A 144,179-nucleotide genomic window follows, 5' to 3' on the forward strand; every position below is an offset into this window, starting at 1 on the left:
TTGTCTGTTAACGAGAACCTAAAAAATGAACTGGATAAGCTGCAGGGTGCTCATATTAGGCTTGTTGAGGAGAATGTACAACTAAAGAATGAGAAAACTGGTCATGAAGTGGCATTTGCTTCTTGTCAGGCCGATTTCTACAAGTTTGAACTTTGTTGGCCTTCGAGCTAGTTTATCAATTTGCTAGAAATTTAATAAATAGCTTTCTTCGTTTTGCTTTATCCTTCTATTTAACAATGTCTTTTGCAAAACTTTACCGTATGACAAGTGGCAAGGTGAATTGCTTCAATGAAGCAGTCGATCCCACATTGTCATTTAGGTTTTAGTTTCAGGTTCGGGGCTTCAAGAGTCTTGCCTGCTTGAGGCAACTTGCAAAAATTTGTCGTATAACAGACGGTTGTGTTGGCTACTTCGATGAAGCAGTTGATCCCACGTCATCACTTTAGGTTTTAGTCTTGACTTTGATGCTTAAGGAGCTTTACCTGTAAGAGGAAAAAAGTGTAAGACTTCTAACTTAGAGAGCCAGCAACCAAACTCGTTGCCTCCGTAGGAAGCAGACGAGTTTGCGTAGCTACTATAATCGTGAATCTCAGCTTTAGTGGCTTCATGAGCTTCGGCCCTTCCGGGGCATGTTGCGAATTTTTTAACTTATAGAGTTAGTGGCCAGACACTTTCTTCTCGTAGAAAGCTGTAACATCCCACATCGACCAATGGAGAGGGGGTGATATGTCTTATATGTACATGTCCATCTCCATATAGCACGAGGCCTTTTGGGAACTCACTGGCTTCGAGTTCCATCAGAACTCTAAAGTTAAGGCAAGTTCGGGCGAAAGCAATCCCAGGATGGGTGACCTACTAGGAAGTTCTCGTGTGAGTTCCTCTTAAGGGTCCGACATCCTTGTCAACACACTCACACCACATGGCAGAGTAGCTCTGATACCATTCTGTCACATCTCAGTCTCAACCACGCCGTAACAAGATATTATTAGCTTTAAGCCCCAGCCACGCCCTCACGGTTTTGTTTCTAGGAACTTACACGAGAACTTCCCAGTGGGTCACTCATCCTGGGATTGTTCTCGCTAGAACTTGCCTTAACTTTGGAGTTTCGATGGAACCCGAAGTCAGTGAGTTCCTAAAAGGCCTCATGCGATGTGGAGGTGGGCAATGTACATATAAGGCATATCACGCCTTTTCCATTGGTCGATGTGGGATATATATACATGCCCACCTCCATATAGCACGAGGTTTTTTGGGAACTCACTAACTTTGAGTTCCATCGAAACTCCGAAGTTGAGCGAGTTCGGGTGAGAGCAATCCCAAGATGGGTGACCTACTGGGAAGTTCTCGTGTGAGTTCTTAAAAACAAAACTTTGAAGGCGTGGCCAGGGCCTAAAGCGGACAATATCGTGCTATAACGGAGTTGAGACTGAGATGTGACAAAATGGTATCAAAGCCAGTCTTCCGTGTGGTGCTAATGTGTCGATGAGGACGTCGGGCCCCTAAGGGGGGTGGATTGTAACATCCCATATAGACCAACGGAGAGGGGATGATGTGCCTTATATGTACATGCCCACCTTCATATAGCACGAGACATTTTGGGAACTCGCTGGCTTCGAATTCCATCGGAACTTTGAAGTTAAGCGAGTTTGGGCGAGAGCAATCCCAAGATGGGTGACCCATTGAGAAGTTCTCGTGTGATTTCCCATAAACAAAACCGTGAGGGCGTGGCTGGGGCACAAAGCGAACAATATTGTGTTACAGTGGAGTTGAGACTGGGATGTGACAAAAGCATAGGAAATATGCGTAGCTACTATAGTCGTACTTCAACTTTAGTGGCTTCTCGAGCTTTGTCCCTTCCGAGGCGTGTTACGAAGTTTTTAACTTATAGAGCCAATGGTTGGAAACATGCTATTCGTAGAAAGCAGAGGAAATCGACATAGTTGTTATAGTCGTACTTTAACTTTAGCTTCTACAAAACTTAAACCGTAAATCGTTGGCCAGAAACGCTACTTTTAAATAAGTAAACGGGTTCGCGTAGTCATACTAGGTGTAGGTCTCAGTTTATAGATTGCCTTAGGCTACCAGCGATTGGGTCGTCAGCCTAACATCTTACTTATAGAAATAAATAACCCTCATGACCACTTCAGACGTCATTCGTGGCTCTCGGAGGTGTTTTAGGCGTAAGATGTATGCAAAATTGTGCCTCAGAGGCCATATCCTTTCAAGATGTAACTTGATTCCGTAGGTCGCTTAACTAGTATTACAACACTTTAAAACCAAGCTACGTTCATGAAGACTTGCATGGCGAGGATGGACTATCTAGTCACGCGAACTCTTTCATAGGCAGGAATCCTGCACTTAGCGTCTCTTCTAGTTAGAAACCCGGAATCATGCGGAATTGAATCATTCAGTCAGCTAAGTCTATTGTAGGAGAATGACTATCTTGGCTAATTCTGGGAATTGTTCGGCTCAAGTAGTCACTGCATTCAGGGGAAATTGAGCAGTCGTACTACCCATCCACGTTTGAATATTCCAGATTAGTTTACCTTCTCCTAATTAGAGAGCACACACTATGTCTGTAAGGGTACGGACGTCTTCTACTTGTCACAAGGATGGTTAGTTTGTTTATGCATTCGACCCAAGCTTGTGAATAATTCCTTCAATCTTAATTGAAAATAGAGAATTTATTAAATTTGCTGGTAAGCAGTAATGGCATAACAACTGATATTCCTCGACATGTGAGGTCTTGTTTATCGAGCTACTTGAGTCTTCAAACTTTATTTGTCTTGAACGAGGTCCAAGGAATGGTGGGAAGTAACACGCAGTATTTTCTCATGTTGTAGGCATTCGACTACTTGTCAATTTCTTTGGAGCTCATAGTGGTGAGGGTGTAGCTGCTCTTTCTGCCTACTCGGCTGATTTTGTATGGACCTGCCCAGATGGGAGCCATCTTTTTTTACTTCCCGACGGGCGGTGATAAAGGCTTTTTTGAGGACTAAGTCTCCTGGCTGGAATTGCCGGATATTCACCCTATTGTTGTAGCTAGAGATGAGCTGCTGCTAGTAGGCCGCAATGCGGGTGATAACCTTCTCGCGCTTTTCCTCTGCCAGGTCTAAGTTTGTGGCTATCTCATTCTGCTCCAAATTCGGCAGTACAATGCTGATGCTTGACACCATGATGTTGGGAGGCATTATTACCTCAGAGCCATATGCTAGGGAGAAAAAAGTTTCGCTAGTTGCTCGTCTTTTGGTGGTCCGATACATCCACACAACACCAAGAAGCTTGTTTCGCCACTTGTCTTTCTTGTTTGAGAGGGACTTCTTGAGGCGGTAGGAGGATGGTCTTGTTAGAAACCTTGGCTTCCTCATTGCCCTGCGGATATCGGGGCATGGACATGTGCTGCTTGATGCCATATTTTTCGAAGAACTTCCCCAAATCCTTGCCGAAGAACTGCGAACCATTATCGGTGACGATGAGGTATAGGATGCCAAAGTGGTATATGATGTTCTTTCATATGAAGTGCTCTATGTCTGTTTGGGTAGTTGTAGTCATGGGTTTAGCTTCGACCCATTTTGTGAAGTAGTCGATCGTTACAATCATCATGCTTTCTACCCCTAGTGGTAAACGACATTGGTCATACCAGGTCCATTTCCCACGGCATGAATGGCCAAGGGTTCATTCGTGTGTGCAGTTCACTTGCAAGTAGGGCGAGCATGGGCTTGAAGCGCTGGCAGCTATTATACTTTTGTACATACTTCTTGGCATCTTGATGCATGGTTGGCCAGTAGTAGCCAGCGTTAATAGCTTTTCGTGCCAATGAGAGACCTCCAGAGTGGTTTCCACATACGCCTTCGTGGATTAAGCTAAGAGTCTTCAGGTCGTTGGGATGTGATAGGCAGCAGAGACGTGGTCCTGAGAAGGATCTGCGAACGAACATGTAGTTTTACATGTAGTAGCATACTGCCTTTATCTAGAGCTTCCTGGACTCTAGTTTATTTGCAGAGAGTGTTCCATTGACTAAGTAGTCGATTATGGGATTTTACTAATTCGGAATTATGTTGATCTGTGCCACATCGACTGCTGGTTCCTTATTTATGCTCAGCTTCTCCAAGCACTCGACTGGGATTGAGCGCTTGAGCTGATGGTCTAAGGCAGAGCCCAGGCCTGTAAGTGCATTTGCGTGGGCATTTTCTGCTCGTGGAACCTGAAGGAGTATGTACTCGTGGAATATGGCCAATTGTTTTCATACCTTCTTGAGGTATTGGGTTATTCTTGGATGCTTTGCTGTGTACTCCCCTAAGGTTTAGTTAGTGATCAGCTAGGAATCAGAATAAATCATGAGGTTCTTCACCGTTAGGTCTTTGTCCAATCAGAGACCTGTTAGTTGGGCTTCATACTCTGCTTTGTTGTTTGATGCCTTAAAGCTCAAAGTGATCATTTGTTTGAGCATTGAACCGTTTGGGGTAGTGAGAACTAGGCCTACCCCTGATTCTTGGAAGTTAGATGATACGTCAACGTGCAAGCATTGAAAATCTCTTGCAGGTGGGGCACATGCGGCTACGATATGCTCAACTACCTTTGGAGTGTTTCTGGGCTGAGTTACTGCACTCGTCGGAATATCCGTCAGTTTTCACACCTTTAATGTCGTGCATCTAGACTGTGTAGAATATAGCATCATGACAATGACTATGTACGTCTGAATATGGCTTAAGCTTTCGGGTTACAACAAATAGCGCCAAAATCAAAGTTTTGATTTTCAAGTATCTAGTTTTCGCATCGAGTAAAGTTTTTGAACTGTGGAATACAGGTGGTCGGGCCCTCAACTCTTCTCGTATGAGGGTAGAGCTCATTACTGCTTCAGATACCGTCATATAGATGCATAGATCATCTGTTGCTTCCAGCTTGGATTGCATCGGTCGGTAGGTCGTGAGAGGAATCGACTAAATGCAGCTGCTCGTCAGGTCAGACCTTTGATCTCATTCAGAGTAGTGGGGGACTTTATATCCAGGATCGCTTATATCTTCTTTGGATGTGCGCTTTGCATGGTCTGATGATAGGAGCATATTTAGGCGACTTACTTAGCTTGTTTTCGTGCATCTATGTTGTTAATTCATAGTTGTTTTAGTAGTTTAAGCCATTTTCGTGTGTTTTTAGGTTCATATGGCTAAGGAAGCAAAAAGATGCATTTTGGAGCATTTTGGAGCAAAATTGGGCTTGGAATGGATAGCATATTTTTGGAGCCAAAGTGTTGGACGAATTTGAAAGCCTTGTATGCACTTTGGACATAAAACAAAGGGCCTAGCCCAATCAAACAATCCTTTGAGCCATGCAAAACCTCTAGCCCAATCAACAAGCCTTAGCCACATGCATTCACATGCATCACAACCCCAAAACCATCAAGAAACACCCATTCACACACACATGCACTCACATGCATTCACATGCATTTCCACCTTCCTACTTCATCATTTCACCACATTCTCCCTCTTTAACTCACATGCACCCAAACAAAGCCAACCTAGCTAACCCTACATGCATTATTTATTCACTCTTCATCATTGCATTCATCACCAAAGAACTCCCCATCATTGCCATGCATTCCCCCTAATTCCATCCATCTTCCACACCTTTCCAACCTAGCCACATCCTTTAATCATCCCCCCTTTAAGTTATGATTTTATTTCCTAACCCTACATGCATTATTTATTAACTTTTCATCATGCATCCACATTCATTCCAACACAAAACACACACATGCACTTATTCTTTCATCATTGCACCACCAATTCACCCACATGCATTTCCAACCATTCACACCACTTTAATCATTCTCCTAGCTATCATTCACATGCTCTCCCATCCATTCTCTCCCTATATGTTCCCTCCACTACTCCTATAAATACCCTTGCATTCATTCATTCATTCATCATCTCATTTCATACACAACACACCACAAACACTTCCATCTTCTCCCTAGCCGTGAGTTTCTCTCCATTTCCCTTCCATTTCTCCTCCATTTCTTCCATTTCCATAATCCCCCAATCCATTCAACACACCAAAAACATCCCTTAGTCCTTGTGCCACAATAAAGAGGAAGATAAGAGGGCCTAAACGTTCATACAATTCACGTTTGAGTTGTTGGAATGTTTACGCGTTTCTTTGATTTCAATGTTTAAATTCAATTCTCTTGTTTTGTAATATGAGGAATGGAAGAGAAGAGTGCCTAAACGTTCATACAATTCACGTTTGAGTTGTTGGAATGTTTAGGTGTTTCTTTGATTTCAAAGTTATGAGGAACTAAACCCTTTTTAGCTAGGGGTGATTTCAATACCATGATTATTTATGTAATATGAATTGATGAATTCCGGTTATGAACTCTTGATTCGTGAAAGCAATTGGCTTAACTATTTGATGATTAACTTATTTGTGTTTGTTGATTGAGGGTCGACACTTAATTAGCATGCATGAATATGTGGCTAAAGTTTAAGAAGGTTTCACATAATCATTACTAACTTATACTTGAAAGTAGTGAAGGTCGCTTGTCACGATCGCGTTAAGTTTAATTCTTAGCATGAGTAACATGATGTCATAGTTGCAAGTGCTTTGTCAATGCTTATGGTTTTCATTATTCTTAATGATCTTCGATTGTATCTCTATTATGATGACATGTAGGGAACTTTTGAGAATGTTTTGGGTTGTCGAATGATGCCATCCAATCCAATAATATAAGGAAAATCTGAGGGTTAACTAGTGATGTCACGGTTAATTTGGGGCATTGTCGTTCATAATTCAATGAAGGAATAACTGGAAATTGATTCATATGCATAAATATCATGTGTGGAGAAAGAACCTCTAGCTAATTCACCAACCATCTTATTTCATCAATTACATTCTGTCTAGTTATTAACTTGTTTCGTTATTTCAATTTTCATCAAACCTCAATCCCCCTTTTGCTTTAATGTTCAATATAGTTAGAAATCAATTTAGTTTGTGTTTTTAAAGCATTTTGATTCTTTTGGTTTGTTTTAGTGTTTTAACGTTTAGTTTCACATTCTTTGAGTCTAGTTTAACGTTTTATATTGTTTTTACGTTTTAGTTTAAATTCGTCCAAATCCAATCCCCCCCTATTTCGTTGAAGTCTAGTCTTAATCTTTCTTTTTTTAGTTTTGCTTTCGTCGAGCATTAAATAGTGTTTTATATTGTGTTTTTTGTTTTAAGTCAATTTAGAAGGTTTTTAGCAAGCCCTCCTAATCCCCGGTCTAGAACGATCCCTCACTTATCCATTCTACTACAATTGTCAAACGAGGGTTTAATTTGAGTGTCAAGTAATTTTCGCATCATCTGACTGCTTAGGGTCAAGGGATATGTGTTCGGCGGTTTTTTTTTAGTTTGCATCCTAATTTTTGATGCCATATTCTTAACCTATTTGCCATATTCTTGACCTGTTTGCTGTGATTGTTATTTAGTGGAGGTAGAATCGTCTTTCTGCACTTCAGCTGCTACTGTTGGGGCGAAAGATTTCTTTTTCGACTTCTTGAGAACTTGTACAGTGCATCGTCGAGACATGGCCTAGTCGCCTTTAATCTCTTCAACTGCTCCTCCCAGGATACGAAATCAGATCTTCTAATACTCGATCGAGGTCACAGCTTCAATCTTCACTAGCCAAGGTCGGCCCAATATCTCGTTATAGGGAGATGGGTTGCCGACGATCATGAAGATCTGCGATGAGGCTATTAGATGGTTGGTTACGTCGAGCATGATTGTGCCAATGACAGTTGAGGTAAGTCCGTTGAATCTGGTCAAGACCTCTGCTTTGTGTCTGATCGTGCTTTCCAGGCTCATCTTCTGGATGATTGATAGTTGTAGGATGTTGACTGAGCTATTGTTGTCCATCATAATTCTGTTAACGATGGCGTGGGCCAGTAGAACAGAAATCACCAAGGCGTCATCGTGGGGAAAATCTATTCCCTTAGCGGACTGGTGAAGCCGACAATTGGTCCAAGTACAACACCTACACCTTGAACCTAAAAGACCGATCTCGCCTGTTAGATCTTCCTCTTCTTGGAACTCTAATGCTCGAATTCGGCAAAGATTCCATTGATTCGGTGCCAAATAGAATTTTACGACTTAATTTTCATGTATTCCATAATTCTCAATATAATTACATACAATCCTTGTTACATAAGGTAAAGAAGAAAGGACATAAATATAACCTTCCTAAAACATAACTCTAATAATTACACAATATTTACATTCCCTTTCTACATAATAACTCACGCAATAAAAACTACACAATCGACACAACCAAAAGCTTTTCTTAGAGAGAGAATCAAGGGTCACGCACACATCCACGCCCTGACCAAGATGGTCCTGCTAAATGTGAAACCATTTAGCAATCATAGCATTTGGTAATGTGAAAACATTTGCTGACCAAGAAACTTGGTACGTTGTACGAGTTCATTTGTAGTCAACTTTGGTAACTTTGAACCCTTGTTTCTCTCTAAATTTCATGGAAAGAATCAACTCGAGCAAAAGTCACAGCTAAGTATCAAACTTATCACAAATATGTACCGTCCTCGTATCTAGGTACCACAACTAAATATCAAACTTATCACAAATATATATGATCCTCGCACTTGTGGATGTTAAACACACTACTATATAAGATACTAACATTTCATAATCAAAACAATAATATATCCCGCACACTATGTGTGTGTGAATAAAATAAATAAATAAAACAAAAAAGGATTTAGGAGATGGAAGGAAGTTATGTTTGATGACATGTAAGTGAAGAACATACTTGTTGGATTTGGAATATTAGATGAGAAATAATGTACGTTAAACGGTGAAATATTCAATGAATGTAGTGGTAGATACTAAGATGTGACAAATTGACAATATTGTTTCATGCAACTAGACATGACAAAGCCATGCAAATGTTGTGCATAAACTAATTCTCCCCCTTTTTATTTTTGTTCCAATATGTCACCATCACTAGACCTGGCATTTTCAACCCAACCCGTTAAAATTAGTTTTCAAGTGGGTGATAAATGGGTCGGGTGGTTAACATGTCAACCCGTTAATCACCCATTAAATAACGGGTCATTTTGGATGAACCTGCGAAACCCGATAATCACCTGTTTATTGAGGATTTTTGTGTAATTTCAATAGTCTTAATAGAAAACCCTCAGACCTCAGTCCATCTCCACTCTCGCCACACAAATAAAAAAACAAACAGCTAAAAGCCATAAACGGGTCTCGCGAACGCCGTGCTCCTTCCCTTCTAGCTTCGGACCTCCGATTATCTCCCTCGTCATCTTCTTGCAACTTCTCTTTTGTCCCTCCTCAAGATTGCTCCTGGTAATCCTCTATCTCTCTCTCTCTTTTTCTAAAATATGGGTTTTTTGTTGTTTTGGATCCGATTTCTTATGTTTTTTTTTTCTGGGTTCTTCTGAAAGTGTAGATCTAGTTTTGTTTCATGCTGCTTTCGTTGTCTCTTTTTTTGTGGGTGTTCAAAATTAAAATTGCTTCATGGGTTTGATGCTTGGAATGAATTTAGGGTTGGAATTGTTTGCAAAATTGTGGGTTTTCGATTGTTTTCTGAAATGGGGTTGTGTGAAATTGGACTAATGGGATTTGGTAGATGGTTACAATGTAGTTTAGAAAGATTAGTTCTTTTCATCAATGTCAAAAGGCCTATTAGTAGCAGCAAGTACCAATACACGTTCTTTATCCTTTGTACGCAGACCATCCCAGTTAATTATGAACTCATTTTTCATTTTACGCATAGCCTCATGTTCCCTAGGATTTTCACGTCTGCCTAACATGTTGTCAACCTTATCAACAAAAACAACACTAGGGGCAATTTTACTAGCCAAGGAGAACACCACTTTAATGTACTTTTCTCCTTCCCTAAACCACTTTGAAGTAATACTTGACATTGATATGTTAATAAAGTTTGCACCAGCTTCAGTTGCAACAACCTTTGCAAGCATAGTCTTTCCAGTACCCGGAGGACCAAATAACAAGATTCCTTTACAAGGCTTTGCCAACTGTCCCTTGCTAAATAATTTAGGCCTCCGAAAAGGAAGCATCACCAACTCCTTTAGGGTGTCCTTCACATTTTCCAAGGCCACGATGTCATCAAAAGTAACCCCAGTATCGCTCAATGGAATAACATCAGCAAGAAGGTTTTTCTCAAATTCATTTCCAATTACCACATCCTTAAGTGATTTCTTTATGCTCTTGTTTTCGTTTTGAATGCCTTGTAGAATGTTTAGTCCATCCCTAAGACTTTCAGTAGAAATAAAAAGTTTGTCATCTTTAACTAAAGCGTTTGAACAATGCATAAGATGGTGACTAACAGCCCAGCCTACTACTTTGTCAACATTTTTAGTTGTAAGTGCTAGATCTTTAATGCAGAGACTTTCAAGGTCAGGGCAATCCACAAAAACTCTGTTAAGAACTGAGCGAATGGTAACAATATTAGACTGCGATTTCAAAGTTTCAACATCACGTTCCAACTGCTACTTCCAATCCGAAAGTAAAGCCTCATCCAAGAGATTCATCCTGTTTTTCGAGCCTACCCCGTTTTTCACCAGGCTTACTAGGTTTACAGACAACTCGGCCTTGTAGGAATCAGAATTTAGGATTTTCCTGTTGACATTGTTGTAAATCTCCCAAATAACTATCTCAAAAGCGAATTTATTTCATGCTACTTTCGTTATCTCTTTTTTGTGGGCGTTCAAAATTAAAATTGCTTGATGGATTTCTAATTTGAATTGCATTAAGTCATAGTAGTCATTGCTTTTGGTTTCTTTTAACTAGATGAGTTCTCAGGGTTTTTTTTTTTTTTTTTATCTTTTCTCACAGTAGATGGTACTTTAGCAAGTTTAATCTGGGAACTAAGTACAGAATTTGTCCTTGCGGTTTGTTTGAGATACTTGAAATTGTTTTAGAAATCTGCTTTTTATTAAGTTAACTGTTAACTAACATGCTGCTCTGCATTTTCGTTGTCTCAACTTCCTTGGCATCTGATGCATCTTATGTTTATGGTTAGTGCAAATGGATATTGATGAAGAGAACACTGAGGCTATGGAAATGTCTAATCTAAGTAATGCGCAAGGTACAACAAGTGCACCAAGTCCTTCAAAGAGAAAGGCTAAAGGTATACGAGTAGGTAAGATATGTCAAAAGATATCCTGAGTTTAGACTTTGTTTGAAGAATTACTTGTTGATCCTAATAATAAACAACATGCGAAGTGTAAAAACTGTGGGATAGTTTACGTATGTGACAGTAATTGTGGGACGAAAAACCTATTAAATCATATGGATTCGTGTAGTAAAAAACATCTCATTGATATGAAGAAATCTCAAGTTGGACCGCGTTCTCCTCAGTTTAACCATATTAGTTTTTGTGAGCTATTGATTGAGGCTATAGTTAAGCTTGATTTTCCTTTTAGGTTTGTTGAATATGAGGGCATTAGAACTTTGTTTAAATACATATCTTCTGATATCAAACTGTCATGTAGAAATACCGTTAAGAAACATGTGTTGAGGATGTTTGAAGAAGAAAAATAAAACTTCGAGATTGGTTAAATACAGTTGAGGGAAGAATTTGTTTGACATCGGATCTATGGTCTTATGCTGCAACTGATGGATATGTCACACTCACAACTCACTTTGTTGACAAAGAATGGAAAATACACAAAAGAATTTTAAATTTTTGTCATATGCCTCCTCCACATATCGAGGTTGCTTTGTCTGAAAAAATTAACGGCTTATTAGTTGAGTGGGGGATTGAAACGAAACAGTTTTCCATTACTTTGGATAATGCCTTTGCAAATGATTGTTTTGTTAAGCTATTGAAGAAACAATTAAATTTTAGAGGTTTGCTATTAATGGATGGAAAGTTCTTCCATGTTCGTTGTTGTGCTCAGATCCTAAACTTAATAGTCCAAGATGGACTAAAGGAAATTGATGGATCATCAACGAAAGTTCATGAGTGCATCAAATATATAAAGTGTTCAGAAGCGAGAAAAAATAAGTTTTTTGCTTGCGTTGCATAAGTAGGATTGGCAGGTAGTAAAAAAGGGTTGAGACAAGATGTGCCTACTAGATGGAATTCAACATATACAATGTTGGATAGTGCTATTTTCTATCGTCGTGCTTTTCTCAATTTGGCACTTGTTGATTCTAATTTTAGTTCATGTCCTTCATTGGAAAAGTGGGATAAAATAGAGAAGATTTCCAATTTGTTGGGGTATTTTTATGAAGTTACTTGCTTATTTTCCGGAACAAATTACCCTACATCAAACTTGTTTTTCCCAAAAGTGTTCAAAGTCCATTATTGTATTCAAGATGCTATGGAAGATTGTGATGATTTTATGAGACGGATGGGGAGTTATATGAATTTGAAGTTTGAAAAATATTGGTCAGAGTATAGTTTGATTCTTGCCGTTGCAGTGATTCTCGATCCTCGCTATAAATTGGAATTTGTAGAGTGGGGTTATGACAAGCTTTATGGTAAGGATTCTAGAGAGTTGAAGGATGAGAGGCACATTGTTTGCACTCTTTGGTTGTTACATGGACAAGTTCTCTCATCTTCTTGTATCTAACCCAGTCAATCAAACTCCCACTCAAACAAAAGTTGGAGACAAACTTTTTGAGGTAGTATTCATATTTGTTATTCCTATTTTTATATTTTCAATATGCATTTTTATATTGTTCGTTGACGTCATTGTTTCTATTTTGTTATTATATGTAGGAATTTGGTAATATTTACCAAGATGGGTCAACTTCAAATGAAAAAACTGAATTACATTTATATCTTGAAGAAAAAAGACTTGATAGAAAACAAGAGTTGGATATTCTTTCATTGTGGAAACTGGAGCAATTTCGTTATCCTGTACTTTCTCGTATGGCTTCTGATGTGTTAACAATTCCCATCTCAACTGTTCCCTCGGAATCAGCATTTAGTAGTATTGGTAGGGTGCTTGATCAATATCGAAGTTCTTTGTAGCCAGAAACCGTTCAAGCCTTGCTATGTACTAGAGACTAGCTTTTTGGCAAAGGAGGTAAATTTTATATTACTTTGTATTTTTTTTTGCTTACATAATAGATTATAATTGTTTTCCTTTTTTTCCTTTTATGTTTAGCTTTAGAGAAAGAGGGTGCGGACTTGGAAGAACTCACTGAAGAAATTTTTGACATGAGCCTTAACGAAAACTCGGGACAATGCTCCAATAGTTTTAGTCTTGATTAAGCATGGTATGTATTTTCCACAATAAAGTGAAAACCTGTTTTGTTTGCCTATGAATTCACTACTTCCAACATCCTTGTTTATTTGAATTTGCTGTACTGGGTTAAGTTTAATTGTGTTTTGTGGGTGTGTTGCAGATTTTTGGGTGTTCAATATGCAAATTCTTCCTTGAAGTAGCGATGTAATTGGGCGGTACATCTTGATGATGTTGAATACGACATAAGATGTTAGACTGTTAGTTAATTAGTTGATTTGGAAAACCCTTATAGAGTTTTATTAATTAGTTGATGTGGAAGATTTTTGGGTGTTTGATTGCCCCATGGCGTATAGCTATGCTTCACATTTTGTAAAACCCTTGTGGAGTTTTATTAATTAGTTGATTTGGAAGATTGTAGTCTGATACATACATACATACATATACATACATACATACATACATACATACATATATATATATATATATATATTGTTTGACTGTTAGTTAATGTTTGTAATTTTGGGTAAAAGATGTGTAAATTGTATTGGAATGCAAAATGTAAAAAAAAAAAAAAAAAAAAAAAAAAAATTGTTAACGGGTGTTAATGGGTGACTTATTAGGCTTAACGGGTTAGGTTCGGGTGACCCGTTAAATTAATGGGTCGGGTTGAATCCGACCCAAACCTAATAAACCCGACCCGTTTACAAGTCTAACCATCACCATGGGTATTGCACATACAATTTAACTTCTTTTTTTCTTTTTTCTTTTTTTTTTTGGTGTTGAGTACGATGCTTTATTAAAAATCAAAAGAGAATACACAAGATAACACAAGACTATTATTCTAAAAATCGGCCTAGGTGGGATAAGCAACCGCCTAGGTGGGTTAAGTGGTTGGTAGGCGGGTTAGGCGGTTGCTAGGCAATGGCTAGGAGGTTCCATTGTTTTTAATTTTTTTTAGTTAAGTTATGTTACATAGTTTTCTGGGTACTCTACTAAAAAAGAACTCATAGTTTTCTGGGTACTCTACTAAAAAAGAACTCATATTACGAACTAGTGAATTCTCGAATTTTGTTTGGTTTTGGTTTTTTCTTATTATTGTTGCATTAATTTGTGATGATGACAATACCATGATAGCTTAAGTTTTAAGTTTTAACTTTCTCAAATTCTCAATAAAGTATATTTTTTATTTTTTAAAGTGTAAGTAGGCACTTATTTATATAGAATATTTCAAAATATGAGAAGACAATATGCTAAGCATAGTACACAAATGATGTGGGTCCCGGTAAAAAACCTTCCCAAAGAACTTATTATTCTAGAGAGTGATTTTTATATACCATTTTTTTTTTTACACTTTTTGCACTCTTTTTTAATTCTAATCATTGGTTCTTTGATTTGTTTGATCTAATAGGTAGAAAAAACCTAGAGTCATTGTGGAGAGCAATTATAGCAAGATGATATATAAATGCATGTATGCTACATAATAAAATTGTATACATAGATCCTAAATAAATGCCTACATGAACTAGGAGAGCCATCAATGCACAAGTATTTTTTTTTTTCCTTTTTTTTTTCTCAAAAAAGGGACAAACGGTTGGCTTCACTAGGTCAATCTATCTTTCTGGGGTCCAGAAAAATACAAAGGCATTTCAACTTCCCCTTGAGTACTATCATGTGATTCGTCAGCGCTAAGAATTGAACTAAGATGTGACATGTGAAATACAAGCCTAAAATTTGTCTCCAACCGCTAAATCATCCCGTAGTGGTTAATGAGCACGTTCTTCAGTCAGACCCTTTCTTTAACTCTTCTAAATCTTCTTCAGAAGAATTTACATCTTTTTTGTCCTACATCATTCTCCAACTTAATGAATCGAATCCCACTATTCATAAGTTCACCAAACACAAACCAAAGCACTTGCTCTTTGTAATTGGATCTATTTTATGGATCGTGTCGTGGCTCATCCACTAAACAAGAGGTGTTCACTTAAAAATAAAAAAAAAACACGGCCTAAAGGGTTGCAAATAGACCGAATTAAAAAATAAAGTCATTTTCAATAACAAAATCGTTAGTCAAATTTGTTTATGAAATGATGTGCAATTAAGTTGAAAGCAAAACTACAAATACGAAGTTTTGTAGTTAAAAAAAAAAATTAATCCTCTTCAAACACAAAACATATCCAAACTTCGTTTTAACTATGAAATCCTAGAGTTTTATAAAAATTAGAAATATCCCGACCATTAGTAATTAATGATTAGCGAGTTGCTTAGATTAACATCCAATGTAATTTGTGTCACATTTTGTTATATATAGACACTTCTCAAGTTAGTTAAAAAAGGAGTTGAACTATATCCCCTTCAAATTTCCTTTTCTTCAGTCCTCTCCCTTTTCGCTTTGTTCTTTTTCTTTCTCTCCCTATAAAAAAAATTAGCACAAAATATTAATATAATTTAATCGTGACTATTCAAATATGAAAATACTGAAAAAAAGAAGATAGGAAGGGAAGAGAACTTACTCTGTTAAAAAATTCCACATTAATATGGTAGGGTTGTTGAGGCTGCTATTTGACTGTTGCATGGTTGGTGAGGCTGCTATTTGACTGTTGGATTGTTGTTGAGGACACATAACTAGAGTTGACAGAAGCACATATTCATACTGACATTTTTCCGCCTTCTATGTTTTGTTGTGCCCTTTTCACACTTTCTCTAGGGCTTTAATCATGCATGGTCAAAACTTCAATTTTATGGTGTTGCCCACAACTCAATATGTTCTTTGAAAATATTATGTTGTGTTTGATAATCATTTTCGTTTTTAATTTTTAATTTTGTGTTAGAGATAAAATAGCAATATGGAAAAAATCAGGGATATTAAGGAATGGACGAAGAAGGGTGTAAGACAGGTAGATAAATATATAATAAAGAAAGATACACAAAATGCAAACTAAAAATTAAGTATGAAAGACTATTAAGTTGTTTTAACAAGAGATTTAAGATGCAATGCTAACTCAAAACAGAAAATAAATCAACCTTAAATTCATGAGAACAAAACAAATATACATGATACACTAAATCATGAGTTTTTTGATATACAAGTTTTTGTCACTTAATATGGTTGAGTATTCCTCTTGACTTATAACTTTGTAAGTGAGGGTCTTAGATTTGATTCTCGTCAAAGCCGAATTCAAACCAATTAGTATGACTAACCCATTGTGAAGTTTAAACCACTCTCCACCCCTTAATGTAGATAATATCAAATGTATTAAAAAAAAATTCACCGAGTTTACTGAGAAAACAAAAAAGCTAAATTTTAAATAATTTTTAACATAAACTTAGTCTCAAATTGTTTTTTATTTGTTTTTTTCCTTTTAAAAAGAGAACAGTTAGTGGCTTTGCCATGACACTCCACCATTTCGGGGTCCAAGAAGATTCACAGAGATATTTCAACCTATCCCTAAAGATCATCATGCAATTCATCATCATTAGGAATCGAATTCCGAACGTGACATGTGAAATACAGGCTTGAAATTCATCTTCAACCACTGGGTCATCCCGTTGTGGTTACTTAGTCTCAAATTGTTAAAACGAACAATTTTTTGTTTCTTGTGACAAGTAATACTTCCCTCTTAGTCTTGACAAATTCCTTAAAACTCAAATGGTTGTTAATTAGATGACTTCCGTTAACTCTTGTTTTTCCTTAACAATATAGGGAGGGAATTTGACCTCTAGCCATCTGACTCATCATTCACAAAGGACGTTGTGGAGGACTGCCTTGCCAATTAAAATTATAATATGAATCTTAGGCATTATTATTTTAAGAATCTATCTGAATGTATCATAATTTATTTGTTTAATAATATAATTGGAGTCTCTAGGACTCTAACTAGTTTTAATAATTTTTTTTTTTTTTTTTTTTTAACTCAAGATAGAAATATTATAGACGAATAGAGAGATTCACATCGTGCGCGAAAATGTTAAACAGGAAGTTAGGCCCAATACAATCCCAAACAAAACCCTGGCCCTCATTAAACACATACTTAGCCACCGAGTGAGCCGCACGGTTACTTCCTCTATAAACAAATTCGAAAGTCACCAACTCCAAGCCACGCTCTAGAGTCTTTGATGTCACCAAGTATACATTCCAAGCTAAACTTGTGGGTAAGCTCCTTCCTGATCATTTGGATGAGAACCTTGGCATCAGATTCAACAATCACAGTGTCGAAACCTTGCTTAATACAGAATTCCAAAGCATCACGAATTGAAGTGGCCACAGCCGCTGCTGCACTATGATTATCATTGTATTGATGTATTATTTTGGAGTTAGTTTTGAGGTGTTCTACCCCTTAGACCAACTTCAATGGTAGGCTAAAAGCCAAATTACCCTCCAAAATTTTCTCTCAAACTCACTCCAACCCAAGAGGAAAATTTGAGCTAAATGCTAAATGCTAAATGCTAAACCAAGATCAAATTCCCCACAAAATTGAGCCCAGAAATCGGAGTGGACTTCACCCAATATTTATCGGAATTTAAATTTTTTTAGATTAAAATGTTCATAAAATTAATTTACAATAGTCTACATATTTATTTAAAAAAATTAATTTAACAAAAAAAATAGTCTAAGTTCATTCTTTAATAATCCCGGCTAAAATTTTAAGCTAGAATGGTTGGAGTAGAAAAATTATTTCTGGGCTAAAAGCTAAATTTTTCGAACTAAAATATTTGATTTTTAGCCTATGTATTAGAGAGGGTCTTATGTGACCAAAATGAATAAAGTTATCATTGTATTGATATATTATTTTAGCTGCAATAATAGCATCTTTCAAAAGGTGGCAGGTTCTCACTGTTCCTGTCCACCCTTAGGAGTTAGGATGGTCATAGTTTAATTGTCTCAACATGTTGCACGTACTGAGGCAGAAAGGACTACATTTATCTGCATTATTGCTACTGAATAGGGCGTACCTAGGGCACAGTACAAAGCTATAAATATTGGTTTGTGGATCTGGTTCTTCATATATTTTAACGGATATGAATCCGAATCTAAATTGCGGATATCTTATAATTCTTATATTCTAATCGTTTATCGTACATTATATCGTCAAAAATTATTTTGAATATTTTATTTAAAATTAAACATAAATAGTATTCAATGAAAATTGACAACATAATATATGATGAACGGTTAGGATGTGAGGATTACTAGAATTCTCATAAAATGAATCCGAATAGGATCCTCTTCCTATTATGACACACATTTTATTGTATATGTGTGACGATTCGGGGACACATTTTGACAACTTTCTAAGGACAACTTTGTAATATATTTCAACGATAAATAATTTATTTTTCAGGTTTTCCTTCAAATATTATCTCTACAAAAAATTACTCAAATACAAAATCATATGACTGGATTAAATAGTAGTCATTTTTGTGTTTCTTTATAGAATCATTTTCTTAAATACAAATGAATGCCTAGTTTTCTGTTTTGTTCACCTTTTGCGAGAATGATAAAAAAATGATAAAGTAAAATATAAAAAGTTCGGATCCTTTAAAAGGATTATAGAATGAGAACCCCCACAAGAATGTATATCCACAAATATGTTTCTCAACTATATATTTAGGATTTGGATCCGGGACATACATTTCTTACACATTTTGTATGGCCCATTTCGTATTGTATTTCAACGATCTTAGCCATATATTTTGGTACATCATTCATATATGGATCATCTTTGCAAGAATTTAGACAAATTTAAAACCATTAAAACATTTATTTATATTAAAAAAATAAACGAATATTGTAATCAGGAAGAAAATGGATGGATATTGTTCTACGAAAGCTCCACAAAGAAACATTTCCTTGGATGCTATTCTACACAATTTGGTCTAACTGGTAAGGATGACGAAAATGTGAATTTGGGAAAACTTTGGGCTGGTTTTTTAATTTGCACATTCACAAATTAATTGCGCTTTGACGGTGATAAATCATAAAAAGAGAACGTTTCTAGTGTTCTTTCCATAAATAAATATTTTTGGGCAATATGGACCCAAAACTTTTTGTTGAACTTATGGACCTAATCAAACCTAAGTTGGGCCTACCCTACGCAGATGTTATAAAGTCAAATTAAGCCTAATTAGGGTCTGTGTTAAAATAAAATGTTGAATCATCCGACGACCAGAGGAGCTTCTATGTCAGATTATCTGCCTGTGGGTGGGCCCCACCGGTTAGATCTCTTGCCATTCATATCGGAAAGAGATCCTTTTTTAATCTCTTCCACCAAGATCACCGGATCAAATAATTCAGATTTTTCAAATTTCATCTAACAACCCATCTATTTTAATCCATTAAAAGCTATGATAATTTTGGACTGTTGAATGAAATTTGAAAGATCCAAATCACTTGAGCCGATGGCCTTGATAGATCTATGTCAGATTATTTGTATGTGGATGGGCCCCACCGTTTAGATCTCTTTCCATTCATATTATCCATTGATATGATCATCACCACTACTCATCCAGAGTTTTCACACAAGAATTAAATGTTTTTTTTTTTTTTTTTTTTTTGAAAAAAAAAGATGTTAGTTTCCAATGCGACAAGGTAATATTACGATTTGAACTAAGTCAATCAACCTACTCTGATACAATGTTAAAATTTTTAAGAGACGAACTATTGGACAATAGCTTAATACTAACCATACTAATTTATTGCTCCACTACTAAGTATAAGACATATTTAGTTTGATTAGTTTCTCAATAAACGATTCTCATATTTTCAACACCTTACATGTCTAAGTTTACCTACCTTATTAATCATGCCTTACTACGTTTATTTGTCTTACACATGCATTATCGAGTGAATAAACAATTTCAAAAATTTCATTTAAAAATTCAAATTTTGAGGCACACCAACATTAATTCAATTGACAGTCAACGAAATCAGCCTCCAAATTATATCGATATTTTCATAAATTGAACTATAAATATTGCCTTAAACAACAATACTTTCATCACACGCAATAATACTTGACTCGAGCAGTAAAACACAAGTCCAAATGTTGACCACGACCGAGGAAACTAGACTTAGACTAATAAGTGTAATTACTCAGAATTTCTGTGTATACACAAATGCGGTAAAAGTAATTAATGAAGTATTACTACTGACCTAATTATCAATGCAGGAAAAAGACGGGTCGTGTTCTACTTACCGTGTTGGGCTTTTGATTCGTGGACGGTCCCCACCCTATGAGACCCGGCATACGTCTACGGCCCAATGGCCTACTGTCCGACTCCTACCACTGCACCGCACTGTACCGTACGCCTTCCCATTTGGAATAAAACTATAGCTCTTTTTTTATGGTTTTGTACAAATAATATTTAAATTAAATATTAATAAAATATTTATTGTCAATAAAAAAAAAAAATTCATAAAATTATCATTATAATCGTCTAATCAGAACTAAACATAAATACAAAAAAAATGGGATGTAATGTATGTGCCCCCAAAATTTTACGTTTTTTTAAAGCCTTACTTACATGTGATTCTAATATATCTATAAATAAAAAATAAAAATTTAACCACTATCCCACAATTGCGTTCTTTCTCACTCTATTCCTCTCATCTTTTCCACGGTCCACACTAACCACCTACAACCCCAATATGTGGGAATTTTTGTTTTTATTGTGAAATTGTATTTCCTTTTAAAATTCTAATTGAAGAAGGACAACTTTAGGATTATGAAAGTTTCACTCTTTTTGCATTTTCAATTTATATATACTGGTCTTTTACCACACATGTCATAATTGCCTCTTTTTTATTTTTATTTATTTATTCTAAAAAAGTTGAATTAATTACATTTGTTTAAAAGATTAAATAAAATAGATATGTAAGTAACTCGTCCTCATATACGTGAGGTAGTTTTGATTTTAATTTTTATAGTTTTCTCCCTTATAAATTAAATTGCGTTATTTAAAAAATTAAATAAGGGAGCAGCATTTTTTGGTATTACTTTTTAACATATTCTCACTTTGTGTATACGTATAAATTTATTTATTTATTATTTTACCAAAACAAAATTATTGATTATTTATATTATAAATAGGTCCGTAAATTTTTTGGATGACTTGTTACTTGACACCAAATGTCACGAAAATAACAAATTTTAGGTCAACCTATTAACAAATCAGATCGTTATCTATAATAGATAATGTCATATTTTTGTGTTCCGAAATTGTAACTTGCAAGTGAATGAAAGTTGAACTTTGTAAGGAACATGAGATCTAAGTTGGGAATTTTCTATAGCCAATCCCATAATTTTTGCTCACCATCTGACTGTGATGGTCACCCTCGTATATATCATTATGGAATGAGTTTAAATTTCAAAGTCTGTGTAATTTTTTACACACTTTTTTTAGCCATTTACACAATTTCGTTTAATTATAACCGTTAATTTATGTTTGATTTATTTAACTCAATGAATATAATTAACAAGAAATATGCGAGAATCTAAAAATAATGTGAAAATCACTTAAAAAGAACTTGAAAGTTGAAAGGGAAAAAACAGGGAAAATGGAGGCAGCGTTAGGCAAATAATGGTGGTCCCCCTCCATTTCATCATGTCATCCTCCTCCCTCCGTTTAACCCTCTCTCTCTCTCCTCACTTTCTCTCTCCTAACTCAGCTTCAGCTCTCACGAACTGTACAAATCAAATGAGGTAAGAAAATCCGTATAATTTTAAAACAGGACACCCAAAACAAGCAACGGTGCTTTCGTAATACTTCCAATGCCCCAGAACCAGAACTACTAATATCTCTCTCTCTCTCTCTCTCTCTGTCGTAATACTTCCAATGCCCCAGAACCAGAACTACTAATCTCTCTCTCTCTCTCTCTCTCTCTCTCTCTCTATATATATATATATACCCACTTGCCCAATTTGCCCACATTTGCTAGCTTTACCCATTTCTCTCTCACACCCAATTTCAGTCACAGAGACCACTGTTCTTCCCGAGACCTTAATCAAATTACCGGGCTTTTGCTTAATTGATACCTACACTTTGTCCGAGTTGAGAACTGAGCAATTTGTCACGGAACTGAGCTCTGTTTCAGTTCAATTTGCCGCCTAATTCAATGGACCCAACCGGAGCAACCGTACCTGGATCCACTTTACCGGGACCCGAGCTCGAGTCCCTCCAATTCCGGGAAGAAATTCACCAACTCATGACCGTGCCGCCCGAGAACGCCAGCTCCTTCACCGCGCTTCTAGAACTTCCGCCGACCGACGCCATGGAGCTCCTCCACCTCTCGCCGGAATCCAACTCTGCTCCGCTGCTGGCCGGCGTCTCTGCCGACCCCCAACACGCGCCCTACGTCCAGCAGCCCCCTTTCAATTCCAGCCTAACTTTCCCTACCAATTCCGCTCTAACCGAACGCACCGCCAAGTTCTCGATCTTCGCCGGCGATGGCTCGCCGGACATTAGCTCCGTGCCGTCGTACTCCGGCGCCGAATTGGAGAAGGTGAAGACCGAGCCGGCCGAGATCGATTCGAACCCTAACTCGTCGCAGCTGACGCTCGACGAGACCAAGAACAACCCGAGGAACTCGGCGAAGAGAAAGGAGCGAGAGAAGAAGGTAATTCCCCGTCCAATTAGGGTTTCTAGGTTCCCCTTTTTCGGAATTTTGCTGAAATTTCAAAGTGAGCAATAACAAATTCGAATTGAACCCCCTTCACTTTGTGAAATTCAGATTAAAGCCCCGACGAAGAAGTGCAAGACCGAAATCAAAGAGGACGCCGAGAAGATGCCGTACGTTCATGTCCGAGCTCGTCGCGGTCAAGCCACAGACAGCCATAGCTTAGCTGAGCGAGTAATCCTTTGATTAATTAAACCCACAATTAATTTTCACTAATCAAATATTTTGTGCTAATTAATTAAATATTCTGGGATTTTACAGGCGAGGAGAGAGAAGATTAATGCGAGGATGAAGCTGCTGCAGGAGCTGGTCCCAGGATGCAATAAGGTTCGATTAACTTTTAGGATCTTAATCTTTTGATTAATTGGTTGATTGGGGATTTTAAGTATGCTTGTTCATTGGAAAAGTGCAAATTGTGCTTTTTAAGATATTATGTGCTTTTTTAAACAACGGTTTTGTCATTGTCACCTTTTCACAAAAGTGCCTTGCTTTTCTACCAAGAAAAGTGCTCTCGGGGAGATAAATTTTTCATTGTGACGGGAACACGGATAGTACATCACGTGTTTTTATAGAAGTTGTAAGAAATTTTATTTTTTTAAGTTATTAACTTTTTAACACACATATCCCACCATTTGTATAGTGACACGTAGTGTACCATTCTGTACCGGACATATTGAAAAATCTCTTTATTCATGTTCCAATGGCATTTCCGTAATTACAATGCAGTTTCATTTTTTATTTTTATAATTTGGAGGAGAATTGAGAAAATGGAAAGTTGTAGTGGTGGGGTGAGGGTGGGTGTGTGTACTGGGTATGGTAAGGAGTCATTTTTAAGGTTAATTCTGTCATATGAAATTTCACTTAGTTTTGTCATGTTAGGAATTTGTACTCTTTTTCTTTGTCTAAATGACTCGTGATTCCAAATTAGTCTGAAATAAAGATATTTGAACTCGGGTGTAAGGCGGCGAACATATTGCCATGTTTGACCGCGGAAACAATCTTATGCTCTTGGTATATACCCTTTTCTTCCTTCCTCTCTCCTCATGTGATAAGAGGTACGAAGAAAGAATATACCAAAGTGTGTAAGTTGTAGACGTCTAACTGACCTAACTCAAATCTGTCATGACCCACTACTACTAATTCACTTAGAACATAGCTGAATTTTGTTTTAAATGACGGATACGCCCTTACTGACTAGGACATTGTCATGGGGTAATGCTAGCTGGACTGAGTTGTGGTGCTTTGGGGGAGAGACCCCACAATTAGCTGGCATGTTGAATTCGTAGATTTAGATATTTGTGGGTCCCACAAGTTAAAGGGAGGGTTCCCTCTACTACCATTTGTAACAAGTTTGGTATCCATCCCTCGTTGGATGACGGAAAAAGGAAGACAAAAGAAAGCCTCCTCTAACAAACTGCCCTTCACCACCTAACTGCGTGGGACATCATGATGTGAGTGCGTGAGAGTCCAATTTGCATTTCACTTGATTGAGCTGAACCAAAGATCTAGCATGCCTAAGATTCCTATCTGCTGATGGCAAGTTTTTGGGATTTTCTGGTATAATTTGTGTGAAATTACCTCAAATTGGATAGGACAAAATTTCGAATAAAATTTAGCAAATTACCTTCTCTTCGGTGTAGGTTTGATAATAGAAAACAAATGTGATTGATTTCTATCTGCTCTCATTCACATTGGAGTTGATCCATTGAGCTGTACACTGCTGGACGCTGACGGATTGCAATAAAATTTTACTCCACGTGATTCACCTTGCGGAAAGTGCCTAATGAGGACATTTTCTTAAATGAGTTGTTTATTTTAGTGTATATTTGATTCATTGCATCTGCATCTTGCCGTCAAAATATTCAAGTTTCAAATGTGCTTCCGTGTGGAATTGCACATTTTAGAAGTCATTCTGTTATTCTCCAGTGAAGTTGGCTATTGTATTTCAGTCTGTTCTTCATGCCAACTCTTGTTGTTCAAATAGACACGATGACAATGTTTTTGAAAATGGGAAATGTGGATCCATGGTGATCAGTTTGAGATTCTTATTGGGAATACCTTGAATTTCTGTAAAAAATTGTTCTACTCAGATATGATCTTAGTTTGGCTTGATCTGTAATTGGTCTCTTTACAATGACAAGAAAAATATATGATAAAGAAAATTATCTACCCAACTTAGGGCTCGTTTGGAAGTGCTTTTAAAATGACTGAAAGCGCTTTTGATGAGAGTGCTTTTGGAACCAATCCTTAGTAGAAATGCAAGTGCTTTGGGAACCCAAAAACATTTTCACCAAAAGCGCTTTCAGCCATTCTAAAATCACTTCCAAACGAGCCCTTATTTTTGCTGGTCAAATTTTATATGAGGAGCCAAAACATTTTGATCAATAGAGGGATACTCCAGTTACGGGTTCCATCTCGTTGAGTAGAATGTGTTAAATCAAACTTTTTTCTGTTAAAGGATCTTACGAATACCTTGAATCATTTGAATGTTTGTATGCATTTTTGAGAAATATTTTATGTTTCCAATTTATATAGTCACTGACTAAAAGAATTTTACTTTGCAGATTTCAGGAAAAGCATTGGTTCTAGACGAAATCATCAATCATGTGCAGTCCCTACAACATCAAGTTGAGGTCAGACCTGCTGCACATTTCGTACATCTCAAGTAATAGTTTTGACACTGAAATGAAAAGGCTTGTACTCGAAAAAATTGGTTAAAGAATCCTTTATTCCTTTGTTCTTCTGAATAAAACTTGAATGAACTGACGGATTCTTCTTAATCTTATGTGGGCTATTGGAAGCATAACCAGGGATTGGATATGTCGTCTTAAATCCTTGCATAAAACTCATTCAGTCTACCATTTCCATTTCCATAAGGTCTTAGAAAGTTTGGTTCCCGGAAAATCTGCAATTAATCATATTTAACTTGCCCAGAAGTTGTGCATAATTACGGATCTAGGCTCTGCTACCTGTCCTTGTATATACCACCATTTTGGTTTTAACCACTTATGCTTTAGTTATAGTACTGGTAATTTTGAACCATGTTTTAGTGCTATGTTCTGATTCTGGTTAAATTTTACTTTTTGTTTCAGTTCTTATCAATGAGACTTGCAGCAGTCAACCCAGGAATTGATTTCAACCTTAATAGTATATTGGCCGCTGAAGTAAGTATCATGTAGCTCCTTTAATTACTGTTGCATTGTAAAATTGGGAAACTATTAAGCTTGCCCTTGTGTTTTATGATTTTATCAGTTGTTCAGTACTCTTTTCGGGGGTGTGTTTATGCATGCATTCTTAGGTGTCTGTTTCCAGTTTCCATCATATGCAGTTATGCAAAATTATTATACACGTCAAATTGCTCGTGAAATTGCACCCCTGGAACCTGTAATCGTAATATCATATACTTAATAATAATAGCAGTGTAGATTACCAAACACTTTCATGGTATGTCAAGTTGAAGATTTTAGATTTGTGATTTATAACATGACAGACTGCAAGCAAAACATTGACACTATTTTCAGTAATTAATGTCAGGCCAGTGGATGGGTTTTGGACTTGGAGTCCTGTTCTGTCTGCTACCTGGCTAAGTTTTATATATCGACTGTTCTTTAAATTACGCTGATAGCATAAAAATCAGGCGATCTAAAGGTTTATTATGATTGTTGGTTTTAGAGGTACTACTGAAATTGGGGGTCCATGAAAAAGTAACTCTCTTTCGTAATAAATAGAATCATTGTAATTGATGGGCTACAATACATCACAGAGCAAGTTATATCTTTGAGTTAGCTTCAAAAAGTTGATACTGTATGTTTCTGTTACTGATATACTTTTCCCATCCTCCCCAATTTTCAGAGTGGACCTCTGATGGAAAGCAACTTCGCCGGTATGGTTACACCTCTGATGTGGCCGGAAGTCTCAATCAACGCTCACAGACAACCGTTTCAACAGCAATGGCACTTTGACACGCTTCAGCAGCCAGGTTGGGGGCGGGAAGAAGAAAATCATACTTTTATTACCCCAGAACCCCCCCTCATCAGTTGCGACTCTTCAGCAAACTCAGGTAGACCTTAGACTGATATTAAGGTTATTGGCAAAGTTCTTTTGCGTATCTCATTTTCGGGCTGAATTATCAATGAAATATATAGATGAGTTGCAATTTGTTTCATTTGCGACTCAAAAAGCAAAATGAAACAACGATGTTAACTTGATTTCGGTATTTCTTACAGAAAATCTGCAGACAAGTCACTTGAAGAAGGAGATGTGAAGACGTAATTGAGTTGTACTAGTAGAAATGTATATAGAAAGTATAGTATTAGCAGTTAGCAGGAAGTGGAGGAAATTCCTCAGTATTCATGGAGAGTTTCGTTGTTCTCCGAGTTAAGAATATCCCGATTTCCCTCGCCTCGAGAGGAAATAGATTTGGTATGTTTATCCTTATTAAGTATAACTATATATATAGATATACACTAACTATGAGGGTCATTGAATCTAATACCTATTTTTTGAACTGTTTGATTTGATTCCGATTGTAAAATCATTGAAGGAACCCTTGCTTTACACTACTGTTATTACAAGACTTCTTTGTTCATTGTGCACCATGAATTTTTCTGCACTTTAGCAATTACACGGCTAAGCTGCTGATGTATCTTGTCGAGGATTTGTACTCGTTTGATGTCGAAAACTTGTTCTTCGTAGTTAACGCAACTTAACTACATCCTCATCTGTCACAGTACGTCGTTTTGAGTTGACATCTCATAAATGATAGTCTTTACTAAAGCTTACTGATACACTTCTCTATGTTTTTTTAGCAAAATCATGTTACAGAAAGGAAGCAGGCCGTTTTGCTAGTTATTCGATTGGGCTTGATTTTCTTATGTGAAACAAAAGTGGCTTGTATTTTCAATTTTCAATTGGAGCTCTTTAGTTTGCTGCCTAGGGTGAATGGTTTGTAAGGAAAACCAATATCTGGATTTGCTTTGTATGTTACCGTCTAAAATTTAACCAACTCCATATACTCTATAAATTCCGTTCACTCATAATTTATGAGGTGTGGGAAACATGTTAGGATTAGTTGCACACGCAGGTACAAATCAATCATCACTATTCATGTTTTCAGGACACACAAAGCAGGGAGGGATGACCATGTTCATCATATTCTGTGTGCGAGTGCAACTAAACACTTCTTGTTGTGAGAAAATTGAACTTTTTTTTTTCCAGAGTAAATATAAAAATAGACCTAAGGGTTGTTGGTCTAGCAATCAGGTCATTAGTTTGCTCCCAAGTGGTCTGGAGTTCGACTCTCTCCCACAATACCCACCTAGCAAATGCTAGAGTTCCTCGCTCCCAAAAAATGTAGAGTCCGCTGGAGGGCCTAGTGATTAGTCGGGTCAAAGAGTTAGACTAGTTTATATATATTAAATATAACGTGTAACAAACGGGGACATAGCTTCTTGGACTTGAACCCTGGAATCTCCTTAAGCAGTCTAAACAATTTAGAAGGGTACCTTTTGGAAATGGTCAATCAATTTGCCCGCCAACTCTCCCTTTCGTCCTTCCCTCCAAAACCACAGAATTTAAAATCTCTATGCTCCAACGGTCAACTGAGAGAAGCTCTGTTGGAAATGGCCGCTATAGGCCTTGAGATGAAGTTCGACGGCTACTATACGCTCCTAAACGAGTGCATAAACCGAAGGGCTTTCAGAGAAGGGCAAAGTGTCCATGCCCACATGATCAAAACCTGTTATCTACCGCCTATGCACCTCGGAACTCGGTTGATTGTCTTCTACAACAACTGTGATCGTTTGGGTGATGCACGCCGTGTGCTCGACGAAATGCCTGAAAGAAACGTTGTGTCTTGGACGGCCATGGTTTCGGCTTATTCTAAGAGGGGGTATGCCTCCGAAGCCTTGAATCTTTTTCTGCAGATGTTTAGATCAGGTATATTATTGTTTTTATTCGAGTTATGTAAGTGCATCATTCAGACATTGCTCATGCTGCGAGTAAAGATCATCAGATTTTCTTGCTTAATTAAATGATCTTTTGATTAGTTCGAGATTATTGTTTATGTTTTTAATCTCGCTGTGGAACAAGGGCTTCTTGTATTGACAATATCGGCAAACTTTGCAGGTACGGAGCCTAATGAGTTCACATTTGCGACACTACTTACTTCATGTACTGGCGCTTCGGGATTGGACTTAGGAAGGCAAATTCACTCTCTGATAATAAGAAGAAATTTTGAGTCACACATATTTGTCGGGAGCTCACTTCTTGACATGTATGCCAAAGCTGGTAGAATCTATGAAGCAAGAGGAGTTTTCGACTGCTTGCCAGAAAGGGATGTTGTTTCTTGCACTGCCATAATCTCTGGCTATGCCCAGCTGGGTCTTGATGAGGAGGCTTTGGAGCTATTCCGCCAGTTGCAGAGAGAAGGAATGATTTCAAACTACGTCACTTATGCGAGTGTGTTAACCGCATTATCAGGGCTTGCTGCATTGGACCTTGGCAGGCAAGTTCACAACCACGTCCTTCGTCGGGAACTGCCCTCATATGTGGTTCTTCTGAACTCGTTGATTGATATGTACTCTAAATGTGGAAACCTGAGTTACTCAAGAAGGATCTTTGATAGTATGCCAGAGAGAACCGTCATCTCATGGAATGCTATGCTTGTAGGGTATGGTAAACACGGAATGGGAAAAGAGGTCGTTAAGCTTTTCAAATTAATGAAAGAAGAAAGTAAAGTCAGACCAGACAGTGTCACCTTTTTGGCGGTTTTATCTGGTTGCAGCCACGGAGGAATGGAGGATAGAGGGTTGGAATATTTTTATGAGATGGAAAAAGGTGAAAATGGAATTGAGCCAGAGCTTGAACACTATGGGTGTGTTGTTGATCTTCTTGGGCGTGCTGGTCGAGTTGAAGAAGCATTTGAGTTTATAAAAAAGATGCATTTTGAACCAACTGCTGCTATATGGGGTTCGCTTTTAGGTGCCTGTAGGGTTCACTCAAATATCGACATTGGTGAATTTGTGGGTTTCCGGCTTTTACAAATTGAGCCTGAAAATGCTGGTAACTATGTCATTCTTTCTAATTTATATGCTTCTGCAGGGAGATGGGAAGATGTAAGAACCGTAAGGGAATTGATGTTAGAGAAGGCTGTGATAAAGGAGCCGGGAAGAAGTTGGATTGAGCTTGACCAAATCCTTCATACATTTCATGCAAGCGATCGCTCCCATCCAAGAAGAGAAGAGGTGTCTGCAAAGGTGAAAGAATTGTCAATTAAGTTAAAGGAAGCTGGTTATGTTCCTGATTTGGGTTGCGTTTTATATGACGTGGATGAGGAGCAGAAGGAGAAGATACTACTAGGCCATAGCGAAAAACTAGCTTTGGCTTTCGGGCTGATTGCTACTGCTGAAGGAGTGCCAGTGCGTGTCATAAAAAACCTTCGGATTTGCGTTGATTGCCATAACTTTGCGAAACTTGTCTCGGAGATATATCGAAGAGAAGTGTCGTTGAGAGATAAAAACCGGTTTCATCACATTGTTGGAGGAATCTGTTCTTGCGGAGATTACTGGTGAGTTGTGAAGATCCTCCTTAAAAGCTACAAATGTCTGACTTAAGAGCGGAACATATACAAAATAGTTACGCTGTAACCGTGACACGAAAGGGAATAGTGAAACGTAGAATATTGAGAAATTATACGTGATTATTGATGTAGAGAAGTATAACGGCAGTCTCTGTGGACACTCCTGTAATTGAGAAAACCTTTCAATCTTTTTTTGAACAAAGGATATTACGTACACTAAGAGCAATTTTAGTGTGTAAGGGCTCCCCATAGCAATAGGCAATTGAATCCTCTTCACTGAATAGTAACTACCTTTAATGAACAGTAATTGTTTTTTCCATCTTCACCCTTAACCTGAATAATCATGGCAATAAACAATAAAATATTAGTATTTTTATTTTATAAAATAATAAAAAATAATTTTGTTTGTAATTTTGAATAGGATTTTTAACCGATCTCGTCATGTCACGTGTCATTATCCAAAAGTACAATTTTGGTGATAAATTTCGGGAAGGGATCCTAATCCACCAAATCAAGGAATCCGTGCCATTGAAAATCGATCCAACAACTGAAGTTATTATAACTTTTAAAGTGGGCTCCTGTTTGTAGTCGTTAGATTAAATTTCAATGACACGAATTTCTTGATTTGGTGGATTAGGAGGAAGGGATCTGTTCGATACAATTTTTTGTGATAGATTTCGATAAGATTTTATCCAATTCCGTCACAACACGTGTCATTATCTTTTTAGAATCATTGAGGATAAATTTCTAATAAGATTTTTAATCAATCTCGTCTTGCCACATGTTCACATTTCTCGCAACGGCATCTCATTACTCGTAATCGGATAATTAGTAACTTCAACCTCGCTAGAACACAATGCAACATCTTCAATAAGCGTCCAATTCGTACATGCATCATTAGCCATTTTCCTTTTTTTGGAAACAAAAGTATATAGAAACTTTGAGAGAAATATTCGAATGTGGTTGAAAGTATTTGAGAAAATATGGAAGTGTGGTTTAAGGTGGAAGATAATGATAAGGTATTTTTTTAAAAAAATTTAAATTTTTTTATTAACTTAATTAATTTGTACCGTTGGATTACACAAAATTTGAAATTCAACTCTCCAGATTGTGACATAAGGCATAACGGTAACATATCAAATTTTTATTTTATTTTTTTTAACTTTTAAAGTTGAAAAACTTGGACCGTTGATCTTGATTCGAGCGACTTAGAATGTGCCACGTCATCTAGCCGTTGGGGGAGTTTTGAAATTTTTTTCACTGTTGGAAATCGAACAGTCCAGAAAAAAGAGTCTTTGAAATCCAACGGGCGAGAGGGTGCCACGTTGCACCCAGCAACAACTACAAATAGCTTGTTTAGGTTGAGCCCCATTGCTTGCAAATCTTGTCGGTCACGCGCTCTCACGCATGCTTGTGTTGCACGCACCAGACACAAAATTTTTAATAGAGTGGCTGACGTCATCCCCCTCAAGGGCTCGAGCCTTGGATTTACGCCTGAGCTCTCTATCAGGCTCCCCCTTAGCCCAATAGCCTGAATGGGCTGGAGCTGCTTAGGCTGGCGATTTGGGTTGCTGGAGCAGCCAGTCCCCTTGGTGTTTAACCACGCTGGACTTGCTCTAAGAAGAGAGGAGTGGGTTTAGTCTCACAATGGGCTAGCAATAATGTGGTTCAAATTCGTCTTTCAATTTTAAAATCAAAACTCTCACTTTGTTTGGTTTCCAAACAATTCCATATAAACATATAACCAAACCAACACCAATTCACTACACATCTTTATGCAAAAAAAAAAAAAAAAAAAAAAAGAAGAAATAATTAAATTAAACTAAAAGTAATATACGTTAGGCTTAAAATATGGGTTTTGCACTTGTTACATCATCATTTAATGCCCAATTTAACGAATTGACTAAGAATCGTATGACATTGGGTTGAAATAATAAGTAAATGTATGAGATTGAAATGTTGTCTGAGGTTTTAATTGAATAGAAACATGAGCAGGGTAAACTATAATTTACCCTTTATAATTTGTTACGCATCTAATGAAAGTGCATAGAGGTAAACAGAGAGTGTCAAAATTGCAACCATATAAAATATATGGTGGTGCTATCCACATTATCTTTTTTACTTTTCATATATTCCTCTCAATTTCTGGTTGTCAAATCAAAAGTAGAAAGAGCTCACTCCTGAGTCCTGACCCATGATATAAATAAATAAAAGGAACTTTAACGAAAAGCTCCCGGTACTGTTCACTTTAACGAAAAACCACATTTTTATACTAAAAAGTCAATCATGGTACTATTCAATTTACCTTTTATTTTGTCCTTGTCGTTAAAACTCCAAGTTTTCAAGTCATTTTTATTAATTTTCTTATAAATAAAACCTAGGGTAAATAGCATTACCCAAAATATAAATAAATAAAACCCAAGGAGATAAATCTGAGTGGAGTTGGGCTTGTCCACCTGAGTCCTGACCCATAGAATTATATAGCAAAGGCCCATCAGATAAGCAAGCACCACAGAAAATCAAAAGTTCACTCTCCACAAAGCTGCTCTCTCTCTTCCTCTCTCCCTCTCTCTCTCCCTTACGAGCTGGTAATAAAACCCTTGTTCTAACCTTGCACCTGTATGCTAGTATTTCTCTTGTATTACTTCAACAACATCTTTTACAAATCATACCCTGCATTTGCACAAGTGTTCAGTATTTATACCAAACTGCAAGCTAAGGCAGTTACAAGATATTTCCCAAATCTTATCTCTAACCACCTAATTATTATTAGCACTAACAATCAACAATTACTAACAGATGCACTAATATCCAACAATACTAACTGCATAACAGCATCCTATCATTACCCCACCCTAAAAAATGAACCTTGTCCTCAAGGTTGGAATGCAGGAAACCTGTTTACAAATGCTGCATAGTTTTCCCATGTCGCCTCCTCCTTAGGACGATGCTTCCAGTGCACCAAAACCTCTGTCGTGGATGAACTACCCTGACCTGTTAACCGCCTCCGTAAGATTGCCAATGGATAATCCTCCAAGAGTCTGTCCTCTGTAGCTACAGGTAATGGGATTGCAGGAATGAGAGCAGAACCCAATTGTTTCTTCAAGCAAGAAACATGGAAAACTGGGTGAAGTTTTGATGTGGCAGGTAAGTCGATTTTATAAGCCACTGAACCAATCTTCTGCAGCACCTTAAAGGGACCATAAAACCGTGGCTGAAGCTTATGAAAGGGATGTTTAGCGAGAGATTGGTGTTGATAGGGTACCAAACGTAGAAAAACCATATCGCCAACCTCGAAAGATCGTTCACTGCGATGTTTATCAGCATGCTGTTTCATCCGTACCTGAGCCGAGACAAGATTAGTCTTGAGCTGAGACAAAATTCGTGCCCGTTCTTGCAAGCTTCTGTCAACCAAATCAACTTTAGTTGTTCCCGATTCGTAAGTAGGCACAGCAGGAGGTGGTTGACCATATACAACCTCATAAGGTGTCAGCTTTGATGAAGTATGAAAAGTAGTATTGTAGTGCCATTCTGCCCAAGGAAGCCACTGAAGCCACTTTTTGGGTTGATGACTGCAAAAACATCTCAAGTATGTTTCCAAACCCCGATTGGTAACCTCTGTTTGACCGTCGGTTTGGGGATGGTAACCAGAACTGAGACACAATTTGGAACCTTGCAGGGCAAAAAATTCCTTCCAAAAAGAACTCAAGAAAACAGGGTCTCGATCACTTACTATTGTGGACGGCATACCATGAAGTTTGAAGATATTATCAACAAACAGCTGGGCAACTGAATGTGCAGTATAGGGATGAGACAACGGCAGGAAATGAGCATATTTCGAAAGGCGATCGACGACCACAAAGATAATGGTTTTTCCCTTGCAAGGGGGAAGACCCACGATGAAGTCCATTGCTATATCCGTCCACACAGTAGAGGGAATGGGAAGTGGATTAAGTAAACCCGGGGAAGCAAGAGTCTCAGTCTTGTTTTGCTGACAGACCTGACAAGCTGCCACCCACTGCATCACATCCGATTTCATACCTTGCCAATAGAAAGACCTGGAGATCCGCTTATAAGTCTTAAGGAAACCAGAATGTCCAGCCATGGGAGTGCAATGATGCTCATAGAAAATCTTCGCTCGCCAAGAACTCGATGGACTCAAGACAACCCTGCCGTTATACTTCAGAAATCCATTATCAAAATGGTATTTAGTTGCAGAAGTGGAAGCACCATCAGAAGATAAGGATAAGGCTTTAATCTTGGCAAGAATCCAAGGGTCTTGTTCTCCATGCCGCCTTATATCATCCAACCAACCCATGTACGGATACGAAATGGCAGACAACTCAACATAAGAAGTTATTCGAGAAAGGGCATCAGCAGCAATATTATCACATCCTCGTTTGTATTGTATCTCGTAATCAAACCCAAGAAGTTTAGAAATCCACTTTTGTTGAAAAGGGGTGTGAGCTCGATTTTGCAAAAAGAACTTCAAACTGTGATGATCAGTTTTAATAATAAAGTGTCTGCCTTGAATGTATAACTGCCACTTCTTGATTGCATGCACAATTGCCAACATTTCTCGTTCATAAGTGGACATTGCTTGAGCTCTGGGACCTAATGCTTTGCTTGTAAAAGCAATTGGTTTACCACCCTGATGCAAAACAGCCCCGATTCCAGTATTGGAAGCATCAGTTTCTATTGTAAATTCTTTGGAGAAATCTGGTAAAGCAAGAACTTGGGGAGACACCATAATATCCTTGAGAGCGTTGAAAGCCATAGTAGCCTCATCAGTCCATTGGAAGGCATCCTTTTTTGTAAGAACTGTCAGGGGTCCACAAATCTGCCCATAGTTCGGAATAAACTTGCGATAATATCCCGTAAGGCCAAGAAATCCCCGTAAAGCTTTAACAGATTGAGGAAGAGGCCAATCCTGAATAGATTTCAGTTTAGAGGGGTCTGCAGCCACCCCTTGCCTGGACACCACATGGCCTAAGTATTCAATTTGGGACTTACCAAAATCACACTTGGTTTTCTTGACAAATAACTGATGGTCTTGGAGGACATTGAAGACCAGAGACAAATGGTGAAGATGGGATTCCCAAAAGGCACTGTACACTAAAATATCGTCGAAGAAAACCAAAACAAACTTCCTCAAATAGGGTCTGAAAATCTCATTCATCAAACTTTGGAAAGTAGCTGGGGCATTTGTAAGCCCAAATGGCATTACTAAAAATTCATAATGACCATCATGGGTGCGAAATGCTGTCTTCTCAATGTCACTAGGATGTACTCTGATCTGATGATAACCAGCTCGCAAATCCAACTTCGAAAAATATTGAGCACCAAATAGCTCATCCAACAATTCATCAATTAATGGTATTGGATACTTGTCCTTGATTGTTAACAAATTAAGAGCTCTATAATCCATGCACATCCTCCAGCTATTATCTTTCTTTCGAACTAGCAAAACAGGTGAAGAAAATGGGCTGTTGCTAGCTCGAATAAAACCCGAGTCTAATAATTCCTGGACACACTTCTCAATCTCAGATTTTTGTAAAGGACCATACCTATAAGGCCTTGCACTTGGAGGCTTGCTGCCCTCCAAAAGAGGGATTCGATGGTCATGAGAACGGGAAGGAGGCAGTGTGGTTGGTGCTTGGAATACAGAAGCAAACTGAGATAATAAACTATCCAACTCGGTGGTTTGAAGAACAGTGAGATCCCCAACAATAGCAATCTGAGTCTCGGGCTCAATGAAGAAAAGAACCACACCAAAAGGACCTTGAGACAGCAACTTCTCCACTTGACAGGTTGAAACGGGCAGTGGTGAAGGGGGAGGAGAACTACAAAGACAATAGTGCTTCTTACCCAATGTAAATTCCATTTTTAGCTTGTCAAAATCCCAAAGAATAGGACCCAAAGTTCTCAACCATTGAGCTCCTAAAACCACATCACAACCACCCAATTGTAGGACATAGAAATCAGAAATATACTCATATTGTTGAATCTGCAACTTAATCTGAGAACAACAACCCTTACTGGAAATGGTTCCCCCATTTGCAATCATTACCTCAAAAGAACTATTAGAGTCAACCTTCCAACCCAATTGTTTGGCAGTAGACAAGCTAATGAAGTTATGTGAGCTACCCGAATCCAACAACACAACAACTGGACAATTTTTTATGAAACCAGAAACCTTCATAGTCTGAATATGTTGAGGAGCTGATGAACCAAAAACTGCACAAGCTGTAATTTCAATTTGTTGATTATCTTGACCCTCTCCACCTATATCCTCAATCCTATCCGCAGAAAGATCTAATAGTAGTAATTGCTGAGTAGCACAAACATGACCCCGAACCCATTTCTCTGGACAAGAGTAACACAACCCCTTTTTCCTACGATCTTGAAGTTCTTCAAAGGACAGTTTCCTCACATTACTAGCCCGAGATGTACTAGAAGCAGAATTATTACCAGAGAACAGAGGCACAGATTTGGAGGTGGGAACATTACTGAAAGAAGACGCAGAATTTCTGGAGAAATTCCGAACCTTGGTATCTGAGAGTTTGATGTTCAATTGGAAAGCCAGAGCAATTGCTTCATGTACATCAGATGGGCGAAGCAATTTGACATCGTGCCGCAACTCCGGTATCAGCCCTCCAATGAAACAACTGCGTAGCATTACTGGACCAATCTCCGTAGTCCGATTTGCTAACCGACGAAACTCAGAGACGTACTCCTTAAGAGAACCCAACTGCTTCAATTGAACTAGGGCTTCGGTAAAGTCCTCGAATTCAGAGGGCCCAAATTCTTTACAGAAGACATGAATGAAATCTTGCCAATTTGGATAATTCTTGATGCAATTCCGCCATTGAAACCATTGTAAAGCTTCGTTGTCCATATGGAAGGAAGCCATTCGCACCTTTTGTTTATCGTCGACAGTGAAGTAATCGAAATAGTGCTCTGCCCGATAAACCCATGCCAAGGGATCATCGCCGTCCGAGAAGCGAGGAAACTCAAGCTTGATCAATGGCGGCCGTGGTTGAAAAGACGAATCTTGACGGGGAAAACGCTGACCCATATGATCAATTGGATCTGATAGGGTTTCTTCAGAACTACCCATGGGATTTGAGGAATTTCCATGGTCCACAGGGCCACGAGGAGGACGATCAGTACCCGCCAAATGAAATTCCAAGGCTGCAAATCTCGACTCCATGGATGCGATTACAGTGGACAAGTTCTGCATTGTCGACCCGATCGTCGCGACGGAAGACTGGATTTCCTGAACCGAACCTTCAAGAGCTGCTACTCGTGTATCCATGGTTTTGGCACGCGTCGTTGCTCGCGTCATACAAGAAGGGAAACGTGGAGGATTGTTACTGGCTGATACCAATAATAAAACCCTTGTTCTAACCTTGCACCTGTATGCTAGTATTTCTCTTGTATTACTTCAACAACATCTTTTACAAATCATACCCTGCATTTGCACAAGTGTTCAGTATTTATACCAAACTGCAAGCTAAGGCAGTTACAAGATATTTCCCAAATCTTATTTCTAACCACCCAATTATTATTAGCACTAACAATCAACAATTACTAACAGATGCACTAATATCCAACAATACTAACTGCATAACAGCATCCTATCAGCTGGGAGCAAAAGTCTTCACCATACCCGCCTCCACAATGCTCCGCCATCGCCTCGTCCAGGCGCTCCGAACCCGCGGCGGCTCTGCCACCGGTCCTAGCCGGTGGACCAGCCCGGGCCACGAGGAACAACCCAAAGGCTACCTCTTCAATCGGACCCCACCTCCCCCAGGCCAGTCTCGGAAATGGGAGGATTGGGAGCTCCCGTGCTACGTCACCAGCTTCCTCACCATCGTCATCCTCGGCGTCGGCCTCAACGCCAAGCCTGATCTCACCATCGAGACTTGGGCTCACCAGAAAGCCCTCGAACGGCTCGAGATCGAGCAGGCCGGCCTCTCTGTCGCCGCGTCGGGCGAATCTGACTGAAATGCGATCTGGATATGCCGGTTTGTTCTGAGATCGATCCCTTTTTTTTGGTTGAGTTGAAATGGGTTTTCGGTTGTTGATATGATATGTAGTTGAAATAAGGGTTTGGGGATGTTTACTTCATAATTTAGTTGTTTTTCAATTATTTGTATGTTTTTACTCTTCGATGTTATCGAATAGTTCATCAATTTCTTGCCTCTAATTACAGTTTTTTATGCTTATAATTTGAATTATGCAGTGGTATCAGTAGCTAAATTTATAGAATTAGGATGCATTCGTGAAAATTTCTAGGACTAGGATGCCATCTATGTGCCTTAAGGGCTTACACTGTTGATAGTTAGTCCGAAGAGCATAAGTAGGATATATTTGTACTGGGTTTTGCTTCGAATGATGATAGATGTGTAACGAAGGTTAACAAAATGATAATGATGCTAGATGTGTAACGAAGGTTAACAAAATGATGCGACAACTTACATGGTATGTAAGCGCTTGCATCAGTTTATAAATTAGACATTGTAGAACTTTGGGAACAGTTAGCGGGCTTCTTTTTCTTGTAATTGTTCATTCGGAGATATAAGTTTTAGAGGCATGGAGAGAATCAAAGTGCTGAATTGATACATAGGAGCCAGGATTGTAATCTATGTGCATAAAACATATCTGGATACTTAGCACTTACACAGTAACACTAGTAATGAGAATGCCATCCCACTTTATAGGTCTACAAGTTATATTTCGAAAATCGAACTATACATCTCATAGGTCATCCCTTAAAGATCATCTCAGCATAAAATAAAAAGAATACGAAATTATATGATCTTTGAATCGAAAGAAGTGTGCCCAAAATACTGATGTTCGAATCAATTTTTAAGCTATGTTGAAGTTTGAGGAACCTAAATAGGATAAATTTTGTAGGGATTTTGCTTAAAATGATGCTAGATGTATAGAAAAAAGGTTTACTAAATCATGTGAAAATTACATGGCATGTAAGCTCTTGCATCGGGTTATAAACTTAAACACCATAGAACTTTGATACCATTTAGCATTTTTCTTTTTCTTATAATTGTTTCCTGGAAACATAAATTTTGTATGTGTGGAAATAATCAAAGTGCTGAATCGTGATATAGGAGCCAGGAGTTGTGGTTTCCATGAGTTTTACAAATCACATTTAGAATATAAATGCAGATCAATGAAATTTTTCTCTGAAACTTTGGAAGTATTTGGGTTGGTAAATAACGCACTCAAAGGTTTTGATTAGCCAGTATCATGAACACTGTCTCTATTCCATATTTCATCATTGAGGTTGTCGGCTAACTCTTGAAAGAAGATTCATTCTCTTTAGTGGGATGGAGTATGTTGTGGTCTCACATTATAAAACTTGGTTGATGCTTGGGTGATTTCTTGGTTTGATCATAGAGGTCTTTTGTGCTGTTAGGAAAATCATAAACATAGTTTAGGTGTCGTTAGCTAAAACTAGAGCACTGTGGTAATCACCTATATCTATAACTGAACTGGCTGGTACCCTTTTCAGCGGGTTTAATTATGTTTCAAGTTGATTACCATTGAGAGATGCAAACGGGTGAATTGTTCTAGTTTTATATAATCAAGGAATTGTTTCTGGTACTTATCAGTGAGGTATTTTTCATTTGACATGTGATGGATTTTCATGGTATAGTTCATTTGTATCAAGAAGCTGGAGCTCTTGTTGCATTGTCACTCCATACCGTTTCCCAATCTTAGCGACTTGTTTTTGGTATAAAAAATGAAGGGTTGGGACCTTGGCGTTGATGAAATTTAGATTCAGTTATCTCTGTCCTTTTATTTTTAAGTTTTTCAGACATAGGCAACAGGGTAGCCCTGAAAAGTCCCAGGTTGTGATGAATTGGTACAATGGGTACATAAAAGGATCAGCAGCTAGTCTTTGTTCCAGGTTGATTTTCTTGTTAGATTTAGTTGAATCGAAGCTATCATCTTTGAGGGATTTTGAGTTGTTCTGTATGGTTCAAATATATGCCATGAACCTTGAATGTTGCAAAACCATGAGTTTGTAGTTAATTGGTGCTCCATGTAATGGGACATAGGTTCGTGTGTGGTACAGATGTTCTCATGTGTATTTTTCTCATGTTTTATGGAGAAACTTCTCTTCTTTCGAACGAATTTAAGTTCGAATTTATAGGTTTAGTCTGTTTGAAAAAAATCTCGAAAACTTAGAGGTGGAAAAATAAGCATTCTAGAGCAAAACCCTCTTGTAACACTAATGATAGAAATACTCCAGTTTAGGGTAATTCATACTGACTGTCCCAGAACCAGGAAAAGTTGGTTTCAAACTTTCAACTTTTACCTCAATGCTCTTGCTCAGAGAAGCAGATACACGATTCCCTCCTCTCCGTCCCGTGCCGCTGGCCCATTGGCCACCAGCGGCGTCTGACCACAGTTTCCGGCAATACACTCCCCAACCTTCTCTCATTGCCTCTTATCGTTGCCATGTTCACCAATCAAGAGTACGAGAGGATGTTTTGCTTTAAGCCTGTCATACTTTCTTCCCCTTCGTTCCACACTCTTCAACGGACTTGTAACAATTAGCTCCCGTTTAACAGCAGTTATAGTCAAGTAATCGAGAAGTTGGAAATTATCAGTGACCCTCAAACCCTCTAATTTCGACTTCTCGGAGGTGATCATGGGAGCATTTGGGGGGAGTATCTTTCTTTTCGTTTCTTCTGCCCAGACTTCTTGAATAGAAACTCAAGTGCACCTGAATCGAGAACAAACCAGAGCAATTCCATCAAGTCTTACACCCCTAATTCGTATTTTAGTTCGTTTGCAAAGAGCTTAATTATAGCCGAGCTGGTTAAGAGTATTTACTCTCGAAACCTAAAGTTTTGATTAGTTACTGCTTGTATATATATAAAAAATTGAAAAGGCGTAGACTTACATTCAACCCAAGTTTAAGCAAGCAAGGGGACGCCGTAACGAAGGAATTTAACTGAAGAAGATTGCAATGATCATCTAAACCAAATGTTAATTCCAAATGCTTGAAATTTTCAAGCATAGGAAAACACAATTCTCCATGTTCATTTGAAAACCAAACAATAAGGCACTAATTAAATATAATCCCACTAAAACCAAGGAGAAGCAAACATATAAAGTTAAACCACCACAAATGTACTAACCAGTATTCCATCCAGTTTGAGAGTCTCCAGCTGAGAAAACCAATATGGAAGTTGATTCAAGGCAGCCTCTATGAATCCATCATTGTCAGCACAGATGGATACATCTACAAGTTGCGGTACGTTCCTAAGAAGGTTTATCCGACCTCCGATACAAAACGATACAAGATTTGCGCCACAAATATCAATGCTCTCGATCTTGCAACATTGTCGTATCTCTATGTACTTCAGTGCGCTCGACAGATTGACTACTCTTAAATTAACCAAATCATTGGAGTAGTACTGATAATCGTTCGAGAACTGGACAATTAGACATGATGTAGTTGAGAGCTTTTTCAGCCCCACCAACACTTTTGAAACAATGAACTTTGAGGGATTTGAACCCAATGGATGCAGAAGGGTGTGGACTTGGAACAGCAGGAGACAAATTGAAACCTTTCATCAATGGAACATGAAATCTTTACCATCACAGAGACAAAAACGCAACCTGCACTGCTCAATTACTGGGCTTTTATGTTGTTGTAGCACACTATTCACCCAATCAATGTACGTGTTACGCAGTTTTTCGAAGCGCACGCTGCATGATGTTTTTTGGGGATCAAAGTTGAGAGTCGTAGTGGACGTTCACATGTACCTCTATAGCTAAGAAAGGATACTAGCTTATGCGGCTTTCTTGAGCGGCAAGAAAGGCAATATACTGACAAGAACTTCGTCTGGCAACTCGCTGATTCGGTCTACCGAGTTGTACTCATGCTTACCTTTCTTTCTTTTTCCGTTTCCGTCCCCCATGGTGATCAAACCTATGAATTGGACATCCGAGGGCCACCCAATGGTCTAGACATGTGGTGGAAGAGAGAAGATCACCATAACTCTGATCTTGGACCTTGGTTACAATGTAGAAGAAAAACTTTTCTCTCCATTTTTCACGGGGCCAACTCTCATCTTTTTTTTTCGATTGATGTCTAATCAGGTGGTACTATCCTAGCATAAGGGATGATGTATTACTTAACCAATATTTTTAAAACCATATGTTTGACACCATATTTTTGAAAAAAAAAATCCCTATAAATTCATACGATTCCTAAAAATTACTTCATAAAGTATTATGAACTCATAGTTGCTTGCACTTGCATCTCATACCATCCAATTCACTAAAATACTAAAGTAAAAATTATGATATTTTTGTATGTTGTATGTTCAATAATAAACCTCAAATTCTCAATACAAGTAAAGTTTTTTTTTTTGTAAGTGTAAATAGACGCTTACTTGTATGATATATAGTAAGTTTACTTAAATATGTCTAGCTCATCTAGGCCTTTGCCTAGACCACATCTAGGCGCACATAGACGTCCAAGTCCATTGCAGGACTAGTGCTTAATGTCCCTTGATTAGGACCATCTGAAGTTAGAATTCTGAATCCACTACTGAGTGTAAGTGATGCATGAGATAAGTCTCTTTTTGACATTTTATTCAATGATATGCCCTCGTAGTTTACTCAAAACTGTCATTGTTTTAAAAAATAATTTTGGTACCTTTTTACTTTTATTATTGATTTTAGGTAAAGGATAACTTACATCCCCCAATAAATTTTATGAGAATGAACATAGCTCACCTATTGCACCATATAAATTTTATGATTGACTCTTTAATATCTTAATCTTCATTTGAAAATCGTATTTATAAAAAATTATTCTAATCGGAGATCGTCTATATATCTAAATTCGAATGTATGCAACAAATCGATGGTGTGAGTACCAAGTAAAGTTTTCATGATGAACCAACCATTTATTTAATACATTTAGAAGACAACTATCTTTGATTCAAATGATTTTTTTTTATGATCATTTCTAAGACTTGAACTTGCATTCTTGCAACTTATTAAGTCAGGTGATACATGAAAAGATTATATATAGTTAGTGTAACACCTTTCACATCTGTTAATTTTTGTGAAAAACACTCAGAGTCAAACTATCGGAAAAGCATGATTACCTGAACTTTCATAAATAAAAGAAATTTTAAACAAGAAGTTGGTCGGATCCCTATGATCATCTCCAAAGAAAATGTTATGACATGGCTGACGTGGCAATCTGAAGTCTTATGTCAAATTTTGTACTTCTCTAATTGAATTGTCAAATATTATTTTATTATTTAAATGGAGCTTTAAATGATTGTAATTATTAAAAAAATATTGAAACAAAATTTTTATTGGTTGAAATGTTAGTGGAATAAGGGATCCACTATTAAAATGAATTAAAAATAAATTTGACATTGATGTCAAATTTGACATCAAATCACTACCTTCAAATTTAGTCAACAAATAACATTTCGGTTGGAAAGACTTTTGATGTCAAATATGTGTAGTGACATTCCACCTAGGATTTTGATATCTCCTTTAGAGATGCTCTAAACAGTCTGTCTGTCAAAGATTCAAAATATAGATAGACAGTGTGCAAATCCAAGAAATTTTTATTTTAAATTAGAGTATTTTGTTTACTTATTAAGTTAACTAGCATATGGGCACACACAAAGTGTGTGATAATTTTTTTTATTTTTGTTTTTGAAATAGAAGGAGAGAGGAAGAGAGTGATAGAGAATGTGGGAGTGGGAAGTTTTGTTTTGTTTTTTTATTTTTATTTTTTTATTCTTATTATATATATATATATATATATAAATTAGAGATATATTATGATTGCATGTATGTGAGGTTTTGAAAAAAAAAAAAACAAAATTTAGTTATGTGAAATTATATTTTTGCCCTATATTTCTTATTCATATTCTGTTTTAATTAAAAGGTTAAATTGATAATTTTATAGAATTTTAATTGACAATAAATATTTTTTTAATTAGTAGACATTATCAACTAAATTTTGCCCTTTATGCTCCATTCTTTCCAGCATGCAAAGACATGTTTTTAACTTTTTACGCATAAAAATTGTTCAGCAAGAGATCCATCGGGAATGATGAATGCGTGTTTCTTGATTTTGACTAGTTAATAATTTAGTTCTGGTATATATTTAAGAAAATTGTTATTAATATTTTAAAATTTTAAGAATGCACTCTCATTTTTTTTTATTTAATTAAAAAAAAAAACCTCTTATCAAAGAATGCATAATTCGATTTTTAAAGTGTTAATAGTAAGTTTAAAAAAATATTTATTCCATTTCCAATTGTAACACTTAATCTCCAAGCATGTGGGATGAAATCAGACATACGCATGTGTTGTCTGGTTGCTTCTTCTTTTTGTGATTCTGAAAAGACATAAGCATGTGCATATTGATCATGTCAAAGTAATGCCAGGAGAGAAGATCACGTTGCACCGATGCAATTGTTTTGTTTACGAGCGTAGTTACAAAGTATATATATATATATATATGATGTAGTTAGCGTCATATTAAGTTACTAACTATTTACATTCAACACTTACACACACATACACATAAGTTAACAGAATTTTAACAAGAGGGATTCTTATTTTTCAAAAAAAATAGGGACACCCTCTTGACCGTTAGATTTGGCTTTAATGAAATACTGTGGTTGAGATTGTGTGACATGTGATTTAATCTCAACTATCCTCATTTCATTAAAGCCAATCCAACAGTCACGATGATGTTCTCATTTTTTTTTTTGAAAAATAGGGATCCTTCTTGTTAAAGGATTCCTATAAGTTAAATAGTTATATATGGTCTTAAACCACTCTTCTAGTATTGATGAGTGACTTAAATCAGACTCATAGGAACATAGCGTTGTATAGATTGACATATATTGCACCTCACATGTGTAGTGTTACATACCAAATTTTAATGGAACGATACTCATCACTCAACATGTCACGTTGATAATGAGTTCAGTAACTAATTATATATAGATATAAATATAAGGATAAGGTTATCATTATAATTTATTGATAGATTAAGTCGAAACTAATGAATATCATTTTTTGGAATGCAAAACCTTTCATATCCATTGTTGGGTACAAAAAGTGCGAAACAAACACTATTTTGAACATTGTTTTGATTTGTAAGAGGCTTCTAGCTAAGTGGTTAAGATCATTTATTTATGCATCAAAAAACTCATGTTTGATTTCTTTTCCCATCACTTGTAGAAATAAGTGGAAGGTTAAGTCTATCTTGGATTCTTTCTTAAGTTAGGAATTGAAATTCTCTGTTTGAGTGCGAAGAAGATGGCCTTGATCATGGGACCATTTTCTCCATAGCCATATGGCAAATGAATGTGTCTTTCACAAAAAGTATAATCTCCCCCCTGAAAATACTCCTACCAACACACATGGTTCTGAGGTTGAGGAGCTGCATGCAGCATGCATGTGCACAAAGTGCAGTGATATCCTTATTATATTAGGTCGATCGGTGAATACTAAGCTTCCATTAATCACCTTTTCAGCAAGTGCTCTTTTTAATATGTTGTTTGGAATTGTGCGATCGAGTGGTATGTCGAGATTTCTTGGGGGGTGACTTACCTTATCATCTCATTCGAATAACTATTATTTTCCCTGAAATTGAATATGCTTTTGGATAATATACTATTTCTTCTTAGTTTTCTGGAAAATTTGCAAGCTAGAAAATAACCTAGTTTTCTATTCTAACAAGCGACTGTGTCTGTGTATCGACATCCCTTAAATAAGTTTATTTATTAAAGATCTCTTGTAGGGTCTAATTTCTAAATTTATTACAATTATTCAATTGTCTATCTTTAAAGTCTTACATCAAACATCATATCTATAAAAAATTACTCAAATTCAAACGATATGACCGTTGAATTAAATGGTAACCATTTTAATGTTTGTGTTAGAATAGATATCCTTAATTCTGGAATCTTGTCCACAATTGTCGTTTTTTGTATAACAAGTATTTACCAATTGTAATTAATATGGGAATCTTTTCACGACAGGGATTGTCATAGCCGTATATATTGTTACATTTTGTTTTTAAGGTAATAAGTTTTTCATTAATCAAATAAGATGAAGAACATCATCCACCAAGAATGCAATTCCATCATTACAAATGCAATAGAAAGACAATACAAAACCTACCCCACATAACCACATCTAACCAAACAAAAATGCTCATGAGGACAAAACTTTACATCCTTTCTGATGAACTTGCAAAAGACGACGTTTTTTTGGCAAAGAAGCCCTGCTATGAGGTATCATGAAGATGCCTTCATAGTTCTTTGCCAGGAGAACTAACAAATCACAACCAAAATAAAACAAAAAATGACATAACACAAAATAAGCTCTTTAGAGGTACGATTCTTCAAATGAGAGACCCACACCTAACCAACAAGAGAGATAAGCTCACAAGGCTTAAGCCCTATGAGCTGGACCTAACACCATGAAGACACACAAGGTAAACATCGTACCATCACTTGAAGACTTTACAACAACAAGAAAACATGATTGTGAATCCCTCGAACCCTTGCAACTACCATGAAGGAAAGACTGCTACAAGTCACCTCCAACAATAGCGAGCTTCCTTCGCATGATCCTTGTCAAGTGCGCAAACCACAAAATCGCCACCTCATATTTGAACAACAATTGTCGCTTTAAGATCCAGAGTTGAGCAGTAAGTCATAATAGCTACAAAAGCTCACCTCGTCATAAAAAGAGAGTGACCACAACCACAAATGCTCTCATTGATAAAGTGAGAGAGCAATCACTACCAAAAATATGAAAAGAAACATGGAAGAGATCAAGAAGGATTGTCACCACCTCAATGCCAAAGCTTGAGACCGGTAGCGGGATGTTTTTTTTTTTTTTTTTTTTTTTTTGGTCAAAGGAGAGATTTTAATACAACCAAACACATAGATACACAAACTTACAAACAGACAAAGACCCAACAACACCTATAAACAACCAAAAAGGGCCTAAACTAAAAGGAAAAAAAAAAAAAAAAAACAGAAAATGAGCCCAAAAGCCCAAAAATGAAATAACATCCGAGAAGCATCCACTACTTTCTCCACCGTCGATTCGAGGAGCTTTCAGCCAGCTAATTCTCTGACCACCTGCCGATCATCTCCTTCTTTGACGCCTCTTGCACACAGCTATAAGTAAGAAGTAATCGGCATCCAAGCAAAAGAGGCCAATCACCATGTTTGAAACTCAGAAAAATTTCCGAGCAACACTACCGAAAATGGCAGACACCAAAGAGAATGTGGTGATGTTGGAATTTGTCAAACCGTTCATATATTGTAACCAAATTTCATTATAAATGCTAGTCATAGTTTGGTATCGGGCAAAATTCAGTCCTAGGTTTACAACTTTTTTTCTGATCCTCTACTCTCTTACCTGCTGTTCACCCCCTTCGGTTCTAGGATTTTATAGTTGTTCTCTACTCAGTTTCCCATGGCTTCCTCTTCCGTCTGCAGCTCCATCACCGCTCACTCTGTCAAACTAACCGAGACGAAGTATTTCTCATGGCTTCGCCAAATCAAAACTTTTGTTATTGATCATGATTTATGCAATTTTTTTTTTATGCCTCCTACCCCCTCCCCTCTCCCACCATTGATGATCCCAGTCACAAAGCCAAGGAAAACGAACCCATTCCCCAAATTCCCAACCTTAACTCTGGAATCGTCTCCGTAATTACCGTTTCTTGTAAATTCCTACAATTTCTTTGAATACGTCTATTTTTTTTACTACATGTAGAGGTCTTAATGATTTTGAATTTGTCTAAATTTTTGCAAAGATAATTTATAAGTGATGAATTAATATAAATGGTTCTAATTATTGAAAAAAAAAAATAAGAAATAGATACCACGAGGTGTTCCTCAAATTAGCTTATTTGAATAATCCATCAACTGAAGGAGATTGTATAAGCTTCTTATGGATCACTCTTGGGTAAATACTCTATTTCCTGGAAGATTAATTCATATATCTACTGTTCGTATTTGTCAGCTAGCTGCACTTCTTGTAATTTTTTGATCAAGTTATTTGTGAAGCTAAATTGTAGCTACTGCTAGATATGACCGATCTGGGTTATTCCTGGTTCAAACCTGAACTGGAATCATTTATTTTTATTCACTCTACATTGAGTTACAGCTCTTTGAGCATGCACTTCCTATAGAATTATTAAAGAGACGGCTCAAGTGATGACTTTCAACAATATCGATACTGTCCTCAATAGACGGGCCAAGGGACCTTCTTTCAACAAGATCGATATTGTCCTCAACTAAGTAATTACCACCTACACAATCCGTCAGGTTTAAAATTTTATCACAAAAAATCTCGATATTAGTTGGAATGCGATTAGGGCATTTAAACTATTATTTCTCCTTCTGTATAGGCATAACCGATGTGCGACTCAACACTTCAACTCAGTAAAGAAATAAACTGATGGAGAATAGCATTTCACATCAAAGAAATGACAAAATATTACAGTTTACATATGAGAAGTTCATTTTGATATGACTGAAAGGTTTTTTTTTGTTTTTTTGGGGAGAACATATGACTGAAAGGTTTATGATAAATAAATGCCGTATTGTAGGACCTTAAAATGCACCTAAATTGGACTGGACCCCGACTCAACCACTACTCCATAACGTGACAATATATTTTTCACTGAAACGCTACTTTTGCCCTATTATTTTTATTAAATTCTTTTATTTTGTATGCATGTGGTCCGTGGATGCAGAGCAATCCTACCATTCCAATTTGTTTATGCTTAAAAAAATAAGCTGGGAAAGGAACGGTCCTCTAATTTGTGCAGAATTAACGTCAGAAGGTGACAAGAAAAGGTGGATTTACGTCGGTGCAGGAGGGAAGAGGGGGACATGACAAATTAAGGTGAGGATATCACTCAGTGTGCCGATAGTGTCACTGTCGGTGGGAGTGGTCCATAGAGATGACCAAATGGACCAAACTTGTGACGGTGGAACTCCCTTTAGACGTTCTGGTTGCAATTTGATGGAATACAATTATTTTCGAATAATGCAGGTGTTCTTTTTATAGGAAACTTACTTGCTTTTTACGTATAGTTAACGTATCTTTACCGTATAAACATAATTAAAATTATTAATTATCTTGATTTTGATAGTCTTGATCGTTTGATCATAATCTTTAGATGATGATTAAGAGAACAAACAATTTCGATTATAATGTTCGTACGATGAAGATGCATTGATCATAGTAAAAGATAAGTAGGTTCTCCTTAAAAGGAAACACAAACAATATCCATTATTTTATCGTCAAACCAATAATATAAGGTAATAAATAAGAGACTATATTATTTTGTGTCAATGACTCCAATGACCCAAAATATCTCAATAGCAATGAACTTATTCTATGAAAAACTCTATTGTCAACTTAGAACTTCTTCGAGTTCGCATCGTCTCATCAGGTTTATTTTATAATTTAATACTATTGTTTATATTTTAGTGTAATTTTACTTGTTTAAATTTTTCTTGAGGGTTGCCACGTATAATGTTATTCCTCTTCACTTGTAAGTGAGAAGTCTTAGGTTTGATTCTCGTCAATGACGAATTTGAACCATATTATTGCAAGCTCATTGTAAGGTTTAGCCTATTCCCTTTATCTCTAAGAGGGATAGAGGTTGTTTTTTATTTTTATTTATTTTTTAAATTAGAGATGATAAACTTATATGTAGATGAGGTTTAAGGAAAAACAACAAAATTTTCATTTGTAAAATTACGTTACTGTCTTTAATTTTTTTTATTGTGATAAAAGACAAAGATGTCTTTTTATCGTATTTTAATTGATAAAAAGAGTTTTATTAATGTAGTTTTGGATAATGATTTGCAATGTTGGAGCCAGTGAGTGTGATGGGTAAAGCCCATCCTATCTTATTTTGTTAACCCATTAATTAATTACCTACTTGATTGGGAATAGTTAATACTATCATCACCAACTTGAGAAGCAATGCTGTCAACGTCCCATTGGATTAAACTTTCGAGGTTTTAATTAATTTATAGAACTTTGAGATTACAAAAATAAACCACGTACATGGATGAAATTACTTATTATATTTAAAATCACATGGTCACGCAGAAGACCTAACCTAGGAAAGAAACTCTAACAAGAAAATAATTTAAATGTTTTAAACTGTTACTAACTACCTTACCCTTTTTGTTTTGGTCGAGCTAACTACCTTCCCTTATAGCCAAAATAAAATGACATTATTGTGGACACGGAGAGAATCAGGAAGGAAAACGTTGATTGAACTCACAAGTCTTAAAAGCATATCACATTCAATAAGATCCATTCACGGTCAGTCCAAACGAGAGATTTTTCGGGATGCTCAGAATGCAGGACATACGAACACAAGTGGAGGGATACTTCAAAAATAAACTTCCATCCACTCATTTAATATATATGGCATAACGCATCGTGTTCTTAATATATTGTAAAAGGTGAATTTTCAATTTAGTTCATAAATTATCAACTTGAGTGAAAATTAGGTTTCTAATTTTTTTTTTCCAGGAAAATCAGTCATTGCAATATAAAAAACTACCAATTATATCCTTATTAAATTTGAAGCTACTATATTCAATTTTCTGTCACTTTAATTCACGTTACTTATATGTGATACACATCAATGAGTAGATTGGTATTTTTTTCATAGAAAAATAGTGTATGAAATTAATTTTGGAGGGTAAATTAGACGTAACGTTCACATCGTATACGAAATGTTAAGGGTTTATCAGTGAGACAATGATGATATTATATTCTAAAGTGTGTGAAGTAACTCAAATTGACGAAAAATTGGATAAAATAACTTTGAATATAATAGGGATGAAATTAACAATTTTTAATGAATTTAGGGACTTCTTTTACCGAAATAATAATTTAGTGATCTAATTTTCACTGAGGTGATAATTCAAAAACTAAATCGAATAAAATCTCTTTTCACCCCACCTCGCTGTCCCATCCACCCGGTGATTAACTAGACTTTTTCATTCCAAATCCACTACCACTTCACAATCTGGTAAGTGTAATGAACTAAGATTCTCTCCTCTCCTCTTTCCATCATTTTTTCTCACATTCTCTATTTTGTCTTTCTCTTTCTATAAAAAATTAGTATTAAGTGTTGACGTATCTTAACCGTGATCTTTCAAATAGAAAGAGAGGGAATGAGAAGAAAAAGAAAAGAGAGAAGATAATTTTATTCCAAATGTAATTCACCAAAACAATGATGGCAGTTTAGGCATACCATACCATACTTACACTCCACGACGCGTAACGGCGTAACGCAACCCCTTAACCGGTACTACCCGGTCACCCAACGCCCACCGACAACTTATCTCCCGGTCACCCCACTACCCCATGTCCGTGCCCCTCACACTGTCACCCCCACTCCTTTTAAATAGCACCTTCCCTCCCCCGAAAATTCCTCACAAAATTTAACACCCCATTAACTGAAAAGCTCTTAATCGGCGTGAAATTATTGATAATCCCGGAGCGCCCACAGCAAAAATCCCCCTTCGGTAAGTACAACTTTTTACTGTCAGTTACTTTTTTGACTGGTCGGTGCTGCCTTTTTCCGGCGGATAGAGACGGCACGCACCCCAAAGCGGGTCCTTTACAGTGTTCTGAGTCGTCTGATCTGGATTCTGAAGCTTTTTCCAAGATCTTGTTGTCGTTTTCTTCTGAGCTTATCGCTTCCGGCGTCATTTGGTTTTGGAATTCGAGTTCTTCAATTGTGGCATTTCCTCACTCTTTCGTGTCGTTTTTCTTTTGTGTTTGGTGCAGTCGCGCGGCTAACGGAGAGACTGCGGCTGGTGTTTGTGTGGTTCAGTTCGGCGTCGTTTTGAGCTCGGATTGCGACATTGCGTTGGATCTTCTCCGGTCACGTTTCTGGTACGTGGTTGCCGTTTCTTTCTTCACTTCAGAAACTTCACGTTATTTTACATTATACGGTCAGGATCTTGCCACGTCGTCAGCTTAACATATGTAGGAAATGATTGTGATTAAATTCAAAAGGGAAATTTACCATTTTTGTTAGTTTGTGATGATTAATTCAGCCAACTTTTTCACTTTTTTTACTTTTTTTTTGTTGATGTTTCTATAATTTCATCGATTTGACTTGATTCTATTGGCTGGTCAAGCTAAAAATTAAAATTTTAAAAAATTGAGTATCTTTTGTTGGTTTAGCTGTTGCCAGTTGCTAGATCGGGATATATTCATTTTATTCCACATTTGATGTGGACATAAAATATAATAGATTTGTGTCATGTTTTGATTATTTATTTGATTCCGATTCCCAAAATTGACAATATATTTTTCAAAAATCGATATTTTAAACTATTCTAATCTACGTTAAGAGAAGTTTAAGCTCGAACTCGGGTGAAGGCGGGCACATTATCTTAATTAATTGGCATAACAATAGACGAGTTTGAGATGTATCAGTCACTGTTTCGGAATGTGGCCCTCCCGTGCTGTATACGATTCCGACCCTTCTGGTTGAAATTACTGGGATACCCGTGTCTTATATGTAAAAAAAAAAAAAAAAGGGGACAAATGAGCCTTCTTGAAGTGAATGAATAGATATACTTTTTTCTTTTTGTGAGTAAACAAAATATGATTTTGATTTGAGCGATATTGGGGGAGGGGGATCCGAATCTAGTACAGAGGAATCATTTGCTGTGCGATTCTTATTTACTTGAGCTACAAGTCCCTTACAATGAGTAAACAAACTTTGTTTGGTCCTTGTGATTGATTTTTGGGGCTTTTAGATCTAGGTCCAAAACATAGATAGTTTTTTAGAGTGAGTCCAATTATCTAATTACATGTTTTTATTTCTTTTATACTTATTTTATATTTTTTAAAAATTAAAAATATTAAAAATCAATTAAAATCTTCTAATGTTATGCATTTTCAACTCCAAAAAATCTAATTAATATCTTACAATAAAAAAAAAACTAATATACTAACATAAATTATCTACAAAACATTGTACCTTAACTCAAGTAACAAATATATGAATATATATTATACATGTAAACGAGATATGAAACCTAACTAAAAGTTAGGAAAAAACATAATATACCTACAAGCAAGACACATGAATTTGTGACACGTTGATTATAAAAAAGAATATGTCATATAGATACATAAAAATAATTAACCTGTGATATAGGTTGATTATAAAAATTAAAAATAAAATCTGTAAATAGGGTTTAAAGCAGGAGGAAGAACAAGAAATTAAAAAAAAAAAATAATAATCAAAGAGATAATTAGGAAGAAATTTGATTTTTATAATAAATCTTATCATTGGATAGATAATTATTGATAATAAAATAATTAAATTTAAGGAATTGGATGTATTTTAATAAATTGGACTATTCCTACTATTGGCTAAAAAAATTGGACTTAAATCAAGTTTTCCCTTGATTTTTTTTGTCTATCCTTTTGTCTATCCTTTTGGAGTTGAGAAATGAACGTAAGGCTCTGTGATTGAGACGACCTTTAAATAGAGTAGTCATAAGCTTGCTCTTCATTGCATTTTTTGTGATGCACTCAACGCGCTCAGTGTAGCGCCGTTTTGATTTTGTTGCATGGAAAACGTCGCATAAAAGTCTCCGGTTGATGACCCATAACAATGTCCAATTTGCAGGCTGACCGAAATAATTTTAAAGTTGAAGGAAGTTGCTGCATAAGAGGTAATTTTAATCCCTTTGCTTTATGTTTCTATTGCTGGTTTTGGCTCCGTTTCTTTGCTTTGTTTTTTTGGTTTTCAAGTCGTCACTTAGGAAGTAATAAGGAGAAGAGCTTTGCTTGGTTGTTGATTGTTTTGTTTTCTTCCATGTCACAGTCTTTCGTTTGATTGTTGTAGCTGGAGGAACTAAACCTTGTTAAGCATGAAGGAGGTTGACAAAAGGAAAACCCCAAATACTAAAAACACCAAGCGGACTGGAAGAAGTGAAAGGAGAGACAATAAACCGAATCAAGGGAACAACGGCAAGACATTGAATGGAAAAGAAACTGAATCCAAAGACTCTTATGCTAAAACAGACCCCAGTACGTTAGTAAGTGATTCAAACACGGGCCCAGAGCTCTCTGAAGTTAATGAAAACTTGGTTATACATTATGTAGATGATGTCAACAGGTTTGAGGAGGTGCCTCAAGATCTGAAAGCTACTCCAATGACTTCCAAAGAGAACATTGATGACGAGGTGTCAGATTGCGAGACAATAAAGGACTCCGTATCATCTCAAGGGGATTCACCCACCCTTGAGGATGAGAAAGTTGAAAGAGCTTCAAGGGTACCCAAAACCATTGCAAAGAAGAATTCCTCAAAAAGCTCTCATGGATCCAGGGAGAGATCTGGTAGTGAATCTACTAAGTCAAAATCCAAGGGGTTGCATGACACTGCCAAAAAAGTCACTAATTCAAACAACGGGCCTTTGGGAGTTAAAACCAGAACTTCTTCTGATAGTGAAGTTCCTGTTGAACCTTCCTCAGAATCATTTGAGGAGGTTGATGATGAGCCTATTAAAGAGGTAAGAGTAAGTGATATCCTTGATGGGGCCTCAAATGGTGCTCAGACTGTAGAAAGTGACCATGAAATAGTAAATGCGGAAGAAAATGGTGAACAAGAGGTTGAAATAGCTTTGGAACGAAAGATTGAAGAAATGGAAATGCGAATTGAGAAACTTGAAGAAGAGCTGCGAGAAGTTGCTGCTCTTGAAATTTCCCTCTACTCTGTAGTACCAGAGCATGGGAGCTCTGCGCATAAAGTTCACACACCAGCTCGGCGGATTTCTAGACTTTATATCCATGCTTGCAAGCATTGGACTCGGGACAAGCGAGCGACAATTGCTAAGAATACTGTATCAGGACTTATATTGATAGCTAAGTCCTGTGGCAATGATGTCCCCAGGTAAAATTATCATGTTATAGTTCATAGTGTTACAACTGTTCTCTGATTTCTGGAAAATGATTTATTTTTTCCTTTTGTATGTTAAGGTTGACCTTCTGGTTGTCAAACATTGTCGTGCTAAGGGAGATCATATCACAAGCATTTGGCATTTCATGCCAGTCAAGTCCTTCAGTAAAGTTTGCGGAGTCAAATGGGACTAGCAAGAGAAATGAAGTGAAGTCTGCCTCACTGAAATGGAGGGGTAGTTCCGGTAGCAAACAAATGAACAGTTTAATGCAATTCGATGATGACTGGCAAGAGACAGGAACCTTCACAGCTGCATTAGAAAAAGTTGAATCCTGGATTTTCTCTCGGATTGTTGAGTCAGTATGGTGGCAGGTACGCCTACACAAACAAAGAACCTCTCATTCTTGCTTTTAACAGTTAAAGGTGGCTGGGTTCTGTACATCACGACAATCATATTGTTTGATGGATAAGTTGCATGTTCAAGGTCATTTTTTTCCTTGAAGTGTATACATGAATTTATATAGACTGACGATAATTTTTAATTTTGATTGAAAACTTAATTGTCACTTAACCTGTGATTTTTGTAGTAGCCTTGATTTGCTTTTATGTTTTGCTGACCAGAGTCTTATCTATTTAGGCTTTGACTCCAAATATGCAATCTCCTGCTGAGAGTTCAGCTACAAATAAGACGACTGTAAGGTTGTCAGGACCTGCACTGGGTGATCAGAAGCAAGGTAGCTTTTCTGTCAACCTATGGAAAAATGCTTTCCAGGATGCTTCTCAGCGACTCTGTCCTGTTCGAGCAGGGGGCATAAGTGTGGCTGCTTGCCTGTTTTGGCAAGAATGGTATGAAATCATTGAATATCTATTTAAGAACCCTCTGTGGTTAAATTTTTTTCCGTCAGACATTGGAATTTAATTTCAATCACCAAAGTTTCTCATCTTCATCATTTATTCTTCACTAGAACATTTGTATGAGCTTTCCTTTTGCAATGGCACCTTTTAGGTAATGGAACATTGTGTTGCAAGGCTAGATGTGGCAATGTTCAATGCTATTCTGCGTGAATCTGCCCATGAAATCCCTACTGATCCAGTGTCAGATCCCATTCTTGATTCCAGGGTTCTACCTATTCCTGCTGGCGACTTGAGTTTTGGGTCTGGTGCTCAACTTAAGAATTCTGTAAGTATCATGCTCATTTTCACTTAATTATTTTTCTTCTTTTTAAAACAGAAATAAATATCCACTTTTGAATGGTTCACATCATTTATAAATGCATTTTCTTAAGGATTCCCAAGGAAAATTGGTAGTTTGTTGCTTAGAAGGCCTCAATATTGCTATTTCTGTGGTCCTTACCTGGAGATTCTTAGTGCCGGCAACGACTAGTTGGGGTTTAGATTGCTCACTAGTTACTCATAAAACCGTATATATGAATGTCCTCTTCACCATTTGCTTGAATCCATGACAGGGGCATGACCTGTGCCTCCTTCCTCATAATACTTTTAAGTCCTTGGGTCTTATTTTAAAAAAATGTGATTGCTAGATTTAAATAATGAGGAGGCTTCATGTCATGCAGGTTGGAAATTGGTCTAGATGGCTAAGTGATACGTTTGACATGGATGCTGATGATTCCCTGCAAGAAGATCACCCTGGCAGTGAGGATGATGACGGGCAGAGTGGGGATGGTGATAAATCCTTTCTTCTTCTGAATGCCTTGAGTGATCTTTTGATGCTTCCCAAAGACATGCTTATTGATAGGAGAATCAGAAAGGAGGTTAGTTTTTATAATCTCATTGCCTTCTTATTGAAAGGAAATGGCTGTGGTTTTAGTTTGACTGCCTCAACTTATCTGAATTTTCTGGCGTCGTGTTCACTTCTCCTTTTGGGCTGATTCAAATTTGTTTCCTTTCATGTTTACTAGGTCTGCCCATCAATTAGTCTTCCATTAGTTAAGCGGATACTTTGTAACTTCACACCAGACGAGTTCTGTCCAGATGCTGTCCCAGGAGCTGTATTGGAGGCACTGAATGCCGAGGTATACTTTTGCTTTTATTCAGTTTTTGTGTTCTGTGGCCTGATGTGTTTTTGCAATTATAACTGTGTAGGTTTGAAAAATTTGACAACGTTTTTTCTTGAACTTTTTTTAAGGATCTTTTGTTTAATGTTAAAATGTGAAACCAAATGGACCATATTCTGTAGTTTCTAATGAAGAAATGCGCTTTTGCTATGGCAAAAACAAAATTAACAACGCTGAAGGTTTGACGTACGCTTTCATCATTTCTTCAGAGCATTATGGAGCGCAGATTGTCAGGAGAACTGGTGAGGAGCTTCCCTTACACAGCGGCACCAGTTGTGTACACCCCACCTTCCTCAGCTGATGTGGCAGAAAAAGTTTCAGAAGCAGGAGGAAGTTCGCAACTGGAAAGGAATGTCTCAGTTGTACAACGAAAGGGATATACAAGTGATGAGGAGCTGGAGGAGTTGGATTCACCGCTTTCATCCATCGTTGACAAATTACCATCAACTCCAACTATCGTAGCAAATGGAATGGAAACGGAAAGCATGAGCATAAAGGTCATGCCTGCACGAATGCGAGGTATGAACTCCTTCGTGAGGTGTGGTCTGCGTAATTTTCAAAGAGCGGACTCGACATGTGTATATCCGTTGGTTTTCTGGATCATGAAAGTATGGAGAAAACTTAAACAGAGCTGTGAATAATGAAATGGAAATATCAAGAGGATTTAGGCAAAAATGTGGCCTGAGCCATTAGCGTTTACGTATGTTGTATTAAGCTGCCATCTGATTTAAATTACTCATACGCAATAAACTCGATCTGGAAGAATCTATATTCCAAATGCATCAGAGAGGCTTGAGACTTGAAAAGAGAAAACTAGAAATTGTAAACGAAATAGTTATCAAACCGGACCTTCATTTCTTCCTTCAATATTTGATATAGATATAGTGAATTATCTATTCCGATCCCAACGAATGCTATCAAAGATGACTCGCCGTAAATTATGATGGCTGGCCAGTGTGTGGCCCAAATCCCCAACCGGTGGTACTTGGTTAACAAATACTATTAAGGTTCGTTCATTGTCGCCTCGTTTGGTTGGTCGGAATGTAAGAATTCATTTCCTTGTCTATTACATAATGAATTGAGATGCAGTTAACAAGTATAACTTGGTTTTTTCAGTTTCGGTCGTATTTGTCATCAAACGACGCACAGCTTTCATTACGCAATTTCGATCTCTAATTCGACCACTACTACATCAGTTGTGTATCTAAATAGCTGGCTGAATATCATGGATTGCTTCACCATGGGGATTCAATTCACCATGCGGGGTAGGCACTTGCTGCTTTCGGTGTCGTTTGACTGGCACCGACGCCCAACGAAATGTTACTCATGGCGTCTAGTGAGGATTCAACTGGACTTATAATGTGAAGGTAACTATCTTGCATAGTTTGTGCCAGAGTGAAGCATTCGGATCAGGGAGTATCAGCAGGTGCCTATTCTGGTAGAAGAACATAGCTGCATGTACGAGAAGAGCAAATGCTGAAGAAACCCCAACAAGCAAGAATAATCCCCACAAACTATTGAAGCTAATGGAAGTGGTGGCAGGGTCCCTCTTACAACCTGCATCTTTCTTGAACCATTTGTCCTTGATGCTCTCTATTTTACCTTGCTCTTGCAGATTAGTGATCACCCTTGAAACATCAAGAGTTAGAGGTGAACCTCTTGGGAAGGCCTGCACCCCACCAAATCAAAGAAGGATTATAATCCCACATGCATGAGAAAACATGCATTTAAATAACAACAAGAATAATAATAATCAGAGGACTTGTTTTTGTGTGAGTGTCTTGGAGCTTGGTTCAAATTCAATTTGAAAATTATAGGAAATTAAGTTAAGGTAAATAAATAATTTCATATTTGATGAGCATCTCACAAAGTATGTTAAAATACGTGTAGATTCAATCAAAATCCTCATGAATTCTATACAAGTCAAGTAAACTCCCTCAAAAATCCATGTATTCATAATTCTACACAAGTGAACTCCCTCAAACTCCATGTACAATACATCCCCAAAACTAAAATCTTTTGAAAAATATCTCTTCATCATTTATCTCTTCTTTAAAGCACAAAATTTTGATTGCCCAAATCCTGAAAATATTTTGACCTCAAACAAATTATCACTTTGAATTAATATATTACTGCAAATGTCATTTGATGAATGAATTTGTAAAGAGCAGTTTGATACCATTTCCTTTTTCAGTTTTCAGTTTTTTTTTTTTTTTCTGAAAATTTGTTTTTGTTTTTTATTTTCAGTTTTCATCCTAAAAACTAAAAGCTACTATTTTGAGTTTCCAAAATTTGTATCGGTTTTTTTTTTTTTTTTTTTTTTAAAATTTTTTTTATTTTAAAAAAAAAAAAGGCTTTTTAGCCAAAAATATCCTTGAGATTTACATAACACATCACTTTGGTTCTTGAAATTTGGAATCAATAGAAGTGGGCCCGAAGATTGTCCATTATCAATCATTTTGGTCATTCCATGCAAATTTATGTTAATTAAGGATCAAAATGACAAATATACCCTCAATTTAATAAACAATGTGCCAAAATGATTTGACAAAAATTAAGGGTATTTTGGTTAATTATTATATTCTTATTTAATGGAGATTTTTCAAAGAATGATCAAAATGATTGATGGTGGACACATTCAGGGACAAATTCTATTAATTTCAAATCTCAGGGACCAAATTGAGGAGTTATGCCATTTTAACTAAAAAGCCTAAAAAAGATGAAAAATGAATTGCTTATCAAACGGACCTAAGAGACTCAATGTTTCATGGTAATGCTAGGGAGAATGCATATCAAAAGAGAAAAAGCAATTAGTAGATTAACTTACGAAGGCAAAACCACTGTCAGCATTGAATAACGTTGCTTCAATCATGGTATATTCTGAGCAATAAGTTGAAAGAAAAAGGTTCATGAATGGGGTTTCATCGAAGGCAGCAGAAACACCGCCCTTTTCAAAAAGTTGAGCCAACTCTTGTGTCGATCTGTAGGCCCTAAGCTTTTCCACATGAAACCCTAGTTCATGTGTCAGTAACTCCTGGACAAATGAACCTTCTTGGAAGCCAACAAAGTCTCCATTCTTGAGGAGCTGGCCTACGTCAGTAACGGTTGGTTGGAGCTTTTCGACGGTTAACAACGATGTTAAACTTGCTGTGTAGGTTTGAGTTAATATGAGGACTACAAAACACCATACTACCACTACAAACCTAGACAAGTTGCTCACTAGTCGCTCCCCTGTGACAAAAAAAAAGTATAAATAAGGTTAAAAGAAAGCAAATGGACAATTAATGATGACTAAATAATCTATGGATCCATATGAACAAAACACGTACTCTGTGCAAAAACCATGGTTGAGAAGGAGAACCAAAAGCTTACGGCAGGCCCGCCAGGCCCGTGAAAATCCTCGTTTATCCGGTGTTCAAGAACCCAGATAACGAATCCAATGAGGATGAAACAACAACAGGTTATTACCCAAAGGTCCCAAGTAAAAGGCTTCAAGAACACCAATGCACCTTGCCTACTTTTGCTATGTTTGATAGGTACCACCATTGATACCCCAGATTCTGTATAAGGCAATGTAAAGTCAACATACAGCGACCTATTTGCTCTATTCGTTATATCTCCCACTCCAGCATCATAGTTCTGCCAAGTAATACATGACATTAGATTTTATGAAGAAATTGGACAGTTTCTGTGGTCTCATCTCTTTTAGCAGAATATAGCACCTAATGTACCACTATTGATTTTCATGTCTCTATCGTCAAGGGACCAATTAATCATGTAAAGAGAGAGAGAGAAATGCAGAGTACTGGTGATATAGGCCTAGTGTATGTAAGTTTCTCTCTACTATAGATGCGGTTAGAGAAACACAAATATATGTAGTTTACCTAGCTTTTACTATGATGTAACCAAAATAGTAGCAAAGGATAAGCAGTTTACCCCAAGAAACAGTTGAAAGATCAAATCATTGTAGCTGCCAGCTGCCTCACCATTAGGCTTCACGAAAGGGTAAAATTCATAGGAAACAGCATATGGTAATTGTTCGATTGTGGCTTTAAAGACATCAATACAGAATCCAGTGATCATGGTTGTGTTAGTGCTAGGATCAAGTGTCACGTTTACAAGTTCTTTAAACCCACGCTTCACTGGAACTAGAATTTTCAATGTATTCCCATGGTTAGGATTCTGCCAACCTTTTGGAATGGTGGTTGTGTCACCAGGCCATATAATAGGTCCAAGACTACTGGCATTGGAAGTGGTAGAATATGTGTTTATGCTTGTGTTTGAGTTTGTGTTTGCAGACTTCATGTTTCTCACAAGTCCATCTTTGGGTGTCCAATATCCAAGTCCTCTTTCCCCATTACCAATCACATTAACCACCTGAAAATCTGATGACTGAAGTTGTCCATTAACAAGAGTAAAATTACCTGAGAGGCCTCTGAATATTGTACTCGATAGTGCTTGGACAAGTTGAGGACCACTTAGAGAGAACCCTAGGGTTTCTAGATCATTGGCTCTGTCAGAAGTGTTTGTCTTTTGGAAGCTGAAGTTTTTAGAACTCCCAACCTTCTCCACTGCCATGGCCAGTGCCCCAGCAGTATCGTAAGCCCACAGTCCAAAAACATCCAACTTAACATTTAGAATAGTTGGATTGTCGTTTTGGAATTTTTGCTGCCATCTGACTCTGAAATGTTCAAGCTCCTGTGTATTTGGGATGTAAGTTTTCAAACCCAACACCCCTTGCATGTTATCTACGGCAGAAGAATTTATGGAACCAAAAAAGTTTGTCATCCCATCTGTCATTATCCAAGCATAACCTTCACTCATCATGCCTATCTCTTTTGCCTTGGCAAAAACCCTAGAACCAACAGAAGGCAACATGTGTACTATGAATACCCTTGTTTTCATAGTCATCAAGTGTTGAAGCTTTGAAACAATATGGTCATCAGTGGCCACTGGAGGGATGACACTCCAGTAGGAGATACGAGCACCAACTTCTTGCAAAGCATTACCCAGGTAAGGTATTACTCCCTCTCCAAACTCGTTGTCAACATAGATGAGAACAGCTTCACTCCATCCAAAGGCTTGGAAGATGGAACTTATGGCTTTCACTTGAGATGAGTCATCCTGTGCAATTCGGAAAAAATATGATGTCTGAGAAGTAGCTGGGAAAGGACTCGTTGTCGAAAATGAGATTACGGGCACCTGAGCTTTGTCTCCAAGCTCAATAACGAAGTTGGCCTCTTTTGATGACTCCGGTCCTATGATAATAGCTTGCACTTCAACGTCCCTTATCAATTCTAAAGCTGTTTAAGGGGTGGAAAAGCAGAAATTAAAGTAAATTCTGATGCAGTTCTAAATTGGTACAAAAAAAGTCGAATTTATTTCACCCATACCTAACGGGGAATAGTCAGTTGGGCTTATGTGGCTCGATATAACTTATAAGCCAAGAGTGTGGACGAACATAATCCACCTCAGAAAAGTATCACAATGACCCACAAGTAAAGAGTTGACAATTCATTAATTACTTTCAGCATTAAGATCTTTTAAGATAAACACTACACCTGATCAATAAGTCCATTGCGCATGATCACCCAAGGTATTGGATTTATGCATTTAATTTGGGAACCATATCGGTGCTGCAGTGTATCGCAGACTTATTAGTAATGGATCCATACTGGTCGAAATTGGTATCCGAACTTTGTTTCTAACTAGGTAGAGCAGGCTAAAGGAAATTCCAGTAAGGGTTGGTTTGGTATTGTTGTGTTTTAAAACAAAACTGCTTCTGCTGCGCTATGAGAATAAACTCATTTTTACTGCTTTAAGTTTTCATTTTATTTTTTTTCACCCAAAACTGTGAAAATAAGTTGTTTTTAAATGTTTGCCAAACACCTTTTTAAACTAAGCTTTTTTTTTTATAGCCATTTTTTATAAAAGCAATTCAATACCAAACCAGTACCAAGAGGTGTAAGGAACTATATCACTCTTGAGAGACTAAATCTAAAGTTCAATTTGACGGTTCATTTCTAGTAACACCAAGACCTGTTAAGATAAAAACTCACTTTAGATGAGTCCATTGAACCTGAACTCACCTTTATTATCATAGGTTAATCTTGGTCAATCTATATAACACGTGACACATTCTAAGAAAGGATAGTAAATGATGAACATGTGGTGAACAAAAACTGAACCCAAAAGTACAATTCCTAGGAAGCAATCGGTTATGCTTCGAAACTATGCATGTAACATCAAAATAATAAAAAAGGTAAAGATAAAAGAAATGGAAAAAATTAAAAGTAGAGAGAGAACCTGCAGCAGCTTCAGCAACAACATCTCTCATGGAGTCCCTGGTGTGAAGGACCAGCCTAGTCTTGTAGTAAGCATGAGAAGCGTAGAAGTTAGAGAGGGCCATGTTAACGCAGCTCAAACCCACCTTTCCGAACAAGGAATCAAAGTGAAGGATCACCCCCACATTTACTGGTATCGTTGTGTTTTGTGCCATGCCGGCCATGGCCAATAAAGTCTTAAACAGTAACAACCAGAAGACAAGACAAGAAACATGGCTCATAGGATTCTTGATCATCTTTTAATCTCTGGAAAGGTTTGCAATTCATTGGCACCGACTAAGAAGATATTTATATAGTTATGGAATCATTAATTAATTATGGATGAGGAAGTTTCAAGGAAAACTCGTTCGAATTTCTTTGAAGTTTCAATGTAGGTGGATTACATCTCAGTATTAGTAAAATGAAAGGAAACTGCAATCCGTTGTCCTGACCACAATAATAAATATACAATATACAAGTCAATGAAAATTTGTTTGGCTTTGTTGTTTCATAACATGTGGATGGAGCTTGGACTTTCTACGAATTAATTGTTTCCCTAAACTACAGATGAACAATTAATTGTTTACTTTGATATGTGAATGGAGCTTGTACTTTCTACGAATTAATTGCTTATATATTTTATAGATTTCAGCAAATAGAAACAATAGATTTTCTATCAAAAGTAAACAAAGACCTTGCAGTTCATGGGAATCTGTTGAGATTTGTAAGATATAGCTGTGTTAGGCAACCGGAGTTGTAAACTTGGAAATGTAAATGGACCTTTTACAACCTCGGTGACATATTTATTGTAATATTTTTCTTTTGCACATTGACTTTCTTTACCTTTTTAGGTTTTGTTTGAGAGTTAAGCTTTGTGTCACAATTTTTTCCTTGTATGCATCTTTCCTCGTTTTTTCTATGAGGGTATGGTTCATTCCTCCCACTTATTTGTATGTGCATATTTTTCTATGTCCAAAGTGTGTCGACCATTCACCTTTGGACTGGAGAATGACCCCTTGTGTGTCCTACATCGTTCTACTCCAAAAGGCTAAAATTGCATAAGCACTTGAGTTCAAACTATCCTTTCAAAAGTTTAAATTTCTTTGATGTATTGAGAAAGCAGAAAAATCAAGAATCAAAGAAGAAAGGAAAGCTAAGAATGGAGAGAAAAGAGTCTTTGTATTTCTGTGTTAATGATTCACAATACATTCTTACAAGGATATCTCAGCTTATAGAGCTCAACTTTACTAACTCTAACAACAACCTAAGAACCTATCATTTAGTTACAACAATACTAACCGATCAAATGCCAAGTCATCAATCCTCAACTGCAAGTCTACCATGTCATTAGTCAGCTGCTAAATCATTAGTATGGTTAATATTCCCCCTCAATCTCAACTAGGATTTCCTAGTAGCAGATTGTAACAATGCTTGATAGAGGATGGACCATGTAAACCCTTAGTCAAAATATCCGCAGCTTGATCATTTGCTGGAACATAAACCACTTCCAAATCACCTTGTGGTACCCTTTCTCACAAAAGTGATAATCTGTATCCAAATGTTTTATTCCAGAATGGAACACATGATTGGCACTGAGTGAAATTGTTGAATGTTATCATAGTGTATCACAGAAGGGTTAGGCAAGAACACATTCAAATATTTTAAAATATATCTCACCTAAGTAATATCTATAGCTGTATGAGCTAAAGCTTTATATTCTACTTCAGTTGTACTTTTTGAAACAAAATTTTGTTTCTTAGACTACCAAGGGATAGGATTGCTTCAAAGAAATACTACATACCATGTTACTAATCTTCTGGTATTGAGGTCTGCAGCCCAATCTACATCTAAAAATGCATTTAAACTCATTTCTGTAGTTGCTGAGTAACAAATTCCAACCTAAATTGTTCCTTGAAGGTATCTTAGTATTCTTTATTGCTCTAGATGCAGATCAGTTGGTGTAGTCATGAATTGACATATTGAGTTTACTGCAAAAGCAATATCTGGCCTTGTGAAGGTCAAATACTGCAGTGAACCAACTATACTTCTATATGTACTAGGATCTTGTAATGGGGTGCCTTCTGTCACAAGCATTGAGTTGTGGGGCTTGCAAGGAGTATTTGTAGGTTTACAAGACTTCAAACCTGCCTTATGAATGAGATCCTTAATATATTTTGTCTGATTCACAAATATATCTCCATTATCTCTATAATGATCCTGCAGTTCCAGAAAAAATGTATACAATATATAAGGAAATCTCGTTCGAATTTCTTTGAAGCTTCAATGTAGGTAGATTACATCTCAGTATTAGTAAAATGAAAGCAATGTCCCAACCACGATAATGTATATACAATATATAAGTCAATGAAAATTTGTTTGACTTTGTTTGTGAATGGAGCTTGGACTTTCTATGAATTAATTGTCTATCTTATCCATAAACTAAACAAAAACTAATATTGTACATAATCACACACTACAGATGATTCGTTAATTTCTATTTTATAGGTTTCAACAAATAGAAACAAAAGATTTTCAGGAAAGGTGTCCAACAAAACAAAGGCCTGAAGGTAGCAAAATACAAGCACGGCCCAAACAGAAGGCGGACAAAGCACAGAGAAAGTCCAACAAGGCTAAACCAGTAAGACCCGAAAAATGAGCGTCCGAGCTGAGTCGCATCAGTTGAGTTTTGAGAGATTGAGAGAGATGAAGACGACACAGTACCGGATGAACTAAACCCAGAAAATCCCACTTCCCAAAATCTCAACCTCCATATTAAGATTTGTAAGATGGAAGGGCCACCGTCGGATTTAGTGAAGAAAAGGTTGCAGCGTCGACCACCTTCTCAATTTTCACAAGACCAGGTAAAATTGCTATAAATTTTGCATCTTTCTTCTTCCCATGTATCCAACTAGTATAAAAAAACAGCATTTTTAATGTTAAAATTCTTTCCCATATATCGTCAGTTCGTCTGATTCGTTTGGTTCTGTTTTTCTGATTGGTTCCTCGTACTTTGTCTATGTTTTGTGCAAAATTGATTTAGTTATTTAAGGAAATCATGAAAGAGAGGAGATTACCTGGTAAAACTTAGTCTTAACATTTGTTTCTGTTTTTTGGGGTTCAATTCATAGGGTGGTGGTTACAATTTGAGAAGTAGGAAGAAAAATAAGCATGAAGACAACAACTTGTTGGATTTGGACCGAATTAGTACGTTGCCGAATGAAGTTCTTGTTAGTATACTGTCTCTCTTGCCACTAAAGGAAGCACAAGCTACTAGCGTACTTTCTAGGCGATGGCAGCATGTGTGGCGGCATGTGCTAGCATCTACTAGTACTCTCGACTTTGATGCTGAGAAAACTTTATGCAGTTTGGCTGATCTCAGAGAAGGAGCAAGAGAGTTGGAAATCCGTAAGTACGTCGATTGGGTGAACAGTGTGATGGAACAGCATCAAGGTCCAACCATTGAGCAATTCAGGGTTTGTTTCGATCTAGATCCTAGGTTTTCAAGTTCCATTGATAAATGGATTCAGTTTGCTATGAAAAAGGGAGTTCAAATGCTTGAGTTGGACTTGTTATCGTATGGTGTTTTTCCTCGGAAGTTTTTTCCGTGCTATACATTTCCGCACGAGCTTTTGGGTATCCAAAAAGATTCCACCTTGAAGCACTTGTGTTCTGATATTCCAAGCCCCAATCCTTGTGCGTGCATTGGCTTTAAGTCCCTCACAGTTCTTAATTTCAAAAGTGTTGATGTGGATGGAGACGTTCTTGAGTACTTCTTGTCAAGCTGTCCTGTTCTTGAACGGTTATTGGTGGATGATTCACCAAATTTGCGTAATCTAAGTGTTGTTGGTCCATCGATTTCATTGAAGTACCTAGTGATACAACAATGCTCAAGCTTCAAAAGCATAGAGATATGTGACGCAAACCTTGTTTCGTTTACTCATGTTGGATGTGAAATAAACATGCTTCTTAGGAATGTACCACTTCTTGTTGAGGTATGTGATTATTCATATAAGAGCATACAAGACGCCTTCACCCAACTTTCATGCTGTATTTCTAAGCTAGAGATTCTCAAGCTGAACGGACTTCTGGTTAGTACATCTAATTTGTATGTGATAGTTCTCTTTTCTTTTGTTCGATTTTGTTAAGTGCCTTAATCCTGGTTTGGTTTTCAGTTCCAGGAAAGGAATCGTGTATTCCCTATACTAGCAAACCTCAAGCATTTGGAACTAAAATTTCAAGCAAATGATGCTTTCATCCTTCTACAGTTAGCTTCTTTCATTAAGGCATCTCCTTACTTGCACAAACTTGTGTTGGAGGTATGTATTTTTATTTGGTAGATCACCCATTAAAACTTTGTGTACTTTGGTGATTTTGTGTATGAGGTTTTAGTCAAGGGAGCAGGGATGTGGTGTATTGTCCGGGGTTTAATCGTAAAGATATTCAACAACCTATTTGGTAGCAATTTTGCTTCCCAATGAAGATTTTAGGATAGTTGTTTGGGGGTGGGGGAGGGGAGTTAGGGATCCGAATCCAGAAAGCGGGTCGTGGTGCATCTCTTAAATGTCTTTTACTTAATGTGTCCTGTTATTCAATTCCTTTTAATTGTAAAATTAAGTTTACCACCGTAATGCATGTGAGATAGAAGAAATGAAACTCTATATCGAACAAAGGTGTCCTGCATATATTTTGAAGTCAAGAATGTACGGATTTGCTAGATTGTCTTAATGGTAATTCTACTGGGTAATCCTATTTGGTAGCTTCCCAAGTTCAACTTTATTGTTCCAAAGACTTGCAGACTAAATGATAGTTCTATTTTGTGCCTATAAACTTCCTGCAACTTTTTGTTCTTGTGCTATTTACACTAATTAAGTTGTTTCCTTACCGCAGTTGTACCCATTATGCGAGAGAAGAGAAATGAGATTTAAGAAACCATCGAAATGCTCCCATCGCTATCTCAAGGTAGTGGAAATTGTAGGGTATGATGGTCGCGCAAGTGATCTTGAAATTGTCAAATTCTTGATACAGAATGCCGTTGAACTGGAGAAAATTGTTATTGATCCCACCGATCCTATCGAACCACATTATTGTTTTCCCATGCACAGAATAAAGAAGACTGTTGAAGAAGTGGTGAGGGAAGAGAAGGCAAGAAATCTTGCAAGGCAGCAGCTTATAGAAGAAGTTCCTTCAACCATAGAATTTGTATGCTTATAAAAAGAGCATTTGCTCAGATTTTCGATAGATTGTATTGGTGATTAACTAAGTAGATAGTGTTTGTAATAAACAAAAATGGCATAGTTTATGAGCATAAATTTTACTGTTGTGCATGTTACTGGTGAGTTAGTATATTTAGCTAATCACAAGATTAATAGTGACACACCCCGACCTTGATATCTTGGTAGCCGAAATCATGGCATGCTAGCCCATGCTGGATTGTGACGAAGTCATTTTACGCATGTTGACATAACGACTTACATTATAAAGAAAGTCTACCAAAAATTTGACAAAACCTCGCTTATTTATAAAGTAAATACTCGTCTATTTACTTGTGAGAAACTGATAGGATACTAAGATGGGTTATCCAAATTAAGAGATAGGTGTATGTTTGGTTAGATCATGGAACCCTTATTAGATGATTGACACTTGTCATGAGATTGGATGATTAGTTAGTTAGGTGGTTATTGTGTAGAAACTTACCTTGCAAGTCTGAGATAGATATATATATATATATATATATATATAGCAGACTAATTGTGCAAAGGAGGTTATGTGTTGAGCAATAATACAAACAGAGTTTATGTGCCATGCGTTGAAGGTTAGAACAAGGTTCTTATTAAAAACATACAATCTTGTTCCACAATCCTCAAAAGGCCAAACCTATTGGGTCTCTGATCCTCTATTACATGCATGTAGTTCATGTTCAGAGCATAAGTTAAACTAATACAACAAAAGTTTAAGATGTACATTAACAATCCAGTTATCCTATCCTCTAAAGGATGGATACTCGTACAAAATGGAAATACAATTCTTCTCCCTACACTTCGGGAGGTTTTTCAGAGCTGCCAATGGTCCTAGATATTGAACGGATCTCTGCAACTAAATCTTGAAGGAGGTGCAAAACAGAAAAGCGCAAGTGGACAAAAAGAAAATTTTCTAAGAACCTTTTTTCCTTTTTAACGTAACAACGCCCTGTTTGAAAACCTTATATATATATAATCCATACTACATATATAGTCATCATGTAAAATCCAATGGGCAAAATCACAAGTCCAGAATATCTCATTGTAAAACCATAAATCCAAAGTAATCACAAATCCAGAATATCACAAGATAAATCTTATTTCCAGATATCTCAAAACATGTAATAAGATCAACATGGCATATAAGCAATCACCCAGGTGGACCCTGAGGGACCCTCTCGAAACCTGATTCCGACTTGTTATGTTACTTCTTGTGGTCCCATCGTGGTGTAACCAAAGTTCCATAACAAGTAACATAACAGATAAATTGAAAGGACAAACAGACCACTTGGCTTTTGCAAGCAGCCTTTTCATAATTTACAATCTGGATCGTTTAAGCTCATCAACAACAAGTCCTTCCAACTAGAAGTGTCCAATACATGACCTGATTTGGACACCCCTGAGACTTCGACAACACTTCCATTTTCTCTATCTCCTGGTAGTACTGAGTTTCTCTCTATAGGGTTTACATGCACTTCAAGGTCAGCAACAGGAACCACTTCACTGACTATGTCACTACCAAGACTCTCGTGAGTCTCCCCCAATTTTGTGTCCAAGCTCACCTCAGGTTGACTACTGGAACATTCCCCAATATAGCTAGAGCATGTATGAAGGTTATTCAGCCCCGGAAGAAAAGTTGAATTAATTGTTTTAGGATAAGCCGAAACATGGGAGTTTTGAAGAAGATACGAGGAGTTAGGGTTTTGACTGAGCTTCTGGCCGTAGGCTTCATTGTTACAATACTGAAACTGATTTAATTCATGGTTCTGTGAGGGTATGACAGGTCCAATATTGATTGCACTCCCCACCGAATTATCACCTCCGCCATCAGTATTACCGTCCCAATGGCTAAAAATACGGTTTGTCTCAAAATTAGCGTTCTGATAGCCTGCACTTTTATTTTCTCTATCTTCTGGTGGTACTGAGATTGAGTTTCTCTCTATAGGATTTACATGTACTTCAAGGTCAGCAACAGGAACCACTTCATTGACTATGTCACTACCAAGACTCTTGTCAGTCTCCCCCAATATCGTGCCCAAGCTCACCTCAGCTTGACTACTGGAACATTCCCCAATATAGCTAGAGCACGTATGAAGGTTATTCAGCCCACGAAGAAAAGTAGGGTTAATTGTTTGAGGATAAGCCGAAACATGGGAGTTAAGACACGAGGAGTTAGGGTTTTGACTGAGCTTCTGGCCGTAGGCATTATTGTTATAATACTGAAACTGGTTTAACTCATGGTTCTGTGAGGGTATGGCAGGTCCAATATTGATTGCACTCCCCACAGAATTATCGCCTCCGCCATAAGTATTACCGTCCCAATGACTAAAAATACGGGTTGTCTCAAAATTAGCGTTCTGATAGCCTGCAGGAACACCTTGAACTTGAGAACGAGGGTTAACACTATAGTACTGAAGGAGTTGGTTATTTTGGATATTATCAGTATTTTGGAAGTCTTGGAGGAAGGGGTCTACATACTGACTACGGTTTGAATTATTGGGGTATATTGGTAGGGTTTGAAGAGTTGTTTGCTGAAATGACGAGGACGGTTGGGTTGAAATACGGTTAAGGATGCCTAATCTATGATCTTCACTAGGGTTGCAAAAAGGGAGTTTTTTTGTTAGTCTTTCTTCTGCTTTGTATGAAATCATCACCTGATGAAGCAAACTTTAAAGACTTTGAAGCACCCTCTCCAATTGGAAGCTTTTCGCTCTGTAAAATGCTGTTGACATCATTTTCACTTACATCAAAGTTCGTGGCTGCATCTGTGCCCTTCGTCCTTATAGCGCCAATATCATAAGCTCTGGCTGCCTGCTCTTCAGTTTCTGATTATGTGATTGTAGAGCAGGAAAATATTAGACAAATGAATAAAATAAGTTAACTAAATGTTGATCAAGCCATTAATGGATAAAATAAGGCATAAGGGTCATATGACTTACCAAATGTACCCAGATAAAGGCCATTGTGCCGTTTACCTCTCCCTAGTCTAGCTTGCCATTTCTTTTTGCCTGAGATTCTGTTTCATGGCATGACTGTGAGAGAGAGAGAGAGAGAGAGAGAGAGAGAGAGAGAGAGTTATAATACCTTGAAACTCCACGATAATTAGATAAACCATTGGCAAAGCTAGGGACTTGCTCTGAAATTCAACAAGTTTAACATACATCAATAAATAGAGATGGCAAGAAAGTTACCCAAAAAGAAAGATGCCAAGAAGAACAATAAACCAGGTAACTAGCGAAAGTTGAATGTTGAGAAAGCAAACAATTTGTACCAATGACAAGTTGATCATCAGCACATTTTGCACTAATGAGAATGTTGCGTAACAATAACAGCATAAAGCCATAAATTATTTGTATTTTAGAACATCATATCTCCAACTTTGTTAAATCAACGCTGTTACCTTCTTATGTGGAGGAAATAGTCTTGTTTGGTCATAGTTTGCATCTCCTCCAAATCTTTCTTGTATTGTTCAGTCTACAAAAATACGTAGATATGCAGGATGAGTCATATACCAAAATACAGGAATAAGCACTCAAATACATCGTTGTTGATCTAATAACATACAGGAAAATTTAATTTAGCAGACTCGCCCCATAATTTTAGAGCAGCTAGATCATGAGCTCTAGCGGCATCCTCTTCTTTATCAAATCCAGCCTGCCAAATTTGAAGGAAAATTAAGAAGTAATCAACTATTTAAATTTGAGAATCTCGCAACTTAACTTCTTTGACTTGAGGTTTCTAGTTTATGATTAGACATTGATAAGTTCGTAATGTCTAATCATAATTATGAAGCAAATAAACTATGTTACAAAAGTAAATCATAATGTCCTTATGGTCCTTTATTAGCTAGGTAAAGGCTAGAGCACAACAAATGCGGCTAACCACTCCATATATGTACCATTATGATTTAATTAACTTTTTTCCTTTTTGTGGTGAATGTCTAAGGATTTAGATTGTAATTTTAATTAACGAGTTATCCAAGAAATTCACTCACCAACATAAACTGCTTCCGTGCATCATTCATGAAGGAAACAACGATACAATTAAAAAAAAAAAAAAAACGAGAGTTAATTATTGGATAATTTTAGATGTTGCATGATTAGTAAACAAAAATCGGAGACGGATAATCAAATAACTTCAGTACCTGTCTTGCCTTTCTTTTCTGGTTCTGTGCCATCCCATATAAATGCTTGAAAGCGTCCTTCCGTGTGCCTATATATTCATTGTTAACTACATACTAGATTAAGCTATGTATGCGAGAACGAAAGTACAGCAGGAGAATGAGAAAATCGAGTGAGGAAAGAAATGTAGAGAGAGCTTTTTATTTTTTATATTTCGAACTATTGTTATTTTCTACGAAACCAGTAACTAATTAATTGGAAGGGGCTTTTATGTCTCCCGGTAGCTAGGAAGAAAATTAACTATCAACACTTTCACTTGGGAGAAAAGTAACTTATGAAAATTGCTTATAACAATTCGAAACAAGTATAAGTTGACATACCTTGAAACTCCCCGAAAAACAGATTTTTTGTTGCAAATTGTGTGTTTTGAGTTTTGACGCGGATGTCTACGTTGCCTATTCATCGGACTTGTACATCCCTTGTTATCTTCATCGATGCTGATCATTGTGGAACATAACATAATTAAATTTTCAAATATAGTATTACAAATTAAAAAATAACTTAAGTTTTGATTACCTCATCAAGGGTTCTCCAAAAATGTTCACAGCATTATTTTTTCCGTAGTTTTCACCAATCAAACCCGTATCACATTCCAGAGGCAGTGATGATGAAAATGGATTGGTTAAAAAAGAAAAGCTATTGTAGTTAGGCGTTTCAAACAAGGCACTTTCAAGCATGGATGGACTTTGGGGCTGCATCGTAGCATTATCCTGCATTGCTTCTGAAGTATTGTTGGGAAAATTAGTAAAACCCTCATTCTGCACATTAACATAAAAATGTGATTGCTTTTGCACAGGAGGTGATAGACCATATCTTTGGCTTCCGTGAATGTCGAAATCATTCACGAAGCCTAGATAAGAAGAGTTCTTAGGCACAGTGCTAGTCGAACATCTCGAATGAGGAGAAGAATAACAGAAGCTGTCACTTGAGTTCATAGTCTTGACTTGAAGAGCGCTAAGAGTAACTGCTGTACAACAAATCAATAACACTTTTTAGCCTATCCAAAAAATAATAAGTGAATAGCTAATAATGAACAATGCATTTAACTAATGAGTTCATTATTGTCTCACATTGAACTAATGTTAACCAGATACCAAAGAGTGATGATTACAAATTTCTGCTTATGATGTTGCACTGATAATTATGGACAAAAGGTGAAAAAGCGATTACAAATTTTGATCGAAATCAATATGATGAGGACAGCATTCCTGCAAGGCCAGTGATTCCAATTCGTAAAGTGCTTCAAATTAAGATGTTAATGTGGTGTTCAGCTGATGGTGTCCTGGAAAGCTTTGGCAAAATGCTTCACATCAAACTTTGTAACCGCTTTTTAGTGCAACAAGCTTTGGCTGCTTCCTTATATGATTATCACTAGTTCAATGTGAGACAATTATAATGGTGACGTTCTTCGGCAAGCTTTTGTCCAATGACTATACTTGAAGATAGTGAATGTCCACCGTTCTGACCAAACTTATAGTAGCGACATCACGGTTTGGACTATGATAAAATTCATGTGAAGCACACCAGAAGTTATATTCTTCCTTATAATCCATCATAATACATAAACATAATGAATAACCAACGACTAACAGTGTAAAAATGTAATACATGAATGTACATGAACATTAATTAACTTAAGAAACCAATTAATTACTACAAAAAATCTAAGCAATCACGTACGACAGACTATCATTAACTTCAAGGAAAAGATCATTGCCAAATGAACTAATTAATATTTTGCTAGACTAGAAGACTAGTAGAAAAAACCATTTGCGCGACATAACTTTATGCAACAAAGGAGTAGGGGGCTTTGTGCAACGATTTTAAGCCTCCGTCGCGCAAGTTAGTTGCACATTTATTAGCATTTTTTAGAAGGTTTTCGAATCGGACCTAGCTAGTTGATTACATTTGTTCACATTTCTATAAAAATGTGTGTTAAAGCTTCATATATAAGTAGTAGTTAAGTGAAATAATTAAGCACCCACACGAAATTGGTAGGACTGTATACAGAAACAAAATTGGCTCCCCTTGAAGATTATGGCTCGACATGATGTGTCGAACCAAAATTGGTAGAATATGTACAAGTTAAGAAAAATATCCAAAAGAATACAACAAATTAGGGAAGAAATTGAATGACAAGAATAAGAAAGAGGATGATAAGTATATATAAACAATATATATATACACACACGCACTTTTATTTCAATCAAAAGGCATTGCTATTTAGAAAAAACAAAACAAAATAACAAAATTTGTGTTGGTCCTAATCTAACAACATGATCTGACTGTATTTTCATGTGGAAGTATGTTAATCTCCATATAACATCTTATCGTTAACTTCAAACGATAAGATGGTAGTAAAATGAAGAACCTCTCGATAAATAATCTCATTTTATATCATTTTTGTTGTAAATTGTATTATTAATTAGCAATGTGATTATGTAAATTTAAAGTAGAATATAAAAGGATTTGGAGATCAAATTCTCTAGGCTTCGTATTACTTATAAGGGAAGAAGCTCATCATGAATAGTAAAAATAAAGGTATGAGGCTAGGAGTGAACATACAATTCTCATACATCTGAATCATTCTCTCTCTCTCTCTCTCTCTCTCTCTCTTGTCACCCACTTTTATAATTTAGTTTACAACAATTTTTAAATTATAAGGCCGGGGTTGAGTCACTTTTAATTTTTTTACATTTATAACTATAGATTAGTAAGTGGAAAAATTAAAACCTATTGCGTGCCAAAACTCTATGGTTACGTAGATGAGGGACTAGAATTCTCTCCCTTCTTCTTTCTATCCCATTCCATCCCCTCCTCTCACACTTTCTATTTTGTCTTTCTCTTTCTATAAAAAATTAAAATAAGATGTTGATGTGGTTTAACCGTGACCGTTCAAATAGGAGAGGAGGGAAGGGGAGGGAAGGGGAGGGAAAAAAAGAAAAGAGAGAATCCTTCTCTGTATATAAGATGGCTTAACAAATTTGAACCTGATTGGCGCGAAGTACCGTTAAATTATTAGAAACTTCATCCCATTCTCAATTGGTAATTTCATTTCTTTTTCTTTCACTCCCTACATCTTAGTAGCGGTAGTATATACAAAAAGGCCAAAATGGCTTATTATAAATGAACATTGAAATCTCTAAGGTTGCTTCAAAGAGATGTCGATAATTAAGGTGAAATAAGCACCATGACCTGTTCAGAATACAATAATCTATCACCTTGGTTCTTAGAAAAAAAGGGTGACTAGCTTGTAGGTGATTTTGATTTGGTTATACGGCGATCTGTTGAATCATTTGATTCAATTTGCTATTTCCTAGCAGAACAATATCACTGAGCAAAAAGAAACCAATGCTGATAAATTTCTTTGTCCACCGAAAAACTAACTCAGAAGCCTTTTCCTATACATGTGTGTGTATGTATCAAATAGATAATTGATCATCTAAAGGCAAACAAACGAAAAATAATCATAATCTTTTAACTATTTGTACCTGCCTTCGTCTTTGGTGAAGTGGTCTCCTTAAATCAAATTAAACCTCCACAATCCTGAAGAGAATTGAGAAATGAGAGGACAAAGACAGCAGATATGTAAACCGAACATAAAAAATTTACAGGGTAAAGATGGTGCAGGTAGCACTGGAATAAGAAGTGAAAGGGAAAGGGAAGCAAGAAAATACAGAAAAGAGGAAAGCAAAGTTGAAGGCGTTACCAACCGGTGTGCAAGTGTAAGCGTTTTAGACCCAAATGTTTTTGCATGCTCAACTGGTTTTATTCATATGTGTAAGGATGAGCTACATCTGGTTGTCTCTAAATTCCATTCCACAATTAATAGGAGGTCATATTTTTTGCCATCTTTAGGCCTCAGAATTTAATTCTATAATTATCTCGCTTTGGCAATATTTAACAGTAGAAATCTATATGTATTCATGCTTGTCAACTGCCTTATCAAGTTTAATTATTTTGGTAAGTAGTTAATAAGGTGCATAATCTTAAAATTAATTTAAGAGAAAATGCCTCTTATATTTGTAACAAATGTTTGCAAATTATTAGTGGCTTTAGAATGGACCATGACACTTACTTTATTTTAGGAAAGATAATGTTGTCACATAACATGCAAGAAATCTAACTGTTGAATTTGAAATTTGGAGTTTACCTATGGGCCCAGGGCCCTCCAAAATTTGTATTGTTCCTTCCTCTGAAGTGCTCTAGACATAAATTCCAAGAAATACATTGAAATTTTTAAGATGAATCGATATATTTTATACATTATGTAAGCAATTGGAGTAGTAAATGCAAAGCTTCATGCCCCAATAACTTTATCTATGGCTAATTTGTGGCCCATCAACTTGATAACAATGTTAGTATATGAGTATGAACATAACATTGGATCTGGTTATAGTGTGAGAATTAGATATAGAAAAGTCTTGTTAATAAGCTTTAGTAATCCTAATCCTTATGGGATTGATAGTACTGATATAGTATTTCGAGTTTTGTGGACTTGAGATAGTACTGGGATTGTGTTTAATCACATGTTTTAATGTGGATTGGATAGTTGATTCCTATACTGATTCTAATAGGAGATCAGTACGGATTGTCTCGGTACATAAACACTAGCCATTGCTCTTGCAATGTACTGCTCGATTTGATTCAAAGCCCTATTCTATGAGAACACTTGTGAATTGCTAAAGAGGAGAAGGTTAACTATTACAAAAAGCTTTCATGGCTTCGTCATCTTCATTTGGTGTCGTAGGTATGTATTTTACTTCATTTTTATGGTTACAAAATTGTTCTTGACTTTGGTGGTTCAATGGCATCTCTATGATCTGTAACATGATATGTGAATATACATCTTACATGTGGTATCAGAGCCACGGATGATTATTGTTGTTGAATTCAAAAATCTTGTTCAAGAACCTCAACTAGATTGTATTTGGGTGTTCATAAAAGAACTATCGAAACCTAGAAATAAATAAAACTTGTGTTTTATTAAGTTTTGAAATAAACGATGTCATTTAGACTATATAGCCGTTAACTCACCTTTTAACTAAAAATATGACCATTAAAAGAATCTCGGTTCTCTCTCTTCTTTCATTCTCTCTCGCTCCTTCTTCACTAATTTTCTCTGGAGATTACACGATTGTGCATCACAACTTACATCGATTCCCAGGAAATCTCTAAGAACTAATCTTAATCTTTAGAGGTATGTACATCGATTTGAAATATTGTTGCAGTCTATATAATATGTTTTCTTTATTTGAGAAAGATTGCAAGATCAAGGTAATATGAATTTTGAAAATTTTAATCATGCCTGAGTGATATTGAATCTCACTTAATATCTTTCAAACTAATCAAATGTTTCCGCTGCCAATTAACGGCTGCATTAATAGAATCTATGTAATTGAAGAGATTGAATATGCAGATGCGTGTGATGTAAATTTTGGACATCTTTTGAACATGAATCTGTGTATTATGTTCATGGTGAATTGTTTATTCTGTATATGTTTTCTTTTCTGTGATTGCAAGGCTATATATATGATTAAATTCATTGTGTATGATTTGAGTGAAGTAGGATAGAAATCAGGAATCTTATAAAGATTCAAAGTGCTGATTTCATTATTGTATTTTGCAGTTTCACTTAAATCAATCAATTTGGCATCTGTGCCAATACTCACTGATGGAAGCTACTATCAGAAATGGAGGAGAGAGATAGAATTGTTATTGATACTAAATGAGTATGATATTACACTTGATACACCATAACCAGCGCCTCTTACAGACAAAAGTACCAAGGCTGAGAAGGCTAATTTTGAGAGGTGGACAAGGGCAAATAAGGTAGCACATCAATATTGGAAAATGGAATGGCTGACACTGTGCGTGGGGGCATTAAGAAGTGTGATTTTGCATCTGATTATATCAAGGCTATTGAAGACAAATTCAAGGTGTCACAAAAGGCTAAGATTGATGAGCACATGACTTTACTCAATAGTTACAAGTTCGAAGGAGGAATTTCTATCAGAGATCATATTATGAAACTAACTGATGCAGCTAAGAAACTCAATTCTATGGATGTCAAAATTTGTGAAAAACAATTGGTGTTCATAATCTTGCAAGCTTTGCCTCAGAAACTTAGTCCACTGAAGATCTCATACAACACTAAGGATAAATCTTAGACTGTGGATGAGCTTATAGCCCGATGTCTACAAGAAGAAAATCATCAAAAGTAGGAAAGAAGCAAAAAAGTTGAATCTGTCAACTATGTGCAAACTGCTAAGGCAAAGAACTCTAATTCTAGTAAATTCTCAAAAACTAAGACTGATGATAAAACTATTGTGCTTGCTAAAAGTTCCAATTCCTCTAAATTTAACAATCTTAAAGTAAAGACTAAGAACATAGAAAAGGTTAGATGTCATCATTGTAAAACTAAGGATCACTATAGAAAATATTGTGAAAATTTTAAGGACTGGTTAAGGGCTAAAGGAAAGGTTGATGTTTATGTCTGTGAGGAATAAAATCTCATTGAAATCCCTCCCAATTCATGGTGGTTTGATACTGGATCATCAGTTCACATAACAAACTCATTGCATGGTTTTATAAAACAAAAGGAAACTAGTTACTTTAATGTTTTTGTTGGAGAAGGAACAAAAGTTAATATAGAAGTTGTTAGGGTGGTTAGACTTAATTTAGTCCCTGGATTTATAATGCAATTAGATGATGTTTTGTATGTTCCTACAATGAGAAGAAACTTAATATCAACATCAAAATTGGTTAAACAAAAATATGTTTTCATTGGTGATGATACATGTGTTAAGTTTTTTAGTAAATGTTCATTAATTGGAAAGACATTTATGCATGATAATTTGTGGAGATTACAATGTATAATAGAGGAAAATTGAATGCATGTTTTGAATACCACAACTAAAAGAAAGCATGAGTCTAATCACACCTTTATGCTTTGACATAAAAGATTGGGACATATTTCAAAATATAGGATACCTCAGTTGTCTAAATCGAATTTGATTCCTTCCATTGATTTTAAAAATGCATCCGAATGTGTGGATTGTTTATAAGGAAATATGGTCAATGTAAGGAAATTGGATGCTAAAAGAAGTCATAGCTTACTTGAATTATTCATACTGATATATGTGGTCCTTTACATGCTAAAACCATATGTGGGAATTATATTTTGTGAGCTTTATTGATGATTTCCCCAGACATTGTCATTTTTTCCTAATTAGTGAAAAGTCCTAAGCCCTTAATTGTTTCAAAATCTTTAAGTGTGAAGATGAAAAACAGTTAAATACAGTGATTAAGATTGTTAGATCAAATAAAAGAGGGGAATACTTTGGCACGTACATAGAAGCAGGTTAATAGAAATGTCATTTTACTTGTTTTTTTTTTAACAAGGGATTGTGGCACAGTACACCACCCCTGGAACACCTCATCAGAATGGGGGTGGCAGAGAGAAGAAATAAAACATTGATAGGGATGATAAGGAGCATGATCACCAGATCCAAATTGCTCGGATTTCTCTGGGAAGAATCTCTGAAGACTGCAAACTACATATTAAACAGGGTTCATTCGAAAACAGTACCAAAAACACCATTTGAAATGTGGATAGGCAGAGGACCTAGTTTTGATTACTTTCATGTTTGGGGTTGCAAGGCTGAAGCCAAGTTTTATAATCCTAATGAGAAAAAGCTTGATTCTAGGACTACTTCATGTTTTTTCATTGGCTATTCTGAGAAGTCAAAAGGTTTCAAGTTTTACTGTCTTGAAGCACATACTAGAGTACAAGAAACTCATAATGCAATGTTTCTTGAAGATGAGGATGTTTCTGAATTGGTACAAGACATATTTGTTTTTGAAGAAATTAAACAGTCAATTGAAAGTGCATCTCAGATGGATTATAAATATGTACCTATATTGACAAGGTTGCCTGCATCCAACCTTGATTCAGATCAAGAGATGGATGACACTATGGTTGCACAAGAAACTCAAGAAATGGAAGAACAATCAAACACTGAAGGCATTCAAATTCAAGACCAACATGCTCAAGTAACGGATCAGTTATTTGTTTAACATTCACTAAGAAAATATAGAAGAATTCGAATACCTTCCATTTCACAAGATTATGTGTATTTGCAAGAAGTTGAGTTTGATTTAGGAGACTTTGATGATCCTATAACTTATAATCAAGCAATGCAAAGTGCTCAAGCAGTTCTATAGCAGAAAGCAATGGAGGAGGAATTGGATTCAATGTCCAAGAATACTGTTTGGACCCTAGTGAATAAAACATCACAAATTAAGCCTATAGGATAATGGGTTTATAAAACTAAGAGAGATGCTGCTAAAAGAATTAAGAGGTATAAGGCTAGATTAGTTTCAAAGGGCTTCACTCAAAGAGAAGGAATAAACTACAATGATACTTTCTCACCTGTTTCTTCCAAGGATTGCATGTGGGTCTTTATGGCTTTAACAGCTCATCTTGATTTGGAATTATGTCAAATGGATGTAAAAATAGCCTTTGTGAATGGAGATCTATTGGAAGATCTACATGGTTTAACCTACTGGATTTGTTGAAAAGGGAAAGGAAAATATGGTCTATAAGCTTAATAAGTCAATCTATGGACTTAAGCAAGCTTCAAGACAATAGTTCCTCAAATTTGACCAAGTGATTACTGCACATGGTTTTACAGAAAATAAATTGGATGATTGCATTTATCTTAAGTTCATGGGCTCAAAGTTCATTTTCTTAATTCTGTATGTTGATGATATTCTCCTTGCTAGTTTAGACAAGCATTTGCTATAGGAACCAAGGCTGTTCTCAGTACTAATTTTAACATGAAGGACCAAAGTGAGGCCCATTATGTTCTGGGAATCGAAATTATGAGAGATAGAAACAGAAGGTTACTTGGTTTGCCTCAAAAAGGGTATATTGAAAGGGTGCTAAACAGGTTCAACATGGAGAATTGTAACAAATTAGATGTTCCAGTTTCAACATGGAGAATTGTAACAAATCAGATGTTCCAGTAAATAAGGGAGATAAGTTTTGCAAAGATCAGTGTCCTAAAAGTGAAAATAAGGTTAAATTGATGAAGATGAAGCCATATGCTTCATTAGTTGGTAGCCTTATGTATGCCAACATATGCACAAGACCAGACTTATCATTCATTATTGGTTTGCTAGGAAGATTTCAATCAAATCCAAGAGAGGCTCATTGGGTTGCTGCAAAGAAAGTTTTAAGATATTTGCAGAAAACAAAAGGGTACATGTTGGTGTATGACCGAGAAAATTCATTGGAACTGATTGGTTTCATAGATTCAGATCTTGCAGGTGATAGGAATAAAAGAAAATCTACCAGTGGTTATGTTTTCATGATGAGTGGAGCTGCTATTTCGTGGAAAAGTGCAAAGCAAACAATCATGTCAACTTCTACAATGGAAGTTGAGTTTGTAGCATGCTTTGAATGTATGAAACAGGGAGTTTGGCTCAAGAATTTTATAACTGAGATTAAGATAGTTGAATCTATAAAAGGTTCTGTAAAAATGTTTGTGAAAACAGTACAATTGTATTCTTCTCAAAGAACAATAAGAAGACTTCAGCCTCGAGATTAATGGTTGTTAAATTTCTTAAAGTAAGGGAAGTGGCCAAGAAAGAAGAAATTGAGAAAATATATCTGTCAATAAATTTAATGGTTGCGAATCCACTTACAAAAGTACTGCCAAATAATGTGTTTAAGGGACATGTTATGAAGATAGGAGTTGTGGAGTCTTTTGACAAGTGGGAGTGAGCGAGAAATCAAATTCTTGAGGACTACATTCTTTGATTATTCTTGGTTGTTAAAGTTGCATGCCTTGGACTGTAAGTTATTTTGTTAGTTTGATGTGTAGGTATAATTAATTTAGGTAGTATTCCAGCTTAATCTTTTCTTATTCATTTGGTTTTCAATAAGGGATTCAATTTTTCCTTATGGAATTGATTGTACCAGAAGACAATTTTATAAATGATGATTTGATTTGCTAGATAAACTATTTGTGATTTTACTGAGGCATCTGTGAGTTATTGTTTTGTTGTGATTAGTTAACTTTTATGGTTGATAATCAGATTCTTAACTTTAGGGTGTTGAGATCAATTTGACAAGTGGGAGTAATGTAATATGACATTACTATATTTATAAGTATACATGTTTACGAAATGCAGATTAGAGTACCTTGTGATTCTTGAAATAAAATTTGTAAGCGTGCAGATGGAGTACTAGAGTTCAGTGCTTTGAAATGTATAGGTGAATTTGAATGTAGTGACAAGCTTTTGGTTAATTCAGACTTGGTGATCACTTCCATAAATTCGATATATTGGATGTTATGTTTCATACTCAAGTGGGAGAATGTTAGTATATCAATATGAACATAGCATTGGATCTGGTTATAGTGTGAGAATTAGATATGGAAAAGTCTTGTTAATAAGCTTTAGTAATCCTAATCCTGATGGGATTGATAGTACTGATACAGTATTTTGAGTTTTGTGGACTTGAGATGGTACTAGGATTGTGTTTAATCATATGTTTTAATGTGGATTGGATAGTTGAATCCTATACTGATTCTAATAGGAGATCAGTAAGGATTATCTTAGTATATAAACGCTAGCCACTGCTCTTGCAAGGTACTGTTCGATTTGATTCAAAGCCCTATTCTTTGAGAGCACTTCTAAATTGCTAAAGAGGAGAAGGTTAACTATTACAAAGAGCTTTCATGGCTTCATCATCTTCATCTGGTGATGTAGGTATGTATTTTACTTCATCTTTAGAGTTACAAAATTATTCTTGACTTTTGTAGTTCAATGGCATCTCTATGATCTATAACATGATATGTGAATATACATCATACAAACAAATCCCCCCATCAACTTGATAACAAATCGACTATAATTGAAAAAAAAAAAAAAGGCATATAGCTCGAATGCTTGTGAGTAAAAGCGGAACCAATCATTTAGTGGCAAAGTTGGCCTACCTTTTATGAAGAGGCAATATCATTATTTGTATACAAATTCCAATGTAATTAAGTAGTATAATTTCATAAATAAAAACTTGAATCAATTCCAAGGATCCACATAGGTGGAGTATGGAACTGAGTTCCACTGATAAACAATGCAAACCCTATCTTTTTCTTCGCAATCACAAGTTAAATATCAAAAATTGAGTTGTATTGACATACAATGGAAACTAAAATGTAGTTTGTAATCCAATGTTAAGACTGAAACTAAAGTTTCCGCAAAAGCAACAGAGAGTGATTTCTAAGTTGCTTTTGTTTATGCACCTAATTTTGTGCATTACATTTAGAACCTTCAAAGTTCATCAAGAACATCTCCAGTGTAGAAGAAAAGCTACTGTATGATCCACCTGACACGTCTTCCATTCCAAAGTCTTCAAAAACATTTCCATTTGTTGCATTTCCTGGTATAATGGTTGAGTTTTCATTTCCTACATTACCAGTTACTGGAATCATTTCATTGATGATGTCATTGCCAAGACTCTCGTCCAAACTCACCTCAAGAACCTGACTACCCAGGCTCTCGTTGGCCTCCGCCAATATTGCTTCCAGGTCCCAAGAAACCACCTGACTACCATGGTTCTCGCTAATCTCTACCAGCATCGTGTCCAAGCTCACCTCGGGAACTTGACTGGCCGAGGATTCTCCAATAGAGCAAGGGCCTGGATCAATGTTAGTCAATCCTGGAAGGAAAGTGGGGTTAATTGTTTGAGGATAAATAGGAAATTGGGTGTTTTGAAGACTATAGGAAGAGCTAAAGTTTGGGAAATTATCAGTATTCTCGAAGGCATGGAGGAATGGGTCTACATATTGATTGGCATTCGAATTATTAGCGAAGGGTGGTATAGTATGATAACTTCGTGGTTCGAATGATGGTGATGGTTGTACCATGGGAGTTTTCTGTTCAATATTGTTTCTTCTGCTTTCCAGGACATCATCAGCTGAAGACCACCTTAACATCTTTGAAGCACCCTTTCCAATAGGAATCATTGAGCTCTCAAGAATTCTTTTCACATCATACTGACTTCGATCAAAATTTGTAACAGATTTTGTGCCTTTCGTCTTTATTAGTGCAACATCATAAGCTCTGGCTGCTTCCTCTTCAGTATCTGGATTTAATTAGTTCAATGTGAGACAAATAATTAAGCTCTTCAAGTAGTTTGTATAAACTGAGGCACAAAGGGTCTTAGGACTTACCAAATGTGCCTAGATAAAAGCCTTTGAACCCTGTACCTTTCCCTATTTTAGCTTGCCATTTCTTACTATTCGAGTTCCTGTTTCAATGGTTGACTATGTGAGAGAGAGAGAGAGAGAGAGAGAGAGAGAGAGATGGAAGGGGCTTGGTGGTTACAATACCTTGAAACTCCACGATAAATTGATACACCCTTGCCGAAGCTAGCACTGCCTCTGAAATTTGACAAGGTATAGATACAAGAAATCAATGGATATGGGATGACAAAACTGATTTGTTTTATTTCTATTTTACATTTTTATATAATTGTTAATAAAAAAATTCAAAAAGACAAAAAAAAATGGTAATAATTAGGTACTCACTAGTCAGTTTTTTTTTTTTTTTTTTTTTTTTTTTTTTTTTGAGGAAACAACATTATTTACACTAAAGGAGCTAGTAATAATGTGATTCAAATTCGTTTTTGGAGATCGAATTTGAACCATATTATTATGGCTAGCCTAGTATGAAACTTAACCCACTCTCCCACCTCCTTAGTGTAAGTTAGCTAAAAAAAAAAATGTAAATACTCATACTAAGTACTCAAGTATTTTCTAAAGATAAAAAATAAGCAGCCATGTTGTGGTATAATTTTTTGCTAACATGGCATAAATGTTTGCAGCCATGTTAGCAAAAATATGGGAGCCATGTGGATAACATCATCATTTAACATGAGTTATGTGGCATTCTGCTACATAGAGAACAGTTCAGTAGCTTCAATGCATAAACATTCATTTGTTCATGGTAACCATGCACATTTATAGAAGTCTAAGTGGTATATGTGCAAATTTCTCTACAATATGCCAGATCACTAGCAAGTAGCAAAACATTATAAGTAGAACAATTATCTTTCTATGGAATATATGAGTTCAATTTGTTAATTAACATTGTGACCTTCTAAGCCGGAGCAAATAGTCATCATAGGTCATGTTCTTCATCTCCTCCAAATCTTTTGTGTACATCTCCAACTACGTTATATAAAGATATGCAAGATTAGTTCCGTAAGTCCCTGTACGGGGAATATATAATCTTAAATTAACGATAAGCAAATCATAATTTTAACATACTGGGAAGTTTAATCCAGCAGACTTTCCCCATAACTTTAAAGCAAGAAGATCATGAGCTCTAGCCGCATCCTCTTCTGTATCAAATCCACCTGCCAATATTGAGAACTCCACACTTAACAATTCTCTTTTTCATTGCAATATTTTTTTTTTTTTATTACAAACGATTTTACTATTCTAAATACCACAATAAAGAGATAAAATATGCTATTACTCTAAATGTACACTGCACTAACTGATATCATTCACCTGCCAGTTATTTTAATATAAAGACATATTTATACTAATGAGTGGCACTTAGGCCATTCCAATCAACCATAATAATTTGGCTTGAACTCACTATCTACGAAAGTCGAACCTAAGATTTATCATTCACAAGGGACGAAAATGCTACTAGCTTGTAATATTAAATAGCTTAATTGCAGTAATTTTTATGGTTCAATAGTTATCTCCTTTATAAGGTTGAGGATCATAAAAGTTTAGATTATCTTTTGGAAAAAGAAAATATAGGTTATGAATTATTAAAATTATCCATATCTTTTTTTATTTTTTGGTGTGTGCCTCATTAAAGATGTAATTTCAAGTTCAAAACGAAAGAGTTATGTAAGAAATTCACTCACCAACATAAACTGCCGAACGTGCATTGATGGAAGGAACAACAAGGGAAAACCAAAAATTAAGTTAGCGAATAATTAAAATGTTGCATTGTTAGTAGCAAAAGAAGGGAAATGGAAAATAAAATAATTTTACCTGTTTTTTTGTTTTCTTGTATGGTGTTATCCCATATGAATGCTTCAAAACGTCCGTTTGGGTACCTATAATATAGCAAGTTCATCTTTTTTCTTTTTCTTTTTTTTTTAAAATTTTTAAAAGGACCTTTTATTTTTTATTTTTAAAAGAACCAGTTGGTGGCTTCGCCACGATAATCTACACTTCCGGAGGCCGAAAAACTCACATAAGCATTTCAGTATATTATCTACATTAAGAACACTTCTGATACACAAAATTAATGGGGAATAGTTTTGCGCATCTTTTCCTACAGAGTGAGAAATATATTTTTCTATTAACATGTTTGGTAAAGATGTGCAAGTAAATATGAAATAAAGAGATAAATTGTATTTTATTTTTTATAGAAGATAAAATTAGAATAAATATTGAGCATAAAGAGTTATTATGAGTATAACTAATTTTTCAATATTTGATGAGGCTAGTTTTGTTCTAAAATTTTGTAATGAATGCTAAAATTGTGTATTAAATGTTGGGAAAAGGGTTTTTTTTGTTTTTTTTTTTGTTTGGGGGGGGGGGGGGGGGGGGTGGGTTAAAAGAATATTTTTGCTCACCACTTTATTTATCAATGTAAGATAAATTTAAATTTCGAGATCTATGCATTGGATATACACAAATTTCAAAATTTAAACTCATCCAACGGTGATAAATAGCTACACGGATCTTGAAATTTAAACTCATTTTATAGTGATAAATAGGGTGGTGAACATTACCATCACTTAAGAATGGTGAGCAAAAGTGCACCAAGGAACAAACCATCCATCCTTCATGGGTTTGGTTTTCCCATCTCTAAGATCTATCACAAATTTTGTTTTTTAAAAAAAAATTGTTACTACATTTTTTTTCCCCACAATTTCAAATTTTGGATTAACCAAACATGGGTAAGAAATGATTTATCATTCCCAAGTCTCATTTTGCACATATCAAACAAAACCTAAAAAGTGGGGGAGTGAGCTAAACCTCATAATTGGCTAATTATAATAATTTGGTTTGAGTTCGCCTTTGCTAAAAATCGAACCAAATATCTCTCGCTTACAAGTAAAAAAAGAATATCATCAGACCATTATACTAAGTGGCAATATAAGTACTTTATTTGATTGATGGGAATGTATGTTATAAAATTCGTGAAATTTCCTTTTGTGGCTAACTTGAGAATTAGGATTAAGAATGAAATTTAATTAATGTTTATCTTCTTAGAGTCATCAATCTATAAATAAGTGATCTGTTACTGGTGTCATGTAATGGCATGTACATAACTCTTCATGAACAATACATGACCATACATATTTGAAAGTTCAAATTTCCCTGTGCAATTTTTGGACAATATATAGTCAAAATTAGCCTTTAGGTAGCACATTGGAACAAAATTATTATAGAGGTCGCAATCTTCACTTATTTTTATTATTTTGTCTTTGATGTAGTTGAAATATAGGCCTTGAGTGATTCAATACAATCTTGTAATCTACTAATTCCTTTGTGTCGATACAAAATCTTGTTAGAGATTTAGGAACCAAGTAAACTCATTGGGGCATTGAATTGTGGGGAGGGAAAATGAATTTAGGTGCAAGGGGAAGATGACACTAATATAGCTAATTAGACATTTGAATGTATTTATTTATTTATAATAAGACAAGAAAGGCATACCTTGAAACTCCACGAAAATGAGAGCTTCTATCAGAAAATTTGCGTTTAGAGGTTTTGCGACGCCGTTTACGTTTCATCGGACTTTTTCCACTCAAACTATCATTCTCTTCTTGATTGCTGTAATTGGAAACAATCATAGTTGAACAATACTTAAATAGTAACACAACTCTTTGATATATAGTACTGAGTTAAAAAAATAAGTAAGTTTTGGTTACCTCAAAGAATTCTCTTCAGAAATGTTTACACAACTCTTGATATTATTGTTGTCACCAACAAAACCCATAACACTTTCTACAGGCAGTGATGATAACGATAGATCGTCCGGAAAGAAAGAAGTATTCTGAGTAGGCACATCAAATGAGTTCCCAAGTGTTGATATTTGAGTATTGAGTTGCAAAGGGTACTTATTTGCTTCTGAAGTCTTGTTTTGAAAATTAGTAAAAGTCTCATCTAGTTCATTAGCAAAAATATGTGACTGCAGATGAAGTGATAGACCATCACTTTGCATTTGATGAAGGAACGACCTCCTCAGTTCAGAGCTACTTGAATGACTTGAAAAGTGATCAGGGAAAAGAAAGTTATCACTTGATTGCATAGTGCACACTTGATGGTGAAATAGCTGACAATATTGTCCTGCAAAAACAATACTTAAGAAGTGATGAGAACTAGATTAGTATATCCAATAAAAATTACTAAATAATAACAAGCACAACAAATGATTGAACAACTACATTTATAATAGTTCTTGAATAGGTAGGAAACAACAAGAGGATCAAGATTATATCCGAAGACTTGACTCGAATTGGAGAATGCAATGAAATATGGAAATAATGGAACCAAAAATATACATATACATAAACAAAGTAGATATCAAGCATGACTTGTAATGCAACTCTACAAAAGTTCAAATAAAACTTGCTATCCAACAATGAGAGGATCACTTTAGGCCTAAAAATGAAATTTAAAAAAAAAAAAAACAATAGCTAGATTGGGGCTGTGAGAATTCTTGAACAAAGCTGGTCGGGTTTCACAATTATGTTATTCCACTCCAATAGAAGTTTATACATAAACAAATCCGACGAGAACCATTCGTTTGGATTCACTCCATAAACTGATCTCATGATTTGAATCCTTTGTTTGAAGTCATCGTTATAAAATCACCCTTTGCAAAATTCTCCAGAATCAAATCTCGTATACGCCATTTGACTACTATTGTAAACCAAATGTTCAATAACTATTAGAACATTAAACCATTTATATGATTAATTTGATTGAGTTTTAAAGAAGAATGATTTTTCGATGACCTAAATATTGATCATCCAAATCATGAGAAATGTTGTTGAGTGGACTCAAATGTTGACTTACTGATTGGTTAGATCTTGAAAACAACCTAGCCAAATTCAGAGATATTTTGAGATATAACCATACTTAATAAACATAAGTAGACTGAAAACATGAAAAACAAAAACATTAAGCTGAATGGAATACCACAAATTCTGATTGAACAAAACTTACCCGGCGACTGGAGTTTATAAATATTAACGTGACTATGCGAGATTGTTACTCGTTCTTTTCTGTAACTTATTACTTTAGTGTTTTTTAGTTTTTTGAGAAATTTTCAAGGAGGGGAAATAATTGATTATAGCTTTTTCTCATTTCTATGCAAAATGCATTGTGAACTTTTAGATATGGATGGTAATCAAGTGAAAAAATAAGCACCCAAAACCAAATTAGCAAACAGTTGGTAGGACATCACAAGTTAGGAAATATATCTAAATGAATGCAATAAATTAGGGAAAATATTCAACTACGAAAATAAGCAAGAGAGCAATTGATATCTATACTATATTCAAATATTAAAAAATTTCTATGTGGATAATCTTTGAGTAAGACCTAAAAAATAGACGATTTACATTGTTGAAATATAACATATAGAGTGTGTGCTGCATACTAACTCATAATCAACACTAGTGTGTGTCTGTGTATTTCTGTGTGTGCCTGTGTAGGTGATGTGAGTGTGTCTGCACACCGAAATAAAAGGTTGTTCACGTCTCCTGATTTTTTATTTATTCATTCATTCCAAATACAACAAGTGCAGAAGGCAAAATGGGACAGCGAAAATCATTTTCTTTCAACGATGTGGTCATGGTTAATGAAGATAAAAAAGAAAACAACACTCTAGCTATCACCTTAGTTTGTTAAAGAGGGAGTGAATTGTAGGTACTATAGATTTGGAAATGCTTTCATCCATTAAGTCAAAAATTAGTGATTGTAGGACACCACATAATAAATGTCATTGAGCAAAAATGAAGGCAATGCTGATAAATTTTATTTCTCCACAAAAGAGCTAACTTAAAAGCAACTAATCTGATTTAAGATGATGAAAATGTATATAGACAATGCATCATCTAAAGGAAACAAGATACATATCACGTTAAGTAATAAACTACTTGTTCTTCGTACGTGACCTGAATGTTTATGAAAAGTACCTGAGTTTCTTCTTTTGTGACTGAGATCTCTTCAAAGCAAACTAAAACCTTCACAATCCTATACAGATATATTGTAATTAAACCCAAATCTAGAATTTTGATAAATGTTTCGCCGAGATGGATAGTGATGGATAGTGTACTTGAAGAACAAAATGGAGAAGGGAAAGTGAACCAAGACAAGATAGAAAAGAGGAAAGTGAAGCAAAATTTAAAGGCATTACCACCAACCAGTTTGCTAGTGTAAGCGTTTTAGTCCCAATTTGCTTTGCATGCGCAACAGGGTTTTACGCATATGTCTTAAAAGGGGCTACGTTTTATGGTCTCTAAATTGCAATGCTTAGTGATAATATTAGTAGAAGTTGATGAGATATTGGCTACTATATTTAATAAAATAAAATTCTAAAATCATATATTTTTGCAAAATTAAGGTGGATGTCCAGATGCATTAACACTCAAGCTTGCCAACTTTTTGTAGAAAACATGGATCTTGTGTCAAGAAGATGCTCACTAGTCATCTGCTACCACTTTTAAAAATTGCTTACAGCTATATTCAAAATCTTTTCATTTTGGATTCCTTTCTCTATCAAAGTATCGTGTTTAGATAATTATCAAGATTTTAGTAATTAAACGGAAATTAAGTTAATTAATCTGATGAGAGGACTATATTAAGATTTAGAAACTGCCTCGTAGCAAATGCACAAATATCTGCAAATTAATAGTGGTTTTACAATGAAGCATGCCACTTGTCTAATTTGGAAGAGATAATGTTGTCACTGTATGCATGAAAGAAAATTTGGCTGTGTTGCCTTGAATGCTTGGAATTTATTGTCCGATGGTGCCAACAAATTTGTATTATTCACAAAACTCCAGCAACTTCTTTTTTTTTTCTTTTCTTTTTTTTTTTTTTTTCTTTTCTTCTCTTCTTTTGAAAAGCATGAACATAAGATATGTTGGACGAAAATATTATTGAAAGTATAGAAATACTTTGTCATACTTTTTTTTATTTGTTAACCGTTCTGTTTTTTCTTTTTAATAAATTACCGATTTAGTTCATGAATTATTATCCGAGTGAAAATCAAGTCCATAATATTATTATTTTGGTAAATTAATTTTAAAAAAAATTATCAATTTCATTCCTACTAAAAAATTCGAAGTTGTTTTATCCAATTTGCAGTCAAGCTATGTCACGTAACTCGCGGGTGACATACTTTAAGGAGTAATATGGTCATTTTCTTGCCCTTAAGCCTATAAAGATGCATATAGCTAGGTTGCAAATCTAACGGTCAATTTACTCTTTAAAAATAACTCCATACATTTTTTTTTTCTTTTGAGTTTAGAATATATAAGTTCTTAAACCTGTTAAAAAATCTTAATCATTCCTCAAGATATTATCTAGCTATTTGGTAGCATTCTTGCCTCCAAAAGAATGTTTTAAGAAAAACTAATAAAAAACGGTTTCAACATTTTGAGTCATAACAAAACACATCGTAATATTTTTATGGGATAACTTGATATAGATCCAATTTTGTGAGCCATTAGTAGAATTTGTCCGCTTCATTGAAATAGGTCCAATAATTAAGATTCCATGTGTGCTTATTTGTGGTTTGTACCATATTTACCCCTTAGGCTTACGAATTGTTATAAATACACAAAATTTCTTAATTATGGGATTATTTGTCGTTTAACTAATCCCTTCATTGTAGGATTAGTTATAGCCATGTAATCACCTCAACCCCTAGTCCGTTTCATCCCACCTTTTTTCCTTCTTCCAAACAATTCCCTTCATCAATCCTCCTCTTTTTTGTCTCTTCTTTTCATCGGTGATATTTTTGTGTTCTTCCCTCCAAATTCGTTCCTTTAATAGAGGTATATTATATCATATTTATATTTCTATGTTCCGCCATGTAGGTTCCTAGCATTTTTCTTCCAATACAATAGGTAGTTTATTTTTGTTTTGCAGGTAGATTATATTTGCTTTGTAGGTATAAAGCATTTTTCTTCCTATACAATAGGTAGGTAGTTACTAGATTATATCGGTTTTGTTTTCTTCATAAATAGTAAGTAGTTACTAGATAATATTTTAGTTTGGGTATTTAAAGATTCAAAATTTAAAAACTGAATAAATGATAAAAAATTAAAGAATTTAAATATTTTTATCTGAAGGGGCAAAATTGATATCAAAATATATAATTGGATAACTGGACTCAGTCCCAAAAACTACCTATGCTTTTGGACCTTGATCTAAAAGCCCCTATTTTTATTTAATTGTTAGGACAAAACCAAACATTAAATAGCCCAATAAAACTGACCCAATAAGAACATCTTTAAAGGAGATATCAAATTTTAGACATAAAATTTAAATTTGAAGTCTTATGTGGCACATTGACTTTAGAAAAAAAAAAAATGTTCTCAAACCGATATGTCAAATTTAAACTATTATTTATTACATTATTTACTTTTATAATTTTAATTAGTATTTTTAAAACAAAAAATAAGAATAAAAATTATGAAAAACATTTATTAATTACTAAAAATAGATTTGAAGCTACTGTCAAATTTGATAACAATTTTCCTTATTGCCATTCTATGTTATACCACATAGAAATTAGTATTTCGGTTCGAAAATACAATGATGCCTTTGGAAATGTTCTAAGATCGTCATTTTCTTCTCTCTACCTTTCTCATGGCCCCATCCCCTCTCTCTCCCTCCCGTCTCCTCCCATCCATCTCTTCTTTTTTTTTCTCTCTCCCCTCTATCCTCTTCCACCCAGTCTCACCCCCTCTTTCTCTCTCTCCTCTCTCCTCTCTCTTCTCTCATCTCGTCCATCTCTATCTTCCCTCTCCTTTTCCACTCGGCCTCCCCCCGTCTCTTTTTCTTTCTCTCTCTTCTTTCCTCCCATCCATTTCCTCCCTCCTCACACACACACACACACACACACACATCTTATATTATTTTTCATAAAGTTTTCTTCATGAAAACGCTTAATTGTTTGTTTTTTTTTTAAAGAACAATTTTGTAATTTTTTTTTTTTAAATAGTGTCACTGTCTAAAAATGGTGACATAATGGTGGTAGCTTCTTATTCAGATTTAGCTAAAAGACAGTCCTATTCACAAAAAATAAAAACAAAAAAAGGAAAAGATTATGAAGAAGGTAGAAACGAGAGAGAGAGAGAGAGAGATAGGTGAGGCGAGGGAGAGAATGCAAATTGCAATTTGCTTATTTAGATTTTGTTAATGCTAGGAAGATCAAAATTTTAAATCAAATTGTGTAAACTAAATAATGTGGTTATTGATGATTGGATTGTTAAGTAAGTGTCGATTAACGTGTTTATTTCTTATTAGTGATACATCATTTGATTTACAAATCTGATCTTCCTAGCATTATCCTTTACGACATAATGAATCTCTAGCCGCTATACGTGGATGCTATTAGCTAATTAGGAATGTGTCATGGCAATCAGCGATCCATTGTTGGTAATAGTGGCCGCGTTGTATGAGGTGTGGTGGGGGTGGTGTTGGTCGTGCGAGTTGGTGGGTGCAGTGTGTTGTGGTGTTTAGGGTAGTTTGGAAATAAATGTGGTATTCTTAGGGAAAAAAAAAAAGTTGAAAATCATATTTTCAGCTGTGTGTACATAGAAATTGTGGTGAACTTAGAATAGCAAGTGGTGTTCAAATGTCAAAAATAAAAATGAACATGGATGTGCACGAGGAGAAAATGGCCCGCGGATAACACTTAACTGGATTATTGAAGGTTTGGTTTAATGGAGTGTAATTAACAATCCATGATAGTCCATAGAATTAGGAACCCATCTTTAATTTGTCCAAGGGTTGGATTTGGTTACCATCTACAACAAAACTCAAGCCTCTCTCAAACCAGAACACATATTTATGGCATTCATATTATACTGTAAAAATCCCTTTACTGTTAACCAAATCCCAAATCCCAAATCATCTTCTGTTGAACAACAGACACAAAAAACCATGCCCAACCCTATCTTTTTTCCCCCATCACAAGTGAATCCGTGAAGTTTAATTTAATTTACATACAAAGCAACTAAAAATTGCAGCAATTGTAACTCAATGTTCAGACTGAAGCAGCGAAGCTCAATGTTCCTCAAAGGAAGAAAAGTCGATAACTGCCCCGTGGGTCCTCAAGTCCAGGGACTGAAGTGATCTCACGACTTCAGACATCGAAGGTCTTTTCTCCGGCATCACAGAAGTGCAACAGAGAGCGATTTCTAAAGCTCCTAGTATCTCTTGATGGGAAGAATTTTTTATTTTGGGATCGAGAACTTGGACAGCGCCATTTGTAATGTTGACCTTCCGTCGCACCCACTTTACAATGTCAAGAGACTCGGATGGCTCCGCTTGCTCAGCTGGCCGGCCTGTCACTAGCTCCAATAGTACAACACCGTAGCTGTAAACATCCATTTGTTCAGTTGCTTTCTTACTGTACTTGCATTCTGCAATCAACAAATATATGTCATAAGAGAGTGAACAAATCTTTCGGTAGCAACATGTCAGCATGTCACCAGTCTTTGTCAAGTTTTGATTACCATCAGAATAATTCAATGATCAAGAAAATATTCAAAGACCACATATATGATGTTAATCTAAGACACATATCTATGCAACATAAGATGCAGAAGAGTAGCTAGCAATAGTTCCAGCGAAAACATTAGTACGAGGATAAATATGCAGCAACAAACTGCATGCAAAAATTCGTTTCAGTTCGCAATTCTCTTACCTGGCGCATTGTAACAGGATAAAGCAGATTCCGAAGCCAAGGTTGATTGAAAGGCAGCTTCTCCCACAATTCTGTCGAGAGCAAAATCTGTGAGCTTTGGTTCAAACTCTGCATCCAGAAGGATATTGTTTGACTTGAGATTTCTATGAAGCAAATGAGGAACATAATCCTTGTGAAGGTATGCCAGTCCTTGTGCAATGCCAATGGCAATTCTCAATCTAACACTCCACTGCAAATTAAAATCAGGTCTGCAGATCAAGTCCCCCAAGCTCCCTTTCTGTTGGAACTCATATATCAGAAATATTGAATCATCAGAATAGCAGAATCCCAGAACTTTTACAATGTTCTTATGCCTTATCTTGGCCAAGGTCTTGATCTCAGCCTTCAAAGTTTTCGAAGACTGGATCCCGAAATTCACAAGCTTCTTCACAGCAACAAGTTCACCACTTGGTAAACTTACAATGTAAACTCTACCAAACACCCCACCACACCCTGCAGCAGATTTCTCATCCATTCCCATCATCAAGTCATGCTCAGTGACTCTGAGAGGATAAAAGAACACCGAACGCCAAAGGCCGACTTGAGCTCGCTGCTTATAATATCGATGATAAAAAATAAACCCACCAGCAATAATCAGAGTTCCAACAGCAAAAGCTAAAGATATCAAGGCACTTGTCAATGTTGTAAGATCAGAAGAATGGCGTCTTGGCTGGTCATCAGAACAAGAGTCGAGTAATCCTGGACCGCAAAGGTCAGGATTTCCTTGAAGAAATGAAGCTGGGAGGCCTGCGATAAGAGAGTAGGGGACTCTACCAGATAGCTGATTAAAGGAAACATTGAAGAGTGCAAGCTTCAAGTTCTGAAGCGCCTGTGGAAGGGGACCGGTTAGCTTATTGTCAGAAAGATCAAGGTAAGTTAGCACTGGTAATTCACCAAGAGATTCAGGGATACTCCCACTAAGATTGTTGTCTGCCAAAGACAAGGACACTAGCTTCCTGCATTTCTTAACCTCAGGAATTTGACCCGAGAGCGCATTGTGGGAGAGATTCACTATACTCATAACAGGGGAGTCACAGAAGTTTGTTGGGAGTTCACCATATAAACCATTAAGTGAAGCAGAGAATCTATATAAACTCTTGACTAACCCAAGACCATGAGGAATTTTGCTAGTGAAGCTGTTGTTATCTATTTGAACCTGCTCCAACTGACCAGCCATTGATACTGAATCAGGTATTTCTCCCGAAAACCGATTATTCTCAGCTCTTAAGAGCTTAATTTTGGGCAATGACCAAAGCCCAACTGGGAAATCCCCAGAAAACAAATTGTTTTGAACTTCAAACACCTCAAGCCTTGAGCATTCACTAATGGAGTTAGGTATTGTACCATTGAACACATTTGTGTGAAGGCTGAGGTATATAAGGTATTTTCCGTTACAGATGCCATTTGGGAAAAACCCAGAAAGCCTATTCTCTGAAACATCAAAGGACACCAAGTTTTTGAGAGAAAACCCTAGTATCTGAGGAACCCTACCAGTTAAGTTATTTTGGGAAAAGTCCAAAGCACTCAAACTTTGTAAACCCACCAAGGAATTAGGAATTACACCATGAAAACCAGAGCTTTGCAAGAACAACTTCTCAAGCTTCACAAGCTTCCCAATGTCGGTAGGAATCTCACTCACCAAGTATGTATTTTGAGACAGATCAAGAACAACTAGCTCAGTCAAATTCGCAAAAATAGAGGGCACACTACCTGAAAATACAAAATTCCGTTTTGATCAATAAATAATTTCATATTCCGTCATGACACTTTATTTTCTAATTAACATAGTCAACAGAAAAAAATTTCCTCTTCAATTAAGGTCAATATCCAAAGCAAAAATATATATTGATTGATTTAATTCTAATAGCAAATTTTTTTTAACCTCAAACGAAATACTCTACTTGAAAGCAAGTTGCTTTCCAACTAAGATCAAATATCGAAAGCATATAATGTTGATTGACTTAATCCTAATATCGAAAATACTTGGTGACCGCAAACGAAATACCCTACCTGTAAGCAAGTTGCTTCCCAAGTTGAGAACCTGCAGGCTGTGGAGTGCACCAATGGCTTGTGGGATGTTTCCTTCAACACGGTTTTTGCTCAAGTCGAGAACTTTCAAGTTACCAAACTGAGAAATCTGGTTCAAGATTGTACCCCAGATTAAATTGTTGCTGAGATTCAAAGTCTCCAGAGAAGTGCACTGAGAGAGGTGGAGAGGGATGGGCTGGTTGAAGAAGTTGTCTGCAAGGTTGAGCTCTGACAGATAAGGGAGCCCACAGATTGCGGGTGAGATGTCACCTGAAAGATTGAAGCTTTGGAGGTTGAGGGAGGTGACGGAGAGTGTGGTGGTGGTGGTGGCAGTGCAGGTGATTCCAGGCCATTGGCAGTGGTGGGTGCCCGAGTTGTTGGACCAGGTTGAGAGTGAGTTTTGGGGATCTTTAATGGAGGCCTTGAAGGTGAGAAGAATGTCTGGTTCTGATAATAATGCTGAAGTGAGAAGGAAAAATGTGGAGATTATTAGAGAGAGAAGTAAAGGATGTTTGCAGGAAGTAGCCATTGGAGGAGAAGGAAGAAATCAGAAAGAGAGCTATCAGTGAAGTGGGGAGAGAGAGCGTGAGTCAGAAGTGAGAGGAGTTGAGGATTTGCTGGGTTTGTATGATGGGATAAAGGGCATATCAGCAAAAAGATATAACATCGGAACTTTTGACGATTGCACAAAGTTGAGGTACAAACAGTGCATTCATTTAAAATTCCATTAAACTAATATATATTTTTGTAGGATGTGCTATCCACATCTTTTTTTACTTCTCACACATCCTTTGTTAATTTCTGTTTGTTGATATTCTTCAATTCATTCGATCCAACGGCCAAAAATTAAAAACGTGTATAAGAAGTAAAAAATAGTGTGTGAATATCACATCCCTTTTTGTACCCCTTGATCCGAAACTGAATGAGCAGTCCAACTAACATGTACAAGAAAAAAAAATGGAAATTTACTTAAGATGCAGATTGTTCGCTCTCCTGTTTGGATGTCTTTCTAATCCTTTTCTATTTTGTACGGTCATGGTTAAGTCACGTTAATATTTTATATTAATTTTTTTTATAAAAATAATAAGAATATAAAATATTAATATGACTAAACAGTGACTGCACAAATAAAAAATAATTAGAAAGGCATCCAAAACCAGAAGGCAGATAATCGGCCCTCCTTTACTTAATTCCAGAATATAATATATACCATGTTTATGGGCCATTGTTAACATTATTATCATCAGCAAGCATATCTTGTTGAAAATTGCCCCTGCATATTCAGCACTGCGCAAAACAAATGCTTTTTAATTTTTTTTCTTTTTAGTCAAATATACAGGAGTTATTACTTTTCACACAAATATATGTATCCACTTATTTGGACTACAAATAAATACATATGTTGTGATAACTCAATAATTTATGATTCTTTTTAACATCATGTATTTTCTATACTGATACAGAAAAGTCGTTCAAGATTAATTTCATAGCTCACAATTATTCAGGTTTGTGCTACTCATATCTTGTAACCACGAAAAAACTTCAATGGGACAGCATCCCCTTCTCTAATCCTACACTTTCTCACACATCATCTTCTATGCTGTGTTGTAGCAACTTTTAATTAATTTGCCACATCTCATAGAGTTTAACTACAACCGGTGAAATTAGCATTACAATAGAAATCAGCTACCAAATTAAGCTAAAAAAAGATTAATCATGACCACATCAAACTTAAGACTGAGATTTTAATTAATTTCTGCATTGCAGTCCTTTTTTTTTTTTTTTTTTTTTTTTTTTTAACTGCATTGCAGTCACGGGTAATAGTTATTGTAATATTCAAAATTTCTAACACAGAAAAGCTCAAAAAGCTAGAACGTTTTAATAATTTGTAAAGTTGAAATTTAGCAAGAAAATGCTGTCTTCAATCTCAGCACCACCTCCACCTCTATTTTCTGTGTTTCTTTTTTCCTTTAAAAAATTATCAGTAGATGAAAAGAATCCTAAGAAACATATATTATATAATACACAATGAGGACAAGATTTGACCTTCCACCAACCACACAGAAACCCTTGTTGGAATGGAAATCTTCATTCATTATCGCATGCATTTTACCTTTTTCTAGTGTAACTAGAAAAAAAACTTACATAAACTGATATATGCGTTCAAAATGATATCGGAAAATCTCATACTCATAAATAGTAGCTCGAGTTTCTGTTTTAGTTTTGAAGCGATATGAACAGGTGTAGGTAAGTTGTTTCTCTGTAAATAGTATTTTCAGTAAATAGTAACCAAAAAAACAGGAATGTAAAGTGTGATGTGAAGTTGTGAACTGTCCAATCCAAATATTGGAGCTTCTTCTTGCTGTATACTTTGAAGGGTATATGAGGTAAATAAAACTGTGAACTGTAAAAAGGGTGTTAAAGTCAGAGGGAAGTAAACAAGAAAGAAGAGCAGCGGTCAGCGGGCATTTTGTTGTTTGGTTAGGTTTGGCCCTCGTGAACTTGGAGTGAGGAACTTGGAATCTCGAAGTGACGACAAATTGGGACTGAGAGCAAGAGGCAAAAGTCCATTTCGCACGTGCCAACCGGGAGTTTGGATTAGGTCATAGATGCCGCACGGCACACGAGACATTTCTCTTCTCTTTGAGTGGATCAGTACATTGCTATGATGACGTTATATGTCATTATCTATTAACATTGGACGTCGTTAAGAATGTGTAGTATCATACAAGTTCATCTCCTCTTTGAGAGTTTAGGATTTAATTAGTAAGTGTTTAGGGTTAAAAGATTGGGTTTAAGGTTAATGTTTAGAGTTTAATAATATAATTAGTAGTGGAGCTTGATATATATTTACATTTCTCTAGCTTTACATGTACAATGTACCACTCGATGACCAATATAGTTTAAGCCTAGTAGGTGGTAGTTTAACCAAACTGGATTAATATTAAAAATGCTTTAGAAAATACTGTTTGATTCCTTATATACGGTAATTTAACCAACTCGATGATCACTTATTGCCTCCTACATTATTTTCAAACCCGCCATTTTAATTCAAGAAAAGTCTTCGTATTACATACAAAGAAACCCACAAAACCGTAATAGGTATTAGGTATTGGAAGACTGGAGTCTGCAGCAAAAGGTCGTCCTCCCTGGTAAAATTTCAATGGTCTGTAAAAAGGGTGAGAAATCGCTGAGATGGTCGGTGAAAAAACAGTCCCCAGTTGGTGAAAACGTCAATGTGAAGCTCCATTTCATCGCAAGTTGACTCTTCAGATTGAAAGCGAAAGGAAGTAAAAAAGTTGAAGGAAGGACGAGTGCCATAATTGCACTGCTCTGGCAAAAATCTAGTGCAAATTTCCTTGTCGTTGTCAGCTGTAAGAATACCAGGAAACGACGGAGTGAAAAGCCATGGGCTTTGGCCGGAGCCAGTTTCTATTCCTGGTTTTTTTAGGCTACGTTTTTGGGCGGATGGAAAGTTTGGACTGAGACCAGAAAGAAAATATAAGAAACAAAAATGTCACTGTGTAACGTGCGCTTCTTAATTCAGTGTGTGGCTTGTTATTTTGATCGTATTTGTTATCAACTTTTTTTCGTTAAACCAACTTTGTAGCAGATACTTTTGCTTTATTGAGACATAATTTAGATAAAGTCCAAGTTTGTTTACAAACCCTCCCTCGTGATTTGAAAAATACCTCATAGCTTTCATTGATAACTACAAAATCAGATATAACCACAGAAGCACGGGGACCAAACCCATTAACTAAAACATTTGCCAACAAGTAAATTTGATGTGAGGTTTGAAGGTTTCTCAAACTAGGTACAACAGCAAATAGAAAAAAAGGAGAAGCGAGATAGACGATGAGCAAAATCATTAACTTGACAACACACATGGGCAGCAGTTAGTGATCACACTCAACATTGTATCTTCTATGGTAATCCCAACTAAGGTTCTAAAAGACGCTAGGTACTAGTCGGGTGGCGGGTTGGAGCCTAGCGCTATGTGGCTAGACAAAGCCTAAGCGGATTTAAGTAAATCTATTGTATTTCGTGTAAATAAGTTTGTTTATACTTAAAATATATATAATTTCATCATAAACTAGAAAATAAAATAACATATATATTATGAAGTATTGGAACATAATGAAAACATGAAAAGCAAACATATAATGTGTGTTTATTTAAGTGTTCAACAAGTCTCTTACAATTTATTGGAAATAATAAAATGCAAAAGAAAAGCTATCTATTTTCTATCTAAGTGAGTTGCCATCTAGATAGGCGTCTAGACGAGTCTGGGCGAGTTAGGCGGGTGCCTAGGCGGTCTAGGCAGGCGCCTCAACAGGTCTAAGCGTCATTTCTTAATTTTCAAACATCTAGACATTAATCGGGACGATGGTCAGCCACCTAATGCCTAGGCGGCCCTAGACGGGAATTTTTAGAATAGTGATCCCAACCGTAGACCAATTAATAGAAATAGGTTTTTCTTTGTAATTTCTTCTTTTTGCAGTTAAAAAAAAAAAAAACAATTTTGAATATCACATTTTTTTTTCTAGTCAATAGTGTCCACACATGCAATTAATTCCACATCAACGATTTAAATTTGAAAGGAAAGACAATAAAGTAAACACGATAATTCGGGCTAGGTAAAGTAAAGACCTAAATTCAAGCAAAATGAATTGGCGCACTCTTGTACCATGTCAAGATTTCAAGCACCCTACTACTATTCGCACCAATGTAAACATACCTACATATGCTACAAAGTTAAGGGCAAAAAACATTGAATGACATCTATTCAAAATTTCACAAATTTTTACCAAACTGTAAAGTCCAACTCCGAAAATTCCTAGATAACATCAATTTCGAAAATTCTAAGAACTCTGAATATTCCGAAATTATTTGGAAATTGGAAGGAAAACTGGATTTCGATGTTTTTGAATGTTAAAATTTTATCAAATGAAATTGACTTATTTTTGTTGAAAAATGGCCTCTTTCCTCCCTTTCGGTGGTACTCTTTCTATGTATTTGGTATTGCCTTCCCAATCAACAACAATCAAAAGTAAATTTGATTGGTTCCATTAACGACTGCTAACAATGTCCAATCGATTACTTACTTCGAACATCCAGCTGTAAGACAAAAAGAAAAACCAAAAAAAAAAAAAAAAAAAAAAAAAAACAACAACAACAACAACATAATTATTAATGCATTTGAAGCAAATACAACCTGCAGCTTGTAAGATAAGTTTGATGGAAACATTGAGTTGAGGGGAGGACATTACCTCACTAATGTTTCATCATAAGAGATGCCTTCCGATGTGCACTAAATTCAGCATTCTCATTATTTTGCCTTTTGACACTGACTAGGAAAAGAAAAAGAAAGGCCATCACTCATACTTTTGAATTATGTAGATATATTTTCAGGATTTTCTACGTAAACATTATATTGATTTTGCTATGCTTTATATAGTTTCATCATACCTTCTTGTTTTTAATGAAAAGATGATAAGGTTTGGTCGTTGGACTATAATGGTAGCCTGATTCTCTTAATTTGCACAAGACGGTTAGAAAGCCAAGACCTTGGGATTACTCATCATTTACAAAGTAGGCTACTTCCTTTCCGTTCAAAGTAATTAGAAAGAACTAATTCCCTGATAGAACGATGCCACCCTCCCCTTGAGAGCGACATACTTGTTAGTTGGTGGAGCAAGTTGTTAAAGCTCAATTGTATGTTATATCCTATTTAAGGTTTTAGGCAATCCTTGATCTAAGGTTTTAGGCATGAATCCTCCCTCCCCCAATATAAAAGAAAAACCATGTGATTGTATTTCTATTGCTACAAATTTAAAGAAAATAAGAAACTTGGCCAGGGTAAATAGACCTAGCTTCTCCCAGTTTGTTTAAATAAGATTACTAATCGAAATGACCATCTTTTTACCCGTGAAACAAGATTTAAACTCAAAATCTCATTTAATATTAGGAAAAAAAATATCACTAGATCATACTATTTTGAGTGCAATGCTATACAAACCACTAACATTTCAAGTAATGTAAAAAAATAATCAAAAGAAGGGTAGGAAAAGCATGCAAAAATGTCTAGAAAACATTATGCCAAAAAAGTAGAACTAGGTGGATGCTACTAATAATTCTGCATTAGAATGGTCAATGTGCCATGATACAAACCACGAGGAGATCCAAAAAAGTGGTGGCACATATTGCTATTCCTAATCATCCAATCCTAACCTTCCCCCACACAAAATCATACCTAGAAACTGAGATCCAGAACTACTACAAACTTAAAAGCAAACGAACAGCTGTAAATTCTACTGTTTGGTATATTACCATTTTATTTATCCTCAACCTCTCTTTCCACTCCAAACCATGGATAATGATTTGCATGAACCAGTCATATCATTACGTGACGTTTTAGTCTGATAATATCGCGTTGTGTAAAAAAAATACATATAATATGTCATTATTAGAACGAGATATTGAAATGACGGTGAACCTACAAATTGAAACCATCAATCTGTATTATCTACGTATATACATCGATCATGGTGTTCGAACTCATGGAATTGGCCCTATATTGAGCGCCTAAAATCTTATTTCATAACATATTTTAATCAAGAAATTTACCATTTTGTATTGGCTTGTGACTCGGAGCTGAGAATGTCAACCAATAAAAAGATGTCTGTCTGACCATTCACTCTTCTTCCATGAAAAAATGTCGCAACCTAATCTTATGAATTGACTAATAAATAGTATAGTGAGATGCGGATTAAACAATAATGCATGTTCTCCTCCTCAAAAAGCGTCTTAGCTTTTTGAGCATCCAAAGATCGACAATAACACAGATGCTATGTAATTATTTTCATTTCGCACATAAATGTGAGAGTTGGGGCAAAATATTACCCTTGAGTCCTTGACTGCAGAGATAGAAAGAAGCGGATATACTACCGTTACACGATCGAATATCTTAAAAAAGAGAAAGATGATAAAATTTTACAGACAATAGAGATACAGAAATGAGAATATTAGTATACTATCATGATTTCAAAGTAGGCCAGCGATCCACTACTAAACACACAAATATTATTCCAACTTACCACCTCCACACTTCCGTCAAGTGTTAAATTTTAGTGAATTGTTATTAGCACTTCAAAAATCTCATTATATATTCCTCATAAGTGTATTTTTATTTTTAATTATAAAAAATTTAAAGTGCTAATTGAGATTTTTGGAATACCAATAGTAATTCTCAAATTTTATTACAAAAATTCTTGATACAATTTTGTGTGGAACCGTTCAATAATAAGGTAAAATTGATTCTATAAATATTTTTATGTCGAACTCTGTTCTCCAACATATACAATCGATTGCAGAGTAAAATTCCATGACCGAGAAAGGGGCCACTTGCATGTAATTTTCCCTAAACAGAAACCCCAAGTCCCAAAAAAGGATTTGAACTTTGGAGGGTGGCCTTTTTGTATTTGATCGAGAAAACAACCGAACAAGCATGGGGGGTGGTGGGGAGAGCGAAAGCTAAAGCTATGAGGAGCCACGGGTAAAAACCAAGCAATAATGCACACTACTCCATAGCCTATACTATTGCTTTTCAGCAGTCGGTGGAAAGTGAGTACAATTTTCACCAAACTATTGTTTGCTTGTAGAAACACAAGGAGAACAACTTATATGGCATTATGTATACTATCATGTTGTGTATGTGTTTTTATTTTATTAACATAAAATGGTATCGTAATTGTATACGCATGTTATATAAATATTCAAATTATAGGCCTACAATCAACAAAATACTAGAATTTTTTTTTCTTTTTATATAATACTGAAACGACAATTGGTTACTTGTCACACTCCCTCTTAATTTTCAGCCATTGAATCGAATGTGTCAAAGAAGATCGATGGTCAATAATTAACAAAAGTGTATGAAAGACAAAAATAAGTGTGTAAATAACATTATCCTATTTACTCTCTGAGTTTAGCATTAGCAATTGAACTCCCATTGTCCCTATTCAATTGTAAAAGGGTATATACAAATATTTTTCAACCATTTAAAAAATAATAATGCTATTTAAACACAAACTTACCCCGCCTTAATAATAGTTCTAATTTTCAACAATGTGATTAATTTTGGGTCTATAGAACTTTTTTTTTAAATTTTTTTGTCAATAACATTTCTATTCATAAAAACATGAAGAACGAGATGGTCGCGAGCCAACAACTGGGACATTGACACTCTCAATCACTATCTCATCCAATAGCAATTGTTCATTGAACATGCACTTATTAAACACATAACGAGTGGTTGTTTGATACTGATGTCAATAACACCAAAACTCGATTACATGGGAGAACCTCTCTTAGAGGACTGGTGACTAATGCTATCATGAGCACAATTGCTTTTATCTTTGTCTAATGGATTGAAAAAATCCTGTCGAAAATTTATGCCTAATGTCAAGTTAACATTAGAGAAATAATTTCCAAACGCTCATTTTCTTCCTTATTTTATTTTATTTTATTGTTTTGAAGTCCTCTGTGGTCAATATGGTATAACTGGTAACCACACCATCCATGATTATTTAGTACCGATTTTTCCAAGGAATAATAATACTAGAAGCACAAGCACTCCAATAAATCCGTAAACTCTAGATACCAGCTAATGTTAGAAAATCCATATCCAAAAAATATACGCCAATATTGAGGACCTTAAGGGTATGTTCGGGGTAAGGAATTCAAACCGCGTTACTGAAAAATGTAGTACAAAGGCCTGGGCAAAAAATACCGAGAACTGAACCAAACTCGGTCAATTCGGTTTTTTTTTTTCGATTTATTCGGTATGGGTACAAGATCGGTTCGGTTTGATGCTTAATCGGTTCGGTTTCACTTTTACGTTCGGTACTGAACCATACCGAATCAGTTTTTCAATTAAAATCATCGTCCATGTGGCTTGTTTTTATTGGTGCTTATCTGAGTTCACAAGGACTTGGTCACACCATAATGGATAATCTGTTTGAATGTTTTAATCAGGTTGTGTGAATATAGGAGAAGTAGTCTATGTATGCTTTAATCAGGTTGTATGAATATAGGAGTAGTCTATGTATGCTTTAATCAGGTTGTGTGAATATAGGATAATATGTGGAACAGATTCAGTGCTTCTGTGAATGTTATTGTGTATGCTAGATTGACTTGTAATTGTAATTAATATTTTTGTATTGATTGGATGCAGGCTTTGGACCATGTAGATTATGTAGAGGATGCAATTGATTTGGAATATGAATCGGGGGGAAGCAAAAGTGAGACCGAAAGTGAAGGAGATCAAGAGGAGGTAAGTGTCTCCCAACTCCTACACGGTAAACGTAGTAGGGTTTGGGAGCACTTTAGGCCTTATCAAGTTAAGACCCTAGTAAGCCTCAAGGATTGAGAAGGGAATGTTGTAAAAGATGGAAATGATAAACTGGTAATGGTTCCACTTGTAAGACTTAGGGTTAAATGTGTCTATTGCCCGGAACATACAAATGATGGTGACTATGCGGCCGATTCAAGCATTAATGGTACATCCGGAATGAGAAAACATCTTAATCGACAATGTAAATTTTATCAGGCCAACTTGAGAAAAAATCAAAAAATTCTTTATGAGGATAAGAAATGGGGTAAAACTTTGGTTACTAGGGAGTTTAACCAATCCGATTGTTTGGAAGCATGTGTAGAGATTGTTGTTCTTGATGAGGTACCCTTTAGTACCATTGAGAAGATCCATTGTTTCGTGTGCCTTCTAGGAGGACTCATGTTAGAACTTTCCTTAGAATGTATGCCCAATCCAAGGATAGTTTGAAAAAGGAATTGCATGCACGCCGAATCTCTCTTACCACCAACACTTGGACAAGCACTCAAAACATCAATTATATGGTCATCACCGCACACTTTATTGATGATGAATGGAATATGCATAAGAGGATCATTAATTTTTGTCTTATTGCTAACCACTTGGGAGCCACAATAGCTAAGTTGATTGAAACTTGTTTGTTGGAATGGGGCATAGATAAAGTACTAACAATCACAGTGGACAATGCTTCCGCAATATAAAGTTGCATTGGATTAACTTAGGTCAACGATGAATAGGTGGGAAAATTCACAAGCCATTTTGCATGGGGAGTATTTATAGGAGAGGTGTACCACTCACATAACCAATTTAATTGTGGTTCAAGGGATGAAGAGACTAACCAATGGCCTCTTAGCCATAAGAAATTTTGTAAGATTTGTAAGGAGCTCTCCACAAAGGTTAGAGTATTTCAAGCAAGCTGTGTTTATGGAGAAGTTAACATGCAAAGCAAGTGTTTGCTTAGATTGCCCCACAAGGTGGAATTCCACATTTCATATGTTAGAAGTAGCCATAATGTTTAAGAAGGCCTTTGCTAGGATGGGGGAGGAAAGTGATACTCCTTTTAGCGTGTATTTCAAAGAATTTGAAGAAGAAAATGACGAAGATTGAATAGTTGCTATTAAAGGTCAAAAAAGGGTTGGACCACCAACTGGAGAAGATTGGGAAAAAGAGGAGGTGTTTGTTCGGTTTTTACAGGTTTTCTATGAGGTGACATTGTGGGTGAGTCATTCTTTGATCCCTACGGTTCATATGATGTCATCAAAATAGAGACGACTATCAAGAATTTGATTCCCCCATCCAATGTGCAAACCAGTTCACCAACGGAGGTACTTTTGAATCAAATGGAAACCGACATGAGAGCAATGTATGACAAATATTTTGGTTCTTACCTTCAATTGAACTATTTGTTAGTGGTTGCTCTTATTTTAGATCCAAGGTTCAAGTTAAGGCATGTCACTCATCTCCTTATAAAGCAATTATTGGAAGTTGATGCTCATTTAAAAACTAAGGAGATAAGAGATGTGTTGGACACCCTTTACAAGGAATATGCCCCAAGGGTTGATTTGGGGGAAAGAGGAAGAGAGGGGGGTGGAGCACATGAAGGTCCGCACACCTCCTCACCTCCTCGAGAGTCTTCTTCTACTTCATTTATTGTTGAATCCTTTGAAGATGATTCTGTAGATGATTGGGTTGATTTTGTAGAAGATAATGAAGAGCAAGTGGTGGGAGATGAGGTGGATTCATATTTGTTGGATCCCTTGGAGAACGTGGACAAAGAAACCAAGGGCGCTTCTAAAATTCTCTCATGGTGGAAGACTAATGGTTGCAAGTATCCTATATTGGTGGCCATTGCAAAAGACATATTTGCTATTCAAGCATCTACCCTGGCTTCGCAGAGTGCTTTTAATACGGGGGAAGAGTCATTTCGGATTTTAAGAGTTCTTTAACTCATAAATTGGTGGAGGCCTTAATTTGCATGCATAATAGGATGAGGGGTGATGGTATTATCACCTTCGAAGATGATGCACCTTCGCTGGAGCACTTAGAGTATTACCAAAGTATTGAAGCAGGTAATTTCTTATTTCTCTTCTTAGTTCTTGTTTGTTATAATTTTTTAGATTTTATTCTTTTGTATTTACTGTGTATATTTTTGTATTATGTAGAGTTGTTGACATCATCTCTTCTCTCTCTATTAATAATCCAGAACAACAAGCACCGTCTTCACAACCTCATGTCCAGCCTTCTCAAGCATCCGCTTCACAAGCGACCTCCTGGAGCTTCAAAAGGTGCTCAATCAAAGGCCCCTTCAAAGCCTCACAAACCTCTAACCACCAAGGGTGTCAAGCCTAAGGCTCCCTAGAACCGAACCGAACCGAATCAAACCGAACCAAATCGGTTAGGTTTGGTAATAAGTCGGTACAACCATTCATACCGTACCGCAATTTTGCTACGTGTTCGGTTTTGGTACCACTCCGGTACCAAACCGTGCGCATGCCTAGTACAAAATGTTAATGGAGATTAGGAATGTCCTATATGAGCAATACAAAGGCACGTAAGAGGAGTTTGCACGTAACACATTCCAAAAATTCCTCCTGCATATACCTTTGTAATGCTCATGAAGGGCATTTCTAGTGCCCCCTACATTTGATATCAATTTCTTAGTTAACTTGGCCCCGATTCCAAGACTTGGAAATATCTTACCCAAACATAGCCTAGAGGAACCTGGAACAAAATAGAAATTACGAATTCCTAACTCAAAATAACTAAATGAATTCCATTTTCAAACATGCTCAACCTTTGATCAATATATAACCAACCAGCCCGCTGCTGACTCGGCAGTTTCTTGTAAAAGAGGAAGCCACACATGAAACCGAGCAACTCCACCTCCAGCCGAGTAGCAGCTTTACTAAATTCAAATATCCAACACACATAAACATAAACATACCATCCGACCGACGATATCTACGACCACCACATTTTTTTCTGTAAACCACAAAGACATGATAGAACTCAGGCATCTACTCATCATGTTCAAGAAAAACATAAACTACGAGTCATCTACTCATCATTATTACCTAACCATAGCGTGAGTTGGTTACGCAACAACGCACGAATGAGTTGGCTACGCAACATGTACATAAACACTACCATAAAGAAAATTGGGAAGCTAAAAGAAACCAAACAAGCCCTAATCGAGAATTCATTACCGTTCACCCACTCAATAATCCCCTACCATATAAGCATAATAAGTGTGTTTTAACACTATCCTTTCTAATCTCAAACTAAGCTGAGCACACATATACAGTATCTAAATGCAGAACAAACAAATTAAGGAAATTTTAATTGCATTGCATAGCCTAATTGTACTGAATGCTGAAATTTTCATACTGTCATTTACTACCATAAAGAAATGCATACCAAGCATACATCACAATAAAATAACTCCAAACACGTCCATCAAACCACAATAGTAAAAGACTTACACACACGGAGCCAGCAAAGAAATATTTCACAAACAAGGAATAGACTCCCCTTAAATGATGTCCTCATTATCATGACTTTAAGCAATTTTACCATTACGAGACCTAGCAAGAAAAGAAGCCAAGAAAGAGAACCATGTGCCTTCACGATATAGATCTTCACTTCGTCTTGTGACTCCTAGATTTTATCAAGTTTGTCTGCCTTCACAATAGGATTGGCTTTCGCAATAGCATCCTGACCAGCAGTCCTATAATCAAAAGGACAGTCATGTTTGTCGGAATAACGATGGCTCGCACAGAAGGTGTTTCCACATTTGCAATTGAACCCAGTTAAACCAACGCGCTTTCGGCAAGTAGTGCATTTGCTTGGTCCCTTTTTTTCTTTCACCTCAATTTTCATGCTTGAGGATGAGTCACTGGATGGTTCTGTTGAAACAACACTGGTCCCCACTTGTACAGCTTGCACATCGACAACACTTGCGACAACTGGGTCAATGACAATGCTGCTGCTGCTGCCGCCGCCATTCACAATGCTGTCAATGGATGATGCAGCCAAATTAGCTTGGTCCTGCTTTAAGAGCGTGTCCTTGTAACACTTGGAACACATGTTCATTGTCGCAACCCTTCCAAAGAATCCACAGTTATTAACACAAAGTATCGGGCGGTCTGGTGTTTGGCATCCAGTTTCATCATGAGATTCCATCTTTTCTACTTATCTGCACCAAGAAAAAAAAAAAAAAAAAAAAAAAGCAAGAAAACCAAGCCGTTTAAATATCATCAAAGAAGCCTTAACAAAATGGCCTATTCACTAACTGCAGAAATACCAAACCAGCAGCATACATGCAAAAAGAGAGACAAAATTCTATAACGATAGATAATATAATTTGGAGATACCAAATAACCAAATGCCCAACATAGTGAATACATATAAGCAATTTAAAATGCCACACCACAAGTGCCAAATAACCAAAGAGGAAAACAGAACTCATAAGCACTTAAACACATTGAATCATGCAAGTTGTTTATGATTGGGGGCTATTTATCTCCTTCCACCAAACATCTCAGATTTTCCACTCCAGTAAAACATCAATTATACAAATCGAATGTCCTGCGTTGAACAATCCAGGCCAACGTTTACAATTCAAACCACTTAACTCTAACAAATGCCGAAAACTCACAAAAGTTCTAAATTTTCCCCATAACGCCGGGACCTTCAACAAAATCCGATAGAATTTAAACAAGCTCAGTTCTAACCCATACCAAAACCCATAAAACTCCTACAAGTTCCTCTACACATGCCAAAATCTTCCATACTCCGAACAATCGCAGTCGGACAACAAAAAAATCCAAACTTTCAACCGTAAATGTTTTCAATTACAGACGATTGAACCCCTACACACATAATTCACCAAAAAAACCGAAAAATTAAACGGAACCCGCCAGCTTTCATTTACAAGCACAACAAATTGATCCATACAATCCAATCCGAGAATTCATACATTTCAAAGACCAAAATCAAACTCTAACCTGTTAATTTCGGCCGATCCAAGTCCCAAAATCGAACCAGGCGATTCCTGCTCCTCGTTCAAAAATTTCAAAAAGCAACAAATTAATAACCAAATCAAAGAAAAACATGGAAATAAAAATAAAAATAAAAACGCAGACAGATAGAGGGAAGGGACCATGAGTCTCATACCCTGATAGAGGAGATTATTGCTTTGAAATAATTATTGAAAGATGAAAACAAATAAATGGAAGGCGAAAAATATAATATAAATAAAATAAAAAAAAAGAGGAAGAGATAATTGGTAGTGCTTGCTGGGTTTTAGGTTTGAGGCTTCTCTTGTGGGGTCTCTTTCTTATAACCTTTCCTCTTTGCCAACGACCGCTTTCCACTAAGTCGGTGGTAATGATGTAACCGCCTTTGGACGCCGACGTTGTTGCGGCGTTGCCATTGCAATGTTGTACGAGTCCGACTCCGACTGCCAACTGTTCGGGGAGTTGAACATTGGGCTGGGCTGTGGTGGTTGGACCCATGATTGCGTTAGGTTGGGACTTGACATATAATCGAACAATTATTTTGTACAAACCAAACGTTGTAATAATTCATCTAGATTACGAGGTCAACTTGGTTGAACCCGTGTCTATTAAGAGAACGTTGTTTATAGTAGGTTGGAAAAGTGAGTTTAATATTAACTAGCCTTTCTACATGCGGCTTGCATGTGCGAAATACCTTTCTTACATCACGGTGCGCTAAGTACGACATACAAAAATTTTCCTCTTCCATATTTGTGCATGCATAAAGACATCTTTAGTAAAAACAAAAACATTTCATACGTGTTATACATGCATTGGTTTTATATGTCCATAATTTCCCATATTTAGGGAGTGATAAAATTAATTTTCATGTTTTAATGAGATACAAAAATTGTTAGATAAAATGTAACAAATATCAATTTGAACAAAGCACTAAACATATAAAGCTAATTATCCTTCCTTCCAAAAGACCATAGATAAAGTTGATAAGAACTTATCTTCGAATCCAAGAAGCTCCTTTACCCGAAAAGCAATCCAAGGGCGCGTACCTATAACACATCCTTCATACACAATTAAGCACAACAATTGGTCACACTTGATTTCATCAACTCTTAAAGCAATACTGATAGGAGCATATTTATGCTACTTAGTTATGATGTTTCCTTGCATTTAGTGAGTTAATTACTATGTATTTCAGTCTTTTAAGTTATTTTCGTATGTTTTTAGGTCCTAATGGCAAAATGAGCAAGAAAGTGCATTTTAAGGCTATTTGGAGCAGTTTTGGGCATAGATTGGATAGCTTAACCATGGAGCAAAGAGGATGGACGAAAATGAAGTCAAGAAGGGCTAGGAAAGGCTACAAATCTGGAGAAAGAAGTCCAAATACAAAGAAGATAAGGAAATAGTAAGAAATAAGGAACCTTATCCAAATTTCCTTATCTTATCCAAACCTTATCCAACCTTATCTTATCTTATCCTACCCTAATCTTTTCGTACCTTAATTCCAACTTCAAAGAGGACTCCTTTTCACATTGAATCACCTAAATATCAAGTTCTAGAAGACCTATTTTCGTGCATTAAGTTTATGCCACAAGTAACCCTTCTAGAAGTTCTAGAATCTGCCACAAGGACCATTCCTTGTCCTCCTTGGAATCTAATTGAAAGTATCCTTGTTCTTTGGTGATTTGGAGTCCTAATTCCTCTCCTTTTCAGCCCAAATTCGTGCCTCCCCTTCACCCTATAAATATTTGATGCCACAACACTCAAAAACCACCACCCTCTACCTTACTTCCACACCTCCATCCAAACCTCCATACATCACCATCATTCCTTGCCGCACCACCACACCCTCCTAAATCCATCCAAAACCCAGAAAATCATCCACAAAACCACCCTAGACCTTGTGCCGTGACTTAGCAAGGAAGAGGAGAAGGAAGACCAAGCCTTGGGCGTTTGTGCATTCGAGTTGGAATGTTGGACGTTTTTAGGTGTAATCTATCTTTTATTTTCAATGTTTAATTCTATATTGCTTTGTTTTGTCATGAACATGAGAGGCTAAACTCGTTTTAGCCTAGGGATGCTTTGAAACCATGATTGCATTTATAATATGAGTTGATTAAGTCCAGTTGTGATTTCATAAATTGTGAACGCAATTTACTTAACCGTTTGATGGATAACTTACTCTTGTATGTTTATTAGGGAGGCCTACTTAATTTGCATGCTTGAATTTAGGGCTAGAATATAAGGGTGTTTCACATAATCGTTATGAACTTATGTTCACAAGTAATTAAGGTTGTTTTCACAATCATGTTAAGTAAATTCCTAGCATGAGTATCATGATGTCATAGTTACAAGTGCTTTGTCAATACTTATGATTTCCATTGAACGTAATGATCTTTGATCGTATCTCTATTATGATGTCATGTAGGGGACTTTTGAAGAATGCTTTGGGTTGTCGTATGATGTCATCCAATCCACTAACTTAAGGGAAATCTGAGGGTTAATTAGTGATGTCACGGTTAATCTGGGGTGTTGAGGTTCATGGTTTATCGGAAAAGCAACTGGAAATCAATTTATGTTTGAAAGTATCATGTGTGGAGAAGTATCCCTTGGCTATCCCATCATCCATTAGTTTTTCTTATTTTCGTCCAAAATCTGTTTTAAAGTTTTAAGTTACTTGTTTTCTTTTAAATTCATCCAAAATCAAAACCCCTTTTCTTACTTGTTCCAAATCTGTCCAAAAGAGTCTTTTTGAGTCTTTAGAGTCAAAACTAAGTGTATTTTCGTCCAAATTAAGTCCTAGAGTCTAACTTGAGTCTTTTTGGTTGTTTTGAGTTTTTAAAGTTTGTTTTTGGTCATACAAGTTAGTAAGAGTCTTGTGAGTTTATTTAAAGTGTTTTAAAGCATATTTTCACATCTTTGAGACAATTTTCATTAGATTAGCAATCCCTCATAATCCTCGGCCTAGAACAATCCCTACTTATATCTATACTACAATTGTCAAAAAGAGGGTTTAATTTGTGTGCTATCTTTTATCACATCAAATTTTTGGCGCCATTGCCGGGGATTAGCAACTTTGCTAATCCCCCGTTGTTTCCCTTTGTTTCTATTTTGTATTTTAGTTTTAGTTTCTGATTTGTGTTTTGTTTTGTTTTGTTTTGTTGATTTTAGGTACTAGAGAAGCACGACATGGCACTTGATAATGCTTCTCTTTTGTCACAGCTCATGGAAAGGTCCCAAATGCAAGGAGTTGGTACATTTGATCATAATCAACCAAGGAACGACGTGTTTTCCAATACTTACAATTCGGATTGGAGTGATCATTCAAACTCTATGCGGTGGGAACCTCAACATGTTCAACAAGAATGTTATTGGCAGCCATATGAGGAGTTCTATTCAAGACCTATGCAACCACCACAACCTCATATATAATATGCCCAACCAAACTCAGGTTCGTCAATAGATTATAATCAAATTCTTAATGAATTAATTTCTTTGGTGCAGGGCTCACAAAAGCAAGCCAAGGAGGCTCAACAAGGAGAATATTGGCAGCCATTTGAGGAGTTTTATACAACACCTATGCAGCCACCACAATCTGCCCAAACAGATTCAGGTATGTCTTTGTATAATGATATGCTTATTAAGTTACTCACCAATTTGTCTCAGGGGTAAGAGAATCAAAACAAAGTGATGCAAAATCAAGAAAAAGCAATGCAAAATCAAGACAAAAGGTTGGACTACTTGGAAAAGCAAATTGGGCAGATAACGGAGTTCGTAGGACGATTCCGAGACCAAGGCAAGCTCCCTCGTTCAACCATTATCAATCCAAAGGGAGGGTTCGAATTTGCCAAAGCAATCACCTTGAGGAGTGGAAAAGAAGTTGCCATTAATCCAAAACCATCCACAACAAGTCCAAATGAAGATGAGAAGCTACAATTGGAAGAGGAGGAGTTGGACAAAGCCACGGCAAGGGTGGAAACACCTTTTCCGCAGCCACCTCAAGATCCCAATTCGCCCACCATAGGTAAGGTTGTTCCAGATTTAATTATTTCTAACCCCATTCCACCAAATGTCCCTATTCCTTGCAGGTTCATGAATTCCAAGGAAGAAGAAAGTGAAAAAGACATCTTGGAAGCCCTTCCAAAGGTGCAAAGTAGGGAATATCAAGAATTCATCAAAGAAGACGTTCTTGAGACAAACAACCCCAAAGAAGTTGAATTTTATGACACAGGACAAGGACCAATCCTCACATCAAATCTGTCCAAGTGCAAAGTTCCTGAAACGTTCAAAGAAGATGTGTTTATCCTTGAGTTCTTGTTGGAGGACATAGGTAAGCCACCTCCTCCAATTTCAATTTCGTTTTATACTAACAGGTTGTTGATGATTCAGGCACCCAATCTTGAATTTAAACCATTACCGGATCATTTCAAGTATCACCTTCCATTCAAAGATCAATTCCATGCCGTGGGCACTAGGGGAGTTTAAAAGGAGGTATCGTCCGGCTGGAAGACGTTAAAGCAAGCGCTTCTTGGGAGGCAACCCATGCATTCACATAAAGAAGACCTAGGAATCTCCGGCTCCCACAACCAGATTTGCGTTCCTAAACCCTACTCTTTATTGCTTTTACTTTGCCATGATTGTCATGTTTGTTAGTTGTGTTATTTGTTTGTTTGTTTGTGAGTCTATGCTTAAAACATTGAGGACAATGTTTGGTTTAAGTATGGGGGGGTAAACAATTTGCTTTTGCATGATTTTACATGATTTTCGTGGGATTTTATCACCTATCACTTATAATGTTGTTTCTCACTGTTTTTAAGTGTTTTTAGAGTGTTTTGAAGTGTTTTTATGTCTTTTGTTCAGAAAATCCGAAAATTTACAAAAAAATTTGCAAAACAGTTTTGAAAAACCCAAAAAGAGTTGTTTTAAAGTTGTTTTTGTGTGTGTGTTTGTGTCTTAGGGTACCTTCCAACACAATGATGAGGATTTGGTTTTTAATTGCATGACTATTAAAGAATGTTGTAAACATGGCTGGAAGTTGATTTGTGCTTTGGTTTATGCTTGGTTATGGTTATAGCTTATGAATTCACATGTAATTACAAAGAGAAAATCAGTTTTTGTAACATGCTTGAAGGAAGAAACTCAAACTAACGCTACATCCTTGAGAGACTTGAGCCTATAACGTTCTTTGGAGAGTATAATCTGTGATTTCTTGTTTTCTAAAGTCGTTGCATGATCTTATCATTCTTTGCTTGGTTGCTACTTGGAATGCATCTCATTATAGTTCCAAATACTAGAACTCATGCCCATTTCATTCAAAGCATGGTATTGATTGCATAACATACAATAAGATGAAGTTGTTAGTCAAGCCAAAGCCAAAAAGCCTATCCCTTTTCATATGTATTGTAGGATTTACCATTTTGAGCCTTGTCAAAGCCTATTTTCTTTGTTAGCCACATTATCCTTACCTAGCCTAGATTAGGACTTTCCATACCTTTGTTCTTAAAGGATAGTGAAGCACGACTTAGAGTGAACTCCTTTGGTCAATATATGGTGGAAAATGAGTGTGGGGGAAGATGATAGGGCACGACAAAAGAAGAAAAGAAAAGAAAAAAAAAATAGAGAAAATTCGTGGAAAAATCAAAAGAAAATAGAAAAGTGTTGAAAAGAAGGAAAAAGAGTTGAAAAATAAGTGAGAATGAACTCACAAGTGTTGGTTATTGAAGGAAGGGTCCAAAAAAGTAAATTTGACCCTTAAGTGTTGCATGAATCTTCCTTTGTGTGTAAAAGTTGATTTCTGCCATTTGAAGAGAGTTTAAGTGTCAAATTCATTACTTTGCTTACTATTGCTTTAAGAACTTTTGTTGATCCTTACCTTTCTTTGTTAGCCAATACCTTAGCCTCGTTACAACCCTCGACTTCTATCTTGATGTTATGTGTTCAATATGTGGAGTTTGAATTTGGTATGAGCATATGGAATCACTGGTTCTCATGCTAAGTAGTAGCATTCCATTCATGAGATCATATTCATGTCATTGTCGTAAATCCAGAAAATGATTTCTTTGATATTAACATATGTGAGTGTTAGTCTTCATATCTACATCAATCTTCTCACATATACCTAGTGTAGGGTGTGAAGTTAAAAAATCTGTGTGAAAATAGAGTGCATTCTAGTGAGGAATTGAGGGAATTCTCTAAGGCATGTTACTACATTCAAAACATTGTTTTAATTGATTAAATGAGAACTAATAAGTAGTAACTATGATTGAGTGTTTGTTGAAGTATAAAGAAACCTAAAAACCGTGGGAATGATGTTCTTTAATGTGTCATGTTCGTTGGAAATCCCTGAGGTACATGTTGGAAGGTCTAGAATGTGTTTTGTTTGTTTTGTTTATTTCGTTTTGCTTGAGGACTAGCAAAAGCTAAGTGTGGGAGAATTTGATACGAGCATATTTATGCTACTTAGTTATGATGTTTCCTTGCATTTAGTGAGTTAATTACTATGTATTTCAGTCTTTTAAGTTATTTTCGTATGTTTTTAGGTCCTCATGGCAAAATGAGCAAGAAAGTGCATTTTGAGGCTATTTGGAGCAGTTTTGGGCATGGATTGGATAGCTTAACCATGGAGCAAAGAGGATGGACGAAAATGAAGTCAAGAAGGGCTAGGAAAGGCTACAAATCTGGAGAAAGAAGTCCAAATACAAAGAAGATAAGGAAATAGCAAGAAATAAGGAACCTTATCCAAATTTCCTTATCTTATCCAAACCTTATCCAACCTTATCTTATCTTATCCTATCCTAATCTTTTCCTACCTTAATTCCAACTTCAAAGAGGACTTCTTTTCACATTGAATCACCTAAATATCAAGTTCTAGAAGACCTATTTTCGTGCATTAAGTTTATGCCACAAGTAACCCTTCTAGAAGTTCTAGAATCTGCCACAAGGACCATTCCTTGTCCTCCTTGGAATCTAATTGAAAGTATCCTTGTTCTTTGGTGATTTGGAGTCCTAATTCCTCTCCTTTTCAGCCCAAATTCGTGCCTCCCCTTCACCCTATAAATACTTGATGCCACAACACTCAAAAACCACCACCCTCTACCCTACTTCCACACCTCCATCCAAACCTCCATACATCACCATCATTCCTTGCCGCACCACCACACCCTCCTAAATCCATCCAAAACCCAGAAAATCATCCACAAAACCACCCTAGACCTTGTGCCGTGACTTAGCAAGGAAGAGGAGAAGGAAGACCAAGCCTTGGGCGTTTGTGCATTCGAGTTGGAGTGTTGGACGTTTTTAGGTGTAATCTATCTTTTATTTTCAATGTTTAATTCTATATTGCTTTGTTTTGTCATGAACATGAGAGGCTAAACTCGTTTTAGCCTAGGGATGCTTTGAAACCATGATTGCATTTATAATATGAGTTGATTAAGTCCAGTTGTGATTTCATAAATTGTGAACGTAATTTACTTAACCGTTTGATGGATAACTTACTCTTGTATGTTTATTAGGGAGGCCTACTTAATTTGCATGCTTGAATTTGGGGCTAGAATATAAGGGTGTTTCACATAATCGTTATAAACTTATGTTCACAAGTAGTTAAGGTTGTTTTCACAATCATGTTAAGTAAATTCCTAGCATGAGTATCATGATGTCATAGTTACAAGTGCTTTGTCAATACTTATGATTTCCATTGAACGTAATGATCTTTGACCGTATCTCTATTATGATGTCATGTAGGGGACTTTTGAAGAATGCTTTGGGTTGTCGTATGATGTCATCCAATCCACTAACTTAAGGGAAATCTGAGGGTTAATTAGTGATGTCACGGTTAATCTGGGGTGTTGAGGTTCATGGTTTATCGGAAAAGCAACTGGAAATCAATTTATGTTTGAAAGTATCATGTGTGGAGAAGTATCCCTTGGCTATCCCATCATCCATTAGTTTTTCTTATTTTCGTCCAAAATCTGTTTTAAAGTTTTAAGTTACTTGTTTTCTTTTAAATTCATCCAAAATCAAAACCCTTTTTCTTACTTGTTCCAAATCTGTCCAAAAGAGTCTTTTTGAGTCTTTAGAGTCAAAACTAAGTGTATTTTCGTCCAAATTAAGTCCTAGAGTCTAACTTGAGTCTTTTTGGTTGTTTTGAGTCTTTAAAGTTTGTTTTTGGTCATACAAGTTAGTAAGAGTCTTGTGAGTTTATTTGAAGTGTTTTAAAGCATATTTTCACATCTTTGAGTCAATTTTCATTAGATTAGCAATCCCTCCTAATCACCGGCCTAGAACGATCCCTACTTATATCTATACTACAATTGTCAAAAAGAGGGTTTAATTTGTATGCTATCTTTTATCACATCAAATACCCAATTCTCAAAAACATAATAAAATTTATTTGCGAATTGAAATTTCAATTAAATTCGAACAAAAAAATTAGGGGAAAGAGACGAACCAAATGTTCCAATTCAGGTGCAATTTCTGAGATTTCAACAGCTGCGCTTGCTTATTGAATTAGAGTTTCTGAATTAGAATATCTGGGTTAGGTCTTAATGGAGTCTTTGATACAACTTAACCTAAAAGACCTGCCCGATATTTTTTAGCGTTTGCGATGAATGCTCAAGGATTTTGGCGGTTGAAGCAAGAGCGATGAGGGTGTAGTTTGAGCTTTACACCATGTGTGTGTGGGCAGTGGGAGAACTTAATCTCAAGGTCGGTAGTAGGGATTAGCAATATAGTGGCTCTCTCCATCATTCAGAATTTGGCACCCTTGGTCTGGAAATAAGAGTTAAACAGCAAACCACACATGAAATGGTAGTGAAAGTGAAACTTATTGTGTTTAGTAACTGCCATATTGAAATGGAAGTAAGATGATCCAAAACTGATTAATCTCAAAGGTAAGAGATCATGTATTTAAATCAACAACCAAAAAGAACCTACCTGTAACTTTTTGCAATTTCCCTCATGTTTGTATCCATCTCTAATCTTCTAGCCATTACAATTTGTCCTTGAGATATTGCAGAACAGCTTTGGTTCCTCCATCTAAAACTGTCCTCCACATTCTGTCAAGTATAAATCCATACGATGAGAAGGTCAATGATTCATAGGATAAGCAAGGGATTTAGAACTCTGCAGTAGAAAGTCTGACTGATTAGCACGCAATGAGACAAAGGGTGTGCCGTCCACACACCCCATTTTACTTCTCACACAACCCTTGATAATTTATGTCCGTTGATCTTCTTCAATTCATCTGATCCGAGGCCGAAAATTAAAAAGGTGTGTGAGAAGTAAAATGGGGTGTGTGGATATCACACCCCTTAGACAAAGTGTTATGCCTCACTGACATTTTTTCCTTATTCTATGAATAAAGGAATTGATAGCAAGAGACTATACAGGGTGCATCACTATAAGAACTCAAAGCAGTCATATTTTGAGCTTGGGATCAGGCCCCAAGTTTTGTAAATCCTAAATGGTGTAATTTTGCCTTGCATTTCCGTCCACTATAATTACCCATGAACGAAAAAAGAACATTAGAATAAATTAATTAAAAACAAAATCAGGAAGAGGATGACTCAACTGTTTCTCTTCCCTCGTCTTCCGCTATAGCACCGCTATTTCTTACTTTAATGATACTCAAGTAGCAACTCAATTACATAAGATATTAAGCTAAATTAGCAGAATATGACAATCCGCATTTGGGCTTTTGGCTTTAAGCCATACAGTACAAAAAATTATACTAAAAGTACAAAACAATGAACCACCAAGTAAATCAGAAAGCCAAAAACCCACATCCGAAAGTACCCAGAAGCTAAAATGATAGAAAGAAGAAGAAGGGGTATTTATATGTACTTGTCATTGTTGCAATCCATTTTTTGAGCAGCAATAGTAGCAGTAGCAGCAGCAACTCAACCGTCGCCGCCCAAATGCCAAACCCTCTTTGCCTTCTCTCTTTACTCTTTGTCTTGGGTGGAGAATCAAATTGAAAAACCCATCTATCAAATTGAAGAAGGAGAGAGCAAGGAATTGACTCTTTGGATTCGAGAACATATATATGGAGAAAACTTTGAAAGATAGACAAATAAACCAAAAAATTCAAATATGAGAATCAAACGGCTTACCCAACTGGGTAGGTTTTTAATTTCTTTTGCAATTATATGGGCGCGCATGCAGCAGTTATATAGGTTCCAGCAATCAAGTGAACTCGAACCGCTAAGTCTGCAAGTGGGTTCCTTCGCGATCGTGTTCCTATTTTTTACTTTTTAGTTTATTTTTTATTTATTGTGTTTTCTGCTTTTGTTTTTTTATTTGGACATTTGTATCCCTTATTTATATTCCTAACAGTAAATCACGCGAAGTAAATTTTTTCGTTTGAGGGGTTTTATAGTTCAATTATTTTTTGGGAAGCCTTGAGACACCAAGTTTGACATCTCGCTTTCAAATATTAGAGATATATTGAACTCATATACAAATCAAACTCCTATTGTGAGATGGAAAATTTGAGTTTGATACCAATATATGAAATTCATGAGTTCTATACATTAAACTCATGAGTGTGTTATCAATATATTGAACTCACACTAATAGAGCATTAGTGTTATGTCAAATTCAAGTTGTCTGATTCCTATATATAGGTATCACACTCATCCAAACTATTGTAAAAGGCCTTAGGATTTAGAACATAAATGTTTATGACCACCTTGTCATGACCACTATCATCACCTATTTTCCACCACTTTGTCATGACCACATTGTTGTCCGCGGCCTAGTGACATCATGGCCATCGTCTCAATTACCATCATCTTACCTTGCGCATCAAGACCATCATCGCCACCACCACATCTCCTATATATGACGAGTTCAATACCAAATTATCATAATTAGCGCATTGAATCATGTAGCCTAATTTCACAACCCTTTAGTATAAATGTATCACTTTGTTAAAAAGAAAAGTCACCTACTTAATTACTTGTTGTAATGTAAGATTTTGGAAAATCTTTTCGAGGTAATCCAATATACAATTAAATTGGCTGCAACGACTCATAAACTTGAACAAATAGTAGGTATAAGTTGAATGATAGCTTAAAGGGCTGCACAACACACAGTTAATGATAAGCAATTGTCAAAATACGGAGTCCCATAAACTATGAAACCATCACCTATTCACCTTGATATAGATTGGATTGAAATGTCACAAGTAAAAGGGTAGGCCACCCAGGGTACACTCTTCACAGCGTGCTAGTTCTTCACGCCTAACACATCCAACCACCTTGACACACAAACAATGGCGGAACTTGGATTTCGAGTTAAGAGGGGCCTCTTACAAATGTAAAGAAAACGCTACAACACTGCCAACAACACCATCTCTGCAACATGCTCGCAAATCCCTTTAATGCTCGCGAATCCATTTCTTAACTATCGTCCCATCCATCATTTGGTCATCATCTTTGCCACTACTTTGCTGCTTTAGATTTTTGGTCCGATTTTGATGTTTGTTTGCTGTGTGATGATGGTGTTGATTTTTCACTTCCATTCCATTTCATCAGTACACTCTGACTAGATGGGAGTTGTGTTAATTGGCGAAGAAAAGAACCTAATAGAAAGGCTAACGAGAACATGAAAATCGCACATGGATGGAAGCATAATTTAAGCCTGTCAACAACCACCAACACCATGTGAAAAAGGTTTAAACTCTGGTAGAACTAGCTCTTTGGCTGCGAAAAAGGTTTAAACTCTGGTAGAACTAGCTCTTTCGCCTACTTCCTTTCTCTCCCTTTAGTGATGCCCTAATGCTCTAAAAAATCTTTAGTAATTAGAAGGATCACTCTAGTTTTTTTGCTCTGTGAAAAGAATGTCGGGTAGGCCTAGGACCATTATGGTCCCTTCATGACTCCGCTCCTGCACACAAATGACTTTACTGTGAAGAGTGAGAAGGAGAAGGGTTCCATTTTCATAGTATGTAGTATTAGATATTACAAGTATTTGTTCATTTGGAATTATGGGACCATAATAAAAGCAATAATCCGAATTGATATCCAATGCTTGTAGCATATATATGAGAAGATCGTGACTTGTAAAATACGAAAAAACAATGAGAAATATACATGAGACACAATAAGAAAATTGGTTAGTCCATGGAATTAAACCAAGAAATTGGTTTAGTGGTACATATCCTCCATCGGAGTATAAGTTCAAACCAGGACACGGGGTCCGGTCCAGTTAGCAAAGCGAACTGTAAACCCGACCGAAGCAAGCCCTCCAAGCCACCGTGGCGGGAAAATGGTAAATTGGAGAGCTAATTGGCGGGAACAAATCGAAGCTCCAAAAATTCACATATAAGTGCAAGCCCTCACTACCAAGACCATTTTCCCAAATTTCAAAACTACCGACTCGAAGAAAAATGGGGAAGAGAAAGAGAGCTAGGGTTTCTGAGCAGAAGCAGCAACCACCACCACAAGTCGAATACGAAGAAGAAGAGCACGAACGGAGCGACGAAGATCGCAACCCCCCGACTTCCACCAACGAGAAGAGCCTCTATGAGGTGCGTAAAATCCGTTCAAAATTCAAAATTCTCTTGATGCGATTCGATTAGCGTTTGATTTCGAACGGAAAGATGGAAAATTTGATTTGTAGAGTGTTTTTTGCCCTAATTTGGGAAATTAGGGTTTTTGATGGATTGGGTTTTGTTTTTGTTTCGTAGGTTCTTGGCGTGGAGAGAAGCGCTACTCAGCAGGAAATAAAGAAAGCCTATCATAAATTAGCATTGCGATTGCATCCGGATAAGAATCCCGGTGATGAGGTGAGGAAGTTTGATATAATTTAGGAGTTTTCTGTGAATTGTGGTGTTTCTGTGAGTGTAAATTTCTGGTATTGTTCGTGTAGGAAGCTAAAGAAAAGTTTCAGCAATTGCAAAAGGTGATATCGATTCTCGGGGATGAGGAGAAACGAGCACTCTATGACGAGACGGGTTGCCTTGATGATGATGTGAGTATCTGATGTTATTTTCTTTGCTTTTTGATTCATTCACTTTAATGCATACTGCTGTTTAGTGCGATAAGTAGGATTCTGTACTAGAAATTACAAGTAGAAATTTCGGGGTGGATGTTTCTCAACTAGAATAATTGTAATCTTCGTACTTGCGCAACTGCTTTGGAAGATCAAATTGGAGGGTTTTAGATACTTCGGGAAATCAAATGTTGGCTTTGTTCAAGTGGTGCTTATTGTGGTTTCATTGTCATGAGCAGGACCTTACTGGTGATGTTGTTCAGAATCTGCATGAATATTTCCGGGTCATATATAAAAAGGTCATGATATTTTCATCTTTTTATGCTGTCTTGATATAACAGTGTCGTTTGTACTTTCAGCATATTGCTGACAACATGCACATCCATTGCAGGTCACTGAAGCTGATATCGAAGAGTTTGAAGCAAACTACAGGGGATCTGATTCTGAGAAGAAAGATTTGATTGATCTGTATAGCCAGTGCAAGGGGAATATGAACAGGTATTAGCTTTATTTATCACTGCGTTTATCCTTTTTGTCATTTGGTTTGCTGTTTCTGTTTGATACTTACAGTTCATTCCCTTGCAGACTATTCTGTTCGATGATATGTTCTGATCCTAAACTCGATTCACACCGCTTCAAGGATATTCTTGATGAGGCAATAGCTACAGGTGTGTTATGTTTATTAAGCTCCAGTTTCATAGTGAATTTCTGGGACTTTGGTTCATATTTTATTTTAGGTGTTTGAATATAATGTTTATATTTATGTGATTGAAGGATTACAAGGATTTCAAATGATTCATTGGACATAGTCATTTCAGATTCAGTTGTTACATTATATCTGGTCATTTTGTGGATTATATCTTTGCGTTATAACAAATATAAACCATTCTTTTGAATCCTTATATCCAAATGAAGTCTTTGCCTCTTTGTCTTTAAGAGAAAGAGTAAAAATTCCAGTCCTACCACAAATTTAAGTGTCAATATTACTAGGAATAATCTTTTTCTGAGCTCAGGCCTGGCTTGCAAACCATGGCCACTTGGTTCTTAAAGATATCTAAAATACAACCATAAGTGATAAGATTCACTATGAATGTTAATCAGATGGCCCTAGTTCGCTTCTTAGAGTTAAGAGGGGCCTTATCAGTTGCTTGATTCTTTCTTTTTGACACTGCTTAAGGTTTTTGGGTTCAACAAATGATCCTCTATACAACATTATTAGAGCCTTGTTCTAATTATCTAGAGTAATTTCTTTCAATTCACATGCCATCTTATATTTTCTAATTACTCGGTACTCTTAAATCACTCTTTCACATTGGTTGTTGAACATGTTGAAACCATCATAGTCGGTTCTCTCTCATTTCATGTCAATGAATGTTATTGACGAATAAACCTTTATATTTAAGTAACAGAAATCATTAATGCATTATTGTCGTACTGAAATGTCCCGCAATTAAGGGTGTTTTTAGGAACCTCGTATGTTGCTCACACGGACCCTCGCTGTTTCTGTCTCTTAACAGGAGAACTGAAATCAACCAAAGCCTACAGGAAATGGGCAAAGAAAGTATCTGAAACAAAACCTCCTACCAGCCCTTTAAGGAGAAAGACCAAGTGAGTACTTCTTGACAAGTTTATTTAATTGCTTATACTTAGTTTTAGCTTAACCGAGAAATGGAAAAGGTTTATGCTTAAATCTAATCTTTTACAGGGCAAAGAAACAGACAGAAGATCTGTATGCAATCATATCTCAGCGCCGCAGTGAGAGGAAAAACCAGTTTGATTCGATGTTTTCTTCTCTAGTTTCCAGATACGGGGGGAACACTGCTTCTTCAGAACCCACGGAAGAAGAATTTGAGGCTACACAGAAAAAACTTGAAAGAAAAAGGTCCTCCACGAAATCAAAGCACAAGTAATTCGAGCTGCCAGAGCGAGAACTTTACTCTATCAGACCGATGTTGTGCACGTTGTAAACACTAGCGCCTTTTGTTTAACTGTTTAAACGTACCTGCAAAATTGTATTCGAGCTCTGTTCATGGATTTAAGTGTTTGCCTGACCTAATGTGCTCGTGAAAAGTCAATCGATCCTTTTCTTTTTGGAAAACTTGTTCCCCCGTATCAACTATCAACTATCAACCAGTGTTGGTTGATACAGGATGTACAAAGAAGCCTTTGCTGTTTTATCGCGCTGTTGAGCTTTGGACTTTTCAGTGTTCACTACTGGTCATTGTTCAGTTATCTAACTTTTATGATCCAACAAAAAATTTATGGTGCTTCAAAATATGAGATATTTTGAGTTTGTTAACCGTTGAATCTTGATTTTTGTATTTTTAAACAAAGATTTAGAGTATCTTATACTTCGGACCATGTAGAAAATCTCATGATGCAAAACTTGTGTTATTCACTTAGGTTTCTGGTGTTGGAAAAGGTGGCCAATTATAGCTTATTCCGAACACACTTTGCCAGTTTGCCCTTGAAAATCACTTTAACTTGCTCCATAGATTAATCTTTTTAGTTTTTGAATCTCATTTTTACCATCCACTGTAAAGTTCGTAAAAAACCTTTCAAATTGACTGACATGGCATAAAAGGGACCCACGATTTTCTTGATGGGTATCCCATTTGTATAATGGAAAATGATAAACACACTCTATTTAGTCTTTTACACAATTTTGTTTAATTTTGACCGTTGACTCCATTTGATTAATTCAATCTAGTGATTTAAAATAAAGAAGTATGTGAGAAGCTTAAAATTTTTTTTGTAGAAACTACTCTTCCCAAACCGTGTTTGTGCAAACTACGGAACGTCTAAAAGTTTAATTCTAACTAAAAAATAGGGAGTTTTAACGAAAAACCCACGGTATTGTTCATATTAACGAAAAACCATATTTTTACACTAAAAACTCAATTTTGGTACTATTCACTTTATCTTTCATTTTGTCATTATTATTAAAATTCAAAGTTTTCAAATTTTTTACATTAGTTTTCCTTAAAAAATAATGTTTAGAAAAAGCCCATGCTCAGGGGAGGAAAACTGAACTAAGCCATACCCATAAGTTTACCAATCAAATCAATGAATTAATAAATCAATGGAGAATTAACGAATATAATTAAGACAAACAGGGCATAAGGTGAAAGAAAAGAGTACAAAACTCATTCTCAAATTCTTGTTGTCTTGGGGCCACTTTACCAATCATGAATTTCTTCAACTAACCCACAACTTAACAGACTATTTTTAAACTCTTTTTGGGCTTAATTTACTCAATTTGAATTTGCCTATCTTAGTTTAAGGATATTGAATAACTGAACCTTCAAAAAGTTGTGTTGGTTTTAGTGAATGAATGTTGACTGGGCTCTCGATAATTTGCGTAAACTGGTATAAGGACTTGATCAATTCTCTATGTGGGAATTGGTTTCTCGTGTGACCCCGTGTAGGGTCACTCATGAGAAAACGTGTTGGAGAATACGATCTCAAAAAAGTATATATACAAGTAATATATGGTGTATCGCAGAGGTTTTTGTGGTAAAATCACGCACCTAGCAGTATGTCGCTAAGTGAGGACAATATTGGTGGTGGACCGTAATGGGCCTATAAGGTTTATCATGATGTCAGAGTAGGTCGTCTCAAGTGTGATGTCACGCCCCGATCTCGACATACGTCCAGGATTGACAGATGATGTCACCAAATATCCGTATCTCAAACATACCCCACCTCCGGGATATGGGCAAAGCACAACTCGAGATCAAAATACGTAATAATTTTTTGTATACTTTATAGCTGCATCTAACCTCCTTGTTAGACTACCTACGTACCCTAAATAGGGATCAAGCCATTTGTAATTCATTATTCACTACACTTGAACAATCATCACATAAATCACTATGTCTCAACATAATACCACACAACAGGCATGCAACATCACGAGGAACATTCGACGAAGCGGAACATAATCTCTAGCCATATTGGTCAACAAGTCTAATCATAATGACAACAATCACAACCAACATCATTCCACAATCACATCAATCATTAACATATATCATACATCGAAATGCAGGGGTAGAGCAACAAGTTCGGCTGAAGCCTACATCTCTAAAGTTGAAATCAAATCCAAGGAACCAACAAGTCAAATGATGCGATTTCGGACCACTCAACGAAATCCATCAACATCGGGTTCCGGACCACTCAACGGAACCAAAACACCAAAGGAGATTCCGGACCACTCAACGGAATCCAAACCAGGATATGATTCCGGACCACTAAACGGAATCACGGAGTAGAAGGGATTCCAAACCTCTCAACGAAATCCGAGTGAATACAATTCCGGACCACTCAACGAAATTGCGGAGTACAATGCATATTGAACCACTCAATGAAATCCAAGTGTAGACATTGAAATTTCAGTGAAATAAATGTTGATCAATGTATTAAAATTATAACCTTTATTCATTTCACTTACATCACACACTCATTTCACCTACAACTTCCACTTAATTTACCAACCTCACACACTTACTTCACCAACATCACACACTTATTTCACCTACAACATCCACTCACTTCACCAAAAAAAATGGATGACGAGACGGGTTGCCTTGATGATGATGTGAGTATCTGATGTTATTTTCTTTGCTTTTTGATTCATTCACTTTAATGCATACTGCTGTTTAGTGTGATAAGTAGGATTCTGTACTAGAAATGATAAGTAGAAATTTCGGGGTGGATGTTCCTCAACTAGAATAATTGTAATCTTCGTACTTGCGCAACTGCTTTGGAAGATCAAATTGGAGGGTTTTAGATACTTCGGGAAATCAAATGTTGGCTTTGTTCAAGTGGTGCTTATTTTTGTTTCATTGTCATGAGCAGGGCCTTACTGGTGATGTTGTTCAGAATCTGCATGAATATTTCCGGGTCATATATAAAAAGGTCACGATGTTTTCATCTTTTTATGCTGTCTTGATATAACAGTGTCGTTTGTACTTTCGGCATATTGCTGACAACATGCACATCCATTGCAGGTCACTGAAGCTGATATTGAAGAGTTTGAAGCAAACTACAGGGGATCTGATTCCGAGAAGAAAGATTTGATTGATCTGTATAGCCAGTGCAAGGGGAATATGAACAGGTATTAGCTTTATTTATCACTGCGTTTATCCTTTTTGTCATTTGGTTTGCTGTTTCTGTTTGATACTTACAGTTCATTCCCTTGCAGACTATTCTGTTCGATGATATGTTCTGATCCTAAACTCGATTCACACCGCTTCAAGGATATTCTTGATGAGGCAATAGCTGCTGGTGTGTTATGTTTATTAAGCTCCAGTTTCATAGTGAATTTCTGGGATTTTGGTTCATATTTTATTTTAGGTGTTTGAATATAATGTTTATATTTATTTGATTGAAGGATTACAAGGATTTCAAATGATTCATTGGACATAGTCTTTTCAGATTCAGTTATTACATTATATCTGGTCATTTCATGGATTATATCTTTGCGTTATAACAAATATGAACCTTTCTTTTGAATCCTTATATCCAAATGAAGTATTTGCCTCTTTGTCTTTAAGAAAAAGAGTAAAAATTCCAGTCCTACCACAAATTTAAGTGTCAATATTACTAGGAATAATCTTCTTCTGAGCTCAGGCCTGGCTTGCAAACCATGGCCACTTGGTTCTTAAAGATATCTAAAATACAACCATAAGTGATAAGATTCACTACGAATGTTAATCAGATGGCCCTAGTTCGCTTCTTAGAGTTAGAGGGGCCTTATCAGTTGCTTGATTCTTTCTTTTTGACACTGCTTAAGGTTTTTGGGTTCAACAAATGATCCTCTATACAACATTATTAGAGCCTTGTTCTAATTATCTAGAGTAATTTCTTTCAATTCACATGCCATCTTATGTTTTCTAATTACTCGTACTCTTAAATCACTCTTTCACATTGGTTGTTGAACATGTGGAAACCATCATAGTCGGTTCTCTCTCATTTCATGTCAATGAATGTTATTGACGAATAAACCTTTATATTTAGGTAACAGAAATCATTAATGCATTTTTTTCGTACTGAAATGTCCCGCAATTGAGGGTGTTTTTAGTAACCTCGTATGTTGCTCACACGGACCCTCGCCGTTTCTGTCTCTTAACAGGAGAACTGAAATCAACCAAAGCCTACATGAAATGGGCAAAGAAGGTATCTGAAACAAAACCTCCTACCAGCCCTTTAAGGAGAAAGACCAAGTGAGTACTTCTCGACAAGTTTATTTAATTGCTTATACTTAGTTTTAGCTCAACCGAGAAATGGAAAAGGTTTATGCTTAAATCTAATCTTTTACAGGGCAAAGAAACAGACAGAAGATCTGTATGCAATCATATCTCAGCGCCGCAGTGAGAGGAAAAACCAGTTTGATTCGATGTTTTCTTCTCTAGTTTCCAGATACGGGGGGAACACTGCTTCTTCAGAACCCACGGAAGAAGAATTTGAGGCTACACAGAAAAAACTTGAAAGAAAAAGGTCCTCCACGAAATCTAAGCGCAAGTAATTCGAGCTGCTAGAGCGAGAACTTTACCCTATCAGACCGATGTGCACGTTGCAAACACTAGCGCCTTTTGTTTAACTGTTTTAAACGTACCTGCAAAATTGTATTCGAGCTCTGTTCATGGATTTAAGTGTGTTTGCCTGACCTAATGTGCTCGTGATCAGTTAATCGATCCTTTTCTTTTTGGAAAACTTATTCCCCCGTATCAACTATCAACTATCAACCATTGTTGGTTGATACAGGATGTACAAAGAAGCCTCTGCTGTTTTATCGCGCTATTGAGCTTTGGACTTTTCAGTGTTCACTACTGGTCATTGTTAAGTTATCTTACTTTTATGATCCAACAAAAAATTTATGGTGCTTCAAAATATGAGATATTTTGAGTTTGTTAACCGTTGAATCTTGATTTTTGTATTTTTAAACAAAGATTTAGAGTATCTTATACTTCAGAACATGTAGAAAATCTCATGATGCAAAACTTGTGTTATTCACTTAGGTTTCTGGTGTTGGAAAAGGTGGCCAATTATACCTTATTCCGAACACACTTTGCCAGTTTGCCCTTGAAAATCACTTTAACTTGCTCCATAGATTAATCTTTTTAGTTTTTGAATCTCGTTTTTACCATCCACTGTAAAGTTCGTAAAAAACCTTTCAAATTTACTGACATGGCATAAAAGGGACCCACGATTTCCTTGATGGGTATCCCATTTGTATAATGGAAAATGATAAACACAAAATCTATTTAGTCTTTTACACATTTTTGTTTAATTTTGACCGTTGACTCCATTTGATTAATTCAATCTAGTGATTTAAAATAAAGAAGTATGTGAGAAGCTTAAAATTTTTTTTGTAGAAACTACTCTTCCCAAACCGTGTTTGTGCAAACTACGGAACGTCTAAAAGTTTAATTCTAACTAAAAAATAGGGAGTTTTAACGAAAAGCCCATTGTATTGTTCACATTAACGAAAAACCATATTTCTACACTAAAAAGTCAATCCTAGTACTATTCACTTTATCCTTTATTTTGTCATTATTATTAAAATTCAAAGTTTTCAAATCTTTTTCATTAGTTTTCCTTAAAAAATAATGTTTAGAAAAAGCCCATGCTCAAGGGAGGAAAACTGAACTAAGCCATACCCATAAGTTTACCAATCAAGTCAATGAAATAATAAATTAAAGAAGAATTAACGAATATAATTAAGACAAACAGGGCATAAGGTGAAAGAAAGAGTACAAAACTCATTCTCGAATTCTTGTTGTCTTGGGGCCACTTTACCAATCATGAATTTCTTCAACTAACCCACAACTTAACAGACTAATTGTAAACTCTTTTTGGGCTTAATTTACTCAATTTGAATTTGCCTATCTTAGTTTAAGGATATTGAATAACTGAGCTTTCAAAAAGTTGTGTTGGCTTTAGTGAATGAATGTTGACTGGGCTCTCGATAATTTGCGTAAACCGGTATAAGGACTTGATCAATTCTCTATGTGGGAATTGGTTTCTCGTGTGACCCCGTGTATGGTCACTTATGAGAAAACGTGTTGGAGAATACGATCTCAAAAAAGTATATATACAAGTAATATATGGTGTATCGCAAAGGTTTTTGTGGTAAAATCACGCACCTAGCAGTATGTCGCTAAGTGAGGACAATATTGGTGGTGGACCGTAATGGGCCTATAAGGTTTATCATGATGTCAGAGTAGGTCGTCCCATGTGTGATATCACGCCCCGATCTCAACATACGTCCAGGATTGACACATGATGTCACCAAATACCCGTATCTCAAACATACCCCACCTCCGGGATATGGGCAAAGCACAACTCGAGATCAAAATACGTAATAATTTTTTGTATACTTTATAGCTGCATCTAACCTCCTTGTTAGACTACCTACATACCATAAATAGGGATCAAGCCATTTGTAATTCATTATTCACTACACTTGAACAATCATCACATAAATCACTATGTCTCAACATAATACCACACAACAGGCATGCAACATCACGAGGAACATTCGACGAAGCGGAACATAATCTCTAGCCATATTGGTCAACAAGTCTAATCATAATGACAACAATCACAACCAACATCATTCCACAATCACATCAATCATTAACACATATCATACATCGAAATGCAGGGGTAGAGCAACATAGTTCGGCTGAAGCCTACATCTCTTAAACTGAAATCAAATCCAAGGAACCAACAAGTCAAATGATGCAATTTCGGACCACTCAACGAAATCCATCAACAACGGGTTCCGGATCACTCAATGGAACCAAAACACCAAAGGAGATTCCGGACCACTCAACGAAATCCAAACCAAGATATGATTCCAGAACACTAAACGGAATCACGGAGTAGAAGGGATTCCAAACCTCTCAACGAAATCCGAGTGAATACAATTCCGGACCACTCAACGAAATTGCGAAGTACAATGCATATCGAACCACTCAATGAAATCCAAGTGTAGACATTGAAATTTTAGTGAAATAAATGTTGATCAATGTATTAAAATTATAACCTTTATTCATTTCACTTACATCACACACTCATTTCACCTACAACTTCCACTTACTTTACCAACCTCACACACTTACTTCACCAACATCACACACCTATTTCACCTACAACATCCACTCACTTCACCAAAAAAAATGGATGGTGGTGATTCATTCTCTTGGTCTATAAAGAGCCTTCTCCATCAAAGGAAAAGGGGAGGAATTTACATCACACCAAAACCTTGAAGCTTTGAAACTCTAAAGCTCTCAAGCTCTCAAGCAAATCCCGAAGGATCAAGAAAGCATGCTTCGTTCTTCGTCATCCTCATTCCAGATCACGCCCCAACGGCCCTTGAAGAACTTCCACCAACTCAAGATCAAGCCCCGACGGCCCTTGAAGAAAGTGTTCATCGTTCATCATCTGTTCATCCTAAGATCAAGCCCCAACGGCCCTTTGGATCAACAACCTCAACAAATCCACACATCCAATCGTTCTTCAAGATTAAGCCCAAAAGCCCTTGAAGATCCGTTCATCCATCAACCTTTAAGATCAAGCCCAAAAGCCCTTGAAGAAATCCGCACTTGAAGACCCGTTCATCAACCTTCAAAATCAAGCCCTGAAGGCCCCTTGAAGAAACTTCCTTCAACCTTCAAGATCAAGCCCCAACGACCCTTGAAGAAACTTCAAACCGTTCATCCAAGATCAAGCCTCGACGGCTCTTGGATCAATCGCACATCCACAAATCAACACCTTACAGAGATCGAATCAGAGGATTAAATTATAAAGAGATTGTAACCCCAAAATCATTAATAAACACAAATATTATTTTTGTACACATGTTCTTGTTTCAGGAATTTTGGTGTTTACACTAAGCTACATACAATTCTGGACCACTCAACGTAATCGCAGATCACAAGGGATTCCAGACCTCTTAACAGAATCCAGACGGAGCAGGGAATTGGACCACTCAACGGAACCCCAGCAGATACCCAATTTTGGATCACTTAACGAAACCAAGCAGAAGTCCAAGAACTATAGCAACGCTCGAAGTAGAAGACATGAAACAAGTACTCAAAATACAAAAGCTCAATGAAACAAGAAATGGAACAAAGCACAAGGTACACAATTAGAACGGCTTAACAAAATGATAAATGAAATAATGATACGATATGTGAAACAAGTCTTGAAGCAACAAACCCATGACAATGGGTTTATGGTCCACTACTAGCCCTCACATTTCATCACATCAGGCCAAACATACAAATCAACCACATTTCACAAGAAGTTCAATACACAAGTCAAATCACATAAAATAAACAAGCATAATACAATGTGATGCCATCAGTACGTAAACATAGATGCACATCAATCGAGGAAGACACGTCATCATGCTGAGCCCAATAAGCTCCATGGAATCTCAATAACACGCTAGAAGAACTCGGGCTAGTTGACTAAAAAGTCAACCGTTGATTAAGGTTGAGAGTAGGGTCCACAACCCTAGAAATCTAAACTGGAAGATCCGCTTATTAGATTTCTGATCCATAACTTTCCAAAGTCCATATTATGCTTCTAAAACAACATACTGAAACTTCATTACGATCCAACGGTTGCATCTCTGCCAATTGCTAGAATTAGGTTGCTATAAACTTTTGGTTTTACAAACTTAGAAATTCAATTTGGAAAGATCAGTACGTTGGATTCCCAATCCATCAGTTCCTATGGTCCTCAAATATTACGTACTATAACGTATTAAGGTTTGATGACGATCCAACGGTCGGATCATCGAATCATAAAATGGTCAAGTGGCGTAATATTCAATACTAGGTTGAAACTATTGAAACATATCAAACGGTTATCAAATTTGAAATCAGAATATCAAATTTGAAATCAGAATATCAAATTTGAAATCAAAAGGCAACGTCGGCCCATTGACCACGCATCGTTGCGGGTGGCGATTTCCGGCGGAAAGAAACCCTAAATTCCGACCAACACTAAAATTCACCAAATTTTGCAAAAATATACAATCCTAGGTCGAAGCCTAATTCAGCGGGGAAGTGGCCAGAAAAATCCCTCGAAGCGTCAGAAACCCTCGATTTGGGTAGTTGTCAACTTGGCTCCATTAATGCTCCGACGCCCCCAAACTTGGTTGGGCTTTGTTCCTTGTCTCAAGATGAGTGGTTTAGTGGTGATCGGAACTTGCAAAATCGGTGGTTCTCCGTTGGGACGCCCACGGAACTAGCGAGTTCCGTTCTTTATTAAATCGAGGTCAATTTGACTGGATTTTTGGTGTAAATGGAAAAGGAAAGGTCATGGAGGAATTTGTAGGTAGTGGCCCGGTGCAATTTCACCCAGAAACTGGGTTGGGTCACAGGTTAAGGGAGGGGCTCTAATTCCCTCCTCCCTCATTTTCCCTCATTCCCCTTTCCCATTGGTCCTCACTTTTTCTTTATTTCCTTATTGGCCTCCCCTAATCCCTCATTTCTCTTCTTTTCTTTCAATCCTAACCATCCTTCTCTTTCATTTCTCCATCATAGTCATCCACGTGGCTCTTCCAAATTTTCTGGAGTATTTCACATTATGATCAAATGACCATTTCACCCTTAACATTGCTCGTTCATATCTTATTCTTTAAAACTTCATTTTATGAATGGTTTGCACCTACGCGTTCGTGAGATCGAACACTATTCAAAAATATAAATTGTGACCTCGAACGGTCTACGAATTTTAAATAACTTATTTCCAAACTTCAAACTTCGTAACTAGTTTAATTAAAATCTAAATTCAAATAAATTAATATAAATTTCTAAAAAATAATATAAAATCTCAATAATACAAATACGTAAATTATAACACTGAAATTTAGGAATGGGATTTCACATGTGATGCCTAACTACCACATGTGCTTAACTTTACTCGAATTGTGTTGTTCACGTGCTAGACTTGAAAATCAGCCACATGTGAGGGGGCGTGTTCCAAATATTAATCCTACATCAAAGAAAGAAGGGGCCTTGCAATAATTAGACTACTCCACATATTGCTAAGTCACTTGAGATTCCTTGATTATTGCTGAGGCTACGACAGGCAAATGGGTTTTATTGAAAGTTGCTACTCTTGTGTTAATTACATATGTGAATGTTTCAGATTACCTAAAGGAGTATATGATGGAACAATTTCATTGCCTTGCATTGAGAGTTGTGAGAAATAGGCCCGGCTAGGAAGAAGAGATCCCTTCCACCTTATTCCGAGATGGGAAGGAAGCAAAGCTACTTATTAAAGCCTTAGGTTGAGAGAATCAATGGAAATAAATGTATGTCGTTTTGACCATTGCTCTAACAGTCTTCTAACAGTCTTACCATATATTAACGGCAAGCAAGAATAAGATAAGAAAACGCGAAACATTCTCTCCCAACCTGTTATTTCTAAAGGCTGCATGCAAAGGTCTCAATATCTATAGAATATGAATTTATTGGAATCAAGTTTCCCTTACCAGTCTGTGTGCTAGATGCAATACAAACAAATATAATAAGGGCTGGTCGGTTCAGCATCTCAAGTGATTGCTTCTTTCGATGTCTGCGTGTCAATGCTAGGTTGGACAGTAAGAAGTGGATTGTGGGAGTTTTCATACCAATTTTTAATCTCTTTGCCCTTGATGGCTTCCTTAGGAAAACATCAATTTTTATTTTGGTATAAACAGTGTCTCTTTTTCTTTATGATATTTATATTTCTGATCCCTATTTGTATTTGCAGCCTTATTAAGTCGGTTTGAATCATGCGATTATGATCCCGGCATGTGGAGGGCAAATACCTTTTGTCGCCTAATCTCAGTACATCTATATTAGGCTTACAACACGCTTGAAATGAAAACAAGAAAAGCAGGTTCTGAAAAAAAAAAAAAAAAAAAACTAGGTCGACTTAAGTAGCTTAAGGGGGTGGGTTTCAGTACATCTATATTAGGCTCACAACACGCTTGAAATAAAAAAAATAAAAAAATAAAAAAAGAAAAGAAAAGTAGGTTCTGAAAGAAAGAGGCTAGGTTGACTTAAGTGGCTTGGGGGGGGGGGGTGGGTACTGTTGACTCACCTCTCTATCTATAACTAAAAAATCCCTACCCAGAGGAGAGCAAAAGCTCTGCAATTATTATGAAGGAAGATTTGTGAAAAACATGTTCATTTAAGCAACATCAATAGCATGCAATTAACAATTAAAGGCGGAATCATGCTTGTATGCACTTAAAACAAAACATTTACCCATGAAATTCAAAGCCTAGTAGATAGGTGAATCAAGACTCAACTCAGAACAAAGTGAGTTGAGAAATCAATACCTTTGTAGATTCCTCTTTGCATAAGCAAAGGCTAATCACCCAAAGAGAGGGCCTTCATTCCTTGCATCTTAGATCCATGGATTTGGATGGATGAAAAGGTTTCTCCAAGTTCCCAAAATTGAGAACCTCTAAGTCTCCACACCAAGGTATATTGTAGAAGAAATGAGTGACCTAGAGGAAGTAAGATTGCTAGCTATTCCCCTCTAGATTGGCCAAAATTTTAGAGAGAAAGGAGAGCTTGTGTTCTCATCCTTTCCCCCAAAAATAACCCTTAGTAAATTTTAGGCTATAAAGTCCTTTATATAGTCCCTTCAAATAAGTGACCTAATGGACCAAAAGTCCTATTCTTTTACACATGGCTAGCCTATAGGTTTATTGGGCTTTCAAGCCCTTTGTTTTATTCAAGTTGTCATACAACTTGAGTTAATGGGCTTGACATTCAAATCCCATTGGGCCTTGCGGCCCAAAACTAACCCGAGGTCTTTAACGAACTTATTCGTTTGATTAATTAACATATTAATTAATCCTAGCCTTAGATAAATAATTAAACCATTTAATTATTCTTACTCATCTCCGTTGAATCTTCAATCTCTACCTTACACAGTGTACGATCCATTAGGTTCCTTTTAGCGAGGCAGTGGGCGATTCAAACTCTTTCAAATCGATTGTGAATTGAAACTTACTTTCAATTCTCCCGTTAGTGATAATACACTTTTAGGGCTTCCACAAACCATGAGTGACACCTAGCAGCATATCATGGTTACCCAAGCTAATCAGAAGAGGTGGAGAACCTATTCAGTTTAGGATTACAAATGCAATACGGTCTTTCTCTAATACAATACTCTTGACCACATTGTTTGGTTTGATAGTTTATTCATGTCTACTATCCAATGTGAATCTTGTACTTATATGATTACCTTGAATGTGATCTGGAACGCATTCCAACATCTCATTCATACTCTGGCCAGAGATTCTAAATCATATCATAGAGTATTCTCCCTCAAACAGTTTGAAGGTTAGAGATCCCTTGTTGCGCATTCACTTGCCTCCATGGCTAAGTAGCTTAACCCCAACGATGCCGTGGACACCCTGATAGAGTGACTTTGACATAATCAAAGATTAAGGACCTAACCACAAGACAACTGTGATGCCTCAGGTCAAAAGACTAATTTGCATTATCCCAACCATGAGTTCTCATGTGACATGAATATGAGAACTCTTCGTTGATCGTGTTCAGTGAACTCATTCTCTATTGAGCACCTACGTACTTGTCTTGATGTCACACACACCAATGACTCGAGACTAGTCACTCTCCCTGAGAGAAGACATAGCACGTACTGATCTTAACGGACTGTCAATGCCCAATTGACAATCCTATGATCAGGAACGTTTAGGATGTGTCAACGAAAGAATGGTCTCATGAATCTAACTTCTTTAGATCGCATTCTTCCAATCACATATTCCTTGGACTTATCGTTTAAGCATATAACATTTATATTAGACGGCTCAAACAATAATCTTTGCCCTTTAAACTACATTAGTTTGAAATGTCCGTAAAGTATCATCATATGATTGGTTTTAGGGCACATTTCCAACATATTATGCCTTGGATTCCCGGATTCATTCTCGTCTTGATCCACCATGGAAGTTTCGGAATCTATAAAAACATTTTATGAGATGGCTCATAATGATCTTCTCAAAGATCACAAGGTGCTGAAGTGGCAAGATAGAGAGGGTTCGTAGGTTTTTGTGAAAGGGACGCTCTTATCATGTTCTTGCTCAAAGGAAAAACCGAATTCCTCTGTTTAATGTCGATTCATCCACACTTCCGTTCTTTGTAAAGGAAGGTTAACTACTTGTTGTTGGGAGCTGTATGAGCAGTAATGTCCATGTATGGCTCCATGAATATTCGAAGATAGGAATAAAATATATAAAGAAGAAATCAAGTTAGAGCACTAAAATATAATACTTTTATAAAAACATAAGGTAAAAAAAAAAATAGATATATAAAAACATAACATCAAAAAATATATATACAATAAAGTAGAATCAAGATAGTTGTACTAAAATCAAAACTGAACATAAAGAAATGTCTCCTACGTACTCGTAGTGTCACGTAGTCTGAGAATAAGTGTAGTATCTTTGGATCAAGCCCCAAACAATAAATAAATAGATAAACTAACGCAAACGACCTAATTGTCCACTTGCTTAACGAATCCAACAAATACGTTATCAATATTACGGTTAGCAGCTCGTGATACCCACAACTCACTATTGTCTCGATAAGTAAGTAACAAATTCCCTAGGGTGCAACATTACCATCATGCCCCCCATTGGGAAATACACATACATTATCCAACTAACGTCTCAATTGCGCTTATGTACTACATTCTCGATTCGAATATTTGTTCGCAAAACTCTTCTATCAATCATGTACTATGCATAGAATTTCTATACCATGTCTTAAATGGTGTTATACCCAAAACTAGAAATGTAACCCTAGTTACACACAACTCTAACAAAGATAAGTGTTTACCATAATTGGCTTAAACTGTAAAACATACGAAAGCAATATGTTCTCTAAGGTGGACGAATGGTTGTCTGAATGGCGGCAGTGATAACCTCACCAAGTCGTTCAAAACCAGGAAAATTTGTCTCATGTTGAATAGGTGGCCCTCTAAGACTTGGCGCTCTACGAGGTGGCATGATTCTATCATAAGGGATTCAAAACTATTAGGACTTAACACCTATAAAGAATGCAGGACTGCTAAACCTATGCTCGAACAAGCCTCGGATACTTCGGGTCCTTCGTTGTCGGAAATAAGCTCCTACATCTATTTGGGAAGGATGTCATAATTGCCACAGAATCCCTCGTGCACCTCAGAAGTTTTTAGCTAACTAAGTCCTGGAAAGGCGAAAAACAAAAGGTGTGAGTGGGCGAAAGTAAAGGTGTGAGTCGCCTTTACCCCAGGGTCGGGGTGTCTCAACACATCTTAACATGCAACAATTAGTTCTACTTTGTGCCTTCGGGGCGACCTCACGCCAATAAAACTCCCCGCTTTGTGAGGGTCCTGGGAAGAGGGGGGAGGGGAGGACGTCTATTTGTGCCCCATTAATAATTTTAAAGATAGGGGACAAAGTGAGATACGAATTAAGTTTAAGAAGTTCAATGACAAAGTTTGATGAATTCTATGGGAATAAGTGAGATTTGAGTTGAGTTTCAAAAGATACTGTAAATAAGCTTATATACATGTGAATTATGTATTGTAGGTCATAAAGGCAAATGTCAAACAATTTTATCAGGGGCGGGGGTGAGTGGTGACATCCAAACTGAATAGTACTTGTAGGTTCTCTTTTCCAGCTTTTGTGAGTGTTTAGCACAATATGGTACGGTATGTCACCAACATACGAGAAGTCACTCAAGTATACAATATAGAAAATTCCATTATAATAGAGCGGTCCATCCCCTCCAAAAGCCCCAGATCCTTTAGTTGTTGATTCCGAAAAAAAAAAAATCTTACTTATTTCATAACCTTGCTAATCTGGTGGTTGATGATGCGGATGAAAATGGATCCAGCTTTAGAGCAAGGTATGATCTCTGTTGAGCCTCCCTCTTATTAATTTAGTACGGAAGAGGACTACCCTACATCCCTTTGGCGCAAAGCGGGTGCCGCTGTCTGCTCCAATCGAAATGTCTTTTGATGTTATCCCAACTATATACGTGTGAATTATGTATTGTAGGTCATTCTAATGCCAATAAAACAGACAAGATCTTAATTATGGAAAAGAGAACACTAGACAAAAACAGAAAAGAATGAAGAAGACGAGAAGAAATTGGTGAGCGCATGACATGACAAATAAACACAGACATAAAAGCCTGCCTAATGCGCAATATTCGCATTACACACAACACAGTTTAGATAAGATTTATTAAACAAATATATGTAATCACTTTGGATTAGCCGTCTTGTAGTCGTAAGTAGGCGGTTGTATCTAGTTTCTCTACCTAGCTAGCTATAAATATGGCTCTGCACTATCCTCAGACCACCCAACACTAAACACAATTAGCTTCTTACTAAAACTAACTAATTATAATTCCACAGTTGATACAAAAAAGAGGGGAAATTAAGGTGGAGATGGCTAAGTCTAGCAACAAAATGGCAACAATTCTTAACTTGATTCTAGTGCTCTCTCTTGTTCTGATGATTTCTGTTGCTAAGAGTAGACAGCTGGGCAGTAAGAATATTTACTCCACTAATTTTATTTTCATCCTCTATATACATTTACATATTGAGATTAAATTAATTATTTTAGTTTCACATAAGTATTAAAAGAAGTTTCGAGTTTCTATCTTAATGCAATGCAATGTTCCACTTGAATTTGCGGAAAAAGGCTGTAATTTGCGACTCAATTTATGGTGCAGAAGAGGGTGACACATGTGAATCTATTATTCAAAAGTTTCAATTGGGTGCTGACTTCCTTTCTATCAACCCTAGCCTCAATTGTAACAACTTTTTTGTCGGTCAGTGGCTTTGTACTGAAGGGACTGTGAACTGATAAGTTGCGATAAGTTTATGCTAGTTCAGAAAATTATAAAATTTATTTGTATGAATAAAGAGGATGAGCTTTGATGTCATCTAAGGCATCGTTTCTCCTCTAGTAATTGTTATTTCTTAGATGAGTAATTTCTTTACCTTGTCAACTGATGGACATTGTTATCCGTCATCAGTGCTAAATGCCATGTCGCCTAGCTGCATGGGCTACATGTGGCTGTAGCAACTTTTTCCGTTTTATTAACACAACAAATCAAATAAACTTTTTTACTAGTGTTCTTTGTTTAAATATCCACTTCTAATTAAATATTTACCAAGCCTTATATAATTGTTTTGATATATTGTAATTCATGTGAGCTACCATGTTGGCTTGTGAAAGCTGTGAATATAGCGATAACGGCGAAGAAATGTATTATTTGCAGAGGAAGAAAAAGTATCGAAGAAGAAGAAGAAGGAGGGG

General features: G+C 36.4%; 10 protein-coding genes and 1 long non-coding RNA gene across 14 annotated transcripts; 7 read left to right on the forward strand and 4 right to left on the reverse strand.

The window, feature by feature from the left end:
- The first annotated feature begins 21,857 nt into the window (after positions 1-21,857).
- LOC103939157 (transcription factor bHLH48) lies at positions 21,858-27,502 on the forward strand. 2 transcript variants are annotated; one of them, XM_009349217.3, is made up of 7 exons: positions 21,867-22,854; positions 22,969-23,088; positions 23,176-23,241; positions 25,479-25,547; positions 26,007-26,078; positions 26,767-26,974; positions 27,141-27,502. In XM_009349217.3, exons 1-7 carry the CDS (start codon positions 22,354-22,356, stop codon positions 27,176-27,178), a joined length of 1,074 nt encoding a protein of 357 aa, XP_009347492.2. In that variant the 5' UTR covers positions 21,867-22,353; the 3' UTR covers positions 27,179-27,502. The 2 variants fall into 2 exon arrangements, 1 of the variants encoding a protein (XP_009347492.2); XR_007255404.1 differs by lacking the exon at positions 27,141-27,502 and having other exon boundaries at positions 21,858-22,854; positions 25,479-25,579.
- A 572-nt stretch (positions 27,503-28,074) lies between these two features.
- LOC103936950 (putative pentatricopeptide repeat-containing protein At3g13770, mitochondrial) lies at positions 28,075-30,707 on the forward strand. Of its 2 annotated transcripts, none has more exons than XM_009346837.3 (2): positions 28,075-28,851; positions 29,041-30,707. In XM_009346837.3, exons 1-2 carry the CDS (start codon positions 28,428-28,430, stop codon positions 30,483-30,485), a joined length of 1,869 nt encoding a protein of 622 aa, XP_009345112.2. In that variant the 5' UTR covers positions 28,075-28,427; the 3' UTR covers positions 30,486-30,707. The 2 variants fall into 2 exon arrangements, with proteins under 2 accessions (XP_009345112.2, XP_048432494.1); XM_048576537.1 differs by having other exon boundaries at positions 28,572-28,804.
- A 2,312-nt stretch (positions 30,708-33,019) lies between these two features.
- On the forward strand, positions 33,020-38,705 carry LOC103936949. The gene is made up of 2 exons (XM_048576376.1): positions 33,020-33,081; positions 38,144-38,705. The coding sequence occupies exon 2, from the start codon at positions 38,177-38,179 to the stop codon at positions 38,501-38,503; it is 327 nt and encodes a 108-aa protein (XP_048432333.1). The 5' UTR covers positions 33,020-33,081; positions 38,144-38,176; the 3' UTR covers positions 38,504-38,705.
- Positions 38,706-51,968: 13,263 nt separating this feature from the next.
- LOC103936952 lies at positions 51,969-58,465 on the forward strand. Its single transcript, XM_009346839.2, is given in 12 exon segments — positions 51,969-52,122; positions 52,388-52,495; positions 54,252-54,297; positions 54,450-55,517; positions 55,604-55,895; positions 56,161-56,329; positions 56,332-56,369; positions 56,530-56,703; positions 57,098-57,295; positions 57,443-57,556; positions 57,808-58,102; positions 58,105-58,465. Coding segments are annotated over 9 exon segments (2,349 nt in total). The 5' UTR covers positions 51,969-52,122; positions 52,388-52,495; positions 54,252-54,297; positions 54,450-54,495; the 3' UTR covers positions 58,152-58,465.
- A 138-nt stretch (positions 58,466-58,603) lies between these two features.
- Positions 58,604-64,178, reverse strand: LOC103936954 (glutamate receptor 2.8-like). The gene is made up of 5 exons (XM_009346842.3): positions 63,905-64,178; positions 61,535-62,901; positions 60,928-61,237; positions 60,426-60,829; positions 58,604-59,267 (listed from the first exon to the last, which is right to left on the reverse strand). Exons 1-5 carry the CDS (start codon positions 64,176-64,178, stop codon positions 58,953-58,955), a joined length of 2,670 nt encoding a protein of 889 aa, XP_009345117.3. The 3' UTR covers positions 58,604-58,952.
- Positions 64,179-66,522: 2,344 nt separating this feature from the next.
- LOC103936955 (F-box/LRR-repeat protein At3g26922) lies at positions 66,523-69,245 on the forward strand. The gene is made up of 4 exons (XM_009346843.3): positions 66,523-66,782; positions 67,050-68,009; positions 68,094-68,237; positions 68,809-69,245. The coding sequence occupies exons 1-4, from the start codon at positions 66,708-66,710 to the stop codon at positions 69,130-69,132; spliced, it is 1,503 nt and encodes a 500-aa protein (XP_009345118.2). The 5' UTR covers positions 66,523-66,707; the 3' UTR covers positions 69,133-69,245.
- A 26,222-nt stretch (positions 69,246-95,467) lies between these two features.
- LOC103942590 (probably inactive leucine-rich repeat receptor-like protein kinase At5g06940) lies at positions 95,468-99,059 on the reverse strand. Its single transcript, XM_009352772.3, has 3 exons — positions 98,393-99,059; positions 96,344-98,092; positions 95,468-96,059 (listed from the first exon to the last, which is right to left on the reverse strand). Exons 1-3 carry the CDS (start codon positions 98,937-98,939, stop codon positions 95,701-95,703), a joined length of 2,655 nt encoding a protein of 884 aa, XP_009351047.2. The 5' UTR covers positions 98,940-99,059; the 3' UTR covers positions 95,468-95,700.
- A 12,105-nt stretch (positions 99,060-111,164) lies between these two features.
- LOC103942592 (zinc finger A20 and AN1 domain-containing stress-associated protein 8-like) lies at positions 111,165-113,393 on the reverse strand. Of its 2 annotated transcripts, none has more exons than XM_048576632.1 (3): positions 113,150-113,393; positions 112,811-112,857; positions 111,165-111,999 (listed from the first exon to the last, which is right to left on the reverse strand). In XM_048576632.1, the coding sequence occupies exon 3, from the start codon at positions 111,984-111,986 to the stop codon at positions 111,462-111,464; it is 525 nt and encodes a 174-aa protein (XP_048432589.1). In that variant the 5' UTR covers positions 111,987-111,999; positions 112,811-112,857; positions 113,150-113,393; the 3' UTR covers positions 111,165-111,461. The 2 variants fall into 2 exon arrangements, with proteins under 2 accessions (XP_048432589.1, XP_048432588.1); XM_048576631.1 differs by lacking the exon at positions 113,150-113,393 and adding an exon at positions 112,980-113,143.
- A 7,787-nt stretch (positions 113,394-121,180) lies between these two features.
- Positions 121,181-123,328, reverse strand: LOC125473573. Its single transcript, XR_007255426.1, has 4 exons — positions 122,929-123,328; positions 122,660-122,802; positions 121,751-121,872; positions 121,181-121,585 (listed from the first exon to the last, which is right to left on the reverse strand). It is a non-coding gene; the product is annotated as an uncharacterized LOC125473573 (long non-coding RNA).
- A 1,813-nt stretch (positions 123,329-125,141) lies between these two features.
- On the forward strand, positions 125,142-128,119 carry LOC103941289 (chaperone protein dnaJ 6). The gene is made up of 8 exons (XM_048576355.1): positions 125,142-125,348; positions 125,508-125,606; positions 125,690-125,791; positions 126,052-126,111; positions 126,204-126,310; positions 126,398-126,480; positions 127,330-127,420; positions 127,518-128,119. Exons 1-8 carry the CDS (start codon positions 125,208-125,210, stop codon positions 127,720-127,722), a joined length of 888 nt encoding a protein of 295 aa, XP_048432312.1. The 5' UTR covers positions 125,142-125,207; the 3' UTR covers positions 127,723-128,119.
- Positions 128,120-130,379: 2,260 nt separating this feature from the next.
- On the forward strand, positions 130,380-132,529 carry LOC125473563 (chaperone protein dnaJ 6-like). Its single transcript, XM_048576567.1, has 6 exons — positions 130,380-130,412; positions 130,673-130,732; positions 130,825-130,931; positions 131,019-131,101; positions 131,949-132,039; positions 132,137-132,529. Exons 1-6 carry the CDS (start codon positions 130,380-130,382, stop codon positions 132,339-132,341), a joined length of 579 nt encoding a protein of 192 aa, XP_048432524.1. The 3' UTR covers positions 132,342-132,529.
- Positions 132,530-144,179: the final 11,650 nt, after the last annotated feature.

The sequence above is a fragment of a genome, unplaced genomic scaffold (assembly GCF_019419815.1).
Source record: "Pyrus x bretschneideri cultivar Hongxiangsu unplaced genomic scaffold, Pyrus_bretschneideri_v1 Contig9, whole genome shotgun sequence".
Taxonomy (NCBI): Eukaryota; Viridiplantae; Streptophyta; class Magnoliopsida; order Rosales; family Rosaceae; genus Pyrus; species Pyrus x bretschneideri.

Bases quoted from the DNA above. Each gene is read 5' to 3' on its own strand.
- LOC125473563 (XM_048576567.1), top strand. From the start codon at position 130,380: ATGGATGACGAGACGGGTTGCCTTGATGATGAT. The intron at 130,413-130,672 runs GTGAGTATCTGA...TGTCATGAGCAG, and splicing joins CGGGTTGCCTTGATGATGAT to GGCCTTACTGGTGATGTTGT. The intron at 132,040-132,136 runs GTGAGTACTTCT...AATCTTTTACAG, and splicing joins CCTTTAAGGAGAAAGACCAA to GGCAAAGAAACAGACAGAAG.
- LOC103941289 (XM_048576355.1), top strand. From the start codon at position 125,208: ATGGGGAAGAGAAAGAGAGCTAGGGTTTCTGAGCAGAAGCAGCAACCA. The intron at 125,349-125,507 runs GTGCGTAAAATC...TTTGTTTCGTAG, and splicing joins ACGAGAAGAGCCTCTATGAG to GTTCTTGGCGTGGAGAGAAG. The intron at 127,421-127,517 runs GTGAGTACTTCT...AATCTTTTACAG, and splicing joins CCTTTAAGGAGAAAGACCAA to GGCAAAGAAACAGACAGAAG.
- LOC103936954 (XM_009346842.3), bottom strand. From the start codon at position 64,178: ATGATCAAGAATCCTATGAGCCATGTTTCTTGTCTTGTCTTCTGGTTG. The intron at 62,902-63,904 runs GTTCTCTCTCTA...CCCCTTAAACAG, and splicing joins TGTTGCTGAAGCTGCTGCAG to CTTTAGAATTGATAAGGGAC. The intron at 60,830-60,927 runs GTACGTGTTTTG...TTTTTGTCACAG, and splicing joins AACCATGGTTTTTGCACAGA to GGGAGCGACTAGTGAGCAAC.
- LOC103939157 (XM_009349217.3), top strand. From the start codon at position 22,354: ATGGACCCAACCGGAGCAACCGTACCTGGATCCACTTTACCGGGACCC. The intron at 25,548-26,006 runs GTCAGACCTGCT...TTTTTGTTTCAG, and splicing joins CCCTACAACATCAAGTTGAG to TTCTTATCAATGAGACTTGC. The intron at 26,975-27,140 runs GTAGACCTTAGA...TATTTCTTACAG, and splicing joins CGACTCTTCAGCAAACTCAG to AAAATCTGCAGACAAGTCAC.
- LOC103936955 (XM_009346843.3), top strand. From the start codon at position 66,708: ATGGAAGGGCCACCGTCGGATTTAGTGAAGAAAAGGTTGCAGCGTCGA. The intron at 66,783-67,049 runs GTAAAATTGCTA...TTCAATTCATAG, and splicing joins CTCAATTTTCACAAGACCAG to GGTGGTGGTTACAATTTGAG. The intron at 68,238-68,808 runs GTATGTATTTTT...TCCTTACCGCAG, and splicing joins TGCACAAACTTGTGTTGGAG to TTGTACCCATTATGCGAGAG.
- LOC103942590 (XM_009352772.3), bottom strand. From the start codon at position 98,939: ATGGCTACTTCCTGCAAACATCCTTTACTTCTCTCTCTAATAATCTCC. The intron at 98,093-98,392 runs GTAGGGTATTTC...TTGTATTTTCAG, and splicing joins GGGAAGCAACTTGCTTACAG to GTAGTGTGCCCTCTATTTTT. The intron at 96,060-96,343 runs GTAAGAGAATTG...TGTTGATTGCAG, and splicing joins ATCCTGTTACAATGCGCCAG to AATGCAAGTACAGTAAGAAA.
- LOC103936949 (XM_048576376.1), top strand. From the start codon at position 38,177: ATGCTCCGCCATCGCCTCGTCCAGGCGCTCCGAACCCGCGGCGGCTCT.
- LOC103936950 (XM_009346837.3), top strand. From the start codon at position 28,428: ATGGTCAATCAATTTGCCCGCCAACTCTCCCTTTCGTCCTTCCCTCCA. The intron at 28,852-29,040 runs GTATATTATTGT...CAAACTTTGCAG, and splicing joins TCTGCAGATGTTTAGATCAG to GTACGGAGCCTAATGAGTTC.
- LOC103942592 (XM_048576632.1), bottom strand. From the start codon at position 111,986: ATGGAATCTCATGATGAAACTGGATGCCAAACACCAGACCGCCCGATA.